This window comes from Pseudocercospora fijiensis (assembly GCF_000340215.1).
Source record: "Pseudocercospora fijiensis CIRAD86 unplaced genomic scaffold MYCFIscaffold_12, whole genome shotgun sequence".
Taxonomy (NCBI): Eukaryota; Fungi; Ascomycota; class Dothideomycetes; order Mycosphaerellales; family Mycosphaerellaceae; genus Pseudocercospora; species Pseudocercospora fijiensis.
This window is the reverse complement of record NW_006921543.1, coordinates 1,086,522-1,218,584: the sequence shown is the minus strand read 5'-3', so window position 1 is coordinate 1,218,584 and position 132,063 is coordinate 1,086,522. Positions and strand designations below refer to the sequence as shown.

At 45.9% G+C, this 132,063-nt stretch overlaps 30 protein-coding genes across 30 annotated transcripts; 16 read left to right on the top strand and 14 right to left on the bottom strand.

The window, feature by feature from the left end:
• Nucleotides 1-17,550: 17,550 nt before the first annotated feature.
• On the bottom strand, nucleotides 17,551-20,146 carry MYCFIDRAFT_191528 (uncharacterized protein; the record flags this gene model as incomplete). Its single annotated transcript, XM_007933982.1, has 3 exons — nucleotides 17,551-18,002; nucleotides 18,061-19,997; nucleotides 20,049-20,146. 3 exons carry the CDS (start codon nucleotides 20,144-20,146, stop codon nucleotides 17,551-17,553), a joined length of 2,487 nt encoding a protein of 828 aa, XP_007932173.1.
• Nucleotides 20,147-21,531: 1,385 nt separating this feature from the next.
• On the bottom strand, nucleotides 21,532-22,271 carry MYCFIDRAFT_42323 (uncharacterized protein; the record flags this gene model as incomplete). The annotated part of the gene is made up of 4 exons (XM_007933786.1): nucleotides 21,532-21,577; nucleotides 21,637-21,979; nucleotides 22,030-22,147; nucleotides 22,203-22,271. 4 exons carry the CDS (start codon nucleotides 22,269-22,271, stop codon nucleotides 21,532-21,534), a joined length of 576 nt encoding a protein of 191 aa, XP_007931977.1.
• A 421-nt stretch (nucleotides 22,272-22,692) lies between these two features.
• MYCFIDRAFT_146595 (uncharacterized protein) lies at nucleotides 22,693-23,602 on the top strand (the record flags this gene model as incomplete). The annotated part of the gene is made up of 2 exons (XM_007933981.1): nucleotides 22,693-22,819; nucleotides 22,872-23,602. The coding sequence occupies 2 exons, from the start codon at nucleotides 22,693-22,695 to the stop codon at nucleotides 23,600-23,602; spliced, it is 858 nt and encodes a 285-aa protein (XP_007932172.1).
• Nucleotides 23,603-26,093: 2,491 nt separating this feature from the next.
• Nucleotides 26,094-26,573, top strand: MYCFIDRAFT_200689 (uncharacterized protein; the record flags this gene model as incomplete). The annotated part of the gene is made up of 1 exon (XM_007933980.1): nucleotides 26,094-26,573. One exon carries the CDS (start codon nucleotides 26,094-26,096, stop codon nucleotides 26,571-26,573), a length of 480 nt encoding a protein of 159 aa, XP_007932171.1.
• Nucleotides 26,574-27,113: 540 nt separating this feature from the next.
• MYCFIDRAFT_146355 (uncharacterized protein) lies at nucleotides 27,114-27,338 on the top strand (the record flags this gene model as incomplete). Its single annotated transcript, XM_007933979.1, has 1 exon — nucleotides 27,114-27,338. One exon carries the CDS (start codon nucleotides 27,114-27,116, stop codon nucleotides 27,336-27,338), a length of 225 nt encoding a protein of 74 aa, XP_007932170.1.
• Nucleotides 27,339-28,618: 1,280 nt separating this feature from the next.
• Nucleotides 28,619-29,284, top strand: MYCFIDRAFT_146637 (uncharacterized protein; the record flags this gene model as incomplete). Its single annotated transcript, XM_007933978.1, has 1 exon — nucleotides 28,619-29,284. One exon carries the CDS (start codon nucleotides 28,619-28,621, stop codon nucleotides 29,282-29,284), a length of 666 nt encoding a protein of 221 aa, XP_007932169.1.
• Nucleotides 29,285-30,114: 830 nt separating this feature from the next.
• On the bottom strand, nucleotides 30,115-31,162 carry MYCFIDRAFT_83337 (uncharacterized protein; the record flags this gene model as incomplete). The annotated part of the gene is made up of 2 exons (XM_007933977.1): nucleotides 30,115-30,889; nucleotides 30,939-31,162. 2 exons carry the CDS (start codon nucleotides 31,160-31,162, stop codon nucleotides 30,115-30,117), a joined length of 999 nt encoding a protein of 332 aa, XP_007932168.1.
• A 390-nt stretch (nucleotides 31,163-31,552) lies between these two features.
• On the top strand, nucleotides 31,553-33,493 carry MYCFIDRAFT_42306 (uncharacterized protein; the record flags this gene model as incomplete). Its single annotated transcript, XM_007933785.1, has 2 exons — nucleotides 31,553-31,980; nucleotides 32,056-33,493. The coding sequence occupies 2 exons, from the start codon at nucleotides 31,553-31,555 to the stop codon at nucleotides 33,491-33,493; spliced, it is 1,866 nt and encodes a 621-aa protein (XP_007931976.1).
• A 1,118-nt stretch (nucleotides 33,494-34,611) lies between these two features.
• On the bottom strand, nucleotides 34,612-36,699 carry MYCFIDRAFT_179986 (uncharacterized protein; the record flags this gene model as incomplete). Its single annotated transcript, XM_007933976.1, has 10 exons — nucleotides 34,612-34,667; nucleotides 34,701-34,861; nucleotides 34,899-35,074; nucleotides 35,109-35,383; nucleotides 35,410-35,471; nucleotides 35,500-35,588; nucleotides 35,617-35,798; nucleotides 35,853-35,882; nucleotides 35,907-36,201; nucleotides 36,241-36,699. 10 exons carry the CDS (start codon nucleotides 36,697-36,699, stop codon nucleotides 34,612-34,614), a joined length of 1,785 nt encoding a protein of 594 aa, XP_007932167.1.
• On the top strand, nucleotides 36,672-38,532 carry MYCFIDRAFT_200686 (uncharacterized protein; the record flags this gene model as incomplete). The annotated part of the gene is made up of 4 exons (XM_007933975.1): nucleotides 36,672-37,186; nucleotides 37,245-37,382; nucleotides 37,434-38,068; nucleotides 38,168-38,532. The coding sequence occupies 4 exons, from the start codon at nucleotides 36,672-36,674 to the stop codon at nucleotides 38,530-38,532; spliced, it is 1,653 nt and encodes a 550-aa protein (XP_007932166.1).
• An 8,490-nt stretch (nucleotides 38,533-47,022) lies between these two features.
• On the bottom strand, nucleotides 47,023-47,793 carry MYCFIDRAFT_179984 (uncharacterized protein; the record flags this gene model as incomplete). Its single annotated transcript, XM_007933974.1, has 5 exons — nucleotides 47,023-47,091; nucleotides 47,144-47,150; nucleotides 47,185-47,230; nucleotides 47,268-47,618; nucleotides 47,658-47,793. The coding sequence occupies 5 exons, from the start codon at nucleotides 47,791-47,793 to the stop codon at nucleotides 47,023-47,025; spliced, it is 609 nt and encodes a 202-aa protein (XP_007932165.1).
• Nucleotides 47,794-49,140: 1,347 nt separating this feature from the next.
• Nucleotides 49,141-54,388, top strand: MYCFIDRAFT_205490 (uncharacterized protein; the record flags this gene model as incomplete). The annotated part of the gene is made up of 3 exons (XM_007933973.1): nucleotides 49,141-50,166; nucleotides 50,380-53,558; nucleotides 53,611-54,388. The coding sequence occupies 3 exons, from the start codon at nucleotides 49,141-49,143 to the stop codon at nucleotides 53,729-53,731; spliced, it is 4,326 nt and encodes a 1,441-aa protein (XP_007932164.1). The 3' UTR covers nucleotides 53,732-54,388.
• On the bottom strand, nucleotides 53,656-54,389 carry MYCFIDRAFT_212697 (uncharacterized protein). Its single transcript, XM_007933972.1, has one exon. The coding sequence runs from the start codon at nucleotides 54,359-54,361 to the stop codon at nucleotides 54,017-54,019; it is 345 nt and encodes a 114-aa protein (XP_007932163.1). The 5' UTR covers nucleotides 54,362-54,389; the 3' UTR covers nucleotides 53,656-54,016.
• A 326-nt stretch (nucleotides 54,390-54,715) lies between these two features.
• Nucleotides 54,716-55,554, bottom strand: MYCFIDRAFT_146301 (uncharacterized protein; the record flags this gene model as incomplete). Its single annotated transcript, XM_007933971.1, has 5 exons — nucleotides 54,716-54,845; nucleotides 54,932-55,137; nucleotides 55,200-55,265; nucleotides 55,337-55,349; nucleotides 55,481-55,554. The coding sequence occupies 5 exons, from the start codon at nucleotides 55,552-55,554 to the stop codon at nucleotides 54,716-54,718; spliced, it is 489 nt and encodes a 162-aa protein (XP_007932162.1).
• Nucleotides 55,555-56,217: 663 nt separating this feature from the next.
• On the bottom strand, nucleotides 56,218-57,714 carry MYCFIDRAFT_83332 (uncharacterized protein; the record flags this gene model as incomplete). Its single annotated transcript, XM_007933970.1, has 1 exon — nucleotides 56,218-57,714. The coding sequence occupies one exon, from the start codon at nucleotides 57,712-57,714 to the stop codon at nucleotides 56,218-56,220; it is 1,497 nt and encodes a 498-aa protein (XP_007932161.1).
• Nucleotides 57,715-57,920: 206 nt separating this feature from the next.
• MYCFIDRAFT_158248 (uncharacterized protein) lies at nucleotides 57,921-59,479 on the top strand. Its single transcript, XM_007933969.1, has one exon. The coding sequence runs from the start codon at nucleotides 57,954-57,956 to the stop codon at nucleotides 59,316-59,318; it is 1,365 nt and encodes a 454-aa protein (XP_007932160.1). The 5' UTR covers nucleotides 57,921-57,953; the 3' UTR covers nucleotides 59,319-59,479.
• Nucleotides 59,480-60,073: 594 nt separating this feature from the next.
• On the bottom strand, nucleotides 60,074-61,625 carry MYCFIDRAFT_191519 (uncharacterized protein; the record flags this gene model as incomplete). Its single annotated transcript, XM_007933968.1, has 6 exons — nucleotides 60,074-60,107; nucleotides 60,252-60,906; nucleotides 61,042-61,237; nucleotides 61,309-61,422; nucleotides 61,481-61,490; nucleotides 61,567-61,625. The coding sequence occupies 6 exons, from the start codon at nucleotides 61,623-61,625 to the stop codon at nucleotides 60,074-60,076; spliced, it is 1,068 nt and encodes a 355-aa protein (XP_007932159.1).
• A 169-nt stretch (nucleotides 61,626-61,794) lies between these two features.
• MYCFIDRAFT_146481 (uncharacterized protein) lies at nucleotides 61,795-63,192 on the top strand (the record flags this gene model as incomplete). Its single annotated transcript, XM_007933967.1, has 1 exon — nucleotides 61,795-63,192. The coding sequence occupies one exon, from the start codon at nucleotides 61,795-61,797 to the stop codon at nucleotides 63,190-63,192; it is 1,398 nt and encodes a 465-aa protein (XP_007932158.1).
• Nucleotides 63,193-63,883: 691 nt separating this feature from the next.
• On the top strand, nucleotides 63,884-65,289 carry MYCFIDRAFT_191517 (uncharacterized protein; the record flags this gene model as incomplete). Its single annotated transcript, XM_007933966.1, has 2 exons — nucleotides 63,884-65,070; nucleotides 65,253-65,289. 2 exons carry the CDS (start codon nucleotides 63,884-63,886, stop codon nucleotides 65,287-65,289), a joined length of 1,224 nt encoding a protein of 407 aa, XP_007932157.1.
• Nucleotides 65,290-65,705: 416 nt separating this feature from the next.
• MYCFIDRAFT_42347 (uncharacterized protein) lies at nucleotides 65,706-67,658 on the top strand (the record flags this gene model as incomplete). Its single annotated transcript, XM_007933789.1, has 1 exon — nucleotides 65,706-67,658. One exon carries the CDS (start codon nucleotides 65,706-65,708, stop codon nucleotides 67,656-67,658), a length of 1,953 nt encoding a protein of 650 aa, XP_007931980.1.
• Nucleotides 67,659-97,587: 29,929 nt separating this feature from the next.
• Nucleotides 97,588-98,390, top strand: MYCFIDRAFT_168834 (uncharacterized protein). Its single transcript, XM_007933965.1, has 2 exons — nucleotides 97,588-97,893; nucleotides 97,943-98,390. The coding sequence occupies exons 1-2, from the start codon at nucleotides 97,650-97,652 to the stop codon at nucleotides 98,356-98,358; spliced, it is 660 nt and encodes a 219-aa protein (XP_007932156.1). The 5' UTR covers nucleotides 97,588-97,649; the 3' UTR covers nucleotides 98,359-98,390.
• On the bottom strand, nucleotides 98,380-100,184 carry MYCFIDRAFT_191514 (uncharacterized protein; the record flags this gene model as incomplete). The annotated part of the gene is made up of 4 exons (XM_007933964.1): nucleotides 98,380-99,558; nucleotides 99,617-99,886; nucleotides 99,937-100,028; nucleotides 100,115-100,184. 4 exons carry the CDS (start codon nucleotides 100,182-100,184, stop codon nucleotides 98,380-98,382), a joined length of 1,611 nt encoding a protein of 536 aa, XP_007932155.1.
• Nucleotides 100,185-100,315: 131 nt separating this feature from the next.
• On the top strand, nucleotides 100,316-101,781 carry NPKA (serine/threonine protein kinase, CMGC family, CDC2/CDK subfamily; the record flags this gene model as incomplete). Its single annotated transcript, XM_007933819.1, has 2 exons — nucleotides 100,316-101,263; nucleotides 101,347-101,781. 2 exons carry the CDS (start codon nucleotides 100,316-100,318, stop codon nucleotides 101,779-101,781), a joined length of 1,383 nt encoding a protein of 460 aa, XP_007932010.1.
• Nucleotides 101,782-101,805: 24 nt separating this feature from the next.
• On the bottom strand, nucleotides 101,806-102,119 carry MYCFIDRAFT_179973 (uncharacterized protein; the record flags this gene model as incomplete). Its single annotated transcript, XM_007933963.1, has 3 exons — nucleotides 101,806-101,872; nucleotides 101,909-102,070; nucleotides 102,100-102,119. 3 exons carry the CDS (start codon nucleotides 102,117-102,119, stop codon nucleotides 101,806-101,808), a joined length of 249 nt encoding a protein of 82 aa, XP_007932154.1.
• Nucleotides 102,120-104,373: 2,254 nt separating this feature from the next.
• Nucleotides 104,374-106,146, top strand: MYCFIDRAFT_168832 (uncharacterized protein; the record flags this gene model as incomplete). Its single annotated transcript, XM_007933962.1, has 2 exons — nucleotides 104,374-105,004; nucleotides 105,221-106,146. Coding segments are annotated over exons 1-2 (1,536 nt in total), but the record flags the coding sequence as incomplete, so codon positions are not given.
• Nucleotides 106,147-106,386: 240 nt separating this feature from the next.
• Nucleotides 106,387-107,143, top strand: MYCFIDRAFT_212695 (uncharacterized protein). The gene has a single exon (XM_007933961.1). It carries the CDS (start codon nucleotides 106,456-106,458, stop codon nucleotides 106,930-106,932), a length of 477 nt encoding a protein of 158 aa, XP_007932152.1. The 5' UTR covers nucleotides 106,387-106,455; the 3' UTR covers nucleotides 106,933-107,143.
• Nucleotides 107,144-108,224: 1,081 nt separating this feature from the next.
• MYCFIDRAFT_179971 (uncharacterized protein) lies at nucleotides 108,225-112,263 on the bottom strand (the record flags this gene model as incomplete). Its single annotated transcript, XM_007933960.1, has 8 exons — nucleotides 108,225-108,292; nucleotides 108,327-108,564; nucleotides 108,611-108,826; nucleotides 108,855-108,898; nucleotides 108,934-108,941; nucleotides 108,974-109,325; nucleotides 109,354-109,483; nucleotides 112,252-112,263. 8 exons carry the CDS (start codon nucleotides 112,261-112,263, stop codon nucleotides 108,225-108,227), a joined length of 1,068 nt encoding a protein of 355 aa, XP_007932151.1.
• Nucleotides 112,264-121,409: 9,146 nt separating this feature from the next.
• Nucleotides 121,410-122,671, bottom strand: MYCFIDRAFT_179970 (uncharacterized protein; the record flags this gene model as incomplete). Its single annotated transcript, XM_007933959.1, has 11 exons — nucleotides 121,410-121,422; nucleotides 121,455-121,469; nucleotides 121,509-121,518; nucleotides 121,565-121,748; nucleotides 121,774-121,848; nucleotides 121,872-121,897; nucleotides 121,927-121,949; nucleotides 121,972-122,475; nucleotides 122,507-122,519; nucleotides 122,565-122,586; nucleotides 122,621-122,671. The coding sequence occupies 11 exons, from the start codon at nucleotides 122,669-122,671 to the stop codon at nucleotides 121,410-121,412; spliced, it is 936 nt and encodes a 311-aa protein (XP_007932150.1).
• Nucleotides 122,672-122,940: 269 nt separating this feature from the next.
• Nucleotides 122,941-123,831, top strand: MYCFIDRAFT_212694 (uncharacterized protein). The gene has a single exon (XM_007933958.1). It carries the CDS (start codon nucleotides 123,075-123,077, stop codon nucleotides 123,645-123,647), a length of 573 nt encoding a protein of 190 aa, XP_007932149.1. The 5' UTR covers nucleotides 122,941-123,074; the 3' UTR covers nucleotides 123,648-123,831.
• Nucleotides 123,832-124,164: 333 nt separating this feature from the next.
• MYCFIDRAFT_83322 (uncharacterized protein) lies at nucleotides 124,165-125,506 on the bottom strand (the record flags this gene model as incomplete). The annotated part of the gene is made up of 3 exons (XM_007933957.1): nucleotides 124,165-124,387; nucleotides 124,506-125,054; nucleotides 125,106-125,506. 3 exons carry the CDS (start codon nucleotides 125,504-125,506, stop codon nucleotides 124,165-124,167), a joined length of 1,173 nt encoding a protein of 390 aa, XP_007932148.1.
• Nucleotides 125,507-132,063: the final 6,557 nt, after the last annotated feature.

Below are 132,063 nucleotides of genomic sequence, written 5' to 3'. Positions count from 1 at the left end.
AAATAAGGACTATCTAGCTGCTGCCCTTAGAGGGTAGATCGAATACTATATAAGAAGGGTATATTAGTAGGTAGATAGGGTAGTAGTAGGTACGAGTAGTATTCGATAAGGATCTAGGAAGAGAGGGAGGAAGGCAAGAGAGTTAGCCTAACGCTAAGCGCCAAGCCCTGCCTAAGGCACTAAGACCCTAGCTTTACTCGGCCTAATCACATGCTAATTACGTATAGCCTCCTTAGCTCTAACACTAATTTAAAACTTTGTCCTAATTTTTTTCCTAGATTTATTTAAAATCTATTTAAAATCTATCTAGTATTGTTAGGACTAAAGAGGTTATACGTAATTGGTATATAACTAGGCCGAGTAAAGCTAGGGTCTCGGTACCTTAGGCAGGGCTTGGCGCTTAGCGTTAGGCTAACTAGCCTACCTTCCTCCCTCTCCTTTTAGATCTCTATCGAATACTATACTAATTTACTACTACCCTATCTACCTGCTAATATAACCCTTCTTATATAGTATTCGATCTACCCTTTAAGGGTAGTAGCTAGATAGTCCTTATTTTAAGCTTTTAGCGGTATAGCTACGAGAACTATTAATTTAACTATATTACGCCCGAAGAACGGGACCTATATATACTACTCTATTAAAACAACTGTACCAATTATTAAGCAAGGCCTTCTATACGGCCTATTATACCGAGTTAATCGTACTAGACCGATATCTACTAATTCCGCTATATCCGTATCTTAGGGGCCTATAATACATTATTAGTGCTATCCCTTATTACAATAGCCGGCTTATTACGAAACAACAATAATAACAACCGCGGCGCCGCTAGTAGCGCTAGCAATAATAACACTTATAGTATAGTGCCTACCGAAGTGCCTACTAAAGTACCTACTAAAGAGCCTACTACTAGGCCTACCGAAGAACCTATAGTTCTAGGTAACGACCTAGAGTTGCCTATTAACGATATACTTAACAATATTATTAATCGACGATATAGCTAGCTAGCCTTTAGCCCCTAGCTAGTAGCGAGACTTTAAGAAGCTACCTAAAACAGGCTCGCTACTTTACGCTAAGAATAATAGCTAAAGGATAACCTCCTCGAGCTTCGCCGCCTTTAGGAAGCTCCGATAACTACTACTAAACTAATAGTAGGACCTTCCTCGCTACTAGCCTAGAAGAAGGACGCTAAGCTTAAGGACTATACTATATTTAACGGCTCTAGCCGTAAGTGGTATAATAATTATATACGCGATTGTAAGCTTAACTAACGAAATGTACTAAGGGCCCTTCTAGACGACTATTTATAAAGTATCGTTCAAGCCCTGTAGTGCTTGTCCTAATCGAGCGGAGCGACGGCGTAGAGCCCGAGAACAACATTAGATTTACGCCTATTACTGCGGTCTATATAGCTATAGTATTAGTAGCTTTATCGCTACCGCTGCGAGTCGCTATATTACTTAAATGCCTTATTACTATCGTCCTATATCTGCGCTAAAGCTAAGTCCTCCTCCTAATAGCGACGCAATCTATCGTTAAACGCCTATTAACGCGCCTGTTCTTCTATAATAGCAATCTGAATCCGAGTCTCCTTATTAATGTTATCCCTAACGTCTATCTCACTGCCTTGCTCTTACTGCGTACCTTGCTCTTGCTGTGTACCTTGCTCTTGCTATATGCCTTGCTCTTACTAAGTATCCTATTCGCTGTCTACAATATCACTACTACGAAGAAGCGGCGCTTACTAAGACTATTAAGCTTAACGATTGGCCTAAACGTTGCGCTAGAAGGTCTTATTATTAAGGAATTCGCTAGCGACATATCGATTGCCGAGTCGATCTTAGTCGGTCCGCTCTATAGCTTTAACACCGCGAGGACCCTCGTAAACAAGTTTATTACGGGCCTCTATATTCCGGAGAGCATTAGTAAACGCGGTGCCCTTAAGGCGGCGGCTATAGACCTCTATAAACCTACGAGATAGTTCACTAAATCGCACGAACCGTCCGGGCACTATTAGAGTCGGCAAAGTGCGCTTAAGGAATAGAATAGAAGCAACTAGAAGCACGGCTTTATCGGACAACTAGCCGCGAGATTCCATTTTAGCAATCTTAAGCAGGTTAGCATTAAGCTATGCCTCTTCTTGTTGCTAGCGCTAACGACGAGCTTCCTCCTAATCCTGTTCGCGTACGCGCTATTGCTAAAGGCGGGTTTCTTGCTAAGCTTATACGGTCTATAGATTACGCCTAGTAGCATTAGGGTCTAGGTGCGGTAGATCTAATAAAAGCATACTACTAGGCGGTACCGTACGCTGCTTCTTACGATAGATATAGTCCGTATAGCGGTCGATATATAATTTATATAGCTTGCCTTTAAATCGGTTATAGTTAAAAGGTTCGTCGAAAAGGATATCGTTAAGACTACGAAACCGAGAGTATGCGACGTATATTAATGCAGGCGTAAAGTCCTTCTTAGAGATATCGAGGACACCCTTATCGAGAGTTATACCTTGTACCTTATAGATAGTAATAGCGTAGGCGATAGTTAACGGAAACTAAGTGCGAGTATATTAGCTATCGGAACGGTCGTTATACTTCCACTTACGGCGAGATAGCACGATCGGCACTACCTTAGGCGGCAAGCTATCGATCTCTTAGTTTAGTATCGGTCCGGAATATTAATCTAACTCTACGAGTATAGCTACTAGTAGATCGTTGTCGACGACCTCTTACTCGGTACGGGTTGCATCCTTTACCTATATAACGTTACGAATAGTACCGATTGTCCTATTAACAACGCCTTTCTGTACCTAAAGGTTCTCGGTAACTAATATACGGGCATTAATGCAGATCGGGAGTATCTTGTGCAAGTTACCGCCTGTCTTATAGTCGGCTTAGACTGTATAGCGGCTAGTATGCTTAGCTTTAATAGCTTTAATAGGCTACTAATTGTCTCGCATCGATATATAGTTAGGTATAGCGACCTGCTTCTTATAGCTAAAAAGACGAATTGCGTTTTAGAAGGCCGTAGGATATAGATACGAGGGATCGCGGACACGAGACACTAGTGTTTGCTAGTAATCGATAGTAACCTTGCCTAGTCTAGTACGTAGGCCTTCGAGTACGGCTTTGAAAGCTTAGGTAGTAGGATTAGTACCCTGCTAGCGTTAAATAACATTAAGCTAAATAGTTTCATTAAACAGATGCTATATATAGCGTCTAAGAACAACTTTAGGTGTATTAGTCTAGCTTAGTCGACTAAAGAGAGGGCGACCCGCGACTAGAAGCAACTAGCTAAAGTTACTATATATATAGATCGTAAAGCCTCTAAATAGTAGGGAGGTATCGATATCCGGATTATCTTAGTCCGCCTATAGATAGCTCGGATCTTGCTACCCTACCTATCGCAGTCGCTTATTAATCTAGTATAGCTTAACTAGATTAATTATCGATTTCTCGTCGATTATAATATATAGGATATTAGTTATATATGCTTAGAAGGCCGACAATATATTACCCTCGAGAGGGATGTATTCTTTTATCGTAAGAGGCAACCGGAAAGCAGAATAGATAGTAGAGCCCTTTATACTAAAAGCAGCAGCACTAGTTAAAGCGATTCGTATAATCGGATTGCCGAGCTAGTATTGTATAGCACTAGAGGCATCGAATTGTTCTGCTAGTCGCTCGATAGTAGAAGAGAGAAGCTCGATTATATAGGACTTGCTAACGCCCGCTTTGCTATCGATGTTTAGCAAGATAGGATCCGGTATAGTTGCCCTATTAATCATCTTATTAGCATAGTTATAGATACGGTTATACTAAAGTCGCTGTTCTAGAGAGAGGCCGTTAACCTTCTACTAGTAGTTAGTAATAGTGCCGATCTTCTAATAAGTACTTCTAGTACTACGCTTGTTCTTCTACTAATCCTTAATATCCGGTCTAAGATTATAGAGCCCGACGTAAGCGGTCTAGTCGTAATCCTTATCAATTTAACGATTGCTAAGGTTGTTAAGATCCTTATCTTCTTTAGCGGGGTTTCGGTTAGGTATAGCACGTATAAGAAGCTCGCCCTCTACTTCCTCCTCTTTAGGCTTATAGTGTTCTTCCTCGAATAGGTCTTTAGTTAGAGTAGGGAGGTTAATTCTAAAGTAGTTAAAAGCGTAACCGGTATAGTTGTTTGTATACTACTTATATACGTCTTACTATATATAGAATTCTTCTTCCGGATAATCGGTAAAGGTATATAGCAGGTTAGGATATCGACTATCGAAAGGGTAGTATAGGGCGACCTTAGTGCGGCAGTAGTCTTCGTAGGTCCTATTATCTTCCTATAGATTGCCGTAGTACTTAGGAAAGTAGTTAATAAGACGAGCCTTCGTACAAGGTCGTAGCTTAAACGTTGCAAAGTCCTATCGAGTTAGGAACTCGAATAGGGTAAGGTTAGGCCGATTAAGGAGGTTAGACTTAGCGAATTTCGCTAGTAGGATGCTAAGACGATCGATATACTTTAGCAATAGCGATTTGCCCTATATAACGATCTTACCGACCTGCTTATTATATCGCTTAACTTTAGACTAATGCTATAGAAGCCGACAATCGAAGCTCTATATCGTACGAGAGCCTTAGGACAAAGGTAGACCGAGCAATTAGTAGCAAGCTTCCTAAGTAGAGATATCGCGCTTACCGATAAACTTATTTATTATTTTAGCAAAGAAGGAGACTATAGGCCGATTAGAGTTCTAGAGTTGTAGACTAAGCTGTTTAGCGATGTCGAGTAGTAGTGTACTACGCTTCTCGGCCTTGCTATAGTACTTAGCAAGATAGTCGACAACGGTGCCTTTTAAGGTATAGGGAGCGAAGTCGGTATTCGTAAGCTACGCTATCGAGACGGTACGATTATAGCTATTTATCTACTTGTCGTTGCGAGGCCCGTTATATATATAGTATTAGGGGTTGAGGTCTCTACTAATGCGTAGTTTATCGTAAAGCTCTCGAGGATAGTAGAAGCGGCAAGTACGCGCCCCTATATCCTTATTCTTCCGCTAGCAGTATTCGTAGCCGCATTTATGCCGCTGAACTCGATTAAGGTTTAGCATAAGGAGGTATGCCGTATTACGCACCTTATACGGCGGCATAGACAATACTATAGGTTCTCCTAGCTATAGACTAGTACGATCCGGGTCTAGCTAGAAAGTAGTAACATAACGACCCTAGAAGGTAGCGAGCGCGTTACGATCCGCTTAGGTATTAGATCTCGGAGGCGGAAGCAGCGCCTACTATGTATACGGGTCTAGATTATTATCCTTAAGCTAGTATATGCCGTAATTGTGTAAACTGCCGCGAGCCTAGAATTTAAACCGGTTCTAATAATCGACAACGCTAAATTTAGGCTTAAGGACGGTTTGCTAGAGGATAGTATAGCGCCGGAAGTAGTAGTAAGCTACAATTGCCGGGTTGTCTCGTACATTGTTACGAGTAATCTTACGGCGCTAGTGCTTATCGCTAGTAGGGATGTTAGGCATATACTTCTATAAAGACTACTACTAGTTATCGGCGGCACTAAAAGTAAGGAAGAGATACGGACTACCTAGAGCTATAACGTAGACCTTAAGTTGCTTACGCTTACTAATCTAGTAAGCGCAGGTGCCTCGTAGCTTGTCGGCATGTCTTATTAGATCAGAAAGTAGCTTCTTTAACTCATTATCGTTATATAAAGCTAGTGCGGCCTTTAGATCGTTAAGGGAAATCTCCTAATATTCCGGGTTCTGCTAGACTAGAAAGTCGGCGATACGGTTACTCTACTTCCTTATAGAGGTATTTAAAGCAACATATCGGAAGCGGGTATATTAAGCAAAGCGTCCGTCTTAATACTTAAGTATATGCTTAATGTATTTATCGTACGACATACTGCGCTCTCGGCATTCTATAAAGTCGCCTACCCCTATTAGATATAGTAAAGGAAACGCGAGCGAGAGGAGGGCAATCGACTTATTAAACTTAGAAAGAGGAACTCGATCGTATAGAGGGAGAGTTAGGTAGTTCTATAGCGGATCTCCTAGGCTATCGTACTAAGCGGCCTGTATACGGAGCTCGTCGTCTTTAGCCTAGCGCTACTCCTCCTACTAATTAACAACCTCCTACAACTATTGCCGCTAATCCTTTAGTATCCGGGCTTGCGGAAGGGCAGATTCGAAAGGATAGTCGGCGAAGTCCTCCTTATCTTCGGCTTGCTCTACTTGTTTAGAAGAAGGCTACGGAGCCGATACATTAGGAATCGGTAGAGGGATGTCTTCCTCGGTATAGTACTAGACATTAATGCGATCGATTACATTATTATCGACTAGAAGACTAGATAGGCGGTTCTCGTCGATAGCTATATCGGAGTAGCCCTTATAGTTAACCGTTAACTATACTAACTACTAACGAATAACGGCTTAGCGAACCCGGAAGTCGCGCTTAAATATACGCCTAGTCGTATTATCGCCTTGTGCTAGTCGAAGAAGAACGGTCTCTAAATGCTTAGGAAGTAAGGGAAGTTCTTACTAAAGCTTGCCTATATCGCGTAGAAAGTTAACTACGTTGTTCTTATATCGGTACTACGCGCCCTTAATTAGGCGAAGCTCGACATAGATATAGACACGTACGATAAGGATCTCCTCAATTATCGTAAGCTTTAAAAGGTATGCTAGGTATTCGCCGGGGTCTATTCGATTACGGCTCGATATAAGATTAGGCTCTTCGGGTCGCTTGTTGCTATCGCGTATTATACGACACTTCTTATAGATATTAAAGGTAGGCGACAGTTTACGATTGTCTAGTTATATATTAAACTAACGCTCTTTATATCCCTTCTAAAGCTCTTTATTCTAGTATGTCTCTATCTTCTCCTATTCTAATGCCGCAAAGAAGTCGGTAACTAAATCGTAGTCGATATTAGCGAGAGCTTACTAACCGTCGAGATCGGTACGTACTTAGATAGGTAGATCGATAGGGTTGTTAGTAAGGAAGTAATTGCGTAGGTCTTACTTGTATTAATCGACGCGGATACGGTCGCGCTAGCCGGGTCGAGGCGTACGATATAGTAGAGGCTCGTTATCGTTATTGCGGACAATACGGTAAGCTATATAGCAATTCTCGAGTTCCTAAGAGCTATTAGGCATATAGAAATGGCGTCGCTTTATCTCGTATCGGCGAAGGATGCACTACTTATACTAATTAGGCTCGTCGTTATCTCCTTCTACGTAATAGTAGTAGATATCGATACTAGGATCGGCCTTAGGGGCATCGAACTTGCGGGCAATAGCACGTAGCTAGTTACAAATACTATACTTAAACTAGCGTCGGGCATTACGAATTAGTAGATTGTATAGATCTCTAGTAGGTAGGCTAATATTACTAAAGGCGGAGCTCGGCAAGGGAGGATCGCTACTATAATTAGTTTGCTATATTAGTCGAGTAGTCTGTAAGGACTAAAGAGAATGCCCTACTAACAGTTATTCGATAGTTAGCGTAGGAGGAGGATGTCTACTAGCGCGACGCTCTTATCGGTATTAGCGAGAGATTGCGGCGACTTAGGTACGAGCAGTAGCGGTCGCTACGTCGTTACTACTATATTAACCGCGTAGACGGAGACCTGCCGTACTAGAAGACTGCGTTAGAAGCGACGGTAGGCCTATCGAGCCTAAGCCTAAGCCTAAGCCTAAGCCTAAGCCTAAGCCTAAGCCTAAGCCTAACGAATATAGCGGGTTGCGCTTAATTAGATCTCTAGCGGATAGATTAGATAAGGAGGGGATAGAGCTCGAGGGAATAATAGAGCTCTGTATAGGGGAAGGCGAGATAGAAATTAGATTAGATACAGCGCCGGCTCGTAGTATTAGTATTAGTGTCTTAAATAGACGGCCGCGCTTATTTAGAGTAAGCATATCGGTGTCCTAGTCTATATCGCGAGGATGCTTTTTAGATATAGCTACGTTCTTTTTCTTGCTCTTTATATTCGTAAGACGATATCTAAGGCAGTACGCGGTCGCTTTAGTCGCAGTGCTAGTACTAGTGCTAGTAGTACGAAGGCTCTAGAATTAGGTACGCTTCTTACGCTTACTATATAGCGGATTTGTATAGACTCGACTGCTATTAATACTCGGATCGACCTCTTTATCGTCGAGTACTAGATTGTCGATAGCGTCTTCGTTACGATCGGGCGGAAGAGTCTTACGCGGGTTACCGTTACCGCTAGGAGGGCCTTGTCCGCCTAGTACGCTAGTAGCGGCTTACTAACCGAAGTGCTAAACGTCGGCTATGTTTAGATTAAGAGGGTAGCTAGAGTTAGCTATAGAAGGAAAGCAAAAGGGGCAGGTAGAAGTCGCAAGGGGCAAGTTAGAAGGTAGAAGGTAGAAGGCGGAAGGCGGAAGGCGGAAGGCGGAAGGCGCTCTCTATTTATAGAACGCTAAGCTATGCCGAATTAGGCCTAGAAGGTAAATGCGGCTTCTTATATATAACAGATTAGACTTGCTGCACCTAACCTACATATACATCGCTCTTAGTACCCGTATTACCTTGCTTACGTTAGCGTTCCGGACAAGTTAAGTACTCGCTAAGGCTCGGCATTAACTTGCCCTCTACTTTAGTATCCTTATTCTACTTACGTTAGCGTTCCGGACAAGTTAAGTACTCGCTAAGGCTCGGTATTAACTTGCCCTCTACTTTAGTACCCTTATTCTGCTTACGTTAGCGTTCCGGACAAGTTAAGTACTCGCTAAGGCTCGGTATTAACTTGCCCTCTACTTTAGTACCCTTGTTCTCCTAACGTTGCGTTCCGGACAGGTTAAGCTCTCGCTAAGGCTCGACTAAACCTGCCCTCTACTATAGTACCCTCCTCGATGCTACGATACTGTTCTCCTACTAGTAGCTTTGCTTCGAGGTGCCTAAGGCATCCGTCGTTATCGTATTAATCACTTTTGCTAGCGTAGTTTTACTAGAATTGCGCTCAATCGATTTAACTTAGCGGCTTTAGAGGGTACGAGTTTGGGTGCGAATTTGGGGCTAGTTTAGGTGCCAGTTTAGTATACACTGTCGATACTAACTTAATATTAATAATATAGCTTCGAGATACGGAATTAAACCCTTAACTAAAGTGTCGAAACCTTACCTACCTGCCTTCCCCTTCTAACTAAGCTATTACGCTAGGTAGCAGCAATGAGGGTATATAATAGCACTGCAGTTTATAACCTTTAACTAATAATAATCGACTAAGACGAAGCGTCGCCTAGCTATAACTAGGTAAGGAGTTACAGTAATCCTTTACGCCTAGTTATTAAGTTACGTAGGGAACCTAAGGGATTTAGGCTATTTAATAGTATTTTCTAAGGCAGCTGGCAGCCTAATAAACTAGTAGAGGTAACTGCCTATTATCTAACCCTAAAGAAATTAGTTCTCCGGGACAGGTTTTCTATAGCGGCGTTTCTTCGGAAGCGTATAAGGTCGAAGTCTAGTAGGCATGTTCACTTAGTTAATTCGTAACGTATCTTAAAGGGTTAAAAGCTCGAGGTCTATATCGTGTCCGTAAGAGTGACTCCGGATATTGCCCGTCTATAGTTTTTTTGCCTTTTAGTATTCTCCGTTTTTTTTTTTTTTTAACTAAGTCCTTTATATCTCTAAGTCCTTAATTACTTATCCTTACTCTTCCTTTATGCCTCTTTTACCGTTAAAGGTCGCTATAGATTGTGTTTGTTTTGCTATAGAAGGTCGTTGCTTCGTTAGTTACGGAAGAGGTAGGTATAGGGGTGTCGCATAGTGCTATTATCGCATAGTGCTATTGTCGTAGGGCGGTTGTCGCATAGGGCTGTTAGCGTATAGTGCTATTGTCGTATAGGGCTGTTAGCGTATAGTGCTGTTATCGCATAGTACTGTTAGCGTATAGTGCTATTAGGGGATTGTAGTACTATTAGCGCATTGTAGTGTTGCCTTTATTATAGGACCTAAGGTTGGAGGGCACGTAATAGTAACTTGAATTGTTAACTAATTACAGCGCGCGCTCAATTTTGCGGGCGCATTTTTGAAATTCAGCCCCCCTACGCTACTATACTACTGCTACTGCCTCCTTACCACTAATATTAGCTACGTTATTAGTAGCAATCTGATTTGTTCTCGACCTCTACGCTAGACTAAATAGACACCTTCTACAACCTTCGTCGCAAGCTCCTTAGGTTGCTCTAGGTGCCTGTTTTTAGTCTGTCGCTCCGCTCGAATTAGTTGTCTACGCTATATAGTATACTAATAGCGACCTAAAACGTACCTAGGATAACTATTTTAACTCCCTTAATAACTAGACCGCTATCTAGTAGCAAACCTATAAAACTATTATACTAGACACCCTTAGAAACCCTATACTAAGGCAACAATATACTTAGGACTAGTACCTTCGAGCTAAGCAAAAGACTAATTAATCGGCCCGCTTATTCGAGGCCTATTTAAAAACCCTTAAAGACGACCTTCCGCCTAAGACTAATTCTATATAGATCTCCGAGATACGCCTAAAACTTAGATAGGAGCTTATTCTCGAATTAGACCGTCGCCGTGTGTTCGAATAAGCTAATCTAACACGCATTTAATTCATAGTCGAAGTAGAAACAGCCGAACGGGCTATTTAGCTCTAATAACGACTAGAATCGAGGATCCGACTAGCTAGTACTAACCGTAGCAACCGTAGCCGCGGAGGAAACTAAGGTTCCTACTAAAACAATAGTACTAACAATAGTAATAGTAACAATAACCGTAGAAGAGGTCGTAGCCGACGGCTATATAGAGGAGGCCGTAATAGGGGCCGTAGAAGGGGCTCGTATCCCTATAATACTAACCGCTCGACTAACAATAGTAGTAATAGCTATAGTAACCCCCTAACCGGATTAAAGTGCTTTAACTATAATAGCACTAGCTATCTATTAGGCTAATACGATAAACCAAGGGATTAGACCCGGATTAACCGCGCTTCCGCTAAATATAGGAAACACCTTTTAGTAGCTAACGCTACCCCTATAAGCTAACCTTCGAAAAAAGAGTAAGCGCCGTACTAACTATTAGCCTTATACGGCGTAAAACTATCGACATTGTGCTAGCTACTACACGCACCTGTCTTATATAGGATACGTATAGAACTACCTATTAAACTAAGGTTATACTAGATCTAGGAAATTCGGTTAGCGCCCTTATTAATTACCGCCTAGCTAAGTAATTAGACCTCCGACAATTGCCTAGAACCGATATGCTAACCCTTACTTAGTTTAATAACGCTCGGCACTTAACCTATAGAGCCTACTATATTCCTATAGTTCTAAAGGACGACCTCGGCAATAAGCGTTTATTAGACTTTACTACCTGTATAGTAGATATAGACAACCTCCTATCCGATATTGTTATTAGCAACCCTGTTCTTAAGCACTATACTATAGTTATAGACTTAGGCAGTTAATAGTAGCGATTTAGGATCGCTAGGAGAGAGGATATTAAATATATTAATATTAGCGAGTGCCCTAACAATATTAAGGTTCTGTTTATTAGTACCCTAATACTAGCCTCTGCCTTAGCTAATCCGACTACCGACCTACTCGGTAGTAATAACGATAAACCTATGCCCCCTAATAGTATAGACCCTAATTAGCTTACTCGTATACTATAGCCTATTCGAGAGACCTATATCGATATATTTAAGCACTACCTAGCATCGACATTGCCTATATTTAAAGAGACAGACTATAAGATCGATATTATATAGAGTAAGGAGGTTCCTTTTAGGCCTCTTTACAACCTTAGTAAACGGGAGCTTGCTATACTGCGTAAGTACCTAGATAAGAATCTAGCTAATAGTCGAATTTGGTATAGTAACAGCCCTACTAGTGCACCTATCCTGTTCGTACTAAAGAAGGATAGTAGCCTATGCCTCTATATCGACTATCGTAGGCTTAACGCTGTTACTATTAAAGACCGCTATCTACTTCCGCTTATTAATAGGACTCTCGATCGCCTTTCTAGCGCCTGTTTCTATACTATATTAGACATTAAGGATACATACTATCGTATCTGCATCCGTAAGGGCGATAAATAGAAGATAGCCTTCTATACTCGCTATAGCTATTTCGAGTATTTAGTAATGCTATTTAGCCTAGCTAATGCCCCTACTATATTTTAGTCCTATATTAATCGGGCCCTTTTAGGCCTATTAGACTACCTCTATATAGTTTACCTAGATAATATCCTAGTTTATACCTATTTACCTAATATTGTAGAGTACTAGGCTATAGTACGTAAGGTCCTCGACCGCCTGCGAGCTTATAGCCTATATTGCAAACCTTCTAAATGCACCTTTACTACTAAGGAGGTAGCCTTCCTTAGCTTCCTCGTATTAACTAAGGGTGTTAAGGCTAATCCTAAACGGATTAAAACAATTACTAAATAGCCTATTCCTACGTCTATTAAAGAGCTTTAATTATTCCTCGGTTTTGCTAACTTCTACCGCTAGTTTATTAAGGGCTATTCGAGGCATATAATACTATTAACTGAGCTTACTAAAACTAAGGCTAATCTATCTAGAGAGTTTAAATAGACTAATAAAACACAAGCCGCTTTTAACGGTCTAAAGCAACGCTTTACTAAAGTCCCCTTATTGCACTATTTTATGCTAAGTAAGCAGATCCGAATTAAGACTAACGCTTTATAGTTCGCTGTATCGGCTATTATATTACAGCAATCAGATAATAACTATTACTAGCACCCGATTGCCTTCTTTTTACGAAAGATAATCGATATAGAACGTCGATATAAGACCTACGAGTAAGAGCTCTTAGCAATCGTAGAAGCCTTTAAGTATTAGCGCTACTATCTCGATAGTGCTTAGTATACGATTTAGGTCTATACGGACTATAACAACCTACGTAGTATTACTAAGGTTATAAGGGTTATAGGTCGATAGGCTAGATAGGCCGTCTACCTCGCCGGGTTCGATTTTAATATATTATATCGGCTAGGCGTAAGCAACCCTACTAATAGCCTATCGAGGCGACCTAATTACAATAGCGAGACCTAGTATATTAATTTATTGTTTCTAACCCTATAGTATAAGATTGCTATAGCCCGTATTGTTAATAAGCAAGCGTAGGATAAGCGGACTTCCGGACCCCGCGGCGGTAACAAATACTATAGCGGAGTTATCGTTCTTCTAGTATACGTTAAAAGAAAGGACGTAGATCGCTCGAGCTATAATAACTCGATTAAAGATATTGCTATCTATAGCGATAGCACTATAGAAGAGGTTATAGTAGTTCCGGCTACTAGTACTATTAGATATATATAATACGTACCTCGTTCGATAGCGAGGGTACTATTAAATAACCTTACGAATAGGGATAGTTAATCGTTTATAGATAAGCTGTTATAGGCTTAGTAGAGGGACGCCTTTGCTGTCGAACGTATTAATAAGCTTATAAGTAGGCGAAAGACTTAATCTAGTAAGAGTAATAGTTAGTCGATCGACGACAAAGGTTACTTAAAGTTTAAGGGCAGATATTATGTCCCCGCTAAACAATCGATTAGACAAGAGCTTTTAAAGAGGCACTATAATAGTGAACTCGCTAGTTACTATAGTATAGAGAGGTCGCACGAGCTGCTATCGCGTATATACTACTAGCTAAATAGTAAGCGGTATATAAAAGAATACGTATAGACCTACGTAGTACACTAGCGAGCTAAAGCACTAAAGCACTCACTATTTAGCGAGTTGTCTTTACCTCCTATTCCTAGGAAGCCATTTACTAAGCTTACGATAGACTTTATTACAGGCCTTCCGCCTACTAAGCGTAGGGATAGCAAGGATGTGTATAATGCTATCCTAGTTGTCGTAGACCGGTTTACTAAGAGCGCTCGTTATATCCCTGCTCGAAAGGATTAGACTACTATTAATATAGCTAAAGCCCTATAGAACAATATCTTCTATAGCTATTAGGGGACCCCTAAGGGGATAGTCTCCGATAGGGGCTCGATATTTATATCGCACTATTAGAGCGAATTATGCCTATAGCTAAGACTAAAGCATCGGCTATTAATAGCCTTCTATCTATAGACTAACGGTCAAATAGAGAGGCAAAATGCTACGCTATAGCAGTACCTGCGTAGCTATATTAACGAGGACCCTAATAGATAGGTTAACCTCCTATAACTAGCAGAATTCGTATATAACAATAGTGTATACTTATCTACTAAGGTTTTACTATATATAGCTATAATAGGCTAGAACGCTGCCTTGCTATAAGATCTATTTACCTCGCTCGAGGCCGAGCGTAAGGAAAGGGAAGCGCGTTAAGTACTAACACCTAAGACACTAGCGGCTATTAAGAGGGTTTAAAAGATACGGGAGATTTACGCTAAGTTAGCTAACAAACTAGTAAAGGCCTAGGCCTATTAGAAGGCCTACTATAACAAACACTATGCGCTAATAACCTTTAAGTAAGGCGATATAGTTATGCTAAGCACTAAGAACCTCCGTATCCGCAAACACCTATTACCTAATAGCAAAACAAGGCCTAAGCTCGCACCGAGATATATTAGCCTATTCCGCATTCGAGAAGTTAAGGGCTCTTCCGTATAGGCCTATTAGTTATAGCTTCTACCTTATTACACTATCTATAATACCTTCTATATATCCCTCCTTAAACTATACTATTAGCGCGAAGGCGATAAAGCGCCTACTAAGTTAGAAGAAGTCTTAGCCGATAGTAAAGAGCTATAGTCTATAGAGCGCATACTAAAGCATCGGACTAGGAAGGGTAAGAAGGAGTACCTATTAAGATAGTAGGGCTATTTACTAGAATAGGACTCGTAGGAAGCTAAAGATTCTTTTAAGGATATAACTAAGTTATTAGACGAGTATTAGACTAGCGTAAAGAACAAGAAAAAGGCTAAAAGCTCGTAATATTACTAAGGCCTAGGAATAATGCTACCCTTAGGGTGCTATTAAACTAACTAATTAGAGACAAGCAATTGTTAGTAAAGAACAACGAGACTATACTACTATAGTAAACGCGCACCGAGTATTAATAAGCGAGCTATAACGCGTTAATTAACTACCTACTCTTCTAAAAGACATCTACCTCTCTACTACCGAGCCCTATAGGTCCCCCTTTTATTTCTTTATTCTATCGAGGCCTCGAGGCCTAGGCAATCGGCGAGGACAGCGCGGCCGGCGCGGCTATATTAGTAACGGTGTTGCGTAGTATATTATTAGTTAAAGAAGAAGATTAGAAGCGAGGTAAAGTTAGCGCTAAGACGACTAGCGCCGCTATTATTAATATTACTTACTATTGTCGCTACGCCGTAGACGCAACCTTACCTATACTACGAGCCTAAAGCACTATACTAACTAAGTTAAAAGATTAAACCTATTAAAGGTTTGATTAAAACTTTAAGGCCGAGTTAAAACTTTAAGCCGCCTAAAAGATTAAGCGACTAATAGACTAACTAAAGGCAAAAACTATAGAGCTAAGCTAGCTAGGGTCGATCTTGCGGACAATAGGTTACTCCTTAATCTTTCTAACCCTTTAAGCGAGGCGAACCTTAACTACTACACTTATAATAGCCTTTACCTATAGAAACTAGACGAGCTGTGTTTTTTTCTAAAAAGATAAGATAAGATTAACAATTGAAGGCTACTAAACCTAACTAATTAGGGCTAGTAAAACTACGATAGTAAATAATAGTCCTTATAATAATAAGAACAATAACCCTCGGAAGCAGACAAACCCTCGAAAGCGGACATTACTAGGTCTTTTAAGAGTAGACGCAAAGAACTCGGACAACCTTACTTAGAACGGGGGCAGTGCTATAATACCCCGTATACCTACCTATTATAGTAGGGAAGGTGCGCTCGTATTATAATTAGTTACTAGCCTTTAATTTATATAGCTATATAACCCCTTATTGTTACTACGGTAGCAGTAATAGCGCAGTTAGAAGTTAGACATTGTCGGAGGTAAGGTTTAATATAGTTATATAATTAGGTAGTTAAGCGTTCAATTTAGCGCGGCTAAACGGCTTAGTTAGTCTGCTAAGTTAGCGGCAACGGAGATTAGGTTGTAATATAGATAGGCTACGAGGGCGCGGCCTTTAGAAGGGAAGCGTATATTAGGACTAAAGAGGTTACACGTAATTAGTATATAACTAGGCCGAGTAAAGCTAGGGTCTCGGTGCCTTAGGTAGGGCTTGGCGCTTAGCGTTAGGCTAACTAGCCTGCCTTCCTCCCTCTCCTTTTAGATCTCTATCGAATACTATACTAATTCACTACTACCCTATCTACCTACTAATATAACCCTTCTTATAAGTATCTTTTAAGAATGTATTTAAAATCTACCTAGAATTAAAGTCTATTTTTATTAGAACGCTATAATCTTACTATAATCTAGCGTTATAGTAATTATTTACTATAATAAAATTTTCTATTAAAAAGTTTCAAGTAAATTAGTAAAATATTTGAATATCTATTACCTTACTACCTCTTCTAAGTAATACTATTATTGGCTTTTAATATATCGTTTAAAACCTTAGATATATTGTTATACTATAGGTACAATACTTCCTTCTCTTTCTCTAAGCTCCTAGAAGGGTCGTATTAAGCTAACTACTAACTCCTTCTATACTTCCTATAGCCCTACTACTATATATCCGTAGCTTTAGTAGAGTTATATACCGCTCGCTACCTATTATAGATTATAGCTACTACTTATAGAAAAATAAGGAGCCGCTAGGACCTATATACTATAGGTAAGGCATTTACGGCCCTAAACTATCTCTTACTAACGCTAACTACTAGTAAACTCCTATACTAATAGCCGCGTTAGAGAAGTTCTAGCCTTACCGGGTACCTAGTACACTAATAATAGTGCCTATCCTAGATATAGAACGATATGTATAAAAACTAATAAACTCTCTATCTAAAAGCTATAGTTTAAATAGGCCTTATAATAATATTCCGTAGACTCTAGTACGCTCGAACTAAAGCGAGTTATAGTCTAATAATTCGTTATAGACCGAAAGCATATAATGCTTACGATACTCCTATATAGAAGATCACATTCTAGAGAAGAAGGACACTAGCAAAAGTAGGAGGGTATGAATAGCCGTATCTGGGCGCGAGACAAGGGCATTTGAGCCTTGCAGGGTATCCGGACAGGGACTGCATTAGCTGCGCAGTATTTACCCGATTTGGCGACGGTGACTGTGGTTACTCACTTCCAGACTATACTGATCGGTGCGGATAAACCGACCTACCATTCACCAACCGGCCGCTACCGAGAATATATTCACCCAAGGTCTCGAAGTCGAACGCTGTAGCTTGGAGACGGGACACTGTCGTAGAGATTGAAGCGCCAAAAGAGAACATGAGGAGATATACACCTTACTTCCACTCCCTCTTTCTTTCCTATATCCAATTCTAACCCTCAGCGAAAAAAAAACCTCACCGACAAAATATGGTATCATCAACGTGGAACTTTCCAAAACAAAAGCCACCCATTCATCTACCTACCCATTCCACCTGGTCCTCCACCTTCAAACCCTCCACCTTCGTACAAATCCAAGTACTAGCATACATATTAACCCGATCCGTACACATCCCCCTCGGAATCCTCGCCGCAACCCTCTTCGCCGAAAACCCACACTCCTCAAAAACAGCAATATACCAAGGCAGCAACCCAGAACTCCTGATCAAAACCCTTCCACCGAGTTTCAGTGCCCGATTGACAGCTTTGCATTGTGCGGGTGCCTCGGGACCGCCTGGGGTGAACCAGTCCATGCTGTCCATGAGGACGGCGATGGTGAGGGAGTCGGGTTGCATGCGGGCGAAAACTTCGGCGAGTTCGTCGGTGTGGATGCGGATGTCGGAGAGGGGGGAGGAGGGGGTGGAGGAGAGTTTGAGGTGGGATTTTGGGGTTAGGTAGGTTGGGTGGCTGCGTTTTGTGTAGTGGCCTGGGAGAAGAGTGAGCATTACGCTTGCTTGATGACTTTTTGGTGGTGGCTGACTTACCTAATAAGCAGAGCAGGTAGTAGTGATTGTCCTCACTTAATAATGTCTCCCTGGCGACGGGATCTAGGGTTTGGACACCATAGTTCCAGATCGCTTGACCACTTTTCAGAGGTCCCTCGCCTTGAGAACCGCTCTTGTGCTCGACTTTCTCCTGATCAGATTTTCTTGAGTCACCCTTAGATGCCAGCTCTCGCTTGAAATCCTCTTCAATCATGGCTCTCTGCTCGCCTGGAACACCGAGAGCTTTCCAGAGGAAACGCTCAGATCCTACGACAAAATACGCCAGGAGTTGAGAGAGCAGGACTCGTCGGACACGTTTGTTCCAGATCTCACGCTGTTCGGCCAGTGTCTCGACTTCGCAAAGTTTTCGCATATCGTTTCTGATACCGAGAAGGGAGCCGAGCCAGCTGACAAGTTGGAGAGCGTGGCGACTGCCGCCGGTGAAGTAGAGTCCTTTGCCCTTGGGGTTGAACGTGGAGGGACCGGCGTGGAGCCAGTAGTCGAATGCTTGTGAGGAGAGGTGGGGGGAGAGGCGTTCGAGGAGGAGTCGGTGAAAGTTCTCGTGCTTGCCTTCTCCGAACAGTTTCCAGAAATCGGCGTAATCGAGACCACGATACCCTGCAACCTTGAGCTCGAGAAGGTGATTCTGAGTCGGATTCAGATCGACTGCGTGGATTCGCTTGGGTCGTTCTGTGGCGTATGCGAGGATGTTATCGCCTGCGGATGTGATAGCAAGGATGACATCCTCAGAGGTGATCTTGAGCAAGCGAGAATCAACGCGGGAGTCTTCCCAGGTGAAAGCATAGATGTACTCGTCGTTAAATTGGCGGTGCTTAGGGAGAGTGTCGTCATAGTAGATTCGTGTCTTGTTGTTCTGGTAGTATGCTGCAGGAAGTGGAAGGCTGGCCGCGAGATTTACGACGGCGGTATCGTAGGCCTTGCTTCTTCGATCAGCGCTCGAGGAGCGGCGTTTCGTGAGGCCACGTGCATGAATATCGAGAGCAGTAATGAACGGGCTTTCAGTCACATCGGCGTCCACAGCTGCAACCTGCTCCAGTGGGTTGACGTGGCTCCTGGTACATCCAATGAAGATGTAGTACGGAATGCGGAAGCCAAGAAGGTGGCATCTGCGGTTGGTGCTGAGAATCGTACCAAACTTATACTCAATATAGTCGCGGCGAGCGGATTCCAGATTAACGCGATCAAGCTCAAACCAGGTTCTCCAGAAAACTCGCGAGATCCACATACAGTGCCTGTCAATGCTGCCACCAGTGTAGTTTCGGCCGGCAAATTCCACTTTATTCTGAACGTAGAAGTCAATCACACCTACGATGCCATTCGGGGCCAGGAGATTGGCAACGCTGTCAATGGCCGGATGGAACTCGGGAATCATGCTCAGACTGTATGACATGGTCAAAACGTCCGCTCCAACGCTGTCACGTGCATCAGTGTCGTAGGCGGATCGACCAATGCTGAAGTCTCGTTTCTCGTCCTCGATACCGGCCTCGTAATCTGCCAAGCGAAAGACTCTAGCGTCCTCGCAAATGACGTGAACATTCTTCCAGCCCAATCTCTGAAATCTCTGTCGCGCGATCTCGCACAAAGATGTGCTGAGATCGACTAGATATACAGCGTGGAAGGAATTTGGCACATCCACGTGCTGACCCATATGCTCAATGTTCCAGCCTGTTCCTCCTCCGATATCCACCCAGATAGGCTTCTTTGAAATCTGGCCTGTGTCTCGTCTGTGCTTGACCTGAGCTGCCACAAGAGCGAGCATGTCTTCTCTTCCCTGGAGTAGCTTGGATCGGGTGACATCGTAGATAGAGGCCTGGGACTTGTAAAAGCTCTCGAGAGCATCTTGCTGGTTTCCACTGGCGTCGCCAGTATGTGGCTTTAGGAAACACGTGTAGGCGAAGCGAAGTAGGTATTCGATGCTTGTAATTGCTTTACTCAATACGGTGACTTCGGCGAATGCTAGCAAGAACCATAATGCCACGAAAACCAGTCCGCAGATCGACGCCAGTGAGAGTTGATGCTTGGGATCAGCCAGCCATTCTTGGACTGGGCTCAGCATGGAAGCCATGATTGTTAGTCGATCGAGTGTCGAGCTCGCGTGCCCGAGGAGGTGAGGCACGAGGGAAGCACAAATCGAGCACGAGAGGTGGGAGGAGGAAAAGTCAGGAAGAAAAGATGTGAGGAGAGCAGGGCTAGGTGTAAGAGTACAGTCGGCAATACGCCATCTGCATTCATGAGAGCGGTAAAAGGATCCTGGTCTACTGTATGCTGGTCGTATCCAATGGCCAGGCAAGCTCTGCGGATCTCAATGGTCGCGGGCACCTTCGCGTCCTCTGCTACGCCGAATCAGCCAAGTGTGAGAGGACTGTACCTGTGACACGCAATGGTGCCGAATGGAATAATTCCATTGACCCCGCGATGGACAACACGAGTGCCCCGCGGTTGCGCTGGTTGCAGGCCACAGCGTGGTCGTGGTGGATGTGGTTGGGCGTGACAGCATTGGCGGAGAGCAATCAGCAGCCTATCAGGACTGCACATGTCGGCGGCGGTCGCCAGGGCAGGCGTGTACGAGTCGCCAGGTCCGGCAAAATCACAACAGACGAACAAATTTCGAGTGAGCTGCAGGTCGATGCAGCAGATGCAGGGTCGAAGCTTTACGTAGCATAGTGAGAAGCTCGATTTGCTTGTGACGAGACCATCAGCGCCCGTGCTCCAGATCGGCAGCTGACAGGTTGCTCGGCTGATGGCATTGACCAATCATCTTCGTTTTGATGATGGCGTGTCAACTTCACTTGCTGGAAGATGGCCCGTGGCATATCTGGATGAAAAGGCCGAGATACAGCCTCGAAGTTCGACGTCGTATTGGACCTTGACTTCGGGTGATTTAGGAAGGCCGTAAATGCAGCAGCAGACGCGTAAAAGCGGTAGAGAGACCTGGCTTTGGCCGAGTATCGTTTACCATTTCCACTGCTTGCAACACAGTATAATTGACCTAAGCGCGACGAGTGTTGTCTCCTCGATTTCAAGCGATCTTGCATTTCCTGGTAGGTCTAGATCAGCACACGTGCTCACACGACTCCTTGACCAGCAACAGTGGGCACGAGCGTAGGAACGAATTCGCCTGCACGAAGGCATCGAGATCGGTTATCAACGAAGTCGGGCTTCTCACGAGTCTGTATAGCGACTCTCTCGTCGACCAATATCTAAGAGGGAAGCATGGTAGAGTGAGGTGAGGTGGAAAGAGGCTGTCGGTCCATTCCGCTGTGAGGCATGTAAAGGACGATAGGCAGGATCCATCGCAACGACGGCAATATGCATCGAAAGGGAATCGAATATTGGACAAGCTGAATGCACGATATCCTACCATTTCTATCATCACATATTGTCCCGTGGCCTCGCTATGCAATCCTGGTAATACATGTTCTATGGCAAACAGTCCTGACTCGTTCTTGGTCATTTCGCACTGTACTTGGTCTTGCCAAAGTCCCATGGTACATATCTGTCGCGTAAGTTAGCCTCTCTGATCCAGCCAGCTGAGCCTGCCACGTCTCTGCCTACCTGTACTTGATCATGCTCTGAATCTGCCGTCTCATGGTCAAGAAGACCAGGATCAGCCAATACACCACCAATACCGGCCAGAAGACTGGCAGATTGAAGATTTCGCTCCAACTGCACAGAAACGCAAGCCCGACCGCTCGTGTAGCAGAATGCCAGAATTTGAACTCCGGCAGTCTGCGCACGAATGGCTTGAACTCCTGGTCGTTCTTTGTAGGTAATGATGAAGCTTGTCCCGCTGGCACGCCATCCTCCATGTCCGTATCTTGCTCGAGTGAAGGGTCGAATTTCGGCGAGATGAACGCGAGGAACAGGTTGAGAAGGTAGATGCCCAGTGCGTAGGCCACTGAGTTGGTTTAGCATACTATACGTCTGATGCAATGCGAGGAGCCGTACCAATGTACCATCCTTGCGCGAACACTATGCGCATTGCGAAGAGGAAGAAGAGCACGGCTGTGCCTATCCATCGGTATGCGATGTAGGGTGTGGACTTGTCGAGATAGGATTGGTACATCTATTGCAAACTATTAGCGCAATGCATTGCGACTGCGATTGTCGCATATGCATACTCTCTGAAAGCGCGTGGTCTGCGCAGAGACTGCCGCGAATGGCGTATCTTCAGGTGGTGGCCCGTCCATCTCCGCCTTAGTCTTCGAGGTCAATGTGTAGGGAGGGATTTGTTCGGCGCAGACGGCGACTTTTCCGTGCTAGATCACGACGATCCGCAATGCTTTAGATACCAGAGAGTGTGGAAGTGTTATGATCAGGAGTGAAGGCAGAAGGCAGCCTCGAAGTCGACGCCTCATCAAAAGATTCAACGTGTCTGCCACTGGCCGCTGGTGCCGCCACAGCTTGAGCAGTCAGCGGCTCGTTCCTTCTTGCCTGCCAGCCCCGCCATCCAATCTCCTCTCCTCCACCGAAAGTTTCCCTCGGCCCAAGCTCCAAGCGAGCTGTCGTGAAAGCTGTTCCTGGTTGCTGTGCATTTGAACGAGATCTCGAGTATCGAGAATCAGACAACAACCATTTGAACGCACAATGGCTACCATACTCTGCTCCAGAATGCGACCATGTGCCACCCAATTCGGCCGCTTCATGCTGCCATTGAGAACCAGAAACTACTCCAGCATAACAGAGAACACATTCGAGCACATAAAAGTCTCAACGCCTAGGAGCGGAGTTGGTCTAGGTACACTCGGTTCATAAAACGACAAGAAAGATTGCCGTTAATACAGGTCTAGTCGAGATCAACCGTCCCAAAGCCCTCAACGCCCTCTTCACCCCCCTCATCCTCGAACTAAACACCGCCATGAAAGCCTTCGACAAAGACCCCTCAATCGGCGCCATGGTCCTCACAGGCTCCCACAAAGCCTTCGCTGCAGGCGCCGACATAAAAGAAATGTCGACAAAAGACTTCGCCGACTCCTACGGCACAGACTTCATCGAATCCTGGTCCGAGCTCCCCAACACGATCAAGAAACCCGTGATTTCAGCTGTAAACGGCCATGCTTTGGGCGGAGGTTGCGAGCTGGCCATGATGTGCGATATTCTGTATTGTTCTGAGAAAGCCAACTTTGGGCAGCCGGAGATCAAGCTTGGGGTTATTCCTGGGGCTGGAGGGAGTCAGAGGTTGACGAGAGCGATTGGGAAGAGTCGGGCTATGGAGTTGATTTTGACGGGGAAGAGTTTTTCGGGGAGAGATGCGTATGATTGGGGACTTGCGGCGCGAGTTTTTGAGACTCCGGAACAGTGTGTAGACGGTGCGTTGGATACTGCGGAGCAGATTGCGAGTTACTCGAGGATTGCGGTTAAGGCTTGTAAAGAGGTTGTGAATAAGAGTCAGGATTTGGGGATTAGAGAAGGTGTGGAGTTTGAGAGGAGAGTCTTCCATGGACTGTTTGGAAGTGAGGATCAGAAGATTGGCATGAAAGCTTTTGCAGAGAAGAAGAAGCCGGAATGGAAGCATAGGTGAAAAAGTCATATCATGATGTTATACAAATATCACTACACAGCGGCCGTCATATTGCTTGCCGGTCATATAAAGATCATGAGGCTACTTCCTCATACCCATGCCAAGATGGTCAGCAGTGCCCGTCTGCTGGTTTGCAATCTGGTCCTGAGCAGATACTGATGTGCCGCCAACAGTTGCGCCGCTTTTCTTATCGCCTGAGAGAAATTTCAGCGCGAACAATACTTTCTGAAGCAAAAAGATCTCAAGCCATACCATTAGCAAACTGATTCAAAGACTCGCTCGCAGCCGTAGCCTTCTTCTGCCTGCCAGACTGAGTCTCCCCAGCCATCATATCCCCAACAGCACTCGAAGCACCTTGCAATCCCGCTAGAACAATTTCCATCATCAGCACACTCACTTCTCTTCCTCATGTTCATCCTTCAAACTTACACCCATGCCCTTTCCACGCATTCTTCATATCCTCCGCCATATTTCCCAAATACGACGCCGTGATGATCGGATTTTGTGATTCTTGAAATTGAGAAATGGATTTTGTGGCTTCTTCGCCTGAGCAATGTTTCTTTGATCAATTCATTTTGTTTGTGAAAAGCTGGTATATTCAACTTGGTCGCCAATGTTGCACAAATGCTACGTCATTGTTAGCTCGCGTGTCATGCGCGTGTGGAAAAGTTGGCAAAGTGCAGGGTTTCGAGCTTGGGTATGGATGGTCATTAGGGAGCTAGCTATGGATGTCTTGCAGATTGCGCAATTGTGTCCTACATTGTGCTTTATTACGTTTTGGAGTGAGGAAGGGTTTGTGTAGAAGATGGAGTACGGTGATCTGCTAGCGAGAGATGGTATACAGAAAAGTGATGGACTTAGCTCGGAGATCTCAAGCAGACTATCCCCTGTAAAAACTCGTCGCCTCGGAGCGTTCGTCGGCAAAACTAGGATTCTGGTGGAGTTCTCATACAAAACACGTCTGTGCTAAGTTATGCAAAGCGGATTCGACCAACCAGATCCCCCAGATCTTATACAGCAGTTCTACGGACTTAACCACGGACTTCGTTTAGGGGATGTACGACTGTCGCGCCTTCGTTCTGCAATTCGTATCGCAGACAGTGCATCACTGGTGGTGTCAAACATCGGAGCGACGACCGCCAGTCTTGGCCGAGCCAAGGCCCTCAGCGCCTTTGCCTCGACTGAACCTACACCTTCGTCGATGGGTCCAGGGGTGTAGCTTTGGTGTTGGGAGGTGTACATTCTGGAGTTGCCATAGACGACGAATGTTGCAGCTGCTGTCATAAACCCTATCGAAGTTTGATTGTTTGCTCTTCCAGCTCATAGGTGAAACTCTCGCCTTGCGGAAGGCCTAGTATCAATGCTGTACTAAGAAAGTAGAAGCTATCATCGTCTAAGCCGGTAGATCGCACAATGTATGGAAGTCGAGAACCTCGACAGATGGCTACTTGATCGCCTTCTCTCATGATCGCAGGTCCAGAGCCGACAAGCCGGGAATTCAAGGTGAAGAAGGAGCGATTCTTAGAATTCATGGCTATGGAATCCCCAAGGCGACGTCTCAGCGAAGAACCGTCTTCACCAAAGTACATGTATCCAGTGTTAAGCAGGTTTCTTAAGTTCCCGGAGAGCTTGTGTAGCATATTGAGTGTCTGGGAAGATCAAGCCCCACCAGCCGCCAGTGAGCAAGACAACAGTGAGGCCGTCTATGATCTCCAGACTTTCTGCAAGTGGACTGATTATCTCCTGCACAGCATTTATCCTTGAAAGCATAATAGAAGGACTCTCTTCCAGTTCACCAAAGGTCTCTGCGATGCGCACGCGGTCCAGGATAAAGCCATTGATCGACAGGACGTTGTGATCTTCTTCAGGCATGATGAGAAACTCCTCGTAATCATCTGAAATGCCTGTCTCGTAGTCAGTCCAAGAGAACGGTGCATGCTCTTTCGAAGTTCTGGCACGATCCCATATCCAGGTCCACGATCATTCTGCCGTTCACAGTGATCCATCGTAGCGAGCGGGTGGTGGCCCAACAGTATGAGATCGTCTCAAATGGAGGTACAGGGCCGTCGTGCAATGAGTGAACGCTCAGAAAGCAACGCACGGGAGCATTTGCTTGTGCAGGCTCTAGGCCAAGACCCGAAATTGGTACGTCTTGCTCTTCCGGCCCATCTTAAGAAGCCGCTGGCTGTGACTCGGCGTGGTGTGTCGCTACGGTAGATTGCGTGCATGCATTATTGCCGCTTCGCGGTGGAAAGGCCGCCCGCCTTTCTGCAAGCCATTCGTTCTGATGCCGCTTCAGCATATTCGAATTACATCTGCCACATCGAATCGCCCGTACTCTGATGGAGGAGATGATGTTTTGAACGAGCACAGATTGGCTTCCAGACCCTGGTTGCCTGGCAAAGACGTCAACCGCAGAAGCATCTGTGCGCACCTCGGCCTGAACCTTCTTCACTGCAAGGATTCAACCCGCACAGCGCTCACAACCACCATGATCCGCTATGCTTGCCAGGCCGATGATGAGGATCATGAGGTCAAGATCGTCCATGCAGCGATCGAGCAGCATTGTCGCGACTGCATGAACGCGATCAACACTCGACACCTCGATGTGAACACGTACCCATGGACGAAAGTGGCTCCCGACTTCTATATGCTCAATCCCACGGGAGACCGAAGGCAAGCAGTATCTAGAGCGGACGCATTGCACGATCTACGACTCATCAACGAAGCCAATCCGCAACATCGTATACGTATCGCCGAAATGACTGTAAATATACGCCACAAAGACGGCGAGAAGATCGCAGAAGCATTCATGAACGCGGAAGTTACAGGCTTGCCAGGACTGGGCGAGGGTGTTGCTAGGAAGACGGTTTCAAAAGTTGAGTATAGACTTATTGATGGTGAATGGATGGCTGTCTCGGAGTCGACAATGGATGGCATGGGCGCTTTCATACATCCGTTGGGCGAATAGTACGCCCGTGATCCATCTTACACCTCTACCATTGGAGTTCATGAGAATTAAAAAGCCGATACATCCAGGTTACTGGTCTCTGCATTGAGCTCCAATGGCCACGTAAGGGGCGGGCGCGCTCGAGAGAAGGTCAAGCCATTGCTTGCGAGCGAAACAATGCAGCAGTCAATGAGGATACGATACATGGTGAGCGTGCATCACCTGCTGCGCTTGAAGGCCCTGGTCTTGTATTTTCGCCCGTCAAGCTATTGACGATTGTCAGACATGCATCTGAGGTCCTTGTTTTACAAGGACTTGTTTTAGACCTCTCTCGATCACCTGAAAGTGAATGATCTGCATACTCACCAGATACCGCTTTCTCTTGTAGTATTTGAAGCTCGATGCCGCGCTGCGGAACTCAGCACCTCACAAGGTGAAAGGCCATTCAAATCATCGGACGATATGATACTGCATTTTTGATCGGACCATCACGCCCACTACTGATTCGCTACCACTCAAGTTGTCAAGATGTCTCGGGACGGTGCACCACCAGCAAAGAGGATGAAGTACTCTGGCGACTTTGTCACAATTCGAGTCGGCACTGGCGCCGCGCGAGAGACGCCCACTATTCACGAGTACATAATAAGAGAGAAATCGCAAGTCTTCCGCGCTGCATTCGATCGCAAGTGGAAGGAGGGCCGGTCCCGCCAGGTCGAGCTGCCAGAAGATGACCCAAAGATAGTTCACAGCTATCTTGATTGGCTCTACAGTGGTATTCTTGAATAAGATCCAATGGCGAACGCGGGCCTCTACACTTCACTTGTGAAAACGTACCTTTCTGGAGAGAAAATTCTGGACAATGGTTTCTGCAATGCGGTCATGAGAGCTATCTGCGAAAAATGCGATCAGCGGTATGAAGATGGCAGGCGGCGCTTCCTTGAACCAGAGGACCGAAAGATGATCTACGAGAACACAACTCCTGGGTCAGTGATTGGGCAATTTGCTATTGATGTCACCCATCAGAGCGGAAATGTTAAATGGCTACATGGCGGCGTAGACCATCCTGACTACGTCCTGGATGTGGCTATAGCATTCCTTGCTTCCAAGTAACAAGCACCTTCGACACCGAGCCTTCTTTCCCAGCTGGATAGGTGGATGAAGAAATAGAGATCAATCGTCGACCCGATACGAAAAGTGAAGGAGAGGGTGAATTGAGAACACCCCAATCGCCGGTCTGCTCTGACAAGTGACAACAAGGAGTCTATTACTTTTCGCCATCAGGACCATCTGGGCTACTGCCAGCCATTTCCGTTGCTCGGCAATGCGACCATCCGACGGAAAGGGCTTTTATGGCACTACTTTTCGGATCGATGACTTCCGAATTGGGTCTTTTGGAAATGCATCTTCTGTTTCAGGCAACATTTCTAGTCCATTGGCATAATGCAACGTGCATTTTGGAGATTCCATCGTCGAATAGGGTCCTGGAAGACATAGTGTGGGGACATTCGCCAACATTTAGAGTTCAGTCGATCGTGTGCTCGCAAGACGTGGATTTTGGCATGTGATTGGTGTAACCTCTAAAGCCACGTGAAGTGCCTGGCCAATGTCTCTCCTCATCTGTTATACTTTGATCAACGACATCCACTGAAGCACTTCAATCTGAGAAACCAGATCTTGTCTACTATCTTTAGCACGCCATCTCGGCTGGACGATTGCACTCTCTACGAAAGATGTCCGAGAACAACTCCTCAAGCCTATTGAATGGAGCACCGCAAGCCATCCATGCTACTGACTGTTGATCGGCGCAGACCGAAAAAATTGCCAAGCCATCAGCAACACATATTGACCGCTTTGAATTCCAGTGTAGACATTAAGGACATGGAGTCTCGCATGCTATTTGACAGATCGCAGTGCGCCTTCAAAACGACTCGTGCTGGAAAAGATCAAATACTCAGTACAATATGCTATCAAAGGGCACAGATATCCGTATCACTCGGAGCGAGACGTGAGTACCTTATTCCTGCACAACATGTGAAGTCTTGTATGGCTAACAACTCCCGGACAGAATGATTGATGACCGCATTGTGACCCTCCGCGTTGGAGATACCTCGAATGGCTCAACTCGTGACTTCTCCATCCACGAGGCCATTCTCGCAGAATACTCTCCATATTTCCGAGCCGCATTAGACGAGAAGTGGCGAGAGTGCAGTCGAGTCATGGAGCTGCCGTTCGACGATATCGATATCGTTGCGGCATACGCTCATTGGCTTTATTTCAAACGCGTGGCCTCGAAGCTTATCTCTCCGCCAAAACTTTCAATGGACGACGGGGAATTCTTGATGTTAGCACGGCTGTACTGTTTTGGAGAGAAGGTCCAGGACGAAGCCTTCTGCGACGGTGTCATAACCGCGATGACGCTCAAGACCTACGATGTTGCAGAGGACGGCACGAGGATTTTTCCTGGTCATTGCGCTGTTATGGCTCTTTACAATGGTACGACAAAGAATTCGATTTCTCGGAAATTTATGGTCGATATGTATTGCGAGTTTGGTATGGATCTGTGGATTCCTGAGGAGGCGGAGTTGAATCATCCCGAGTTCCTCGCTGATTTGGTTCGGGCTTTTCTTGGTGGGCGGAAATCTATCGTTCCGCACATGCAAACTAATTTTCCTCGGAGACGAACTTGGCATAAGCGGCAGCAGAGCCGGGATGGAGTTAGTACTGGGGTTTAGGATGTTTCGTTCTCGAAAACAGTAGCTGCACTATGCTTTCCGTTTCATTTTCCTGCCCTCCTGCAAAAGTCGCCGGCGTGGAGAGGGTCTGAGTCGAAGAGTCTTGTTCCTCCGCTGCCCATGTCAAGCCTTGCTGTGACAGGACTGGGTTTGACGGCGCATGACTTTGCAGTAGCAGCGTGCCTGGTCGTTCTTGTACAACATCGCGAATAGCGTTGAGGAGGTGATTAAAGTTCAGCAAAAAAACACCAGAATCATAGCATCAGCTGAGGTCCGTCGTCGCTTGGGCAGCAACACCGCAGTCGGACATTAGAGCCGCATAAGGAGCCTTCCAATTCCCAGGAACTGCAAGCTGCAAACCCTTGTGCGACCACACGGCCCAGCCGCAAGGTTTTTGGGCCTGGTAAATGTCGTGCAACGTGCAAAGACGCAAAACGCCACCAACGTGTTTGATGTCATGCAAGCCTCTCTGTAACAATGCACGCTGCATTGTACAACCACATAACTTCGGCACAACGCCGGATTCATGCACTAAACAATAGCTGAGCATATTAAGGCGGTTGAACAACCAGGATAGCTTTTTTGTGCATGTGCTGGATCAAGCTGTTGCTCCAAGCGAAATCGTCCGATGTGGGTAGTTGGCGGTGAGCCTGAGCCCGGACTTCCCATCCGCTTGGGTCTTCTGGAAGATGAGGAAGATCGACGATCACACGTGGTGCCGTTTTGTGCTACGACTCATAACAAGAGGCTCATGCGATCGTGACATCTGCGTCTCCGCGCATAACACACCGCTAGCCCCATTCTCAGACAGTCGATCTCGTGTTCTCATCTTACCAACCCATGCTTGCCATGGCTTCCTCATCATCTGCAAAGTCGTCTAGGGGTTGGGGGCGAGTGGAACCCGCAGTGCTGGCGGCAGCATCTGGTGCATGAGTTGGGCCTTGCTCATTCATCAGTGCATCAAGCTCGTCTTCGTCGGGACCTTCGGCGAAAGCACTCGCTTCAGATGTCTTCGCCGTTTTTGCGGCTTCGGCGCCAGGCTGAGCAGGATGATTTTCGGAGAGAAGTGCATCCAGCTCATCGTCGTCAGACCCATCATCCTCGAAGGGGCCAGCCTTTCTTTGCTTGAGAACAGGTGCGGTTGTTGGTCCTGATTCGGCGAGCAATGCATCTAATTCGTCATCATCTGGAGCATCGCCTCCATCCTTTCCTGACGAAGCTTGCTGCGTAGTATTCAGATCTGTGGCACCTTCACCAGATGTCGAGTTCTGCCGTTCTGTATCATTGGCATCACCATTCGCGCCAGACATCATAAGGTCAAAGTCGGGATCCAACTCTGGCTCCGGTTGTGGTGATAGTCGTCTGTCTGGCTTCGTTGCATCTAGCCAGGCTCTCCTCATGACTTGCATTCGCTTGCTATGGCCCACTTTCTCCAACATAGTGAGCGCATCTCGAAACTTTGCTCGGGGATACAAGTCGTCTAGCCATAGCTGGTATGTGTTGAGCAGACGCGAAATATCTGAAAATTCATGCCCTTTGCCACGGAACTTCACGCGAGACTTGGTGATCTTGCGCAGCTTTGGAATGCCTGCTTCGGAAAGTAATCTGGTCTTGGTGAGCTTCATACGGCGAAGTATGGCAATATTTTCCTGACCTGTTTTCGTCGAGCTTTGGGATCGGTTGCCGTTTTTTCTTGACCTGCACTTCTTGATCTTCGTCCCTGGGCCGTTCCTCTGTAGCATTCGGGTTCTGCTCATTGCCTCGTATCGGAATGTCGTTGAGGAAGTCTTCTACTGCTGCATCGTATTCCAGTAATCTATCACGGTCATCAGACTGCGCAGGGCCTGCTCGAGGGTTCGGCGATACTGCTGAAGGCATATTTGCTGAAGAGTGTCGTGCTTGAGTAGACATTTGCGATCTTTGATACCTCTGGAGGACGCGACGCGACGCGACGGCGGTTGCCAAGGTTGGTCGGAACGAACCTTAACTCTGATGCCTGTCGAACCTGTCGACTTTTGGAGCAACGACATCTTGCCCTCCAGAACAACACGGACTTCCATCTGACGGTATTGGGACTGAAATCCCGTCTAACACAGCTATCGCTGATGATCGCACGCCAAGGTTACGCTCCCTCAGATCACACGCAATATCCGGGATCGCCTTTCCAGCCGGTCGGTGAAGCACCCATCTTGCAATCAATTCCAACACATGGCGATTTGAGTCAGTCTTGCACGGCAGAGTCTGACACAAAGATTTGTCAGTCGAGCCATGGCTGTGGCATCTGCTGCAGAGCTGGAGCCAGTGGCACGGGTGGCAACAAGAGTCAAGGCTCTGCTCCAACATGCCCGAAGCACAAAACCAGAGACAACAATCGAGCCTCCTCTCAACGCTACACACCTAATCGAAGACATCCAAGCGCTACATGATGTCTTTGACGGCGCATACGATCAGTCGTATCGTTTCTCTGCTGTAGAGACAGCATTCAGAGAGATATTTTATTCTCTCATACATTCTACCGAAATCCACGATCCGGCTTTTGGAGAAGTCTGGAACTTGCTGGACGTGGTTCTAATATGTGGCGATGAAGGCCGATGCGACCCTGGACTAGTATGCTGGCTGATCGAGGAGCTTTTGGACAGCCAAACAACGGAAGGATGCCGAACTGTCTTCGACTACCTGGACTCGCGACGAGAGAGGTTGGCTCAAAAGGACTTCCACAAGAAGAATTTGGTCTTTCTCAGAACTTGCAATGAGCTCTTGAGGCGTCTAAGTCGTGCAGAAGATGCGATCTTTTGTGGTCGAGTTTTCTTTTTCCTGTTTCAGACATTTCCCTTGGGAGACAAAAGCTCCGTCAACCTGCGAGGAGAGTTTCACACGGAGAACACGACGAAGTTTGAAGTATCAGCGCCCGTAGAAGGAGAACAGATGGACGTCGATTTCAAAACCGGAGAAACACCAAGCGACACAAAAGAAAGCACCCCACAACCTGCCGCTCCGACAAAACCTGGGAGCAAGGCGATCCCGATAAAGGCAGCTCCGAAGAAGGTAGCTGAAGAAGAGGTGTTGTCCACGGAGCAGTTATACCCAATTTTCTGGCGATTGCAGCACGACTTTTCCGATCCGACGAGACTTTTTGACAACGACAATTTCACGGTCTTCAAGAAGGGGCTGGCGTGCACGATTGCCAAGTTCAAGAAAACTCCCACGGTGGTTCAGACAAAGTCCAGTGTAGAGGGTAGGCGCGGTACCAAACGCAAGATGCACGGCGATGGGGGCGAAGAAGAGAGCGACAATACTCTCGTTGACAACTACAATCCCAAATACCTCACCAGCCGTGATCTTTTTGGCCTGGAGCTTAGCGATCTTGCCTTTCAGCGTCACATTCTCGTTCAAGCTCTAATTCTGATCGACTTTCTACTATCGTTGACGGAAAAGGCGAAGAAGCGTCTAAATGCTGTCTCGACCAACAGGGCTTTGATCCACGCCTTTGTCCTGAATGAGGAAGACGCGAAGTGGGCAACGTCTACGCGATCAACCATCACATCTCACCTCAACATGTCGAACGAAGGCCGCCATTACTGTCGTATGGTGGAGACCGTGCTGGCGCGAGACAAGAACTGGGTGCGGTGGAAAGTGGAAAGCTGTCCATCGATTGTCCGCGGACCTGTATCGACAGAAGAAGAGTTGCTCGCGAGGACTGGAGCGGCGAAGTTTACACGTCCACGTACCATCCCCGACAAGCCGCAAAACGTGATGAACCTCAGCTTCCTTGATGAGGTCACAGGCGGTGGTCTGGACGCCCTGAAGCATCCTTCTCGATACACCGCGCCGTCGATCGAGCAATTGGTGGAGCAAGTCAAGACCGACAAACTCGATGCAGAAATGGCGATGGACGAGGAAGAGAAGAGCAGTTACGAAAACGCTATTCAAAACGCGAAATGGCGGGCTTTGCGTCAAGCTCGAGCCACGAATTTGAGCTTACTGGATAAAGTCGAGAGCACTAAAGATTTGGAAGAGATCATGAGTCCTCCTGAGCAAGCTACTGAAAATGTTGAGGCCACTGAGAACACTGGTGAAGATACCAACGCTCCTGTATTAACCATTGCGGCTGAGGAAGCGGAGGAAGCAACGGCTGTTGAGACTGAGCCTGTTGCAGTGGTATCAGAAAGGGAAAGCGACAAGGTTATGGCAGAGGCGGAGGCGGCATGATCTGTAATGCGTTAAGTTGTATCATAGATCTTCGGACGCGAGCAGCAGATACTGTATCGGCGCGATGCCCGTTATTTATTTATTTTTTTTCCCTCCTTCAGCTCTTGACATTCATTATTCTGCTGGATTTGAAAGGGAGAGGGTAAGTAAGAGGCTTCAAAAGACGGGGCAAGCACCCCGACTGTTCTAACCCGGATAAGACATTGCTTCAGCCCCCTTTTGACTTCGGTTGCATCTTATCATACAACTGCAGTGCTGACCGACTTGCATCTGTGCTGGCGAAGGTGGTCCTTGGCGTCTGTCTTTAAGCTTCTTTTTTAGAAAATGTTTGAGGCTCGCTTGCGCCTTGCGTCTGGGAGGGAGAGGAGATGAGAAGCGTTGGTTGTACAGTCACAGTCACAGCGTGGTCTGGAGAGTGCCTCAGGATCGTGCAGCTGGGAAGACGAGGTGTACTGTACAGGAGTGTTGGGCGGCTGTCGTCGCTGTTTTGATGCCATTCATGGCCTGTGTCGGAGGCTCGGAGTGGCTGCCGGCGCCGGCGCCCCTGGCCCCCCGTCACGCTAAATCCTTGCGGACTTCCACAATGGTTCCTGGCAGAAAAGAGCCGTGCGCGACAATAAGCTTCCGGCGCGAGTTTTCGCGCAAGGCCAAATCTGACGCCATATCATGTCTTCGGTCTTCCTCCATACAGTCGAGGGTGAAGCGATGACTCGATGAGGGTGTGGTGGAGGCAGAGGGACGAGGGTCACGAGCAACAGCTTGCCTACCCACACCCGCCCATGGCCCTGTTTGAGAAGCGGCAAGCGAGCCAACCCCGGCGACTATCATACAACCTAATGGCCTCAAATTTCCCTGCAAGCGTCTCATCGTGGGCAGACTCGGCAGAGATTAATAATTGCGCAGGCAGCCAAGCAGCACAGCACAGCACAGCACAGCACAGCACAGCACAGCACAGCGCATACGCGCCAAACACCAGAGCCAGAGCCAGAGCCAGAGCCAGAGCCATCAGGAGTGCACGGTCGCGCTGCTTCTACAATCGACATTGTTCGAGAAATTCCAGGAAGGAGCACCCTGGCGACATGTCAAACGATAGCCGTCGGAAGTCGCTGTCCGCTGTATCACCACCACACCTCCAGCCGACCACTGCGCTGCTGCCAAACCTGGAAGCTGACTGCTCACACGTGAGCTCCATGTGCCGTTCTGCCACCGCCACTGCCACTGCCCCCCGCACCGCAGCCAGGCCAGACCAGGATCGAGAGACTTTTCCTCCCCTCCGTCATGTGTGCCTGGCCGTGGTTGTTGATCACGTTCAGCGTGTCTCGCCTCGCTCGCCTCGCCTCGCCTCGCCTGATCGCACGCTTGTCCCGACTGGCACACGCCGCAGCATACCCGCCGCCGCCAAAACCCATCGACCGCACCGGCAACGGCTGGCCTCCCGAAGAGGGAATTGCAGGTTCCAGAAAAGACGGTCTCTGCGACATAACATGCCCTCAGAGTCGTCTGAAAGGGATCCTGCCGCCATTTGTACGGCACGGCACGGCACGGCACGGCCCGGTCAACCACCCACCTGATCGACTCACCCTACCCAGGACCGTTGAAGATCTCTTCCGTGCACCGTAAATTGCCCGTGCGAACGCATTTGACTGGGGTGGATGGACGGCATTGCCCACACTTGATCATCCGTTGACGCTCTGGCTACATCGATATCCCACCGAGGAGACGGGCCTCGCTGGCAGGGCTCGTGACCGCCCAACCCACGGCCCGGCTGGCGTGGCGTGGCGTGGCGTGGCGTGGCGTGTGGGCTCTCTGCCTGGGCGATGGACGAACCACGGAGACGCCAGCACAAAGCAGCAGATTCCTCTGTGTTTCTCAGATGCGGCAGCTGCTTTCCTGCAGGAGCAATGCCACAGGTGCACCAGGCGGTCCACCCCGCAGAGCTCCATGCCAGAGCTCATCCACCCCTACTAGCACAACCGGGCTTCAACGGCTATCTCGCAGCCAACCACATGAGGCGAGAACGTGCGTTGTGACAAGGGTCCTTCGCCATGCGATCCACCGGTCCCATCGGAGGCTTTCTAGCCTTGTCGGACGGGCACTGATCCACCCCATGTGAGAGTCTACACTTCGCAGAATCGCTTCCGTCTGGGATCGACTCGGCAGCATGGCGGACCTTTCGTCGTTTCTGGTTGGCGACGCTCTTTCGGCTCTTTGGCCGCCTGCGTCCGCAGCTTCGGTGGCTCCCGAATATGTTGGAGATCCAACCTCGCCTGCTGTTGCCCAGCAGCTGCTTGTTTGAGGAGTGATGCTTGCATGCGCCTACACACCGTCTCTGGATATCAAGATTAAGGAACGGTGCCACAAGCTGGCACATTCCGCCCGTTCTTGCCCACTCACCAGAGTGCAATCAATTGACCATCTATCTGCTTCAACAGAATCCGACAGTCAGGCTCCCGATCATTTGGCGACGATAGCATCGCGCTTGTAGAATCTTGTGTGGAGGCATTGCCTGGCCTTCGCGAGCGCACTACCATTAGTTCAGACAACTTCCCTGTGCAGTCGCCTCGAGCCTCGAACGCCATCCATGAGGATCCACCCCGGTGCAAGACCTTTACTGCCTGAAAACCTGAAGTATCTGGCTGTCGGCTCGAGGCATCATCGATAGTGACAACATCAGCCACAATCTGTCGACCTTGACCTATTCTCGACCGCTCGATCAATCAGCCTTTTCGAGTTTCTACGCTTAACACGCCTCCTCTCCCCAGGCACAATACCTTGCTCGGCTTTTCCAGGGACGGCCCGGCGACCCAAGGCACGAACCCTCGTGGGAGCTGGGAGAAGATCGGATCGTGGCCAGTCGACACTGGCTCGAGACATTCGGCAGTCTTTGCATAGTGCAGCACAATATCCTTGTGCATGACCTTGAGAACGGCCTTAAACCCCAGAGAGACGCTTTCATCGTCACAACAATACTCGCTCTCTCTATCGATTCTGGACAGGACACAGCAGCACTGTCGAGTCAATCCATCGCGGAGAATTTCCAGTCGACGTTGGTTCTCGTTACTGGGAATTCCATTGGTCGATGCTACTTGGCGGGTGACTTGCTCTGATACAGTATGTCGAGGCCGCCCTGGTAGATCGTATCGTGCTGACATAGACCAGAGCACCACCCACGTCTCAAATGGTTGAAGAACGGTATCAGGTGCCATTATCGCCGCCAAGTTCTCCGCGTATGTCGGACAACGCGACAAAGACAGGCGACTACCATCACGGTCCGCATCACCTGCATCATGCATCGAGTGGTCCTACTTCGGACTACCAATCCTACCAACGCGATCGCTCAATCCCGCCTCTACGATCGTACAGAAATACACCTTACCCTTTGGGATCAGGCGCTCACTATGGCCACGAAGGCAATACTTCAGCACCATCGACGTACGATGACCGACAGCTGCTCTCAGATCCGCATTCAATGGGACCAGCAGACTTGCAGTCATCGACCTACGACGATTCGACACCCGCAAGTCTGGTAGACCGTCTGACTCCTCGCTCACCTGGTGCCAGCAACAAAGATCAAGCAGATGACGACGACCTTGTAGATGATTTCGGAGGCGAAGAGCCTGAAGATGAAGGCGAAAGACCGCCAATGACTGCTGCTGAGCTGCGCGCTCAAAAAAGGAAGATGAAGCGTTTTAGGTTCGCTCACAGCCTGGTGAAGGAACATTTTTGGGCAGCAGCGCTGACATTACCTCAGACTCACGCACAACCAGACTCGCTTCCTATTGAGCGAATTTGCTCGGCAACCACATCCAGATGCTGCGCAGCGCGAAAGGTTGGCGCGAGAAATTCCTGGGCTAAGTGCCAGGCAGGTGCAAGTATGGTTCCAAAACAGGTGAGCCGTGCGCACGAAAGCACGTCACATCGAATGCTGACGCCTTCGCAGACGGGCCAAGCTCAAGAGATTAACGCAAGACGACCGCGAGCGAATGATGAGATCCAGAGCTCTGCCATCAGGCTTCGACACAACTCAAGCACTGCACTCTCCATTCGGCGCACAACCTCCATCGATGGGAGCGCCAATGTCGTCGTCAATAGGAGGGTTTGCAACATATGGTGACAGCAGCGCAGTACGACCATTGACTTTAGACACTTTGCGACGTGTTCCTGATTACGAGCAGTATGGACAGCAGTATTCCAGTCCAACTGGTGTCAGTCCAGCATTGGGCGCATTTGCGTTCACTCCACCGCAGTCGACATCGGACCATCTCTCGCCTGGTTCGGCGACCAGCAGCATGTCTCCCTACGTTCTTCAGCAGCAAGTCCCGTACGAAGCTTCACGACGACCGCCCACAGGTCTACCATCTTCAGGCCACACGCCATTCACGAGTCAACCACAGCTCCAACGACTACCTCTGCATGAACGACTCAACAGAACGATGGGCGAGAGCACAGGATCGCCATTACGAACCAGCGTATCATATTCGACACTTAACAGCACGAGCACACCACGGCACATTCCGGAGCGAGCAGCGTCATTCTCAGAGCATTCTGTCACCCAGCCAAGGCCGCAACTACAAAGTATCGGTAGTCCTAGTGGGGAACCAGGACCGTATGGATTGGGCTTTTCATGTGCGTATCTCTGCTCTACAGCAGGGCGAAGATGCTAACGGCGGACAGATTCTCAAGTGCCACAGTACCAGCAGACAAACTCGCAGCAGCAGAACCCTCTAGGCGGTCAAGTTCAACAGGCGACAGATACAGATCAATTTCGACGACCAGCATACAGCGCATACCCAGCTTCGACATACCGCACATCTCACGTTCCGCAATACGCGGGCTACCCTACCCCCTACTCCTCGCAAAACTACTCCAGCGCTTACGCCCAACATGGCCAAGTAACCGAACCAGTGTCAGACTCACAACCTGGTCAGCCCATGCATGAAGCTCATCAAAATGCGGCCGGAGCTTCTCATCCATACATGCTCAGCGCCTACAACGGACATCGAGTGACGGAGAGTCAGGGCCATGACGGCGGCTATTAGATTTTTCGACAGGCCAGGCCAATGGAGACCTATACTCAAGACGTGACTCCTCCGATCCCCAATACCACCTTTGGGTGTGTTGTGCCGCCAACATTCACCTGCACCAGGCATACAGCGCCTTCACGCATCGGAAGACTATCAAATTTTCCCATTTCTGGCTAGCAAGGGTTTCAACCGAATTGAATTCTCGGCTTCGCTGTTAGGCGTAAAGGTCATGGTAGCCCTCCGATGGGTGAAGACGCTGTATCTGCAGCATCCGGGCGAGCGACACAACACTATCGATGCCGAAGTTGCACATTCAGATTTTCGCGCGGTTCCTGGTCCTGGCCAACTGTTTCTTCTTCTTTTCACTTCAGGCCTTACGACGCAAAAATCTCTCGGGCCTTTTATCGAAAACTCGGATGCGCACCCATACGACATTTTGAGTCTTTTAAGCTCACGCGACATGGCATGATACCCACTGTACGTAAGGTACAGTCGCGGCTTTTACTTTATCTCTTCATCTTCTGGACGCATTGGATGGGATGGGATGGGATGGGATGGGATGGGATATAGGGTAGTATTACTTAACCTTGAGGTTTGTGTTGGTTCTATAGATGATGATAAAGATGAAGACTTTTTTTCCCAAAGGATAGAAAGATACGGCTGCACTCACACGATCAAACCTTGGGTTTCTTGCAAGAAGTGTATCGTATTGTATCGTATCGTATCGTATCCTAGCTAGTATCGGACCGAGATATAATTTAAGTATCCTCGTTATATTAAGCGAATAAAAAACTAAAAGTAGATCGTATATCCCCTTTAGACTAAAGAATAGGATATGCTATCGTATCTGTACTATTCTTCTTTTCGAAGAATTCTAGAATTATCTTCGTACTAAGAGTAGACGAAGATAAAGTTCTTACTAAGAGAGATTAGTATATTAGTTAGTTAGTTATATAGATTTTATAACTAGAATTCTTATTATATATAGAGGTAGATATTAATTAAAGGATAGGATAGGATAGGATAGGATAGGATATTAAGATTAATAATTAGTAATAGGTTTAGTTTATTATAGCCTTACGGGTTTAGTTAGTTTATTATCTATAGGAAGTTAGGTTTTCTCGAGGAGGTTAGATATAGGATTTCGAACTTTAAAGAAGGAAGGTAGGTATAACGTTATAGTATAAATAAATACTATAGTATTTATACTTACTCGAGGGTTTAGTTCGGTATAGCGGCCGATTTCAAGTTTAAGCTCTTAGGGAAATAGCTTCGGTTATTAGCGAATATATAAGTTAGTCGTTATTGTTATTATTATAGGAGTGTCGACTGCTACTCTAAAACCTAAGCGTAAGATTAGAGGCCTGTCTCTAAGCTTAAGGCCCTAGCTACGGTCGGCTGATAGAGTCGGAGTCGTGCGCTACAGGCATGCGATACTATAATAATAACATTGTTCTAGAACAAAGTTTGCGGTCTAATATCTACGTCGCTTGAGAGCAGGTGGCTTGGATAGGACTTGGACTACTATATATATATAGAGGATAGCGTTTTAGAATTCTAAGTACTATCGTAGATCTTATACCTTATTAGGGCTAAAGAGGCTATACGTAATTAGTATATAACTAAGCTAAGTAAAGCTAGGGTCTTAGTGCCTTAGGTAGGGCTTAGCGCTTAGCGTTAGGCTAACTCTCCTACCTTCCTCCCTCTCCTCCTAGATCTCTATCGAATACTATACTAATTTACTACTACCCTATCTACCTGCTAACATAACCCTTCTTATATAGTATTCGATCTACCCTTTAAGGGCAGTAGCTAGATAGTTCTTATTTCAAGCTTTTAGCGGTATAGCTACGAACAAGACTAATCTAACTATATTACGCCCGAAGAACGGGACCTATACGTACTATTCTATCGAAACAACCGTACCAATTATTAAGCAAGGCCTTCTATACGGCCTATTACACTAAGTTAAGTATACTAGACCGATATCTACTAATTCCGCTACATCCGTATCTTAGGGGCTAATAATATATTATTAGTGTCGCCTCTTATAATAGCTAGTTTATTACGAAACAACAACCGTGCTACCGCTAGCAGCGCTAGCAATAACAACGCTAGTAGCATAGTGCCTACTAAAGTGCCTACTAAAGCACCTACTAAAGTGCCTCCTACCGAAGAGCCTACTATAGGACCTACTAAAGAAGAACCTATAATTCTAGGTAACGACCTAGAATTGCCTGTCGACGACATTCTTAATAATATTGTTAACCGTCGATATAGCTAACTAGCCTTTAGCCCCTAGCTAGTAGCGAGGCTTTAAGAAGCTACCTAAAACAGGCTTACTGCCTTACGTTAAGAACAATAGCTAAAGGATAATCTTCTCGAGATTCGCCGCCTCTAGGAATCTCTAACAACTACTACTAAGCTAATAGTAGGACCTTCTTTACTACCTATCTAAAAGAAGGATGCTAAACTTAAGGACTATATCGTATTTAATAGCTCTAGTCGGAAGTAGTACAACGACTACATTCGTAACTATAAACTTAACTAGCGCAACGTACTAAGAGCGCTACTAGACGACTATTCCTTAGTCGTATACGCTATATAGTACATTAATAGCGACCTAAAGCGTATATAGGATAACCATTTTAACTCCCTTAACGATTAGACCGCTATTTAGTAGCAGACCTACAAAACTATTATACTAGATACCCTTAGAAACCCTATACTAAGGCAATAACATACTTAGGACCTATATCTTCGAGCTAAACAGAAGACTAATTAATCGGCTCGCTTATTCGAGGCCTATTTAAAAACCCTTAAAAACGACCTTCCGCCTAAGACTAATTCTATATAGATCTCCGAGATACGCCTAAAACTTAGATAGGAGCTTATCCTCGAATTAGACCGTCGCCGTGTATTCGAACAAGCTAATCTAATACGCATTTAATTTATAGTCGAAGTAGAAATAGCCGAACGGGCTGTTTAGCTCTAATAACGACTAGAATTAAGGTCTAAGGATCCGACTAACTAGTACTAACCGTAGCAACCGTAGCCGCGGAGGAAACTAAGGTTCCTACTAGGACAATAATGCTAATAGTAGGAATAGTAATAACGACCGTAGAAGAGGCCGTAGCCGGCGGCTATATAGAGGAGGCCGTAATAGGGGCCGTAGAAGGGGCTCGTATCCCTATAATACTAACCGCTCGGCTAATAATAGTAATAATAGCTACGGTAGTCTACTAACCGGATTAAAGTGCTTCAATTGTAATAGTACTAGCTATCTACTAGGCTAATACGACAAACCTAAGGACTAGGCCCGAATTAACCGTGCTTCCGCTAAGTATAGGAAACACCTTTTAGCCGCTAATGCTACCCTAGTCGGCTTTTTTAATTAGTCGAAAAAAGAGTAAGCGCCGCACTAACTATTAGCCTTATGCGGCGTAAGACTATCGACATCGTGCTAGCTATAATACGCTCCTACCTTGTATAGGATACGAAGGGCACTAACTATTAAACTAAGGTTATACTAGATCTAGGAAATTCAGTTAGTGCCCTTATTAGCTATCGCCTAGCTAAGTAATTAGACCTTTAACAACTGCCGAGGACTAACCTACTAACCCTTGCTTAGTTTAATAACGCTCGGCACTTAACCTATAGAGCCTACTATATCCCTATAGTTCTAAAGGACGACCTCGGAAATGAACGCCTACTAGACTTTACTGCCTACGTAGTAGATATAGACAACCTATATAGGGGAGCTACTATTGTTATTAGCAACCCTATTCTTAAGTACTACGCTATAGCTATAGACCTAGGCCTCTAGAAGTAGCGATTTAGAATCGCTAGGAAAGAGGATATTAAATATATTAATATTAGCGAGTGCCCTAACGATATCCGGGTCCTGTTTATTAGCAACCTAATACTAGCCTCCGCCTTAGCTAATCCGACTGCCGATCTGCTTAGTAGCGATAACGATAAACCTGTGCCCCCTAATAATCCTAATTAGCTTGCTCGTATACTAGAGCCTATCCGAGAGACTTATATTAATGTATTTAAACACTACCTAGCATCGACATTGCCTATATTTAAAGAGACGGATTATAAGATTAATATTATAGAGGGTAAGGAGGTTCCTTTTAGACTACTCTACAACCTTAGTAAGCGCGAGCTTACTATATTACGTAAGTACCTAGAAGAAAACCTAGCTAATAGTCGTATTCGGTATAGTAACAGCCCTGCTAGTATACCTATCCTGTTCGTACTAAAGAAGGATAGTAGCCTGCGCCTATATATCGACTATCGTAGGCTTAATACTGTTACTATTAAAGACCGCTATCCACTCCCTCTTATTAATAAGACCCTCGATCGCCTTTCTAGTACTTACTACTATACTATATTAGACATTAAGGACGCCTATTACCGCATCTGTATTTATAAGGGCGATAAATAGAAGACAGCCTTCCGCACTCGCTATAGCTATTTCGAGTACTTAGTTATACTATTTAGGCTAGCTAATGCCCCTATAACATTCTAGTCCTATATTAATCGGGCCCTTTCGGGCCTATTAGACTATCTCTATATAGTTTACCTAGATAATATCCTAGTTTATATACATTTACCTAATATTGTAGAATACTAGGCCGTAGTACGTAAGGTCCTCGACCGCCTACGAGCCTATAGCCTATATTGCAAACCTTCTAAATGCACCTTTGCTACTAAAGAGGTGTCCTTCCTTAGCTTCCTCGTATTAACCGAGGGTATTAAGGCTAATCCTAATCGGATTAAAACAATTACTAAATAGCCTATTCCTACGTCTATTAAGGAGCTTTAATCGTTCCTCGGCTTCGCTAATTTCTACCGCCGTTTTATTAAGGGCTATTCGAGGCATGTAATACTATTAACTAAGCTTACTAAAACTAAGGCCAACCCGTCTAGAGAATTCAAATAGACCGACAAGACATAAGCCGCTTTTAACGGTCTAAAGTAACGCTTTACTAAAGTCCCCTTATTATACTATTTCGTACTAAGTAAGTAGATCCGAATTAAGACTAACGCTTTATAGTTCGCTATATTAGCTATTATGTTACAATAGGCTAATAATACCTATTAGCACCCGATTGCCTTCTTTTTACGAAAGATAATCGATATAGAGCGTCGCTACGAGACCTATAAGTAAGAGCTCCTAGCTATTATCGAGGCCTCTAAGCATTAGAGGCACTATCTCGACAGCATATAGCACACTATTTAGGTCTATATAGACTATAACAACCTCCGTAGTATTACTAAGGTTACTAGGGTTATAGGTCGATAGGCTAGATAGGCTGTCTACCTCGCCGGGTTTGATTTTAATATATTATATCGGCTAGGCGTAAGCAACCCTACTAATAGCCTATCGAAGCGACCTAATTACGATAGCGAGACCTAATATATTAATTCTTTGTTTCTAACCCTATAGTACAAGATTGCTATAGCCTGTATTATTAATAAGCAAGCGTAGGATAAGCGGACTTCCGGACCCCGCGGCGGTAACAAATACTATAGCGGAGTTGTCGTTCTTCTAGTGCGCGTTAGAAAGGACGTAGATCGCTCGAGCTATAGTAACTCGATTAAAGATATTGCTATCTATAGTAATAGCCTATATAGCGATAGTACTATAGAAGAGGTTATAGTAGTTCCGGCTACTAGTACTACTAGATGCATATAATGCGTACCTCGTTTAATAGCGAGGGTACTATTAAATAACCTTGTAAATAGGGATAGTTAATCGTTTATAGATAAGCTATTACGTACTTAGTAGAGGGACGCCTTTGCTATTAAGCGTATTAATAGGCTTGTAAGTAGGCGGGCGACTCGATCTAGTAAGAGTAATAACAATTAGTCGATCGACGATAAGGGTTACTTAAAGTTTAAGGGCAGATACTATGTCCCCGCTAAACAATCGATTAGATAAGAGCTTTTAAAGAGGCACTATAATAGTAAGCTCGCTAGTTACTATAGCATAGAGAGGTCGTACGAGTTACTATCGCGTATATACTACTAGCTAAATAGTAAGCGGCATATAAAGGAGTATATATAGACCTATATAGTATACTAGCGAGTTAAAGCACTAAAGCACTTACTATTTAGCGAGTTGTCTTTACTCCCTGTTCTAAAGAAGCCTTTTATAGAGCTTATAATAGACTTTATTATAGGTCTTCCCCCTACTAAGCGAAGAGGAAGCAAAGACGTCTTTAACGCTATACTAGTTATTATAGACCGATTTACTAAGGGTGCTCGCTACATTCCTGCTCGCAAGGATTAGACTACTATTAATATAGTAGAGGCGCTATAGACTAACATCTTCTATACCTATTAGGGAACCCCTAAGGGGATAGTCTCCGATAGGGGCTCGATATTTATATCGTACTATTAGAGCGAAATATGCCTATAGCTAAGACTAAAGCATCGGCTATTAACAGCCTTCTATCTATAGACTAACGGTTAAATAGAGAGATAGAATGCTACCCTATAGCAGTACCTACGTAGTTATATTAACGAGAATCCTAAGGATTAGGTTAACCTCCTATAGCCTACAGAATTCGTATACAATAACAGTGTATACTTATTAACTAAGGTTTTACTATATATAGCTATAGTAGGTTAAAACGCCGCGTTGCTATAAGATCTATTTACCTCGCTCGAGGCCGAGCGTAAGGAAAGGGAAGCGCGTTAAGTACTAGAGATACTAGTAGCAATAGAACGTATCTAGAAGATGCGAGAAATCTATACTAAGATAGCTAAGAAGTTAACAAAGGCTTAAGAATACTAAAAGGCCTACTACGATAAGCGTTATATACTAATAACCTTTAAACAAGGCGATATAGTTATACTTAGTACTAAGAACCTCCGCATCCGCAAACACCTATCGCCTAATAGTAAAACAAGGCCTAAGCTCGCACTAAGATATATTAGCCTATTTCGCATCCGAGAACCGAAGGGTAATAGCTAGGCCTACTAGTTATAGCTTCTACCTTATTATACTATCTATAATACCTTCTATATCTCCCTCCTTAAACTATACTACTAGCGCGAAGGCGATGAAGCACCTACTAAATCCGAGGACATACTAGCTAATAGCGAAGAGCTATAGTCTATAGAACGTATCCTAAAGTATCGGACTAGATAGGGCAAGAAGGAGTACCTATTAAGATAGTAAGGCTATTTACCTAAATAGGACTTATAGGAGGCTAAAGACTCGTTTAAGGATATAACTAAGTTGTTAGATAAGTATTAGACTAGCGTAAAGAACACAAAGAAGGCTAAGAGCTTATAATGCCTATAATGTTACTACTAAGCCTAGGAACAATACTACCCCCGAGGTACTATTAGCTAACTAATTAGAGGCAAGCAATTGTTAGTAATAAAGGACAATAAGACTATACTACTATAGTAAACGCGCACTAAGTGTTAATAAGCGCGCTATAACGCGTTAACTATTCGCTGCTCTTTTAGGAAACTACCTCTCTACTAACGCGCCCTACGAGGCTCTTCTCCTAGTATTTAGGTCCCCCTCTTATTCCTTTATTCTATTAAGGCCTCTAGGCCTAAGCGATCGGCGAAGACGGCGTCGCGCTTGTAACGGTACGGCCGGCGCGGCTATATTAGTAACGGTATTACGGAGTATATTATTAGTCGAAGAAAGAAATCGAAAGTAAGGTAAAGTTAGCGCTAAGACGACTAGCGTCGCTATTATTAATATTACCTAGTCGCTACTATTATTAACCTTACCTGCACTACGAGCCTAAGGCACCTTTAATCAAAACTTTAATTAAAACTTTAAGGCTAAGTTAAAACTTTAAGCCGCCTAAAAGATTAAGCGACTAATAGACTAACTAAGGGCAAAACTATAAAGCTAAGCTAGCTAGGGTCGATCTTACGGATAATAGGTTACTCCTCGATCTTTCTAACCCTTTAAGCGAGGCGAACCTTAACTACTACACTTATAATAGCCTTTATTTATAGAAACTAGACGAGCTATGTTTTTTCTAAAAAGTAAATAATAGCCCTCGTAATAATAAGAACAAATCCTCGGAAGTAGACAACCCTCGGAAGCGGACATTGCTAGGTCTTTTAAGAGTAGACGTAAAGAACTCGATACAATATTACTTAGAACGGAGGTAGTACTATAATACCTCGTATATCTACCTATTATAGTAGGGAAGACGCGCTCGTATTATAATTAGTCGAAGGCCTTTAGTTCTTATAGATATATATCACTTTATAGTTTATTGTATATAGAGATAGCGTAGTTAGAGTTGTATATTGTATTATTTAGAGGTAAGGTTTAATATAGTTATATAATTAGGTAGTTAAGTATTTAATTTAGCGCGGGCTAAGCAGCTTATTAGACTTGCTAAGTTAGCGGCAATAGAGGTCGTAGAATATAGACAGGCTACGGGGGCGCGGCCTTTAGAAGGGAAGCGTATATCAGGGCCAAAGAGGCTATACGTAATTGGCATATGACTAGGCCAAGTGAAGCCAGGGTCTCAGTGCCTTAGGCAGGGCTTGGCGCTTAGCGTTGGGCCAACTCTCCTACCTTCCTCCCTCTCCTCCTAGATCTCTATCGAATACTATACTGATTCACTACCACCCTATCTACCTGCTGACATAACCCTTCTTACACACCTTGGGATGCTTTGAATTTCGCTGTGGTCAGGCTGCGGTGCGGCCACTTGTGGAAGGATGGGAAGGGAAGGGAAGGGTATCACGTGACGTGTGCAATGCTTGAGGTTCCAGTGATTCTAGCGCGGTTCTTGGAACAGAAGCCGGCATCCCGGCGGAGCGAAGCCACAGGACAGTGATCCGCTTCCATGTCCCTGGGTGCCGGATGGTTTCAGGATGATCTGGTGCTTTTTCGAGTCCGATGGGGGGTGTCGATTGACAGTCGCTATCGTACACTCCTCTGCTCGCCATGAAAGAGGAGTTGGACTCGGAGGAGCTGTCGGATTGATCGTTGATGATGTCGTCGACTGGCCTGGCGCGTGTTCTGCAGGGTGCATGCAGGGCTGCTGGCTGGCTGGCTGGCCGGCAACTCCTCAACGAGCCCCATTTCCCATTTGCTTGTTCCGGCTACGACCCACGCGATCCGCCTAAGACACGGTAGATTTTGCGAAATTCCCCGGCCAGTCTCTGCGTGTCGAGGTCTGCTGGAGGTCCAGAGAAGCGCAAAGACTTTGGCCCGTGTTGCCAGCCAACGGACACTGTTTGCCTGGAGGCGAACAGGAGAGCTGGCATGACGAAGAGTTTCGCAAGGCCGCTGCAGAAATGTTGCGTTGCTTGGCTGTGGCGCACGGCCAGCTGGTAGACGTATCAATATCATCATCATTCATGCAAGCAACTGCAGCTCGCCGCGCTCCTTCGGCTTTTCGACGTGTCAGGCCTTTGAGTCATTATTATTATTATTGTTGCTGCTTGCATGTGACGCTCTTGACACTTCCTCTTCGGTCCATCAGGTCCCCAAATAGCTCTACATGCGCAGCCCGAAGCTTATGAGCACACAAGGCCGCGCCGCGGAGCACCGCAGACATCTCACCCGCGAGCAGGCATCCTCAGCAGACGTGTTCGTGTTCTGTGGGATGGCGGGCTGCCTTTCGGTGTTAATAAGGAGGATCATATGCACAAACGCGGGCGGCGCGGACGTGCGTGGAGCGCCAGATTTTCTCGAAGAAGCAACAATTGTTGTTGCCTCCTAACAAAGAGCGAGGCGAGCTGCTCCGTGAACGTCTAGCACCTTACTTACATATGTAGCGCCAGTATTGTGTGCCACGAGATGTACCTCTCGAGCCGTTGTCCGCCCAGTAGTAACAGTACATTGTAAGGTCATGTAAGGTGCCGCCAGTGCAGCCACTGGTGCAGCAGGGATGTCGAATTTTGAAGCCGCAAACAACGCGTGCCCAGCGACAACAACATGGTAGAACGTGGGCGGTACAGAAGCCATGTGAATGCGAGCAATTCGTCGATGATAGCAGCGGTATGGACTTGTCACAAGCACGATGAGTCGGCGAGTGAAGCACAGAATCGCCGTATTGATCATCAAAGTGAGCAAGTGAAAGGGCGAATAGAGTTTTGGTCGGGTGTATGCTTTCTCGGCTGTGACCGTTCGCTCCTTCCCTCGTCTCGCCTCGCTCCCTGTCTTGAAAAAAGTGTTGCTCTCCTCTCTGCCATCTCGCTCGTCGACTCGACTCGCAGAGACAGCCATCCCGTCTCACTGAGTGCATCCTCACCACGAGACACACTCCCCTCCAGAAAGCAGACCAAGTTTCTCGCGTGCACCTCGCAGAAACCGTCCTTTCGTCCCGACCACCACCGCCGCCGTCGCCGCCCGCCGCAGCGCAGCGCAGCGCACACCAGAGACCTGAATAATCTCTGCCGCGCCTCGACACTCCCCAGTCTCCAGACGTCGCGCCACCCTCTCCGCTCCGCCAACGAGCATCTAATACCGTGCACGCCGGATTCGACATCCCCAGTCACCACTCACCGTCCGTCGACACTTAATTGCCATCGCTCGACTGCGAAAAGTCTGCCATATCGCCCACGACACGCCAGCCCGTACGCACGTGTCGACTTCACATCCGCCCGCTCATGACCAGCGCAATCTCCTCGAGCTCGCAAAACCAGGTGTCTGCCAACGCAAGCTCGAACGCTCTCTCCGCCGACAGTACGTCCTCGTCGCTAAGCGGAGCTGTGCCGGCACAGTTCCCAGCGAGGTCGTACGCAACCGCAACCAAGACGGCCACTCCACCCACCTTGGCTGGAGCCTCCGCGCCAGCGCAAAATGCAAAGCCGACTCCAGACGCTCACATGAACGGTGCGATGGCGCAGAACGGCTCTCAGACTGCCAACGGAGCTCCCACCGGCAGCGCAAACTCCACCGACCACGGCCGCAAGCCCTCGGTCGTCATCAACGCTTCCGGCGCATCAGGCAACTACCCGAACGGCGGCCCTGTCCAGAACGGCAGCAGACCTGCCATCAGCTTCGGCTCCATGAACACTTCTGGCGCTGAAGCGCAGCAGAACGCGCCTTTCCACGCTCAAAATGCTTCACTTTCTATCCGTGGCGATAACCCGCTAGTGATTTCGCCAGCACATTCACCATCGCCAATTCCCCCACAACCCGCAGCAAGCGGTGGAAGACCTCCATCAAACTTGGCAAACAACAGCGGCGCGCTCGCTTTTGGCAGCATGGGCCCTGACACCGATATGGTTGGTTCATATGCAATGTCAGCTGACATCGGATATCCCATGCTGACTTATTCACAGATGCGCAACCAAGTGCCAATGCCAGCACACGAGCGCCGACCTTCTTCACAGTCAATGGAGCACTCATACTCGAATCAAGGTCGAGGAGGATTTGCTGCTCGAGGTGGTCGCGGTCAAAGCTTCACGCCTGCTCAGCAGCCCTTCATGCCATCGCCAAGACAGCAGTACGCGCACCCCATGCCGGGTCAACCGCAACGACAGTTCCAGCAAGCAGCGCCAGGCTCGCCGTTCCAACACGGCCGACAAGCTGGAGCCAGACAGAGTCCTGCACCAATGCACGCTCAACCTCACATGGGACAGCAGCAGATACCCTACCAAGGATATTCGCAGCTGCATCCACAACACCAAGTAAATCTCTCCCTTTTTCCCTCCCCAGCGTTGTCGACTTCGCGCTCTGCATCAGCAAGCTATCTCCGCGGAACCGGCGCCTCGAGCGACGACAAGCGGGATAGCCCAATGGAGCAGAGCGCTGTCCCGGCGAAGAAGAGAAATACTTCCAAGCCAACAACCACCCACTCCAGCGGTATGTTGAGCTTTACCCTTACTGATTCAACCCTACAGCAGATGTATGGCATGCCACATTACGACCCGAACCAAGGCTACTACTCGCCGTATGGCTATCCTTATGGGTATGCTCAACCTCCACAAAGCCCACGGCCACAGTATGGAGGCCCGTTCCCACATGGAACGCCTCAAGGTAATGCCCCTCCCTTCCATCCTCCCCCGGCTACCCCAGGCATGGCGCGCACACCTTCCCAGGCTTCCGAGCGTCCTTCTAGTAGTATGGGTCATCCACAAACTCCTTCATCAGTGGCACCTGTGCCGTCAGGCACTCCTGGTCCTAACCCACAGGCACCGTCGAGCAATTTTGTGCGCCCTGCGAAGAAGAGCAGCGCCATCAAAATCACCGACGCCCAAGGCAATGCTGTTGATTTCAAGAAGCCTTCGCCGACACCGTCCGCCTCCGCGCAGCCGCAAACCCCAGTGATTGTCTCAACGCCCAACGCACCAACTCCCCCACCACGTGCCGCCTCGAGCCAACATAACCGCACCGAAAGTCAGGTCACCAAATCTGCTGAGGAGCGAAAGGCCGAGTTCCAGCGCCAAGTCCAGCAACGTCAGGCTGAGGAGCGTAACAAGTCTGCGCAAGACGGGCAGGCAAAGGGCAAGGAGGCTGACCAAATCGCTGAAGCTGCTCAGCAGAAGGAAGCCGAAGAGAAGGCTGCTGCTGAGAAGGCCAAGGCCGATGGTGAGAAATTGGAAGCGGAGAAGAAGAAGCAGGCAGAGGAAGAGAAGAGCGCCGCTGCTGCTGCTGCCGAGAAGGACGCGGCTGCTGCTAAGAAGAAGCAAGACGATGAGGAGATGGAGCGCATGATTGCCGAGATGGAAGCTGAGGCCGCGGAGCAGGAACGCAAGGAGGCCGAAGCCGAGAAGGCGTATCAGGAGAAGAAGGCAAAGGATAAGGCCGCCCGAGAAGCTGGTGCTGCAGAACGTGCTGCTAAAGCCGACGAAGAGCTCAAGCGTCAAGAGCGTGAAGCTGAAAAACGCGAGGAGCAACGCGAGCGTGAGCGCAACGGCGAGACAGACCATTCGAAGAAGGGCGAGCCAGATGATGAGGCCAAGGCCATGTTCGCATCGCTCAAGAAGGCCACCATTGGACCGAGCGCTTCTGCAAGCGGCGCCGACACTCCAACATCGGAGAGGGATGAGGAGCCGGCAGAATCATCTGCACCAGTACTACGTGCAGGTGGCGCGCATAAGCCCAAGCCTGCTCACCTCAAACTGGAGACGAACAAGCCGGTCGAACGCGCAGAGCCAACGCCTGGTATGCAAGCACTCAAGTCATCACGGTTCCTGGAGCTCAAGGAGGAAGCAAAGTATCCAGATGGCTTCAAGTCGCCCAACCCTGCTCTTAACCAAGCAGGACAGCGCAAGGGCCGTGCTTACGACAAGGACTTCTTGCTGCAGTTCCAGTCTGTCTTCAAGGAGAAGCCTTCTGTCGACTGGGACCAGAAGGTCAAGGAGACACTTGGACCTGGTGACGACTCTGCTCGTCCACAGTCCGCACGCACACCATCTGGCGCCATGTCAAGACAAGGCTCTGGTCGTCCAGGTCAAAGCATGGGCAACTTTGGTGGCGCAATGGGCAGCTTCAGCGGTCCCATGGGTCCACGAACGCTGCCTGCTGGTACTACCTCAGAACAGCGATTCATGGCTTCGCAGACGCAGATGGGTCCTCCTCGTGGCGGTGCTGCTGCTGGTATGTCAAGACAGCCCTCACAGCTCGGTATGGGTGCTCCCGTTGTCGGCATGAGCCGCACAAACAGTCTTCAAATGATGGGCAACATGGGCGGACCAAATTCGCCACGTCAACCATCATCGCGCGGCAACAAGGGCGCGAGCAGACGCGACGACCGCCAACACAGCAAGCGACAAGAAGCCGAGATGGCGAGCAAAATGCCGCTCACCGCGCACATGGAGATTACGCCGCTTGAGAAGTCGCAGAGTGGTTGGAAGCCGATGAGCTTGGCGACGAATCCGGCCACAGCTGGTCCAGAACCATCAGGTCTGATGGCACCAGACATGGTGCAGCGAAAGGTCAAGGCTGCTCTCAACAAGATGACACCCGAGAAATTCGACCGGATTTCCGACCAGATTCTCGAAATCGCTGCCCAATCGACGAAAGAGACCGACGGCCGCACACTCCGACAAGTCATTCAGCTCACTTTCGAGAAGGCTTGCGATGAAGCTCACTGGGCCGGCATGTACGCCAAGTTCTGTCAGAAGATGTTGACGACCATGAGCACCGACATCCGCGACGAAACGATCAAGGACAAGAACGGCAACCCTGTCGTCGGTGGCGCTCTCTTCAGAAAATACCTTCTCAACCGCTGTCAGGAAGAGTTCGAGCGTGGATGGCAAGCCAACCTGCCCGACAAGCCCGAAGGCGAGGGAGGAGAAGCGGCGCTCCTTTCCGACGAGTACTACGTTGCTGCTGCTGCCAAGCGACGTGGTCTCGGTCTGATTCAGTTCATCGGTCAGCTGTACAAGCTGAAGATGTTGACGCTCCGCATCATGCACGAGTGTGTCATGCGTCTGCTCAACTTCGAGGGCGAGCCAGATGAGGCTGCTGTCGAGAACTTGACGACGCTTCTCAAATCCGTTGGCGCGACTATGGAAGAGGAAGAGCAAGGTAGGATCATGATGAACGCCTACTTCCAGAGAATCGACACGGCACTTCTCAAGAGCGAGAGTCTCGGAAGCAGACCTCGCTTCATGATCATGGACTTGATCGACCTTCGGAGAGCAGGCTGGCGAGGCAAGGACGATGCCAAGGGTCCCAAGACCATTGCACAGATCCACGAAGAGGCGGAGGCTGCCCAAGCGAAGGCTGAAGCTGAGCGCCAGAAGTCACAGCGTGGTGGACCCGGTCGACCTCCCGCAGGTCGTGGCGATGCTCGCAACTTCTCCGGCGGCATGCCACCACCAGTTGACTACAACAGAACGACCGTGGGCATGGATGACTTGCGCAGACTGCAGACTCGTGGCCAGACGCGCGCTGCTGGTGGTTCCCTCGGACCAGGTGGTGGTCTTGGACCATCCTCCCTCAGCAGCGGCCGCACCGGTAGCAGACGCGGCGCTGGTAACCTCGGACCCGGCTCTTCTGCCAACTCAACGCGCACCAACACGCCTCCTGTTGACAAGAAGGACGAACCAAGTACTGCGCAGAATGCATTCAGGTATGCGTTAAATATGTTGATCATCGCGTAACCCAAACTAACATAATGACAGTGCTCTTGCCTCACTCGACGCATCAGGCGATCAACCCGAAGAACAGTCCGAAGCAGCATCACCGCCAGCTGCACGAAACCGATCCAAGTCACCGATGGCGGCAGACAAGGATGAGTCTTGAATCGCATGAGATACCCCTTCTGTTTCGCATGGCCTCGTTGTATCATACCTTCGGACTGTATTATCATCGGAACGCCTTCTAATGTCACGCCTGCATCGCCCGACGGGTGGAGAGGAAATAGAGAGAGAGAGAGGGAGAGAAAGCGCGCGCGAAAGAAAGAGCTTGCTTCTTGCCATGGATTGATTGCATTGAGGACATGCATTCTTGCCTCACTTTACCCGAACTGTGTTATGAAAGCTTTTCTCTGCCTTGCACAAGCAAAATTTTCTTGGCGGGGAAAATTCATCATGAGATGCGCGCTTGTTTTTGCTGCTGGAAAAGGGCCATGGGCGTTATGAATGGGTCTAGAGAGAGATTCGGAAGCGATGCTGCTTTTTTGATACTGCGATTCGATGCGATGCACTTATGCTTCTTCTTCTTCTTCCTTCTGCCTTCTTTCGTTGCTCTTGCGGATTTTTGAGAGCGCTCACTCACATGGGCATCAAATCGAGGCTCTTTCGAATCCGCAACGAGTACACGTTTTTCGATGATTGGGGTGGTGGTGAAGGAGGAAGGAAGGTGCAGTGATTTGGTATGAGAGAGAGGACACTTGACTTGGCGCGCATGCGAATCGAGTGTACGAGTGTACATAGTGGGGTTAATTTGAACAAGTTTGAAAAAAAAACGTCTTCTTCAATTATGAGTTCTATGTGGTGATTGATCTCGTGATGTTGTGATGTTGTTGTTTAAGGGGGGGAGAATTATCTTGCTTCAGAATGAGGGTGGGTGAGGGGTGCGATGTTGATGCTTGGTGAAGATGGTTGTGGCGAGGGAGAGGTGTGATGGAAGTAAAGCTTTATACAGGCTGCGAGAAAGTAGGTCTTGGAAATGCCCTCAAATAGTTTGAAGTGATACATAACTGCTCCCTGCAAGCAGCTGCCTTCTTACTCGATCAACCCTCCTTCCGAATCCTCCTCGTTGGCCAACCTCTTCCTCCTCCTAACTTTACCTCCCCCCCTCCTCCCTCACACTCAACTCCTCCACAATATTCCTCTCATCCTTCCACGCAAAACTCACATACTTCGTATGACTCCCCCTCGCCACAATTTCATCCCTATCATTGAAAAACCTTATACTGCCAAAAACAAAAGAAAAAACACACACGTTTCAGCCCCATTCCTATTTCTTTTTCTTTTTTCTTTTTTTTTCTTCTCAACTCACCTCGTATAAGCCAACGTCTTCCCAAACTTATCACAAACCACCTCGGCCCGGATCTTCTCCCCGATTTTCCCCCCGGAGTTCAGGTACGTGACGTTTAAATCTGTGCTTACGCCTGTCGCGAACAGACCGCGGGATGCTACGGCTAAGGACCCGCCGAGATCGACCATGGAGGCGATTGTGCCGCCGTGTAGGATTTTGAGGCGGTTCTGGATGGATGGATGGGGATGTTAAATTTGGATGGAAGGGAGGGGGCAGGATTTTTACGGACCGTGTGTTGTTGTTCAATGTCGAGTTCGAAGGTTACGGTTCCGGGTTGGGCGGTTGTTATGCGGAGCTGTTTTTTAGGGGGTGGGTGTGTTAGTGAAGAAGAAGAAGGCGAGATAGATGTAGAGAGATGTAACGTACATTATCAAGTAGCCTATAAAAATTTTTTCCGCCCAAAAAATCAGCATTGTTTCTTCTTTTCTTACTCTTTGTTTGAGCGTATAGAAAGAAGTGGTTTCTTTTTTTTTCTTTTTTTTTCTTTTTTTTTCTTTTTTTTTTACCTACCTAGGTTCCAAGCCAGAGGTTGCGCGGAAGGATTCCCATACTGATCGTACGAAAGGTAGACATTTTGAGCTCATTGTTGCCTGGTGATGGAGGACGGGAGTGTAACGATGGAGAGATTTGTAGGCGTGAAGACGTGAAGTGAAGGGAAGTGAAGTCGGCAATTGCGGGATGGGATTCTTGGCGGATTCAATGGCTGTTTTATTTACTGCAGATATTAGACTTGGTTTTGAACGAATGGGCATTGAGATGGGGTTTTACTGCGGCTATGTGTCCGTAGCACTGATGTCGAGGTTTCTGCGTTGGATGCTTGGACACGTTCTGCTTGCCCTTCAAGTGCATTTTCAAGCCGAAGAGGGCTCCGCAACCGATACTGTACCCTTCTCCTAAGCGGGCGGCGTGTCGTCTTATCTCCTCTACAACTACCCTTCCAGGCCGCGAGGGGTGCCCTTGGTTGCAACGAGTGCCGACTTTTCTTATAGAGAGTGGCGACGAGAGAGTGTATATAGTTGGCATGTGAAACCGCTGTCTAGAATTTCCGTGACCGCCTTTTTGAGAGACTCTTCTTCTTCTTACGATGCTTAAAAGCAAATTGTGAGATGGGTATCTAATGCTAAAGACCTAGCATGAAAGCTGAACAAAAGAACTCCATGCTCGCTCCACTGGTGCTTACCTACAGTTCCCTATGCTGAATACTGCTCCTGACCGCACAGTCTCTATTGATTCGATTCGGGTAGTCATCAACCCTCATCAACGTCCATATCATCTCGCTTGCCCTTCTTACCTCTGCCGCCTCCAATCCCACTGCCCTTCTTGCCGCCCTTCTTATCGGCGTCATTCTTCAGCTCAGTTATGGCTACTCGCTGCGCCTCCGCAACTCGAGGCGCGAACACCATAACCTCTTCGCGCTCGGTGGCATGCTCCTCAAGCTTCTTGCCGAGCGCTTTCTCGATACGTTGGTAGATTTCAATGTCGTATTGTGTCACGATCGAGATCGCTACTCCAGATTTACCTGCACGAGCTGTCCGTCCCACTCGATGCACATAAGTCTTACTGTCCGGCGGCAAATCGAAGTTCAAGACCAGATCCACAGATGGTATGTCAAGACCTCGGGCGGCCACATCTGTTGCGACGAGAATGTCCCGAGACCCTCCTCTGAACTTGTTGAGTGCTCCGAGACGAGCGCTCTGATTCATTTGACCGTGAAGAGGAATGGCAGATCGACCTAGTGCTCGCAAGACGTATGCGATCCGCTGAGTTTCATGGATCGTCCGAGTAAAGATGATGCAGGTCTTTCCTGCGAATTCGTCCAACAGGTACACCAGGTAGATATCCTTGTACTTGTGAGGGATGAACATGTAGCGTTGCATGAGGTTCTTGACAGTCTGATATGAGCTTTCAGATATGCTCACTCGTACTGGGTTCTGCAAAGCAGCTCGCGTCAAGCTATTCAGCTTCGTGCTCATGGTCGCACTGAAAAGCATTGTCCTTCGATCACGATTCAACTCTTGCAGAATCTTGTCAAGTATCGGTCCGAAATCCAGGTCCAATAGTCGATCCGCCTCGTCCATGACCAGATATTTGAAGTGCTTGACGGAGAATCCTTTAGTATTCTCCATATGGTCGAGAAGTCGTCCAGGAGTCGCAACCACAATATGAGGCTTCTTTGCCAATGCCACAGCCTGCGGCACCATATCCATACCTCCCACAATTACCGCACATCGTACACTGATCAAGCTGCCCAGCGCCTCGAACTGCTGCGATATTTGGTATGCGAGCTCTCGAGTCGGTGCCAGAATGAGTCCGAACAATGGCTGAGGCTTGTCCAGTAGCGCTTGTAAGATGGGGAGCGCGAAAGCAGCAGTCTTTCCACTTCCGGTCTCTGCAAGCCCTATGATGTCTTTCCCTTCAAGCGCTATGGGTATCGCCTCTCTCTGGATAGCAGTCGGTCTCTTGAAATTGAGACTGTCGCATGCATCGCACAGCTCTTCTCTGACACCGAGATCCGCAAAAGTCTTCTCCGCCGCTTCATCGCCGTCCTTTACTGTACTTGCGGCCGCACTCTCGACATCTCGCTCGGGCACTTCATCATCGTCTGAAATTTCGGATGCAGCACGTTTCCGAGGGTGCTCCGGCGAGACTCGGTGTTCCTTCTCCTCCGATACAGTATGCTTTGCCTTTTTGCTAGCTTTCTTTTCCGTTGAATTCAGCTTCCTCCGCTTCGTCGACGACTCCATTATGCTGCTGAGTGATCAAGAGGCAAGTCGCGGTCGGTGGAAAAGTCTCAAGCACCGAGATGGGCCTGCTTATCGATAGCGGCTTGCGAAACCTTGATGGCGCTAGCGAAGAGCTTAATCAATATCCCTGTCAAAAAGTCGTCTGCCAATCTGGAGAGATTTTGGTTGGTCTGAATCCTCGATGCGACTATTTTCCTCCTCGGAAACCGATAGCAGGGTGTCGCTAGGGATTTGAAGAGATGGCAAAGAAGAGGGTGAAGAAGCGCACGCATGTAGGCGCCGCCAAGGGTGGTTTGCCATCTGGTCAGGCGGCGGCGGCAGCAGCAGGAAAGCCAGGCACGCGATCGCCCAAGAGCATGGTCATTCGAGTCGGCGCCAGCGAGGTTGGTCACAGTGTGTCGCAGCTCGTAAAAGACGTCAGGCGCATGATGGAGCCAGACACGGCGTCGAGACTGAAAGAGCGGAGATCGAACAAGCTGCGCGACTATGTCTCAATGGCTGGACCACTGGGCGTTACACATCTTATGCTGTTCAGCAGAAGCGAGCAAGGCAATCTCACTCTACGCATAGCGCTCACACCGCGCGGACCGACTTTGCATTACAGAGTGCTGAAGTACAGCTTAGCCAAGGATGTACACAAGAGTCAAAGGCGACCGAAGACTGCTGGAGAGGAATATCTTAGAGCACCGTTGATGGTCATGAACAACTTTGCTTCGAAGGCAGCAGAAGGAGAAGAGAACAAGCATGATCGCATGAAGGATGTCGAAAAGCTTACGACATCAATATTCCAGTCGCTGTTTCCCGCGATCAATCCCACGAACACACCTCTGGACGGCATCAAGCGTGTGCTTCTTGCCGACCGCAAACCACAAGATCCAGCTTCAGACGCCAGACAGGTCATCCTGGACCTTAGACATTACGCGATAGAGACCAAGACTTCCAAATCAGTGCCGAAAGCCTTGCGAAGACTAGATGCGGCCGAAAAGCTCACTCATTCCGGACAGAAGCGAAAACGCAGCGCATTGCCGAATCTTGGCAAACTGAACGATGTATCTGACTATCTCCTCGATCCTCATGCCGCAGATGGCTTCACATCTGGATCAGAAAGCGAGCCTGAAACCGATGCCGAAGTCGAAATCACCACTACGAAGGAGAAAAAGGTACAAAAGAGGAAAGGACAGAAAGAGGGAGCCAAGGGGCAAAGTAATACACGATCGAGTGTTGAGAAGAAGGCGATCAAATTACATGAGCTAGGTCCGCGGCTCAAGCTGCGATTGACGAAGATCGAGGAAGGCCTCTGCTCAGGCAAAGTGATGTGGCATGAATACATACATAAGACCAAGGAAGAGATGAAGCAGATGGACAAGCACCACGAGCAGAAGAGGCAGGAAAAGGAAAGAAGAAAGGCCGAACAGAGAGCAAATGTGGAGAAGAAGAAGGCAGAGAAAGCCAAGGGCGAAGAGGTGGAGGAGAGCGAAGACGAGGAGATGCTATCAGATGACGACGAATGGGACGATGCGGACGAGATGGAAGATGATGAGTATCATGGACCTGACGCTGATGCTGGTGCAAGCGATGAAGAAATGGACGATGATGAGGAATAGCCTACCTTCGCCCCAAGCAGTCAACCGTGTCCACGTGCAATACCATTACCGTTAAGAGCTTTCCATCTGGGCCAACAGGGAGCTATTACCTAGTCTCGAGCAAACGGTAGAATTTCTTACGACCTAGAGCTACGAAGTTCTAGTATTCTTTTATATACTCGCCTTTCGCTACGAGACGGTCTTAATACTTTATAGTTGAGAAGCCGAAAAGAAAGTTAACAGAGCAGGTCGAGAAGAAGTAGGTCGCTCCGAGCCAGGCGCGACTGCGTGGATCTAATCTTATCGCGGAGTAGAATAGGCAAAGTCCTAATTCTTATATATATACGTAGAACTTTAATCTGCTATAAACGCGATTTATATAAGATCGAGTCTCGGTATTTAGATACTACTACTATTAGGCTTAGCGGAGTTAGACCTCTAGGTACGTAGCGCTCGTATAAACAGCCTTATCAAGCCTTACCCCGGCAAAATACGAATCAAGCGTGAGAGATCCATAATGTCACCTCTTCACAACCTTGCTATCAAAACACATGCATTTTCGAAGCTGCCACGATAAGGGGTATCTCTGATAAATACTCACGGTTCCCCAAGCCCCCAAAATGACTTAGCACCCGAAACACCACCAGCCCATAAACCATTGAATTTCTCCAGAGCGTCAAAGCTCACACGAGAAGACTCTCGAAGTGAAGCAAATATCCATCGAAGCGGTGGCGTCGCGTATCAGTTTGTGCAGAATGCGGCAAACGAGTCTTCACTCAAGTTGTAATATCGTCATCCAGAAAGCGAAGGCTGACACCGTGCGTAGTCCTGATATCGAATGTATCCTCCTCGTCTTCGTCATTGTCTGATTGAACAGAATCATGAGCTTGGAAGTTTTCTTCGTTGCTGCCCGAGCTGCCGCCATCAACGTTCAGCATATCGAATCTGTTGGACAATGGCGTTTTCTTTGCGATTGGTGCTTGAGTCAGTGACTTTGCTATGGTTGCGCGAGCTGGCAACGGCACATCACACTCATCTGGGAAGAATTCGACCTTGCAACCTCGATAGGCGGTTCTGCTCATCATGCAAGTTCTAGCGAATAGAGCGTTGTGGACTGAGTTAGTGGAAACGTATGCGTTGCCAGCTCGAAAGGCAATGTCGATGATGACCAGGTTATGGATGTGCTCCATATCTGCGCGAATTTGTGCTTCAGTGAAGCCTTTCTCACCAGCTGAACGGATGAGGATGTTTCGAGAGGCGCCACTGGCAAGCTTATCCTGAATATGGTTGTTGAGATGATACTGACGGTCGGCCCACTTGAAGTCGATGCGCTTTGAATGCAGATAGACGTCGTTGCGTTTGACCCATGCCAAGAAGTCTGCGGCGCCATCTGCAAAGGTTACAGTTGCATTTCGATCGGAGCGCATGCTGATGTTGAGAAGCTTCCCGCCCTTGATGACCGAGACGAGATCGCGGTATGTGGTACCTGCGGCGAAGCCGGAGAGACATAGGGTGCGCAGAGGAGCACCGTTGTTGCTGTGCGTGGCTTCGACATCATTTTGCTCGTCCATAAAGCTATCAGCCTCGGCGAAGTCTGCGTTGTCAGGCACTGAGGACGGGGGAACAGCATTGCTCAAATGCCGACGCGCGTCTGTTGCACGCTGGTCGGCTGAGACTGGCCGGCGACTTTCGCGATGAAAGCTACGCCTGCCTGGTGGCAGCTTGAAAGAAGGAGCAGACGTACCAGATCTCCATGCAGTAGCATGATGTGAAGCTGAATGACTTGTGGTATGGTTGGCATAGGCAGGTGGCGTGTCGATGTAGTCGTCGGCCCAGGAGTCCATCTTGTGCTGCGTGGGCTTCGATTCGGTTGCACCACTGATAAGCAAAGCAAGCGCGTCTGGTGTGAGGCCACCTTGGAGGAGAGACTGCTTAAGTAGCTGGAATTCTCGAGCATCGCGAAGCTTGACACGGTTAGCAATGATAGGCTTCATGGACAGGTGCAGCCCACCAGATGATCGTAGTCCGCCTTGGATATGGTGACGCTGGCAGCATCTTGGCGGCCGAGGATCTGAGCAGATGTATGCTTGCGAGGCATGTTAGCGTGACACCGACCGCAAGTCGCCTCACAGACACAAAAGCGCCTTGTCGGCGTGCTCGTGCGCGACGATTCTTCTACGTACAAAATCGGCCCTGTGGGCAGACGGTCAGTGAGCGGCTACGTGCATCTTCTCCTTCTTGGCGCCGCGGAGGCCTGCATTGTCCATACCTGCGAAGTAGCGCATCAAAGTACGACTTATCTACCGTCACTTGGTCTGAATAGGCCATGTCTGCCAGCGAGAAGAGACAAGCGCGTCATGAATTGCTGCGGTATCGATATGAGAAGTTGCAACAAAGGGAGGCGACCACGGTCCGACAGGGATGTCATTAGCGTTAACCTTGACGAGCCGCGCCTGCCTGGGAACATCAGAGCTTGCGCGCTCCATCTCCATCGACTATGGACGGAAATGCGCTTCAACAGCCTTCGACCGTCGGCGATGGCTCCGGCTCGATGTGGTCCCAACTCCTGAGCAATCCATTTTTCACTGCGGGCTTTGGCCTCGCTGGCCTGGGAGCTGCCGCGAGATATGGCTCGCGAGCACTCAGCAGCGCTGCCTCGCTCGTCAGACATCGCATGCTGGTCGATCTGGAGATAACGAGACATGACAAAGCGTATCCGTGGCTTCTCGGCTGGATGACCAGGCAGTACCACAGTCAACTCGCCCGTCCTGCACACCGAAAGCGAGTCGGAATCGTCGACAGCCTCATCCAACGATTCACACCCCGCCTCCATCATCTTCAAATCGACACACAAGTCGTGAAGAGCGCTGCTGGTTCTGATCAAACCACCTTCACCCTGGTGCCTGGACACGGATCTCACATCTTACGATACAAGAATGCCTTCATCGCAGTCAGTCGCGAACGCGTGGAGCGCAGCCAGGATTCCCAAGGGAGGCCGTTCGAGACTGTAAAACTGACCACCTTGTACCATTACCGCCATGTCTTTGAAGACATTCTTCGGGAGTCGCATGAAATGGCGAATCAAAGCGTTGAGGGCAAGACAGTGGTCTACACCTCTCACCGAATGGGCTGGGAACCCTCCGGCGAGCCCAAACGACGAAGGCCTTTTCACTCCGTAGTGCTTGAGGAAGGCTTGGCAGAACGTATCTTGCACGACATTCGTGAGTTTCAAGATGCAAGAACCTGGTATCTGGACAGAGGCATTCCATATCGACGCGGCTATTTGCTCTATGGACCTCCTGGAACGGGGAAAACCTCTTTCGTGCAAGCTCTTGCTGGTGAGATGGACTTCAATATTGCTATGCTCAGCCTGAGTCAGCGAGGTTTGACTGATGATCTGCTGAATCAGCTTTTGGTTCAGGTCCCGCCTCGGACGATTGTCCTGCTAGAGGACGCGGATGCTGCATTCAGCAATCGTCAACAAGTCGACTCGGACGGATACAGTGGGGCAAACGTGACCTACTCAGGACTTCTCAATGCGCTAGATGGAGTTGCCAGCGCTGAGGAGCGAATCATATTCATGACAACCAACCATGTCGATCGACTCGATGATGCCCTGATCCGGCCTGGTCGCGTAGACATGACTCTTCATCTTGGGAATGCCACCGAGCACCAAATGGAACGTCTCTGGGATCGTTTCTATGCAGAGCAGGATCCCGATGGCAGTGGAAGACGACGCTTCATCGATGAAGCAAAGAGACATGATCTGGTCGGCAACGTCAGTACGGCCGCTCTACAAGGGCTGTTCGTCTACAACAAGGGCGATGTGGAAGGTGCTATCGCGATGGTCGACCAGCTTGCTTCTCTCCGACCTGGTCAGCAGAAGTCACCCTAGCAAGAAAGATACCAACGACAGTGGAGTACATTGAAAAGCACGTTGCGGTCTCTTCGACAGGATCGGAGCGATATTGTGGCATCGCTTTGCTACTGGGAGATCCCTCTCTGGTTTAGCATTTTCGTTGCCAGAAGGAAGGTTTTGGGGCGCAGGGTTGTTTTGCTTGCACAGCAACGCACACGAGCAGACATCTGGTCTATTCACAGCCTTCCCGCGACGTTACCGCTTTCTCTCAACTCTACCTCGAGATCGAGAACACTGTGAACAACGAAGGGATGTTTGGAAAGTCGCTACGGCGGACCATCACACCAGGAACTCATTGTGTGATGAATGCTTGATTGGGTATTTGCAGTGATCCAGGAACCGTCTGTGCACGACAAGGCACATGGCGCAATCAAGGTTGGCCCAGCAAGGGTCTCTTGCCTGTATTCGACCATGGATCTCCTGACCCGATATCCCCACGATCGAAGCTGCATGTCTATGCAGTAGTACTGTCGAGACGTTGCTGGCGCCCGAGACGCCTAAGCATTGGCTCACATCTGCACTGAAAGCCGTCACATTCCGCCCAGAAGCTCACATGCATCATGCCAAGCGAAAGTCCTGGCGAGGAGGAAGCATTTCTGACGACTATCTGTCAAGCACTCGAAATCTTCGCGCGCTCACAACATTCCGGCCGGTCTGGTCCATTCAGATGAAATGTCTGCTGGCCTTTGCAATGCTCTACGGGATAGCCCTGCTACAAGCACGCAAAGCAGCACGTCGAGACCCCACATCGCTCTTTTTCGATCCTGATCTTGGCTTTGAGCGTCTCTACACCGCTCAGCGGGAAGCGGAGGCTCATGCATTTATCGACAAATGGAATGCCATGCGCCCATATGAGGCGAAAAGCGCCAATCAGAGCATATGCATTGGCATTCCAACAGCTCAACGAGCTAACGCATCTTACTTCGAGACGACCGTCGGATCGATCTTGGCGGGTTTATCTCCAGAGGAGCGTAGTGAGCTTTACGTCTTGCCATTCATAGCTCATCTTGATCCTCAGAAACATCCAGCCTACCAGACTTCCTGGCTTCACGGCGCTACTGATGATGTTCTCATCTACAATCTTGAAAGGAAGGAACGCAACTATGTAGCTCACCTCGAGAAATCCGAGAAGAATCATCACAAGAAGTCTCTCATCGATTACAAATACATCCTCAATGCCTGCCACGAGGTTGGAACGCCATTTATCTTGATCGTAGAGGATGACGTGCTTGCGGCTGCCGGATGGTATGCACATCTGAAAGCTGCTCTGATAACAAAAGTCCGTCGATCCACCACAGAAAGCTCTCTATATCTTCGCCTTTTCTACACCGAGAAGAATTTTGGCTGGAACAAAGAGCATTGGCTCAGCTACCTTGTCTACTCAACCGTTGTCGAGGGCCTTGTCGCAGGCTTGCTAGTTGGGCTCCGTCGTCGCTCACGCACACGTCGCCTTCTCACACCTACCTTCTGTATCGCAATCCTCATTCTATGCATCCCACTCCTCATCCTCCTGTTCTTCGCCACTGGCCGCCTCACGCTTTTCCCTCTCTCGCATGGCTTACAACCAATGGATAAATACGGCTGCTGCTCACAAGCCCTCCTCTATCCACGCGATCAAGTCCCTGGTCTAATCGACCGTTTCGAACAAGAGCTCTCTGGCATCAAGCTGCGAAAAGCTGTCGACGCACTGATCGAGACCTACGCCGATGAAATGGGGTTGAAACGTTGGGCAGCAATACCCAGTCCCTTCCAGCATATCGGTACTCGAAGTGGGAAGCAGATCAAAGTTGAGAAGTCAACGAAATGGGGAAGAACAAGCGCGGAGAGGATCTGGAATCTTGAATTTGAAAGCTGGTGGCTACATCATCATGCCCGCGCAGCTGTTGGCTTGCGAGGCAATGAGAACCTTGACACCGAGCATGAAGGCGTAGACGCACTGATCGAAGCTTCTCCTGAGATGTTGATCGCACAGTCTCTCTGCCTACGCGCTGCAAACGCGAGCTCTACGCCGTCGCTTGACAAGCACTGTAGTACAGGGTGTCACCTGCATACAAGAAGCCGCTTCTCCGCTGACCAAGACCTATTCGGAATTTCAATTCGTTCATCAACCAGGACATGGTTATGTGAGACGCGCGAGTATATGCTGTCGGTCAACACCAGCGTCCACACCCTTGCTGAGAAGGTGCGGTGCATGGTGATGATGTGTACCTGCAGTGAATGCCGACGAAAATTTCCTAGCAATCTGTCTCGCGTCATCGCAAGTCACCAGGTAGTTAGTTCTACAAGGTCGGCTGCGTGCTTAGCGCCAAGCCTCCTCGGCTTCCGCCTCACACACTGTGCCGATCTCGCCTAACATTCTACTAGCCGACGTGTAGAGCGGCGTCGGCAAATGGTTCACATTACTTAGACTCACGAGGCCTAGCAAGACCTCAACTGTATTCTTCTTACCTACACCGGAAATAAATTAAAGTCAAAACAAACGTCTCATCATGTCTTGGCAACCCGACACAGAAACCTGCAAATCCTGTCCAGAGAAGAAGACCAACAGCTGTCCAGAGAACAGCCACACCGTCGACATAGAAGATTACAAAGCTGAACTCTCCTCCCTCCGAGCAAGAACGAAAGAGCTCGAAGCAAAACTTTCCCAACTCACAATCGATTCCGGCAAAGAACTCCGCTCCACAAAATGGTTCCGTCGACACGACGACAAAGCCATCTCAGCGCTTTACGTCGACCGCTACCTCAACTACGGCCTGACGAAAGAAGAACTCATGTCCTCAAACCCCATCATAGGAATTGCAAACTCCGGCTCCGATCTCACGCCATGCAATCAATACCACACCACCCTCGCAAAACGCGTCCGAGAAGGCATTCGCAGCGCGGGAGGAATCGCAATCGAATTCCCCACCCATCCGATTCAAGAATCTTCCCGAAGACCCACGGCGACATTGGATCGGAATCTGAGTTATCTGACTCTAGTCGAGTTACTCTATGCCTATCCCTTCGACGGAGTCGTGCTCATGACCGGTTGCGATAAAACTACCCCCGCCTGCCTCATGGCCGCAGCAACCGTGGATATCCCTGCAATATGTCTCAATGTCGGACCCATGCTGAACGGCTACGATCGACATGATCTCATAGGTTCTGGGACGGTCGTTTGGAAAGCTAGAGAACTCCACGCCGCAGGGGAAATCTCGGGGGAGGAAGTCACGGATCTTATCACTCGGGGAACTCCTAGCGTGGGGCATTGTAATACGATGGGAACGGCTTCGACTATGAATGCTTTGGCTGAAGCTTTAGGGATGGCTCTGCCCGGTTCCGCGAGTATTCCAGCTCCGTATAAAGAACGGGCGCAATGTGCGTATAGGACTGGAGTGCAGATTGTGGAGATGGTGAGGGAAGATCGGAAGCCTAGTGATGTTATGACGAGGGAAGCGTTTGAGAATGCGATTGTTTGTAATACTGCGATTGGAGGGAGTACGAATGCGCCCATACATTTGTGTGCTGTGGCGAAACATATTGGGGTGGATTTGGACTTGGATGATTGGGATCGCATTGGGTATCATGTTCCGTTGATGGTGAATGTTCAGCCTGCGGGTGAGTGGCTTTGTGAGGAGTATTTCCGGGCTGGGGGGTTGCCGGCTGTGATGGCGGAGTTGTTGGAACAAGGGAAATTGCATGAGGGGGCTTTGAGTTGTAATGGGAAGACGGTGAGGGAGAATGTGGAGGGGAAGAAGAGTTGGGATCGTAGGACGATTTTGGAGTATGGGAAACCGATGAAGAGTGATGCAGGGTTTTTGCATATGAAGGGGAACCTTTTCGATTCGGCCATTATGAAAACCTCTGTGATTTCGGATGAGTTTCGGAAGGTATTTCTGGAGGACCCGAGAGATCCGAATGCGTTTGAAGCGAAGGCTGTGATTTTTGACGGGCCGGAAGACTACAATGCGCGAATCGAGACCGCTCCCATTGATGAGAGAACGATTCTTGTGATGCGTGGAGCTGGACCGCTCGGGTACCCTGGTGCGGCGGAAGTGGTGAACATGACGGCGCCTGCACACTTGCTCAAGAAGGGCCTGAAATATTCCCTGCCTTGTATTGGCGATGGTCGGCAATCTGGCACTTCGGGCTCGCCCTCAATCCTGAACGCATCACCTGAGGCAGCAGAAAATGGTAACCTAGCCATACTGAGCGATGGCGACATGCTCAGGGTGGATTTGAGCAAGCGGAGAGTAGACCTGTTGATTCCAGAGCCGGAGATCGAGGCGCGCAGAAAAGACCTGGTAGCCAACGGGGGCTACAAGATGATCGAAAGCCACACGCCATACCAGGACATCTTCCGGAGAGAAGTCGGTCCGCTCAGTGAAGGCATGGTGTTCAAGAAGGCAACCAGATTCCAGAGGGTCGCGCAGAAAGTGCCGATGCCTAGAGATAATCATTAGACAGGAGATGATGTTTGATGGAATGCTGTATTATTCTGGTGCCCAACGGAAAATGTGCTGTGGGTTGCGCAGAGTGCAGCGGTATCCACAGCCAAGACGAACATTCCTTAGCGCAAAATGTAGCAAGTCCAATGATCGATCGTGCTTGTGACTTGCTTGTAGGGCGGGGCGATCTTTGATCTAGTTATTGGTTACAGGAGGCTCCACTCGAGTGCTAGTAGTTCCTTCCTAGTGTTGTGCTTCTACCGTAGTTGTAAAATAGGGGCAGTGTCTACCGATAAACCCGCTACGTACGTACGAGTAGACATACGGAGGGTCTTATCGTATCGGGGCTAGCTGCTAAGCTACTATATAAAAGTAGATAAGAAGCGATGCGTTATATACTAAGAGTAAGTAAATATAGGGAAATATCTATAGACTCGCCCTATAAGTGCTATTAGGGTTAGTAACGGCGCTATTATCGACCTCGCTATCTAATATAGCTTTAAGCACTTCTTCCGGATCGTAGAAGTTATCGTCTATAAGCTAGTTATCGTTAATCCTATACTTAATACGAAGGTTCTAATACAGATAGACTAGCTTCTCGATAGTAGCGTAAGATAGGCGATTACGGCGGAGGCTTATAATAAAGCTATAAGCTAACTAGTTACACTCGGCGGTACTAGTTATTAGTGCTATTAATAGCGCTAGCATTATTAATTCCGAGAGGTTAGGGTGTATAGATTTAATATTGTTATACTACTATTATATAGGCGACTAAGATAGGCCGGACAGCTATACGACCTTGTTAGTAAATAGACCTTACTTGTTATATAGAAGGAAGAGGTCGCTTATTAATTTACCGGCTCTTATCTCGAGTTTAACGCGTAACTCTTGTCGTTATTGTCGCTCGTAGTATTATATAAGGAAATCGGCTATACTATAAAGCTCCTCTTTGCTAATAATAATAAGCTTCTAAGGGTCCTTACGCTCTCGAATATTACTAAGATAGGCGATTAATATAAGGGGAATATAGAGGTTGTTAGAGGCTACACGTAATTGGCATGTAACTAGGCCGAGTAAAGCTAGGGTCCTAATGCCTTAGGCAGGGCTTGGCGCTTAGCGTTAGGCTAACTAGCCTACCTTCCTCCCTCTCCTCTTAGATCTCTATCGAATACTACACTAATTAACTACCCCCCTATCTACCTACTAATATAACCCTTCTTATATAGTATTCGATCTACCCTTTAAGGGCAGCAGCTAGATAGTCCTTATTTTAAGCTTTTAGCGGTATAGCTACGAGAACTATCGATTTAACTATATTACGCCCGAAGAACGAGACCTATACGTACCCTTCTATCGAAACAATCGTACTAATTATTAAGCAAGGCATTCTATACGGCCTATTACACTAAGTTAAGTATACTAGACCGATACCTACTAATTCCGCTATATTAGCATTTTAGGGGCCTATAATACATTATTAGTGTTACCCCTTATTATAATAGCAGGTTTATTACGAAGCAACAACAACCGTGCTACCGCTAGCAGCGCTAGCAACGACAACGCTAGTAGTATAGTACCTGCTAAAGTGCCTACTAAAGTGCCTACTAAAGTACCTACTAAAGTGCCTCCTACTAAAGAGCCTACTACTAGGCCTGCCGAAGAACCTATAGTTCTAGGCGATAATCTAGAATTGCCTGTTAACGACATTCTTAACAACATTATTAATCGACGATATAGCTAACTAGCTTTTAGCCCCTAGCTAGTAGCGAGACTCTAAGAAGCTACCTAGAATAGGCTCGCTACTCTACGCTAAGAACAATAGCTAAAGGAGAACCTCCTTGAAATCCGCCGCCTTTAGGAGGCCCTAACAACTAACACTAAGCCGATAGTAGGGCCTTCCTTACTATTAGTCCTAGTCTAGAAGAAGGATGCTAAACTTAAGGATTGCACCGTGTTTAATAGCTCTAGCCGCAAGCAGTACAATAATTATATACGTAATTGTGAATTAAACTAGCGGAATGCACTAAGGGCCCTGCTAGATAACTATTCATTAGTCGTCTACGCTATGCAATACATTAATAGCGACCTAAAACGCACCTAGGATGACTATTTTAACTCTCTTAATAATTAGACCGCTGTTTAATAGTAAGACTACAAGACTATTATATTAAACACCCTTAGTAACCCTATATTGCGCTAGCAGCACGCCTAAGACTAATACCTACGTACTAAACAAAAGGCCGACTAAACCTCTCGATCCTTCGAGGCCTATCTAAAGACCCTTAAGGACGATTTGCTACCTAAAACCGACTCTATCTAGATATCTAAGATACGACCTAAATTGAGATAGGCTATTATAGGAACTAGTCCTTAAATTGGACCGCCGCCGTGTGTTTGAACAGGCTAACCTAACACGCATTCAATTTATAGTCGAAGTAGAAACGGCTAAACGAGCTATTTAACTCTAATAGAGACTAGAATCGAGGATCCGACTAGCTAGTACTAATCGCGGCAACCGTAGTGCCCGCGGAGGAAACTAAGGTTCTACTTAAAACAACAATACTAATAATAGGAATAGTAACGACCGTAGAAGAGGCCGTAGCCGACGGCTATATAGAGGAGGCCGTAATAGGGGCCGTAGAAGGGGCTCGTATCCCTATAGTACTAATCGCTTAACTAATAATAGTAGTAATAGCGGCTATAGCAATCCCCTAACCGGGTTGAAGTACTTTAACTATAACAGTACTAGCTATCTCCTAGGCTAGTACGACAAACCTAAGGACTAGGCCCGAATCGACCGTACTGCCGCTAAGTACCGGAAGCACCTTTTAGCCGCTAATGCTACCCCTATCGGTCCTTCCTATTAGTCGAAAAAAGAATAAGCGCCGCACTAACTGTTAGCCTCGTACGGCGTAAAACTATCGATATTGTACTAGCTATTATACGCACCTGTCTTATATAGGACACATATAGAGACAACTATAAGACTAAGGTTATGCTAGATCTAGGAAATTCGGTTAGTACCCTTATTAGCTATCGCCTAGCTAAGCAATTAGACCTCCGATAATTGCCTAGAACTAATATACTAACCCTTGCTTAGTTTAATAACGCTCGGCACTTAACCTATAGGGCCTACTATATTCCTATAGTTCTAAAGGACGACCTCGGAAATAAACGCCTACTAGACTTTACTGCCTATACGGTAGATATAGATAGCCTCCCCTCCGATATTGTTATTAGCAACCCTATTCTCAAGTACTACGCTATAGTTATAGACCTAGGCCTTTAACAGTAGCGATTTGGAATCGCTAGGAGAGAGGACATTAAATACATCGACATTAGCGAGTGTCCTAATAATATTAGGGTCCTATTTATTAGCAACCTGACCCCTGCCTTAGCTAATCCGACTACCGATCTGCTCGGTAGTAATAACGATGAACCTGCGCCCCCTAATAATCCTAATTAGCTTGCTCGCATACTAGAGCCTATTAGAGAGACCTATATTAATGTATTCAAACACTACCTAGCATCGACATTGCCTATATTCAAAGAGACGGATTATAAGATTAACATTATAGAGGGCAAAGAGGTTCCTTTTAGTCCCCTCTATAACCTTAGTAAACGAGAGCTTACTATATTGCGTAAGTACCTAGAGGAAAACCTAGCTAATAGTCGCATTCGATACAGTAATAGCCCTGCTAGTGCCCCTATCCTGTTCGTACTAAAGAAGGATAGTAGCCTACGTCTCTATATCGATTATCGTAGGCTTAATGCTGTTACTATTAAAGATCGCTGTCTACTTCCTCTTATTAATAAGACCCTCGATCGCCTTTCTAGTGCCTACTACTACACTATATTAGACATTAAGGACGCCTATTACCGCATTCGTATTCGCAAGGGCGATGAATAGAAGACAGCCTTTCGCACTCGCTATAGCTATTTTGAGTACTTAGTTATGCTATTTAGGCTAGCTAATGCCCCTACTACATTCTAGTCCTATATTAATCGGGCCCTATTAGGCCTATTAGATTACCTCTGTATAGTTTACCTAGATAACATCCTAGTTTACATACACTTACCTAACATTGTAGAATACTAGGCCGTAGTACGAAAGGTCCTCGACCGCCTACGGGCCTATAGCCTATATTGCAAGCCTTCTAAATGCACCTTTGCTACTAAGGAGGTATCCTTCCTTAGCTTCCTCGTATTAACTAAGGGTGTTAAGGCTAATCCTAATTAGATCAAAACTATTACTAAATAGCCTGTTCCTACGTTAATTAAGGAGCTATAGTTATTCCTCGGCTTCGCTAATTTCTATCGTCGCTTTATTAAGGGCTATTTACGGCATATAATGCCCCTAACTGAACTTACTAAAACTAAGGCCAACCTATCTAGAGAGTTCAAATAGACTAATAGAGCACAAGCCGCTTTTGACGGTGGACGCCTTTGCTACAGCTCGTATAGATTAGCTTAGAAGTGGCCGCAAGACTAGATCTAGCAAGAATTAGTCGATTGATGCTAATAGCTATTTGCGCTATAAGGGTAGGCTCTATATCCCTACCGAACATTCGATCCGATAAGAGCTTCTTAAGCGACACTATAATAGTAAGCTTGCCGGTTACTATAGTATAGAGAGGTCGCACGAGTTACTATCGCGTACATACTACTAGCTAAATAGTAAGCGGGACATAAAGGACTACGTAAATACGTATACTGTATATTAACGAGTCAAAGTACTAAAGCACTTACTATTTAGCGAGTTGTCTTCACTTCCTATTCTAAAGAAGCTATTTGCTAAGCTTATAATAGATTTCATTATAGGCCTCCCGCCTACTAAGCGTAGGGGCAGTAAGGATGTGTATAATACTATCCTAGTTATCGTAGACCGATTCACTAAGGGCGCTCGTTACATCCCTACTAGGAAGGATTAGATAGCTATTAACTTAGCTGAATCGCTATAGAATAACATCTTCTATAGCTATTAGGGAACCCCTAAGGGGATAGTCTCTAACCGAGGCTCGACATTTATATCTTACTATTAGAGTAAGATTTGCCTATAGCTAAGACTCAAACATCGCCTATCTATAGCATTCTATCTATAAACAGATAGTTAGACCGAGAGGCAAAATGCTACCCTATAGCAGTACCTACGCAGCTACATTAATAAGAACCCTAATAACTAGGTTAACCTCCTATAACTAGCTGAATTCGTATACAACAATAGTGTACACTTATTAACAAAGGTCTCGCTATATATAGCTATAATAGGCTAGAACGCCGCCTTACTACAAGATCTATTTACCTCGCTCGAGGCCGAGCGTAAGGAAAGGGAAGCGCGTTAAGTACTAATACCTAAGACGCTAGCGGCTATTAAGAGGGTTTAAAAGATGCGAGAGATTCACGCTAAGTTAGCTAACAAACTAGCAAAGGCCTAGGCATATTAGAAGGCCTACTATAACAAACACTATACGCTAATAACTTTTAAGCAAGGCGATATAGTTATGCTAAGCACTAAGAACCTCCGCATCCGCAAACACCTATTACCTAATAGCAAAACAAGGCCCAAGCTTGCACTAAGGTACATTGGCCTATTCCGAATCCGAGAACCGAAGGGCAATAGCTAGGCCTATTAGTTATAGCTCCTACTACACTACACTATCTATAACACCTTCTATATCTCCCTCCTTAAGCTATACTACTACCGCGGAGATTCTAATAAAGAAGCCCCTACTAAACATAAAGAGATACTAGCTAACGGTAAAGAGCTATAGTCTATAGAAAGCATCCTAAAGCACCGAACTAGGTAGGGCAAGAAGGAATACCTATTAAGGTAGCAAGGCTATTTACCTAAATAGGACTCGTAGGAGGCTAAAGATTCCTTTAAGGATATAGCTAAGTTGTTAAACGAGTATTAGACTAGCGTAAAGAACAAGAAGAAGGCTAAAAGCTCGTAATGTTACTAAGGCTTAGGAACAATGCTATCCCCGGGGTGCTATTAGCTAACTAATTAGGGGCCGGCAAACTAGGACAATAAGACTATACTACTATAGTGAACGCGCACCGAGTGTTAACAAGCGCGCTATAACGCGTTAACTAATCGCATGCTCTTTTAAGGGCTCTACCTCTCTACTAATGCGCCTTATAGGGCCTTCTCCTAGCATTAGGTCCCCCTCTTATTTCTTTATCCTATCGAAGACGATAGTATCGCGCTACGAGCTAGCAGTGCGCCGGCGGCCGGCGCGGCTATATTAGTAACAGTGTTGCGGAGTGTGTTACTATTTAAGAAAGGAAGGGCACAGCTATATTAGTAACGGTGTTACCGAGTTGTTATTAGTTAAAGAAGGAAATTAGAAGCAAGGTAAAGTTGGCGCTAAGACGACTAGCGCCGCCGTTATTAACATTACCTACTCGCTGCTGTTATTAACCTTACCTACACTATAAGCCTAAAGCACTATACTAACTAAGTCAAAAGATTAAACCTATTAAAGGTTTAATTAAAACTTTAAGGCTAAGTTAAAACTTTAGGCCGCCTAAAAGATTAAGCGACTAATAGACTAACTAAGGGCAAAACTATAGAGCTAAGCTAGCCGGGGTCGATCTTACGGATAATAGGTTACTCCTCGATCTATCTAACTCTTTAAGCGAGGCGAACCTCTACTACTACACTTATAATAGCCTTTACCTATAGAAACTAGAAGAACTGAGTTTTTTAAAAAGATATAATTAGTTAACACTTAAAGGCTACTAAACCTAACCAATTTAGGCTAGTAAAACTACGACAGTAAATAATAGTCCTCGTAATAACAAGAACAACCCTCGGAATAGACAAACCCTCGGAGCGGACATTTCTAGGTCTTTTAGAGTAGACGTAGAGAACTCGGAACGACATTACTTAGAACGGAGGCAGTGCTACAATACCTCGTACGCCTACCTATTGCAGTAGGGAAGGCGCGCTTGTATTATAATTAGTCGATAGCCCTTAATTCTTGTAGCCTTATATCCCTTTACTTTATTATATATAAGGATAGCGCAGTTAGAGTTAGACATTGTATTAGAAGGTAAGGTTTAATATAGTTATATAATTAGGTAGTTAAGTGTTCAATTTAGCGTAGGCTAAGCAGCTTATTAGACTCGCTAAGTTAGCGATAATAGAGGTCGTAAGATATAGACAGGCTACGAGGGCGCGGCCTTTAGAAGGGGAGCGTGTATTAGAGGCTATACGTAATTAGCATATAACTAGGCCGAGTGAAGCTAGGGTCCTAATGCCTTAGGTAGGGCTTGGCGCTTGGCGTTAGGCTAACTAGCCTGCCTTCCTCCCTCTCCTCTTAGATCTCTATCGAATACTACACTAATTAACTACCCCCCTATCTACCTGCTAACATAACCCTTCTTATAGAGGTCTTCGTAGCGCTTGTCGATTATAACCTTAATCTCGTTATTTGTAAGAAGGCCGTTATTCTAGGACTAGTTATAGAGCTACTTGAAATTGCTATATATATACGATAGTAGAGGCTTGTCGGCTTCGAGGGCAATAGTTACCTATAGGAAGGGTGTTATTAATTTGATGTATTTCGACAAATTAGTCTAGAACTAGTCCGCCTCGAAGATACGGACAATATAATACTATTCTTCCTTCTAAGTAGCGCTCGCACTATCGAGGAGTCGGTGTTTACGCTCTCTAAGAGCCTCGATCTATTATCGGTTAGTTTGGACCGCCTTTGTATAATACAGCTTGCCTTGCTAGCGTATAGTACCTAGTAACTAAAATGCTACGTATTTCCTATCGGAAAATTCTAGGAGCAGTTCGAATAGAAGGTGTATGTTCTTAAAGTAGTTAGAAATATACTATATGTCGCAAAATACCTTATAGACGCTCTATTCTTTATATAGGTCGTCGTAAAGAAGCTTAGTATAGTAAGAATAGTAACTAACTAAGATAACTTTTAGAAAGTGCGGAGTAATCTAATATTATATTAGCCGGAATAGGTCTAGTGCCCGTAGCTAGCCGTGCCGCCCGCGCTGCCGCGCCCGATTAGGTAGGTGCGCTTATACCTCGAAAATAGGATTAATACTTATAATATCTCTAGCTTTGCTTATAACACTCGCATTGTTAGTAGTTATAGCGACGACCTTATTACTAAATAGCTTTATAACCTCTAATAAGCTATTAGCATAGTGCTTAGCGGACCTACGAGTCGCGCTAGTTGCCTAACTACCGAGGAAGTATACCGCTCGAGATATAACCGCTAGGTAATTAATATAGCCTCTACCCTTCCGATTACTCTAACTATCCGTTATAAGCGTAATCCGCTTGCTTTTAGCAATATTACGGTCTATCTCGCCTCGAAGGTCCTTATACATCCTTAGAAGCTAGTATTAGGTTAGAACCTTGCGACTAGGTAGCGAGAAGGCTAGACGTAGCGATTTTAGCTATGCTTTAAAGGCAGGGTGTTTAGTCGTATATAGTAGCAATCTAGCAGCGAATATCTACTTAGTAATACGCTTACTAGCTTCCTTATACTACTTTAGAGTTATAGTATCGATAAAGCCGTGCTTTCTAAGAAGGATAGTTTAACTAACCTTAGTAGTAGTAGCCTCCTTACTAATTTTATTACCTTCCGGCAACTCAACGTCGATATTAACTACTCGGTACGACCTATCTCCGTTTTAGCCCCTTGCTGTTTGAGCGCAAGGAGGTTTTTAGTATAGTAGGTAGTAGGCTCTTTCTAACTACTACCTTTACTACCTTCTACCTTCTAACTACCCTTCTACCTTCTACCTCTAACTATTCTATATCGGACTACTACGCGACTGGACCTATATACCTATACACTAAACCACACTAACCTCCTTGCGCTAGCAAGGGTCTAAGGACAAATGTGCTAAATCTATAGTATTATCCTTATAAAAATAAAAGATCACTAACTAGCGTAGAATACTATAATTTGATATATATATATTGTAGCCCTGCTATTTCTGAGTCATTCTGTATATATAATATTCAAATGCGACGTATAGTTATAAAGAAAACAAGCAATCCTTACTACGGGTAGATATACGTATACGACGGATTGTTGCAGAGCGCTGCTACCTAATATCTAATATAGGAAATACACACATCTATAACTAGGAGGTTGTAGACCGGCTAATCCTAAGTACTGTTTGTATAAGCTATATATCGAGAAAATGTATGCCTGCTATCTACTAGCTCTTAAGCGGAGCTAAGCTAGGTACTCGAAATAAGACCTTCGGATCTCGACAAGTAATAACTCGGAGGTTCTAGAATAGCCAATTCTTAATCACTTTAATATAAGCTATGTTTGCATAGAGCGTAGTATTGTTATATTGTATCTAAGTAGCGGAGGTTACTTAGCTATTACTAAAAGCTAGCACTAAAAGCTAGCACTAGCACTAGCACTAGCACTAGCATATTGTCTACTAACTATTCTCGGTTGTATATTAAGCGATAGCAGATCCTGCGTATAGGCGGCCTTCTATAGGCGGCTTCCTATAGGCCGTCGTTTGTCGCGCTAAGAAACCTCGTAAAACATAGTCTTATTTAGCTTCGGATGCGCGTTAAGGTAGACTGTCTCTATATGTCGTATGTCGTATATCGTATATTGTATGTCGCTATTAGTAATTCGAAAAAAAGGCCTCATTTACACGCTCTTTATTTAAGTAGGCCTAAAGGTAATAGGGCTTTGCCGCTTTAAGCTACGGGTATAATAGCGGGCTGCCGCCCTTCTTCTTCTTCTTCTTCCTCTTACTATAGCTCTTAGCTTCTTCCGCCTCGCATCTACTACTCGCATTTACTACTCGCATCTACTACTCGCATCTACTACTCGCATCTACTACTCGTATCTACTACTCGTATCTACTACTCGTATCTACCGCTAATATATCCGACGTCGACCTACTAGACTCCGACCTACTAGACCTACTAAGTGCGCTTTCTAGCCTGCCGCTAAATCTATACCTAAATAAGTTGTCTAAGCTATTATCTAAATTAAACCTAGATTCCGAGGCAGATGCTAGTATATAAGCTACGCTTAATATAGACTAGTAACGTATCGAGGTAGAGCGCTAGATAGCTACTAATAAGGAGGCTACTATCGACGAAGAGGCTACTATCGACGAAGAGGCTACTATCGACGAAGAGGTACGTAAAGAGGCCCTATTCTAGGCGGTCGCTAATAAGGACATATATAAGGCGGAAACATATAAGTAGGAGGATCTTAGCGATAATAATATCGTACTAGAAGAGGCAGAGGAGGCTTCTATCGAAGAAGACGAGGCTATCGATCTATTTAGCGATATCGAGGAGGATAATCGTAATAAACTCGCAAATAAGGAAAATGCGGAAGATGCTAGCGTAGCTATAGCACTACGCCGCTAGACTCGATAGTAGACTTAACTCGCCGCCGCCGCCGCCGCCGCCGCCGCCGCCGCTACTACTAGCCCTTAGCGACGTATTTAATAGAATAGGACTACTCGAGGCACTTAACGCGTTCGTAGTTAGCGTTGTACCCGCGAGTAGAAGTACGTTAATATCTTCGGAGAGATAAAGCGTACTAGGCTCCCGCCTAAGTAGTAGATAATAATCTTTAATAGTTATAGCGAGAAGCTAAATAGGACTTATCGCAACTATATCCGCTAGTCTATAGCTACTCTTAAACATAAGTATATCGTCTTAGCTCGAGTTATTCGCAACGAACTTAAGAAGCTTATTAGTAAGCTATTCTTTAACTAGTACAAACCGGAAGATTCGATAAAGGAGGTTAACCTATAGGAGATATATAGTGTTATCGAAGACACTATACTAACCTAGGTAGATCTTCTACGTAAGCTGCTTCCGAATAAGAAGATCCTACTCGATAAGACTACGAACGAGTCGCCTCCGTATAAGTAGGACCGCCTCCGCAAGCGTATTGTAGTAATAATATAGATAGCTATTCGCTCGATCTCCTTAAAGAAGGCTTCTATATTCGGCAAGCAATTCGGCCTATACCTAGTTACTAGTAGTATACTATACTATATAATTAGTGTTATTAACAATATAGGCCTGTCTAGTACCGCTCGCACGATTTAGGTACTAATACGGAAGATAGAGGCCGTTTAGGACTAGCATATAATCGTAATAGCTCGAGATAAGCGGAGTTTCTCGGTATACGATAACCTAGTTAAGCAGAAGAATCGCAAGGGCGTCTAGAAGTAGGGTAACCGTACGGAGATACTAAATATAACTACCTCCTATATCGGCATTAACGAGCGTATTCTAGTAGAAGGTTTAACTAAGGATATAATTAATTTAAACTCGGAGCTTAGCTATAAACACATCCTAGGAAATCTTGCCGAGGACGCGAAGTATAGAACCCGTAAGCACCTCTCGTTATACTATATCGACTAGGCATTAGGTATCGTATTTAGACTAGAGCTAAAGGGTATATTCGAGGGTTACGATTTCGAGATACGATATTAGTCGACTATTATAGAGAGTCTCGATATAGCACTCGGAATTAGTACTAAGCATCTCCGTCCGGGCACTAAAACCGAACGCTTTATATAGCTAATAATCGATATTATAGACCCGGAAGAAGCTACTAATCTCGTCCCGATAAAGCTATCGATAAACGATAAGGTATCGATTGCTAGATCTAAGGAGGTTCTAAAGGACATCTTCCTCGACAATATATAGCTAGATAAGGATAAGGACTTCGGATATTAGCTACAACCTAGTAACTCTACTAAACAGATTGCCGCGCGCGACAAGAAGAGTCGGCTATATCTAATCGTTAGAGACTAGATAACTTGTGCCCGTTTTAATAGCTATTAAGTAGAAGGCGTCGAGTCGGAGCGCCCGTATAATCGATACGACTAGGGCGTTATCGTGCCTAGCTAGCTATATATCTGTATAAATAAAGCGTACGGCATCGTTAAGACCCACTTCGATAAGAATTCCGATAAAGTATAGCTTGCCTATTCCTTAGTCGGCGATGCCTTATTCTATACGATAAAAGGCATTAGTAAAGAGAACCCGAAATACTTCCTCGTCCTAAACCTACTATATCGTATGTTCCGTAGCCGTATTACTGCTTGCTTCTAGTATAAGATAGACTTGTAGGGTTTGTTAGACTATATAGTCGATAAATCGAAGAGCCGGATCGAGGTACTAAAGGCTACTATCGCGAATCTCGAGCCGGAGTAGTATCTATAAATAGTCGAGAATATCTAGAACAAGGCGTTCACTAAGGAGGCATAGTAGAACAAGTATACCTAGGACGAGGTTGTTCTATAAGATACTAATTATACTACTATATGCCGCTTGCTTATACAGATCGAGGAGCTAATAACGATACGTACCGCTATCCGGAAAATAGATATCGGTTACTTAAAGCGTATAGTAGACTACCTTATCGTTCTATTCCTTAGAACTAATCAGACTAACTACGCGAAGCATATGCTAGAATTCCGCTAGTTACTAGAATAGGATTAGCCGTTACGTCGAGTATTAATAGCTATCTCTATCGTAAATCCCTCGGGTAAGGAAGGCAAAGGCATCGCTATAGATAAGGAGATTAAGCTTATTAATAACGACCTAACTCTAGATCTAAACCACTTTAGTAACTCAACCTATAATATAGCCGCTATCGCTCGTAAGAAGGCCGGTAATCGCCGCGTAGCTCGAGCATTAAAGAAGATATTTATATCCGCGATCGGTGTCGAAGGTACTAACTATTATACTAATAAGAACGCCGTAACCGATATACTAAGTATAGCCGACAAGCTGTTCCGAGATAGCCTTACAGAGCGATAGCTAGTTAGTAAGGATTCTCCCGAGGATAATCGTACCCTATCGGACGATATTTAGTAGATTAGTATTAGCAAGCTAGTACTAGCAATTAAGGCATTAAATAAGGCTTATAGCGCTCGTTCTCGGTGTGTAACTATAAGCACGAACGAGGTAGGCAATAATAGCGTCGATAGTATTAACGGTACTAATACTCGTAGCTACGGACTCGACGGATATAGCGGAGATCGTAGTCAACTCGGCGCTAGGGCTATTAATAAGGCAGATAAGCTATATATAGATACTAATAGCTTTACTTAGTTAGGCGACGGTCTACTACCGGTAGGATATGTCTAGGCATTAGGCGTAGACGATAGTAGTAGTAGTAGTAATCTCGGCTTCTACTCTATAGCTAGCGGTATGCTATATAACGCAGCACTCGCAGATCTAGATATAATGTAGTCTAACGATGCTAATCGCAACCTAGTTCGCGATGCTAGTCGTACTAGCACTAGTGCAGCTAGTGCAGCTAGTAGTAGAATAGACGATAGCGACGACCTAACACTTATATATAGTGCTATCTAAGAGACCGCTACTACTACTAGCTACTTCGATTATACCGAGTATTAGGATCTAGACTAAGATAATAATAAGGCTATTGCAATAGCTATAGCTATAGACTAGGGTATTGCAGCGATTAAGGATAGAATTAAAATAGCTTTTGTATTCGGCACATTCGGTGTCTAGGTATATAGCAATCCAATCTAATGTATTTATTATTTAGCTCTCGTTAATAGCTTCTATTTACTAGCCTAGCTTCCATTTACTAGCCTAACTTCTATGCTTCTATTTACTAGCCTAGTGTGTAGCCTTAGGTACTAAACTAGTAGCGGGCGGCTATTGCGTTAAAAGTGCGGTTAGCGGCGAAGTAGTAGCGGTAGACTAGAGTGCGTGCCTCGTCGGGGATGCTTATAAAGTCGAAGGGTTTAGCTATACGTACGATAATAGCTTAATAGCTAGCTAGGCTAGGCGTACGATAATAGCTTGATAGCTAGCTAGGCTAGGCGTACGATAATGGCTTAATAGCCGGCTACGAAGGGTTTAGCTAGGCGTACGATAATAGTTTAATAGCCGGCTACGAAGGGTTTAGCTAGGCGTACGATAATAGCTTAATAGCCGGCTAGGCTAGGCTAGGCGTACGATAATAGTTTAATAACTAGCGTTTGTATAAATTCAGAGCGCCTAATGCTAAAGGAGGCCTCCGGTAATTTCAATAAAGAGCTGCGTCGGCTAACGAGCGTAGAGCACATTCTAAATAGTCGTTGTAATTATCGTACCGAAGAGCTTTTTAAACTAGCTATAGCCTAATACGAAGTCCTTGCCTATGCCTCTTGTCGCTAGCAATTCTAGCCTTAGGCATTTAACTAGTAGCAGTCGGCGGCTATTGCGTTGCGTTAAAAGTGCGATAATATATAGCCGTTATTATTGCCTTGCTATTGTAGCGTAAATAGCGCAATCCTATTAGTAGAGGCAAACCTTACCTACGAAGCGCTAATATAGACCTACGCTTCCTAGTTTAACTTCTTCTTCTTCTATATATACTAACATACTAACACCCCTAGTAACATACTAGCTGTCGGCGTATATAATAGTGTCGATACCTCTTTATCGTATATAGGTAGCTCTATAGCGATTAATACTATCTCCTAACTAGTCCTACGGCTTACTACCGATAGAACCGCTTAAGTTAGTTAAGGTTCCTCGATCGGTAGAGTTTGTTTAGTCCTTCTTTTCTTTTAAGGTCTCCGATAGGCTTTGCCGACGTAAGACGTTGCGAAGGCGACTCTCCTAGCGAGTAGGTTGTTTTCTATAGCTTTAGCGGGCGCCGACTACGTATTTAACCGAAAGAGTATAGTTTTTATTAGAATATCGTAGTGCAAACTATAGAGGTCTTAGATAGATTAGCGGAGGTAAAAACTCTTTAGTAAGGTATACCTATAATGTGTTAGGACTAAAGAGGTTACACGTAATTGGTATATAACTAGGCTCGAGTAAAGCTAGGGTCTTAATGCCTTAGGCAGGGCTTGGCGCTTAGCGTTAGGCTAACTAGCCTGCCTTCCTCCCTCTCCTCTTAGATCTCTATCGAATACTATACTAATTTACTACTACCCTATCTACCTACTAATATAACCCTTCTTATATAGTATTCGATCTACCCTTTAAGGGCAGCAGCTAGATAGTTCTTATTTCAAGCTTTTAGCGGTATAGCTACGAACAAGACTAATCTAACTATATTGCGCCCGAAGAACGGGACCTACACGTACTATTCTATCGAAACAACCGTACTAATTATTAAGCAAGGCCTTCTACACGGCCTATTACACTAAGTTAAGTACTAGACCGATATCTACTAACTCCGCTATATCCGCATCTTAGGGGCTAATAATATATTATTAGTGCTACCCCTTATTATAATAGCCGGCTTATTACGAAACAACAATCGCGGCGCCGCTAGTAGCGCTAGCAACGACAATGCTAGTAGCATAGTGCCTGCTAAAGTGCCTACTAAAGTGCCTACTAGAGCACCTACTAAAGTGCCTCCTACTAAGGAGCCTGCTACTAGGCCTGCCGAAGAACCTATAATTCTAGGTAACGACCTAGAGTTGCCTATTAACGACATTCTTAGCAATATTGTTAACCGTCGATATAGCTAACTAGCCTTTAGCCCTCAACTATTAGGGAGACTTTAAGAAGCTACTTAAAACAGGCTTACTACCCTACGTTAAGAACAATAGCTAAAGGATAATCTCCTCGAGCTCCGTCGCCTTTAGGAAGCCCCGATAGTAAAACTAATAGCGGGACCTTCTTTACTACCTATCTAAAAGAAGGATGCTAAACTCAAGGACTATACCGTATTTAATAGCTCTAGTCGAAAGCAGTACAACGACCACATTCGTAACTATAAACTTAATTAGCGCAATGCACTAAGAGCGCTACTAGACGACTATTCCTTAGTCGTACACGCTATATAGTATATTAATAGCGACCTAAAGCGCACATAGGATAACTATTTCGACTCCCTTAATAACTAGACTGCTGTTTAGTAGCAAACCTACAAAACTATTATACTAGACACCCTTAGAAACCCTATACTAAGGCAACAACATACTTAGGACCTGTATCTTCGAGCTAAATAGAAGACTAATTAATCGGCTCGCTTATTTGAAGCCTATTTAAAAACCCTTAAAGACGACCTTCCGCCTAAAACTAATTCTATATAGATCTCGGAAATACGCCCTAAGCTTAGGTAGGAGCTTATTCTCGAATTAGACCGCCGTCGTATATTCGAATAGGCTAACCTAACACGTATTCAATTTATAGTTGAAGTAGAAATAGCTAAACGAGCTGTCTAGCTTTAGCAACGACTAGAATTAAGGATCCGACTAGCTAGTACTAACCGTAGCAACCGTAGTAGCCGCGGAGGAAACCAAGGTTCCTATTAGGACAACAATGCTAACAATAGGAACAGTAACGATCGTAGAAGAGGCCGTAGCCGGCGGCTATATAGAGGAGGCCGCGATAGGGGCCGCGGAAGGGGCTCGTATCCCTATAATACTAACCGCTCGGCTAACAACAGCAACAATAGCTACGGCAGTCTACTAACCGGGTTGAAGTGCTTCAATTGTAATAGTACTAGCTATCTACTAGGCCAATGCGACAAACCTAAGGACTAGGCCCGAATTAACCGTACTTCCGCTAAACACCGAAAGTACCTCTTAGCGGCTAACGCTACCCCTATAGGCTAACCTTCGAAAAAAGAGTAAGCGCCGCACTAACTATTAGCCTCGTACGGCGTAAGACCATCGATATTGTACTAGCTATAACACGCTCCTACCTTATATAGGACACGAAGGGCACTACCTATTAAACTAAGGTTATGCTAGATCTAGGAAATTCAGTTAGTGCCCTTATTAGCTATCGCCTAGCCAAGCAATTAGACCTTCGACAACTACCGAAGACTGACCTACTAACCCTTGCTTAGTTTAATAACGCTCGGCACTTAACCTATAGGGCCTACTATGTTCCTATAGCTCTAAAGGACGACCTCGGAAATAAACGCCTACTAGACTTCACTGCCTACGTAGTAGATATAGATAACCTGTATAGGGGAGCTACTATTGTTATTAGCAACTCTGTTCTTAAGTACTACGCTATAGCTATAGACCTAGGCCTCTAGAAGTAGCGATTTAGAATCGCTAGGAAAGAGGACATTAAACACATTAATATTAGCGAGTGTCCTAATAATATTAGGGTCCTGTTTATTAGCAACCTAACACCTGCCTTAGCTAATCCGACTGCCGACCTGCTCGGTAGTAATAACGATAAACTAGTGCCCCCTAATAGCATAGATCCTAAACAACTTAGGCGTATACTAGAACCTATTCGAGAGACCTATATTAATATATTCAAACACTACTTAGCATCGACATTGCCTATATTTAAAGAGACGGATTATAAGATTAATATTATAGAGGGCAAAGAGGTTCCTTTTAGCCCCCTTTATAACCTTAGTAAGCGAGAGCTTGCTATACTACGTAAGTACCTAGAGGAAAACCTAGCTAATAGTCGCATTCGGTATAGTAACAGCCCTGCTAGTACACTAATCCTGTTTGTTCTAAAGAAGGATAGTAGCCTGCGGTTATACGTTAATTACCGTAGACTTAATGCTATTACTATTAAAGACCGCTATCCACTTCCGCTTATTAATAAGACCCTCGATCGCCTTTCTAGTGCCTACTACTATACTATATTAGACATTAAGGACGCCTATTACCGCATCCGTATTCGCAAGGGCGACGAATAGAAGACAGCCTTCCGCACTCGCTATAGCTATTTCGAGTACTTAGTTATGCTATTCGGGCTAGCTAATGCCCCTACAACATTCTTGTCCTATATCAATCGAGCCCTTTTAGGCCTATTAGACTATCTCTGTATAGTTTACCTAGATAACATCCTAGTTTACACACATTTACCTAATATTATAGAACACTAGGCCGTAGTATATAAGGTCCTCGACCGCCTGCGAGCCTATAGCCTATATTGCAAACCTTCTAAATGCACCTTTGCTACTAAAGAGGTGTTATTCCTCGGCTTCCTCGTATTAACTAAGGGTGTTAAGGCTGATCCTAATCGGATTAAAACTATTACTAAATAGCCTATTCCTACGTCTATTAAGGAACTTTAATCGTTCCTCGGCTTCGCTAATTTCTACCGCCGCTTTATTAAGGGCTATTTACGGCATGTAATGCCCCTAACTAAGCTTACTAAAACTAAGGCCAACCCGTCTAGAGAGTTTAAATAGACTAACAAGATACAAGCCGCTTTTAACGGTCTAAAGCAACGCTTTACTAAAGTGCCCCTATTGTACTATTTCGTACTAAGCAAGCAGATCCGAATTGAGACTAACGCTTTACAGTTCGCTATATCGGCTATTATATTATAGCAATCAGATAATAACCATTACTAGTACCCGATTGCCTTCTTTTTACGAAAGATAATCGATATAGAACGTCGATATAAGACCTACAAGTAAGAGCTCTTAGCAATCGTAGAAGCCTTTAAGCATTAGCGCTACTATCTCGATAGTGCTTAGCACACAATTTAGGTCTATATAGACTATAACAACCTCCGTAGTATTACCAAGGTTACTAGGGTTATAGGTCGATAGGCTAGATAGGCCGTCTACCTCGCCGGGTTTGATTTTGATATATTATATCGGCTAGGCGTAAGCAACCCTACTAATAGCCTATCGAGGCGACCTAATTACGACAGCGAGACCTAACATATCAATTCTTTGTTTCTAACCCTGCAGCATAAGATTGCTATAGCCCGTGTTATTAATAAGCAAGCGTAGGATAAGCGGACTTCCGGACCCCGCGGCGGCAACAAATACTATAGCGGAGTTGTCGTTCTTCTAGTGCGCGTTAGAAAGGACGTAGATCGCTCGAGCTATAATAACTCGATTGAAGACATTGCTATCTATAGTAATAGCCTATATAGCGATAGTACTATAGAAGAGGTTGCAGTAGTTCCGGCTACTAGTGCTATTAGATGCATATAATGCGTACCTCGTTCGACAGCATAGGTGCTATTAAATGACCTTATAAATAGGGATAGTCAATCGTTTATAGATAAGCTATTACGTACTTAGTAGAGGGACGCCTTTGCTATCGAGCGCATTAATAAGCTTGTAAGTAGGCGGGCGACTCGATCTAGTAAGAGTAACAACAATTAGTCGATCGACGACAAAGGTTACTTAAAGTTTAAGGGTAGATACTATGTCCCCGCTAAACAATCGATTAGATAAGAGCTTTTAAAGAGGCACTATAATAGTAAGCTCGCTAGTTACTATAGTATAGAGAGGTCGTACGAGTTACTATCGCGTATATACTACTAGCTAAATAGTAAGCGGTATATAAAGGAGTATATGCAGACCTATACAGTATACTAGCGAGTTAAAGTACCGAAGCACTTACCGTTCGGCGAGTTGTCCTCGCTCCCTGTTCTAAAGAAGCTATTTGCTAAGCTAATAATAGACTTTATTATAGGCCTTCTACCTGCTAGGCGCAGGGGCAGCAAGGACGTATATAATGCTATCCTTGTTATAGTAGATCGATTTACTAAAGGCGCTCGATATATCCCGGCGCGCAAGGATTGGACTGCTATTAATATAGCAGAGGCGCTATAGACTAATATCTTCTATACCTATTAGGGAACCCCTAAGGGGATAGTCTCCGATAGGGGTACGATATTCACATCGTACTATTAAAGCGAAATATGCCTACAGCTAAGACTAAAGCATCGGCTATTAATAGCCTTCTATCTATAGACTAACGGTTAAACAGAGAGGTAGAATGCTATCCTATAGCAGTACCTACGCAGTTACATTAACGAGAATCCTAAGGATTGGGTCAATCTCCTACAGCCTATAGAATTCGTGTATAACAACAGCGTACACTCATTAACTAAGGTTTCACTATATATAGCTATAATAGGTCAAAACGCCGCGTTGCTACAAGATCCTTTTACCTCGCTTAAGGCCGAGCGTAAGGAAAGGGAAGCGCGTTAAGTACTAGAGACACTAGCGGCAATAGAACGTGTCTAGAAGATGCGAGAAATCTATACTAAGATAGCTAAGAAGTTGATAAAGGCTTAAGAATACTAAAAGGCCTACTACGATAAGCGTTATATACTAATAACCTTCAAACAAGGCGATATAGTTATGCTTAGTACTAAGAACCTCCGCATCCGCAAACACCTATCGCCTAATAGTAAAACAAGGCCCAAACTTGCACTAAGATACATTAGCCCATTTCGCATCCGAGAACCGAAGGGCAATAGCTAGGCCTACTAGTTATAGCTTCTACCCTATTATACCATCTATAACACCTTCTATATCTCCCTCCTTAAACTATACTACTAACGCGAAGGCGATAAAGCGCCTACTAAGTTAGAAGAAGTCTTAACTAATAGTAAAGAGCTGTAGTCTATAGAACGTATCCTATAGTATCGCACTAGGTAAGGCAAGAAGGAGTACCTGCTAAGATAGCAAGGCTATTTACCTGAATGGGACTCGTAGGAAGCTAAAGACTCTTTTAAAGACATAACTGAGTTGTTGGATAAGTATTAGACTAGTATAAAGAACAAGAAGAAGACTAAAAGCTTATAATGTTACTATTAAGGCCTAGGATTAATACTACCCCCGGGGTACTATTAGCTGACTAATTAGCTGCAAGCAATTGTTAGCAATAAGGGACAATAAGACTATACTACTATAGTAAACGCGTACCGAGTGTCAATAAGCGCGCTACGACGCGTTAACTAATCGCACGCTCTTTTAAGGGCTCTACCTCTTTACTAATGCGCCCTATAAGGCCTTCTCCTAGCACTTAGGTCCCCCTCTTGTTCCTTTATTCTATCGAGGCCTCGAGGCCTAGGCAATCGGCAAGGACGGCGCGGCCGGCGCGGCTATATTAGTAATAGTATTACGGAGTGTATTAATGTTTAGGAAAGGAAGGACACTACTATATTAGTAACGGTGTTACCGAGTTGTTATTAGTTAAAGAAGGAAATTAGAAGAAGGTAAAGTTGGCGCTAAGACGACTAGCGTCGCTATTATTAACATTACTTGCTATTGTCGACCTTACCTATACTAAAACTCTAAGGCACCTTTAATTAAAACTTTAATCAAACTTTAAGGCTAAGTCAAAACTTTAAGCCGCTTAAAAGATTGAGTAGACTAATAGACTAACTAACTAAGGGCAAAACTATAGAGCTAAGCTAGCTAGGGTCGATCTTGCGGACAATAGGTTACTCCTCGATCTATCTAACCCTTTAAGCGAGGCGAACCTCTACTACTACACTTATAATAGCCTTTACCTATAGAAACTAGAAGAACTAAGTTTTTTGAAAAGATATAATTGGTTGACACTTAAAGGCTGCCAAACCTAGCTAATTAGGGCTAGCGAAACTACGAACAATAAGAATAATAACCCTCGGAACAGACAAACCCTCGGAAGCGGACATTGCTAGGTCTTTTAAGAGTAGACGCAAAGAACTCGATACGATATTACTTAGAACGGAGGCAGTGCTGCAATACCTCGTACGTCTACCTATTATAGTAGGGAAGACGCGCTCGTGTTATAATTAGTCGATAGTCCTCAATTCTTATAGTTATATATCACTTTATTGTATATAGGGATAGCGCAGTTAGAGTTAGACATTGTATTGTATTAGAGGTAAGGTTTGATATAGTTACATAATCGGTAATTGCGTGTTCAATTTAGCGCGGACTAAGAAGCTTGCTAGACCTGCTAAGTTAGTAGCGACAGAGGTTAAGAATAGGATATAGACCGGCTACGAGGGCGCGGCCTTTAGAAGGGAAGCGTGTATTAGGACTAAAGAGGTTACACGTAATTAGCATATAACTAGGCTCGAGTAAAGCTAGGGTCTTAATGCCTTAGGCAGGGCTTAGCGCTTAGCGTTAGGCCAACTAGCCTACCTTCCTCCCTCTCCTCTTAGATCTCTATCGAATACTATACTAATTTACTACCACCCTATCTACCTGCTAACATAACCCTTCTTACATAATGCGGCTAACGGTCTAACTCGGTAAAAACTCTTTAGTAAGGTATACCTTAAGTAGCGGCTCGATAGCGACTCTCCTACTAAGTAGGTTAATAGGTTCGTAGCATTGCTACAGGTCTAACTCGGTAAAAACTCTTTAGTAAGGTATACCTTAAGTAGCGGCTATAGGCTTCCTACGTTCGGATTCTTTATAGGATAATAGCTTTCGAGAACGTATCTGGTTAAGTCGGCGTAACGCCTTCGTTAGGACTATTAGTTATAATAACCTTAGTGCGTAAGGGCCTCTAGTGTACTTAAGCCCGAAGGCGCTTAGTCTTAGTCTTTACTGCTATACGACTGTAGCACTACTATACGACTGCAGCCCTTTGCGCACTAAGACTGCTATTCGACTGTAGTGCGCCTCCTCTTCTATTCTAGCAAGCGTATTAAGACTGTTATCCGACTATAGTACGCCTCCTCTTCTATTCTAGTAAGCGTATTAACATTGCTATACGACTGCAACGCGCTCGACAACCCTTTTTTTTCGCGGTGTCTCTAATACTAAGGGCGCGGTTGCACTCTATTATTGTCTAGGTGCTAATAAGTGTCGCTTTAGCGATCGCTATCGTGTTTCGCTTAATAAGTCCCTTCCTATATACCTCGTGCTGTAGTTAGTAATAGAATGCGTTAATTATTACGCATTACGCGTAGTATATAGGCTATGTGTAATTCTAGTATGCTTCGGAGTGTATACTTCTATAGCCGCTTAGTGCCGCTAGTTAATTAGATCCCCGGACGCTACTGTTCGTTTTCTCTGCCTTGTATAGTAACTAGTTATCGGAATAATCGTTCTAGGGAGAGTCTAAGCAATAGAGGGCGTTAACGTAAGAGGGCTATCGTAGCTTCTCGAAGAGTACTTGCGCTCGATATATATTATCGCCCTACGTATCTATTCTTACCGTATATATTGTAGTGCCTATAAGAGCATGCGGTACAATAAGTATAGTACTAGTCTCGCTAGTCTCGCTAGTAACTTCTCGCTAGTATTAGTAACTTCTCGCTAGTATTAGTAACTTCTCGGGTTTCGGAGGCTGTTCTTAGTGCCTAAGGCGGCCGTCGTTATCGTGTTAGACACTTTTGTTAGCGCTATTTGCTAGAAACGCGCTAAATCGACGTATCTCGTTATATTAGTAATGCTATTATAAAAGTCGTAAAAGTCGGTATTATAAATACGCGGAAGGAAGTAGCTATAACGTTTAATCCTACTAATTAAGCGCTCTGCTATACTAAATCCGGGGTCTTAACGGGACTCGGTATCCTTGTCGCTTCCTCGCATTTACGCTCCTATATACGATTTTTACGCTCCTCGACTAGCTCCTATATGCGATTTGACTATAGACACCTACGACTATCGATACCTACGACTATCGATACCTACGACTATCGATACCTACGACTATTTATAAGGACATGATTAGCGAGCCTATAAGGACATAATAGAAGGATAGTAAAGAGCCTGCTTAGCGAGCTTATAAGGACATAATAGAAGGGTAGTAAAGAGCCTACTTAGCGAGCTTATAAGGATATAATAGAAGGGTAGTAAAGAGCCTGCTTAGCGAGCTTATAAGGATATAATAGAAGGGTAGTAAGGAAGGACCTTATTAAATGCTAATTCTAGCGCCAATTCTAGCGCCAATTCTAGCGCCAATTCTAGCGCTAGCTCTCGTAGAAGCAGCTAAACTAGGTACTATACGCTAGCTCTCGTAGAAGCAGCTAAACTAGGCATTATACGCTAGCTCTCGTAGAAGCAGCTAAACTAGACATCCTACATTACACGCCGGCTCTCGCAGGAGCAGCTAAACTAGGTATTATACGCTAGCTCTCGTAGAAGCAGCTAAACTAGGCATCCTACATTATACGCCGGCTCTCGTAGGAGTAGCTTACGCCGGCTCTCGTAGAAGCAACTTAACTAGGTATTATACGCTAGCTCTCGCAGAAGCAGCTTAATACTGCTACCGACATCTGATCTAGAAGATATTATAGTGTATAACCTATCCGATCTAGAAGATAGTATAGTATATAACCTACGATCGAGCGTAGTATTATAGCTTACTTTTCCGGGGATAGGACAAGGACTTAGCGAGCTTACAAGTATATAATAGAAGGGTAGTAAGGAAGGACCTTATTAAATACTAATTCTAGCGCTAATTCTAGTGCTAATTCTAGCGCCAATTCTAGTACTAATTCTAGTACTATTTTACCGCTAATTCTAGTGCTATTCTAGTGCTATTTTACCGCTAATTCTAGTGCTATTCTAGTGCTATTCTAGTGCTATTCTAGCGCTAATTCTAGCGCTATTCTAGTGCTAATCTATCTCTTCTTACGACGAGTTAGGCTCTCCTCGAGCAGATTCTCCGGTAGGATATCCGCGCTAATAAGAGCAAGGTTCTCTCGTACCTTTAGAGTTAGCGATAGTATACGACGCGGGCGATTGCTTATAGCCTTACGAAGAGCAGACTTAGCGACCGAGATTAGAGTGCTATAATTACTGTCTTTATCCTCTCGCTAGCGCCGGCGGCGTAGTGTCCGCTATATTAGTATACGAGCAGATAAGGCTATAGTACTGTTATCCTAGATTAGATCTCCTATACGCTTGCCTTTCGCCTTTAGTTGCGATTAAGACTGCTTCCTCTTTACCTTCCGATTACCTGCGATAGCTTTCTTTACTAGCGATATATTAGCATCGCGAGACTTATCCGAATCCTACTATAACTAGCGAAGACGATCCTAGGCTATAGGCGGAGGCGGAGGCGGAGGCTAGTCGTCGCTATTGTCGCTAGTTACTACCTCTACGGCCGTCTTTCGCTCGGCCTACTTACGCTTCCGCTCCTTATAGTACTTCTACTAGTCCTTAAATGCCTTAGGAAAGTCGTAGTTAATATATCTAAGTACTTTACCGAGGCGAAGCTTATCGTAAAGATTGTTACCGCTAGCCTAGTACTAGTTGTCGAACTTTAGCGCACTCTTAAGCATTTCCTCCCTATTTATGCTAGTAGACTGCTCTTTACTATCGCCGAGTACTAGATGCTGTATAACATTATAGAGGTCCTAGATACATCGGTCCTCGATAAGGGTATTCGATAGAAGAGCAAAGAAGTACGTATCAAACCGGCCGCTAGCTTTATTAGCCTTCCGGTCGAAGAACTTCTATAGATATAGTAGTAAGAAGTACTGCTTAGAGCCCTTATACGGTGTAACTAGGGCTTTCGGTAGGCGTAGTGCCTGTTTATCCTACTAGAATACCGAATCTAGATCGCGATTATAGACAATGTTATAGTAGTCCTTCGAATCTAGGCTCTCCTTAGGATCCTATAGTCGGAGCTCTTCCTAGTATCGCTTATTAAGGATAGCACGTAGGCATCGAGGTGTCGCTATATACTAGCTATTAAACAATAAGCGGAAGATATCGGGGATCTTGTTGCGCTTTTCTATATTATTCTTAGACTAATTCTTGCGCCTAGGCGTATTAGCATTAGTATTAGTATTACCTGCTTCCTAGGTTTCTAGTATAGCAGCTATACCTATACCCGTGCCTCTCGGAACGACAATAGTATCCTCGTTATCCTTATTCTAATCTAGGTCTCTATTAACATCTTCGCTAGGGATCTCGGTATTGCGTAGACCGCTTAGTCGGATCGGCTAGTATATAATAGCACCCTATACGAGATTCTTATATTAGTCCGCGTTAGCCGGTCGACCTTCTCGATTAATAATAGAGGCATAGTTAACACTATCTAGAATACGCTTAGCTATATCGTCGATATACTAAGGAAAGAAGAAGATAGTATATAACCGCTATCCTACGCTAAGCTTACGACTAGCACGACTAGCTCGCTATATAGCATCGTCGATATCCTTCGTAATAGGTAGTTGCTATATAATAACGAACTTAATATCGCTAATGTTAGTACCTATAGCGATCGCTAGGGTACTAACTATAATGCGAGTTAATAAACGAGCGCTAGGCTTCTTAAACTCGTTATATCGGAGATCCTTGTCGTAATTAGCGACATATGCGGTATAGAAAGCGACGACTTTGTACACATTGTAGCCGGTATTGTTCTAGGTATACTTCTTAGTTAGATCTTCTTAGCCCTCTATTAGCTAGACAAGCTACTAACGTAGAATATAGGTTAGCTTGTTAACCTTTCCCCGGCTATTAATAAACACGATCGCCTTATCGATATTCGTAGGTATAGCTTATCTATTAGTAACGGCCTTCTTTAGTAATAGGTATAGTAAATCGAAGTCGCTACTATACTTCTACGGAATAGTCTTAAAGATATATATAGTATCGATCCGATCGATGCTCGTACGGATAACCTTAGTCTTGAATGCTTCGCGGCTATTATTACGGAAGCCTCTATACTTTAAGACAAATTCGAGTGTCTCCTAGGAGATAGTCGTAGAGGCACCTAGCTATAGGGTGTCATTGCGGAACAGGCTACGGAGGGTGTATATTTAGGCAAATTCCTCGCGGAAGTCCTTCTATTTATATACTAAGTATAGCTCATCGATAGTAATAAGGCTAATACGATCGCTAATCTTCTTAAATACCTCTCGCAATTCCGGAGTAGACGCCTGCTCTAGACTACAGAAGATATAGTAGTACTTACTAGTAACGATATTATCGTACATCTTTAGGTCCTTACGCTTAGTCTTAGTAGAGATTATATAGCAACGTACTAACTCGACGTTTCCGGTAGTAACTATAGACTTCTAAGTAAGCGTACGCATCGTTTAGTCGATATTAGCCTTCTACTCTTTACTAAGGCGGTTTAGAGGGATAATCTAGATGTTAATGCGACTAGTTAGCATAGTATATACCTAGTAGACTAAGCTCTTGCCGCTACCGGTCTTCTCGATTATTACTATATCGGTACCCGCGAAAACTAGGTTGTATAGTACCTTACGCTAAAGGTCCGAAGGCATATAGCCCTTATTAGGATAGAATGCATTTAGTACCTACTATAGGCTATTCTTAACAATGTCCCGCTAGAAGGGGATAGCCTCTCGCTTAAGACCGGCATCCTATATTAATATCTAGATTTCCTCTAGATTAAATAGCTTGTCGAGTATATAATTAGTCGTAGCCTAAAAGAAGGCGGTCTTCTATTATAGATCTTAAGGAAGCTCTAGCTTCTCGGTAGACTAGTTTAGCCGCTAGCGAGTATAAGCCTTACGAGATAGAAGAATTAGTACGGCTTGTAGTAGGGTGTTCTATATGCCTTGCTACTACTACTACTATTAATAACGCTAATCGTATATCTTAGCCGGACGTCCTACTGCCTTCTTGCTAACCTAGGTATACTACTACTGCTGCTGCTACTACTTCTTCTGTTTCTGTTCCTTACGACGGCCTTTACTAATATTAAGGTTTCTCCCTAACTAAAGGAAGCTACCGCCTCTATAATAGACTAGATCTAGAGCCGCTATACGTAGAGGAGGAAGATTAGAGGGATTATTATATTTAACGCCCTCGATAGTATCGACGTCCTCCTAATTTAACTCTATTAATAGTCGCGGCGAGCCTTAGCGAGCGGCGGTACGCATCGACTAGCGATAATCTATACGCTATCTATAGACTATACGCTAAAGACTCTAGCCTTTAGCCTAGCGCTCGATCTATCGCTAGCGGCGCTACTCCTCGAGGCGGATATTGCCCTCGAAGCGGTCGCTAATAATAGGCTTATCTAGATCTTAACGCAGCGTAGGAGTGCTATCGCTAGTAGCGATATAGGCCTACTAAGGAACCTCGATAGCTTCCTCGGTATCTATACAAGTAGTAGATATAAGTAGTAGATACGAGTAGTAGATACGAGTAGTAGATACGAGTAGTAGATGCGAGTAGTAGATACGAGTAGTAGATACGAGTAGTAGATACGAGTAGTAGATGCGAGGCGGAAGAAGCTAAGAGTAAGAGGAAGAAGAAAAAGAAGAAGAAGGGCGGCAGCCTGCTATTTAGATAAGTATACGCTAAGTTGCGCGTACTTAGTAAAGCGTATAGGCCTAGAATAGCTGCGTTTTAGCCTAATTCACCCGATCGGCCTTAGGACTTAATAACGCGATACATTTACGCCTAGCAAACACTTAGAGGTTAGAGAGCGGCTAATTCTAAGGGTCCGCCCGTGTTTCCGTTTATAGCAAACGGTAGTAGTTATATCGTAGTAGAGGCAATCCGGACGCCATTCGTATAGCGTTTGTCTTAAAGTAGTATTTTGTAATTTTTATTCCTACGTCTTTAGAAATACACAGATTATTATATAGACAATAATTTTTATTACGTTAATACCTAGGTGCGATTCTACTATGACTTTTGCTTAGGATATATAGTTGTTGTACTATTCTACCTGTTTTGTAGGTATATAAGGTTAATACTATAGCTTTGCGATATTTGTCCTTAGGCTCTTCTACGAAGACTTCTCCTATATACTAGACTATATATAGAAGAGCCGAGAACCAATCGACGCTAATTATACGTAGGTTAGGTAAAGGAAGGTAGAAGGTAGAAGGTAGAAGGTAGAAGGTAGAAGGTAGGATAAAGTCTATAAGAAGAGCCTAAGAAGGAGGTAGGGTACGACTAATACTTCGTCTAGAGACCCTCCGGCAATAATAGACACTTCGTAAGGTATTTAAATACTCGAGAGCGCTCGTTCGAGGTCTAGCTATTACTATAATAGTAATAAGTTATATATAGATAGTTCTTACTACTCGAGCGGTTACGATCGACTTGCTACTAGTACTCGTCTTCTATATACTTCCGCTTATTGCTACTAACTCGAGAAGGTATACTAGTACTAAAGATTGTAGGCTAAGAGCCGCCGGAAGTACTCGTTTAAGACATAACGATAAGAGATAGAAGATTAGTTAGTTCTTAGTTAATAAAAGAGGTCGATTAAATAAGTAGGATACTATATAAATTTAGCGACGATAAGGTCCCTATATATACTTTCTATACGGCAGTTAAACTCTATAATCGACAGTTGTCTACTCGTCTACCTTATTCTTCTACGCGTTAGCATTTAATGCCTTGCGGGTATAGTATTTAGTGCCTTACTAGTATAGTATTTAGTGCCTTGCTAGAAGCTAACCTTGCAGCCAACCCCTTGTTATAGAGCCAAGCCATTACTCATATATTATATAATCATCATAATAGGTAGACATAACAGGCCTATATTGGCTCTACGGTGATCACCGTGGTTGTAAGCTTATGGACATTGTGCGTGGAATGCGAGGCACAACCCTATTCCTTCCCAGTAGCTGAGGCTCGGGCGGGAAGTGGCGAGGTGCAGGTTGCACGAAAATCCACAGCCAAGACGAACATTCCTTAGCGCAAAACGGAGCAAGCCCAATGATCGATCGTGCTTGTGATTTGCTTGTAGGGCGATCCCTGGTCTGGTTAAAGGAGGCTCTGCGCACCAGTGACAAGAGTGCATATGCAGACGCCTTGCTCGAGAGGTTTGTGCGGACCCTTTGGTTAGGTTGAGTAAGGTTAGGAGAGGGTGGTTGAGTAGGAGGTATGTGTATATTACTTGGGATAGGTCGGAGTTTCTTTCCGAAGGGAAGGAGCGGGAGGTTCTGGAGGGGGATTTGTTGAAGCTGAACTGAAGATGGCTTTTTGAGCTTGGTGCGTGGTAGAATGTGCTGTGGGTCGCTATGCAAGCGATCCAAGTATCACGAAGCGCCGCTCGTGCGTTATAACTACGTATTGTTCTCGTGAGTGTGGCCGATGCATTCATATAGGCGTTGCTGTGCTGTGCTGTGCTGCTTCGTGAACTACAATAACCCGAAGTCGCAGGTTGAAGTTTATTTCGGCGGCGGAAAAAAGGAGTTTGGGTCCTGCAGCTCAGCTCAGCTGGTCCAAATCGTGACCGTGACTCCGAATGCGTGACTCCGAGTGCCGCAGCTGAATCATTGTTATATCTACATACCACTCGCCCGATGGAGGAGGGTTGAGAGAAAGCTCTTTCTCAGTCCCGCAATTTCGCGACACCGCTTCAGTGAACGACATCTCATCCCATACTATCGCGACCATGCCGATCCGAATTGAAAGGTCCTCGCCCTTCGATGACGGCGAGGAATTGGTCGCAATTGGAACGGCAGCTTTCGCAACCGATGCCCTGCACCAGTCTGGGTTGCCACCAAACATGACAGAAGCACAGATGAAGCTGTTTCAAGAGTGGCGTGTGAGACTTGGACAGCATCGTGCGGCAGCGCCTAATCGACATCAATTCAAAGCCGTGGATTCCGCGAGCGGAAAGATTGTCGGGCTTTCAGGTGATTCTGTCCGGGCCTATGGAGAGCTCTCGCTAATCAAGTAGTATAGCTTGGAATGGTCCAACATCGGAAGAGCAGCTTGACACAACGACCGAGCGCTATCCCGGCATTCCAGAATTTGTAAACCTGGCGCAATTTGATCATCTCAGTGCTGTATTCGCAGAGGCCAGGAAGAAGGTTATGGGAGATCGAAGGGATTACTGGTTTCTCGCATCAATGGCTGTGCATCCTGACCACCAGGGGCGCGGAATCGCCTCGCAACTCGTCTTGGATGGCTTGAAGCTGGTTGACGCGGATCGAGCAGAATGTTATTTAGAATCCACGCCGTCTGGGAGGAGGGTATATGAGAAGGCCGGATTTGTGGTAAAAGATGAAATTCCGCAACTCGATGGCACGTATGCCTTGGTGGTGATGGTAAGGCCGGCGAAGGGCGCGTCCGCCAGTCATGGGTCGATAGCACATTGAGCTATGCTGAGTGATTCTTCATTATGCCTGAACATCGCCTCCAAATCCCACCGGTCTTCTCTGTTGCTGTCCTGGTGCAGGCGGAGAGTGTGGCAAGATCGCCATGACTTGATAAAGCCTACCCATACCTTGCGGGCTGACATCTACCAGCCTCCTCCATCCACTCTCTATTCGTTTCACGGTTTCTGTGAGCTCAGCCTTGTCCTTGCCGCCTTTCCCAGCTCTTTCGTCATCCAGTGCCTTCTTGACGAGTTGAGCGGCCCGCTCTTCAATGCCCATAGCTGTCAAGAAGCGTGCTTGATCGACAGGACCATGGACTTCAACGCCAGGAGAGGAGTTGATTGCTGTCTCTGCCAAACCTAGGAAGTCCACATCTGCACTCACGTCTGTGGCGCCCGGTTCGTCAAAAGGCGAAACAATCTTGTGCTGCCTGATACCGCGGAGTGAATTGGCCGGAATGCGATCTGGTGGCCCATAGTCAATGATCAAGGCAGCTCCGGAGGGTGACGGCTTGTCCAGTGGTGTTTCGCGCGGAGCTTGAGATACCTGTCGACCAGGTATTACAGTCTTGGACTTCGTCGCCTGTTGTTGATGAGCTGCAATCTCTTCCGGATTTGAGCCTCCTATCCGGATAGCCATGTCTCTGGTGTATGTCTGGCTCTCGGGGCTGACCTCTACCGTCGCGCCATCTGTCGTCTTCAGTGCCGTATAGCGTGGAGATGTCTCGGGCAGATACATTGAATGAGGAGTCGCCGTTTTCGACATTGACAGCTCAAATTCCGGCTCTCCTGATTTCAGCCGGTGTGGTGGTTTTGGTGAGACGAGAAGTTCTCTCCACTGGTGTCCCTCCTGGGTCTTCTGTTTCGTTTGTATCGGTCCAGTAGGCGTCTGTATTTGTTTCTTCTCGTCAGGTTGTATAAACGTTGACTGAAAGATGTGGATGGGTAAGGCATCGAAAAACTCGTGTGCGATGATGAAAGGCGTCTTCGATGCATCTCGAGGCACGAACTTGTGGTCTTCCGTCCAGACGATCTTGAGGTCAGGTGAATGGCGGCTGATGCTTTCCCACCCAAGCTTGGTTTCTGTCATTGGGTTGTCGCCACATAACAGTTCGTGCTGCGTTTTCCGTAATGTATCACTGGCTTCGATCAGGTAGACAGCTTCGACGGCTTTGGCAAGTGGAGGAAAATTGCGGATAGTCTAGGAATATACTTATCTCAGTACGCCAGAACCTACTAGGATGTTCAACAGCTCTTACACGTAGCATATCGCTCATCAGCGTGCCTCTGCCTGGGCCTACTTCCATGAGGTATACGCCCTCGCTCTTTTTCCCTTGGGCAATCCATTCCGCCACGACCCAAACGCCTATCAGCTCCCCAAAGATTTGGCTGATTTCTGGAGAAGTTACAAAGTCTCCTTTCGCACCAAATTGGTCTCGATCTGAAGACAGAGCTCCAGTGTAGTAGCCGCCCAGGTCAGAGGTCAAGACTTGTCGCATGAACGAAGCTACGGGAAGCGGTCCGGTGGTCTTTCAGGATATTAGCAATGGAGTCACGTATGAATGGAGAATTGACGCACCGTAATTGCCGCTGCCAATTGCCTGGCCAAAGGCGTCGACCATTGGTGACCATGATCCGTAGAGCTCCATCTTGCGCCAGACAATCTACGCGCTGAACACCTTGTCTTCGAGCTGTCAAGGAACGCTTGACGCGCCGTACGCACCACGCTGCGTCTCATCATGATCCGCCAGCCTTACCTAGTAGTAGGGTCTTAGCAGGGGAACAGGGAATATTGTTGCAAGCACTCCTGGAGAAGTCGAAGGTCATGACGCTCTCACTTCCGTGAACGCCAAGCGCCTCATTCTGCGCTCACGTCCTCCGCTCACCTCCGCGACAACAACATCAACCTCGCAAATTATACGATGGCATGGTCAGATCGTTGATGTGAAGCAGACACAATGTCGTCGCGCTGGGCAGATACTGAAGAGGATGCCGTTGAGAATGCAAGACGGAAAGCTGCGAAGGAGGAGAAGAAGCGACTGAAGGAGGAGAAGCAGCGCAAGGCAGAGGAGAAAAGGCGCGCAGCAGAGGCAGCAGCAGCGGCGAGATCGAACGGACATGGCGACGATAACGAGCGGCCATTTAAACGACGCAGACTATCGCAAGAACAGGATGCTACCCCAGCACAACCAGAACCCGAGCGCGAACTTCTACGATTCCATGCGCCTAATTGGCAGCCATGCCGATCCGTCGAGAGGTTTGATAAGCTGAATGCCATCGAAGAGGGGAGCTATGGCTACGTCTTTCGAGCCAAAGAAGAGGCGACGGGTGAGATTGTCGCTTTGAAGAAGCTGAAACTCGACCCGTTAAGAGATGGAGGATTTCCAGTCACTGCTTTGCGCGAAATTCAATGTCTACAAGCCGCCAAGCATAGACACATTGTCAACTTGCGCGAGGTGGTGACTGGCGAGCGGGAGAATAGAGGCGACGTCTACCTCGTTATGGACTTTCTGGAACACGATCTGAAGACACTGCAAGAAGAGATGCAGGAGCCATTCATGCCGAGCGAAGTCAAGACGCTCTTGCTACAACTAGGCAGCGCAGTGGAGTTTCTACACGATCACTGGATCTTGCACCGCGATCTGAAGACGTCCAATGTACTCATGAACAATCGCGGCGAAATCAAGCTGGCGGATTTTGGCATGGCACGGTTCGTGGGCGAGCCTGCGCCGTCCAATCTCACGCAGCTTGTGGTCACGCTCTGGTATCGCTCCCCAGAGCTGTTGCTTGGAGCTACTACATACGGCGCCGCAATCGATGTGTGGAGCATCGGTTGCATATTTGGCGAGCTACTGACTCGGAATCCGCTTCTGCAAGGCAAGAATGAAGTCGACCAGTTGAGTAAGGTGAGTTGAACATCCAGTCATGACGACTGGAAATTTACAGATAGCTATTGCTTGTCCTTCCCCGTTAACGTTCTTTGCTGCAGATATTTGAGCTCTGCGGTGTACCCAGCGATGAGACCTGGCCTGGTTTCAAACGCCTACCAAACGCACGGAGTCTCCGACTACCTTCTTCCCGCACCGCACAAGGAAGTATCATTCGTTCTAAGTTCTCAAATCTTACGAACGCTGGTGTCAAGCTTCTCGACTCTCTGCTGAGCCTGGACCCCTCGAAGCGACCGACTGCGAAGGAGATGCTGGAACATGCATACTTCAGAGAAGATCCGCGGCCGAAGCCCACGGCGATGTTTCCGACATTCCCATCAAAGGCAGGCCAAGAGAGGAGACGACGTCACGCGAGTCCAAATGCTCCCGTTCGTGGTGCTGCGCCTGGCCTGCAAGGCGAGGTGGACTTCAGCAGCATATTCAAGGGCAGAGAGGCGGAAGAGAAAGGTGGCGGTTTCCAGCTCAAGTTGGCTTAGATGCCTGTATCCTATTTTGTTCTATCAACCTCGAACTCCTCTACGTACACAGTATTCTGTGCCGGTGTGTGTGTGTGTGTGTGTGTGCCATCTATCACATCGCCGCGCGTTCTAGCGCGTTTGATACGTGTAGATTTGTACTTCGGCTAGCGGCGAATTCTCGGCCGAAACTGCTTTTTTGTCGCCACCTCGTTTCTGAAATCCAAGAATCTCAGTCGCATCCACACACGGTTTTGTACCATCAAAGACAGCTAATTCGATGATAAGATCAGGGTTCTGACATCTCCCACTCAAGGACGATGAGGTTTGGATGTACACGCTTGAAGGAAGACTTCCATAATGAACCTACTCAACCTGCCTCCAGCGGTTCGGGTTCAATTATGGTCAAGATGTATCAAGTCTGGCATTGTTGCATCGGCTCGTGGCCCGCTACGACTCACAGCCGGACTCTCATCCAAGAAAGCATCATTCTTAGAGACTTCGGCTCGCGCATACGCAACTCTCCATATCAGTGAGAATGACAAGGTCTTCCAGCCTCCTCCGGAGAAGGGATCGGACGAAGATGGCTCGCGACTACGATGGGACGAGATCATGGACGCTGCACGAGAAGCTCTGCACCGGCACTCGAAGGCCACTGTAGCAGAAAAAAATGCCGTTTTGGCCGATTTGCAGAGTCGTGTGCTGACCAGACCCACGAATCGCGCTTCGGCGCGCAGTTTCAAACGCAGCTTCATACTGGCGAAGGCATCGCGAGACCCTGCGGCTGCTATTCGACAGATGCTTCGAGATCGCCCCTCCTCGAAGGCGAGTCGGGCACCAGATTCTATCGCAGCGTTGGTCCCCAATCCCGATCTTTCTATTGCTGAGCTCCTGGAAGAGGCTGCCTCCGAGGAGTCAGGGGTGATTGACATCTATGCCACTCAAAATTTGACATTGCCTGCAGTGGAGCATCGAGCTTTGGGATATCCCAGAAGTCTGACGAAGAGTCTGATTCCCGGCGGGCAGGCCCGAGCGTCTCTGTACGAGCTGTGTTCTGATGCCGGCATTCGCATCACACATAGCTGCGACTATGAATTTCACTCGCTGGGTACCGAAAGCCAATGGCGCTGCTCTCTAAAACTTCACATTGATGATGGACACCTAAGTGTGACTGGAGCTGGACCAGCAAAGGCCAAGGCAGAATCTGCGGCCTGGCTTTTGGCTCTTTCCAAGTGTCACTTGTCAGGGGTCTTGCAACGGTTGGTCTCTCTAAAGACCAGCGCTCTTGCCGAATTGGAAGCCACAAAGTCGGAGGTCGCAACGTCGGAGGTCGCAAAGTCGGAGGTCACAAACTCAGAAGCGCAAGAGTACCCGCTGTTGAACAGCATCAAAGAGAAGGAGCAGTACGCCCATGTCACTTCCCGGTTGTTTCAGGCTTCGATGATCTCAACCGAGATCAACAACAGATGCCAAACCCTGAACTTGGCGCATGAGACTCAGATCACCATATCGTCAGAAGACACCGATTTCATTTGCACCCTCAACCTGCGGATCCCCGGCATTTGCAACGAGAGTAGCACTGGACGCGGTAGCAGTAGACAAACAGCGAAGAAAGACGCATGGGTGGCAATGCTGGCCAAGTTGGATGCTAATGGCGCGATATCCGAGCTCTTCTCTGCTTCGGCTGCGAAGCGGAAACGTGCTGATTTGGAAAAAGAAAATACTCCGGAGCCATTGGCGGCGGATGAAGACATCGAGCTCGTTGATGTGCAGGAAGACCTCATAAAGCAGGAGAAGGATGGCAAGGTCGAAGTGTACAACTACGCTGCGAAATTCGGACTTGTTCCTGAGTTTGACATACGTTTATTCAAGCGTAGGATACGTAGCCAATTTGCCAGGGGCAAGGCGAAGTCTGTCGTCCAAGTCTCGATCAAGCTGCCGGAGCAGAACATCCAGGTCAGCACATATGGCGACACCACCGTAAAAGCTGAAGTAGCCGCATTGCTCGCCTTCAAACGCGCTGCTGAGGAGCTTCATTCCAGGCAAGGGGAGGTCTTCGACTCTCCCAGCAACTTTCATGCTTTGAGCACCAAAACAGCTCGGGACTTCATTGAATATTACCGAAAGCGGAAGGGACGAACTTTCCTCGAATTCGAAACCGAAAGTACTGGCTATGGCGGTAGGACTGGTACCAGGAGTCTATTGACTTTGGATGGCGTGCCTGTTGGTCGATGGGTTACAATGCAGTCCAAGAAAGCTGCTGAAGAGGTGGCATGCTTGACGGCTGCAATTGACCTTGCGCACAGAGAGCCTGATATACTTGCCGAATTCGCCACGGATCTGAACCATGGCAATCTTGCTAGATCTCTTGGAACTCATGCCGCCGTGCGTGCAAGGGTTGATTCTGATGCCATTGATATCATGCGACAGACTCTTGTTGAGGCCAGAGACGCAGGTCTACCAGATGAGCGAGAGAGTTTGACCGCAGTTGAGACACTTGTCGGAAAGCCCAGAGACCGCCAACGTGTTCGAGCGTCAAAAGCTCTGGCTAGCGAACAGCTCCTACAGCGCCTGAAGCGATTTGAGGAGGACCCGGACACTGTGAATCTGCGCGAGACAAGGGCAGCATTGCCAATGAGCCAGTACTCGTCCAAAGTGCTTGATCTCGTATCTGATCATGTGTACAGTATCGTGGTCGGCGCCACTGGCTCAGGCAAGACGACACAGGTACCTCAAATCATCCTCAACGACGCTATCCGGCGAGGAGACGGAGGATCTTGCGACATCATCTGCACTCAGCCACGACGTCTTGCCGCGTCTTCTGTGGCTCAGCGAGTGGCCGCAGAGCGAGGTGAACAGTTACGACAGTCGGTTGGCTATCAGGTTCGAGGAGATTCGAAGCTTCCTGAATTAGGAGGCAGTATCACTTACTGCACCACTGGTCTGCTGTTGGAGCGCCTGAAGTGGGATGCTGACGATGTAATGGACAACACATCGCATCTGGTCATAGACGAGGTGCACGAACGCGACATCTCTATCGACTTCCTGCTCATAGTGCTGAAAAAGGCAATCAGCGCCAGACAAGCTGCGGGCCGGAAAATACCCAAAGTCATTCTGATGTCGGCCACAATGGACACCAAACTCTTCTCGGCGTATCTACCGAACCAGGTCGATGGAAGGCTCGCGCCGTGTCCACACCTTGATGTACCCGGTCGCACGTTCCCTGTCAAAGAAAAATATCTAGGTAATGTCTTGGGTGAACTGTTGACAGCTCACCCCAAAGAGTTTTGGCATCTAGCCACTTTCGACAAAGATGCTACGACTGCCTACCTTGAGTCTGAGGGCGCATTTGAGCGCGCGAGACTCGATCTCGACGAAAGCTCTGCACCATCGGGCATTGATTGGAAGAAAACGCAAGTCGTTAATCAGGAGGAAGCCACGTCACAAGCTGTGCGGAAAGAGGAGGGGCTTGTACCTGTGGCACTCCTTGTCGCTACCATAGCACATATCTGCAAAACGACCTCTGACGGAGCCATCCTGGCTTTCCTTCCAGGCCTCCAGGAAATCACAGCGACTGAGGAGTTGTTGATGCGAAGCCCAATCTTCGATGTCGACTTCGCGAACGCAGATGCGTTTCAGATCCACTCGCTACATTCAACGGTTCCTGTGGAAAATCAACGGCAAATCTTCGAGCCAAGTCCAATCGGATGTCGCAAGATCATTCTTTCGACGAACATTGCCGAGACAAGCGTCACTGTTCCTGACGTCAAACATGTTATCGACCTTGGAAAGCTTCGAGAAAACCGTTATGACCACATTCAGCGCATCACATCACTAGAGACAGTATGGGAAAGCAATTCCAACGCTCGACAGCGAGCCGGTCGAGCCGGTCGCGTGTCGAGTGGTAATTACTACGCCCTCTACTCCCTCGAGCGGAGGAAAGCCATGTCAGCCTCTGGGCTGCCGGAGTTGCTTCGCGCCGACCTGCAGGAGACGTGCTTGTCCATCAAGGCTCAGGGCTTTCAAGAATCAGTCTCAAGCTTTCTTGCTGCGGCTATCGAGCCACCGCCTTCCAACGCCGTAGAAGTCGCCCTGGAGAATCTGAAAGCAATCGAAGCTCTGACGTCTGATGAGAGCTTGACTGCTCTGGGCGCTGTGCTTTCCAAACTCCCTGTTCATCCCGCATTGGGGAAAATGGTCTTGCTGGGTATCATCTTCCGCTGTCTTGATCCCATGATTATCATTAGCTCAATGGGTACTGAGAGGTCGCTGTTCGTGACTCCGATGGCTGAACGAGTGCGAGCCAAACGAGCGAGAGAGGATCTGAACGTGGCCGATTCAGACCACATTGCTGCCTTGAAGGGCTTTCAAGAGTTGCGACATTATTTGAACCGCCATGGACAAGCTGCAGCATTCAGCCGAGCTCAGGAACGTTTCCTACATTTCGGTGCGTTCCGCGCGATTCACCAGACTGCAAAACTGATCGAGCAGAATTTGGTCGATGCAGGTTTGCTGAACGTGCCATCGTACATGACTGCGGAGAGCCATGAATTCGGAGGCAGGGCGCTGAATCGGAACTCGGGCAACATAGATCTGGTCAAATGTTTACTACTGGCAGGAGTCTATCCCAACATAGGCGTCAGAGGTACGAATGTAAGGGGTCCCCTGCATCGCACAGCCTCCGAAGATAAAGTTATGATGCACCCGAGCTCCTTGAATGCGATTCAAGGCAGGCCTTCTGCGCCGGCTGAGGATCAAGTCTACGCTTTCACAACCCTCGCTCGCAACGTCAGCGGCAATACGTTGTTCATGCGCGACACCACCCTCGTTCCGCCTCTAGCTGCTCTTCTCTTTGGCGGGCGCTTGGAAGCAAGGAGAAACTTCCAGGAATTGATGATGGATGACTGGCTGCCTTTCAAGACCTTGGGTCACGGCGCACACGCGTTGCAATTGGTCTTGGAGTTCAGGAAAGCTAAGGACAGGATGTTGAATAGAGCTTTCCGCTCTTTATCCGAACAAACTGGCAGAGGTCTGGCACACGACCCGGTTAGAGAAATTCTTGCCAAGGGACTTGTGACATTGTTGGATGCGAACGGGCGGCGGTCAGAAAGGGAGGACTGGGTCCCTGAGGGTTGGGGAATGAGAAAGGAAGTCCGCAACGATAGATCCTAGCTTGGCTATCATACTGCGGCTGCCTTTCAAGGACTCAGTCTTGATGGCGGCAGTGTTGCGCATCAGGACTGGGCATTTATGTGTGGATATTCGCGCTTCGGAGTGCATAGCGACGGAGAATGGCTTTGGGATGCCGCGGCTACTCAGCTCAAGCATTAAGACACGCCACTGTATAGATTAGAATACAATTGTATGCTAGCATTCTGCTTCGCAAGTGGTCTTCTCATCGCGTCACATGCTTGCCAAGAAAGGACTTGTGGCCTCAGGCTCGACCAAAATCAAGGTTTGCGCTACGAAATCATAGTTGCGACTCGATAAATTCCACTTCCATCAACTTCACCATTCCACCAAGACATCATCACCACCACACACGGCCAGTGCGACGACCGCCAACATGTCGCGTGGTCCAGGTGGTGCCGGTCGCATGGGCGGCAAAGACCTGCCATTCGAAGTTGACGCCGATCTCGAAAACCAAATCGCTCAGTACCGCGCCGACCAGGTCGATGATGAGGACTGGTTGAAGACGCTCTACCCGGTATGTGGCCATATGGCACGATGATCTTGTCGTTCTCAAAGTGCTTTCTCGGTCTGCTAACGTCAATGGCAGGACATGAAAGTTCGCCCACCGCCACCACCAACTCCTTGGGAGAGACAGCGTGTCCGAGATTATCGCACCCTCAGAAAGGAGAGGCGTGACGGCTCATTCTTCATCGACAACCCACAGACTGGCAAGCGCAATCCAGCCGATTTCAATGCCTTTGAGGATCAAGCGACTTTCAGCAGCAAGCGCCAAAAGCGCACGACTGGTCTGCCAAATCTGAAGAACACTGTCATGCGTATGCGCCACCTGAGACATCGAGATGCCGTATTTTACTGACTCGTCAACAGTTCGGGAGTTTCTCCCAGATGAGCTGAAAGACCTGGCCCCTAGCGATGACGAGGAAGAGGAAGTCCGCCAGAACCGCGTACAAAAGCAAATGACTCAAATCAAGAAGAAGCGCGTCGACAAGCTTGCTCAGTTCGATGAAGGCGCTGACGACGAGACCGCTGCCGCTGACAAGGATGATGACGACGATGCCGATGAGAACGAAGAAGGTGACGAAGATGGCATCGACATCCCCGAGGACGACGACTTCTCCGAAGACGATGATGATCTGGGCAACGACTACAATGCAGAGAAGTACTTCGACGACGGCGATGGAGTCGATGACGATGGCGGAGATGACGGCGGTGGCGAAGACGCTTGGTAATTACTGCCTGATCTTCCCGGATTTTATCTACCTGGATCTGGTCTAGGATATCTCTTTTTCCTCCTCTTCGATGATCATGATACCACTTTGCATGAGAGAGAAGACACATACTTGCACTTACACCCTCGATACGACGAAATCAACTACGCATATCATTATTACCATCACGCTGAACCTGTACGCTGATTGCGTCCATAGTGGTGACTATGCAAATGAGTCGGCCAAGAAGCTGGATGCTGCCCGTCTGAACGTCTCTAAGCTGGGACGAAGCAATAAAAAGTTGGATTTCAGTGCCAGCGACCGCGGTGTCTTTTGCGAGAGAACGAGAGCCACACATGCAGCGGACACTTTCTTCCGGAGGGCACGAGAGCTGAATGGCGAGCTCAACCCCAGGCCCGCAGGCGGCAGGGAGTTCGAGAATCTTACACATGCAGAATCGCGTTACAGAAAAGCCAATGCCTTGAATGCCAAGGTCCAAGACCCAGATCGCTTCGATCCCAGAGGGTTTCGCATTGGGTTTCCTTGAGGTTGAGAGGCTTCATTATTGCCAATGATGGATCGTTCGATGGCAGACTAGGCTGTTCATCCCCAAACCATGGCATTCTGGAAAGTTTGAGGGCATCGTTGCATACAGAAACAAACGCCTGGCAAATGACATTGTGCAGCAAACACGTACCACTGTTTGACTCTTGCTCTCAAGCTTCCCATCTCTCCGTCTCACCACAGCATCACTAAACTACACTATAGTGACTATACAATCTCATTTACCACAGTATAACCTCCTCCAGCACGGTATAGCGCCGGTATGACTTGACTCCGCTTCAGCGCGGCTTCTGAGCAACCAGTATCGCCGACAGTATAAAATCGTCACGCTCTTCTCAGTCCGAGAAAAGCAAAAAGACTCTGGATGGGAGCTTGGCGGCGACGCAGCGACCACTTGCTGTAGAGAGGAGGAGATTAAAGGGATGGTGTGCTGGAAAAGCTTGCGGCCGGCAAGCCTGATGAATGTCCCAGCCGCGCCGGTCGTACGAAGGATCTCAGGCGAAAGAATGGAATGAAATTTTTGGTGGCTTCTGATGTTCTCCAACCTCATCACGTCCTCCTTTGCCAGCGCGAATTCAAAGGAAGCAAGACGATCTTTCGCTGACAGTAGTGTGATGAGTAGTGAGACCCACCATCGCGGGAAAGCCTAAGTTACTCCAGAGACAGAGAGCATTCCGATGAACATGAGACGGCGGAGAGGCTCTGAATAATGAACCCGTGCTCCGAGCGTAGGGATGGAGAACCACGAGCCACAAACTCTATTAAGCTCGTAGACTAAAGTGTTTACATTGGTATGCTCGAATTTCTACTATAGACCATTTCTAAGGCCTTGAATACCTTAGTTTGAATTATTAATAAGACACTATCTTTTTATAAGACAGCTTTTAGAAAAATCTATCTTACCGAAGCTTGTCTTATAAAAGATAGCACGACTCGCTTTAGGCTGTCTTTCGAAAGATAGGCGACTTTTTAAGCGATCGATCGAAAAGATAGCCGTCTTTTCGCCCCTTTCTATCTAAAAGGTATTTAATCCGTCTTATCGCGGACCTACCTACTTTGTATATACTTTATAAATCCGGAGTCTGTCTTATTAATAAGACAGCGCGAGGTATTTAAGGCCTAAGACTCTAGGCGGATATTAGTAGGCATTAAGAGACCCTTAAGAGCCTCTTTACCTAGCTATCGTAAGGCCCGTACTAACCGACGTTACAAAATAGTCTACTAATAGTCTACTGCTATCTATAAGGTATACCGTAGTATAACTTTGAAAATCCGCAACTTATTGCGAGCGAAGCTCGCACTACTATAGCAGTCTCGCTCGCTAGTAGTTTAATATGCTGTTTAGCTACTACGTAACTCCCCGGATTCTAGAATACGATTGTCTGATTAGCTGAATTCTACACAGTTACCCTTAGGCATTAACTTTTACGCGACTTCTAGATAATATAACAATAACAAAGGACAAACTACGCGCTAATAATAGCAATACTATACGCCTACAATACCCGCTCTAAAGCACGATATATACGCGCTACGTACCGCGTAATACGATATAACTAGACGGCGCAATTTATACGCGCTACGTACTACGTAATACGATGCAGTAAGAAACAGAAAGAGAAGCAGAATAGGCAGGACTATAGGTAGCAAAAGAGAAAGATTAAAGGGTAGCAAAAGGGATATAGGCAGTAAAAGAGAAGGATAATACTAGAGCAAAACTATAGAGCGAATCGGCTAGGGCTTTATAGCGGTTAAATATTGTTATACCTAGCCCTTCGAGACATATTACAAGTCAACTAAGTAAATATACCTATTGCGCTTACTCCCCTTATACCGCAGTATATCTATAGAAACTAGACGAACTAAGTTTTTTAATTAGATATCTAAGGCTACTAAACCTATTTAATTAATAGCTAAAGCAACTATAAGACCTTACGAAGAAACCTCGACAATAAAGATCGGCTTACGGCGGTTTAAGAAACCTGCTAAAATCACGACTCGGCACCCTAGCTTAGTTTAGATAGATTATGTAATCTGCGTACGTCTAAGAAGAAGAGGGGGCTAGGTCTGTTTATTCTAGAGTAGACGCAAAGAACTCGAACCTAATATACTTAAAGCGGGGGCAGTGCTATAATACCTCTTACGCCCGACTATTGTAGTAGAAGGACGCGCTCGTATTGTAATTAGACGCACGGCTGCCATTCTTATATACTAATATCCCTTTACTATCGCTAGCGTTATAGTAGCGCAGTTGGAAGCGTAAAAGGCGGTTAGGTAGCGAGGTAAGGTTTAGACAATGCTATAGATTAAGCGTTTAATCTACGTACTAGAAGCATAATTGATTCTTTTAATAAATAAGCAGTCCTTAGCCTAACTTTAGTCGATTAATTTCAGACTAAACCGAAGCCGACCGAGTTAAGTCGATTAAGCACATTTCCGGTAAACTACGCTAGCAAAAGTAATTAATACGATAACGACGGCAGCCTTAGGCTAATATAACTTCGTACGCTAAGTACTATATATACGATATATAAGATAAATAACGTAGGCGATTAAGGAGTACTAAGCCTAACGTCGGCAAAGGAGGAACACTCTACGCGGTAGGTATAGGGGGTATAGGAGGAGCCTACGACGACTATTCCCCTCTACCCTAAGCGCTAACGTTAGTAAAGGTAGGAACACTCCGCGCGGTAAGGGAAGAGGTTTATCCCCTCCCTCTAAGCGCTAACGCTAGCAAAGAGAGGAGCACTCCGCGCGGTAGGTATAGGGGGTATAGGAGGAGCCTGCGACGACTATTCCCCCCTGCCCTAAGCGCTAACGTTAGCAAAGGTAGGAACACTCCGCGCGGTAAGGGATAGGGTTTATCCCCTCCCTCTAAGCGCTAACGCTAGCAAAGAGAGGAGCACTCCGCGCAGTAGGTATAGGGGGTATAGAAGGAGCCTACGGCGACTATTCCCCCCTGCCCTAAGCGCTAACGTTAGTAAAGGGAGGAACACTCTACGCAGTAAGGGAGGGGGTTTAGGAGGAACGACTATCCCCCTCCCTCTAAGCGCTAACGTTAAGAAAGGTATATAGGTACTAAAGCGGTAAGGCTATAGGGGGTTTAGGAGGAACGACTATCCCCCTAGCCTCTAAGCGACAACGTTAGCAAAGGCATATAGGTACTAACTATATATAGGCTTCAAGCTATACGATTATAGTATTATAAGGGGTAATGCGAACGACCTATAGGTAGATACTAGTTACCGAGCGGACCCGTATATAGGCAAACGAAACAGTAGGAGCAATAGCAACGTAAATGGGTCTATTTACTAGTAATATGAAAACTATTAGGTACCTAAGGCAGGTTCTTGCGTTACCTTGTCCCTTCTACTCGCGATTACTTCCTTCTTTAAACCTACTTCCGCCTTCCTATATCTATATATCTAACCTTCCGTATATCTACGCTTTCTATGCTTCTATATACTACACTCTGTCTACTAAGCTATTAGTTAGAGAATAGCTATATATTGCGATTTAAGTACACCGATTCAAGCATACCGATTTAAGTATACCGATACCTAAGTATACTCGATACTACTATATAAGCCGACAACATGTGCTTAAAGCCGCGTCTATCGTCGAATAGCTACTTTGTAGACGACAAGCGCATCTTCGATTACGACCGCCGTATTAAGTATTCTATTCGATGCTTTACGCGATAGAGCTAGAAGCAGACCGAGGGCAAGTCTAAGAGTAGTATTGTCCGCCGCCTCCGTATATATCGTCGCTAGTCTATTCGCGATATTCTCCGACAGTATACCCGCCGCCCTCGACGTATAAGTAACTTTAGTCGGACCTTCGTCTCTAAGTAGTATCGCCGCTAGGATGCGCTGCTTAATAGTATTAAGAATGAAATAGATTAGGCTAAGATCTAGCCTAGAAATAAAGAATATAAGATAGATTATAGCCTCGAGTATAACTATAAACATACGAATAACTACGTATACTATGCTATCTTCGCCGACTCGGCGCTTAGTAGTATAGAGGATACTATACCTATTGCCCGTATCGCTATACTAGACCTACTACGATTTATAGGTAGTAGTCGGCTCTAGGCAATGCGACTTAGTAGATTTAGAGATATACCGCTACCGCTAGCTTAGCAGCCTAATCCTTCTCTACAACCGCCGCCGTCTAGTTAGTAGGAACTAAACCCGCCCTTTCCGGCCGATCGCACTTAGGCGCCTATATTAAAGTGTATAGGTTGCGCACAAGTTAAGGATACGATCTAGTTCCTTAACGCTAGAAAGAAGGGTAGCCCTCTAGTTAAGAGATGCGCTACTTATCGTAGCATAGTCGTTAGTAAGAACAACTATAGTAACTAGCAGATTACTAAGATTGCAAAGCGGACAGCTACGGTAGCGAGTAGACCCTCCGCCGTAGATATATTATCTCGTCTACTACGTAGTCTTGCGCCTGCAATTAGAACTCGACTAATTGTACTAATTATACTAGCTAGGCCTGCTCTAGCTACTCTTAGAATAAGTGCTACGCCTATAGCGCTACTACCGCGTCCCTACTATCCTTTAAGCTAGCCTAGCTTATAGACGTCGCATGCTTAGTATATAGCTATAGTTGCTAGTCGACAGTTACGATACGAGGCACGCTCTGCTCGTTAGGCTAAAGGAGAGGGTCCGACTTAGTAATAGGCATCTACATATCAAACTTAATAGATTAAAGGTTAGCACGAAGTACAGCCTTAGTTTATATACGTCGAATGTAGACATCCGCGGCTATAAGAAGATCAAAGCGAGAACTAGCAAGATTAGTGCTTCTAGTATAATAGTTACCTTCTCGACGAGGATCCTATTACTAAGAATAAGTAGTATATCGATAGAAAGCATAACAGCAATCGTTTTAGCTTCTAGCGCCTACCGCTTTCCGAACTAAAGACCGCTTGCTTGCAGCACTTCCCTAGGTTTACTATTAGCTTAGGTCGTAGTCCTACTATACTAGGTTAGGGCGGTCTAGGAAGCTAGCGTATATAAGCAGGTATAGGTAGTAGCAGCAGTTTCCTTCTAGGCTCGACGCTATCTAACGGTAGTAGTTTCCTTCTAGGCTCGACGCTATCTAACTTGCCGCTACTCGATAGTACGTAGCACTCTATATCTTCCGAAGCTTAGTAGGGCACTCGCGTACCCCGTAACGCATTTTCTCGCGCCGACAGAGTACTACAAGATCGACGAGAGCGTTTCCTTACTTATTAGGAACCAGCTCTCGCTCTAATTAATTAGCAAGCCGTAACTAATATACTAGATATTAAAGATAAGCAATTAATGTACGATTTCTGTCGGGCAATCGACGAGGACACGCTTAAAACCTGTAGTTGTTGCTCGGAGCGATAGTTTAGTATATACATTGCTTAAAACAATAGAGTCTATAGTAGATATATTAATCGAGATAGGAATATTGAACCTAAGGACCCATTCCTGTTTAGTAATAGCAACAATATAGATCCTAGCCGTATACCTAAGGAACTTACAGGCCTTACTATAGCGGAAGAGTTGCTAATTGCCCGCGTTTATATACAGATATCTGTTTTCTACGTACGTAGGCAGTAGTAGCAATATCGCGGCTATATCTACAACTTCTTAAAGGACGTTGTTACTGTCTACTACAAGCTTCCGCGTATTCTAAAAGAGCTCGACCTAGTCGTCCTTCGTCTAAAGTAGCCTATTTAAGACTAAGCACAAACGTAGGTAGCAGAGACAGAGACTACTGCCGCCGCCGCCGCTAAAGATAAATAGCGAAAGCGGCGTTAGTTCTAACAAGACTTCCGTATCCGACGTTCGAAGGTTCTTAATATACTTAACTAGCTTAAGGCGAATAACCGATACTATCGCGAGATTGCTATCGATTAGCTAGCTTTGTCGTAGCTGCTAGACGATAATACGATTAAGGAGCAGCTCGAGTCTATAGAGTATATCGAGACTATAGTACCTACGAATAATTATCTATCTGCCCTAGCGCCTACTTAGAAGTACTTTATATGCGACGGGTGCTACTACCCTCGGCTAAATGCAGCTCGTAGTTAAAATACTATAGAGTGTTAGTATTGCGAAACAGGTACTCTTAACAACGATTAGGATAGAGAGTAGCGATACTATATTGTTAGCGATTATATTAGTACTCGCGCCTAGTTCTTATATATTAGTAGTTAAAACGGACCGTAACTCGTACCTATCTAGCAATTCGATAATAGTAGTATATGTAATCGCGATAATTATATCGACTATATCTACGCTTAGCTAGCTGTTGTCGCTCCTACTCCTGCTCCTATAGTAGAAGCACTACCTTAACGTATCGATTAAGGTCCTACTTAGGGCGCTAGTGTTCTAGATACAGATAAGAACCTAGGCTACGAGCACGCCGCTATTCCTAATTTGCACCCTTAGTACTATACTATAGAGCAACTACGAGACCGTCTCCGCAACCGATATAGTAACGCACCCGAAGAAGGTCCCTAGCAGCCTCTGCAATTGTTATACATTACCTAGCCGGATTATTCTAAGATCCCGATTAATAAGCTTGATCGCTTATACCTACTTATAGCAATAGCTTTTCCGATATTGCTTCTATAGGGCAAGGGAGATCCTAACTAGCCGCGCCCTAGGACTGTATCGTATAAGGATGCTATTAATTACTATATGCGCTATTAGGACAACCGATTCGCATCTTATAAGCGCTAGCTATACTTCGTATTTAATAAGAGTATACGTTACTAAGTACTTAACGCTACCGCCTTCTTCGCAAACCGTTTTTAGAATAACGGTACAGAAGTTACTATAGAGACGATAGAAGCTGCACTCGCGGCCGATCCTAAAGACAAAGAGGCCTAGAAGTTGCTCAACTCGATTGTTAAGGTAGGTAGCTAAATACGTAGCACTCGTCCTTATTAGAACGGTCGACGTATTAACCTAGAGACGTATATACGTACGCTTAGAAAGCCGGCATTGTTCTATACTATTAGCGCTGCTAATTTGTAATAGGACTCACTCGTACGCCTAATGCCTAGATATTCTCGGTAGAAGCAGCTTAGACTACTCGAGCGTATTAAGATAGTACGCGAGAACCTTCGTAAATACCTATATATTACGGATGCCTACATTGTCCGACGCTTCTAGTAGCTACTTAAGAAAGTAATGAAGCCGAAGTTTAATATAACAGATTACTAGTATCGATTCGAGTAGCAGAGCCGTAGAAGCTGTTATATACACTTCTTCCTCTAGTGCGGTCTTCCGACGTATAAAATGTCGACTCTAGATAGTCGTTAAGTATTCGCGCGGCAATAGGGCATATACATCACTGCCCTAAATCCCGAACTAGGCCGCGACCTCGGATAAGGAGCGACTATCTAGTCTAGCACTAGTAAGCTAATAAATATCTAAGAAGACCTCGCTAATATTATTAATCGTATATAATACTATGTACATAGCGACTACTACTAGGCTAAGCGTAAGGACGATCCAAATAGGGAGCTATGCTATCGGTTCCACTTCCTACGAAAGCACCGTAGCGAGGCTAATATTAATTATAAATACAACAATCGGTATCTCGGCTTTATAGCAGCCTATAACGACTCGTTCCTCAATTACTATAATCGCTTAATGTCGATAGCCTAGCGTGCGAATTGCGATATTATACCCTACACTACTCTTTACGCTATAATAAACTATATCTTGAAGTACTGCAGTAAGATAGAAGTCAAGAGTCGGTCCTACGACGACATTATAAAAGGCCTACTTCCGCTTATTAATTATAACAAGCCTCTTCTATCGATAGTAGCCAAGCTTCTTAACATCCTAATTACTAAGCGGGACTAGTCTGCTTAGCAAGTTGCTTACCTCAATTTGCATCTTCCCTTATAGAAAGGCAGCCGGACCGTAATTAATATAGATTGTCGGCTACCGACAGAGCAGACTGTAGTAGTCTAGATCGATAATAAAGATCCTATAGCCGATAACGCTAGGGAACTAGACGAGGAAGGCTAACCGCGACCGTAGATACGAGTACTACCTCGGACTTCTATCTAGAAGTATATACAACGCCCCGAGTTAGCTAAGTAAGAGAGCCTGTTTAAGTATCTTACTAAGTGGAACCTACAAATCGCTAGAGAGCCTCGTAAGCTTCGGAATATAGCTCGAGATCGCCGCCTACTTAATTACTTCCCGCGGTACACGTCCGATCCTACGAAGCCTAGCTTTATTAACTATTAGCGTATAAAGATCTAGGCATACTATCTATTCCGCGAATTGCTATAGTACTCCGATAAAGCACTATACTCGTTCCCTAATAAGCCCGATATATAGTTTATATCTTAGGTAGCTACTTTATAGTACTGCTATTAGCATTATATCGACGAGTATAGGCACTCGCGATATCCTAATAATTACCTCTAAGATATTAACCGCGAGGACGACGATTAGTTTATAAATCCGGAGCTTTAGAACCTTAGAGAACCTGCTAACTTCGATACACTCTATAGACCTTTATAGAACCCTAGCATTTAAGACGAAGACCCGAACAATCTTAGCGATCGTAATGTTAATAGAGCTATATATTAGGAGTTACGAATTAGCAAATACAGCGACACATACCTAGAGATCTACGACACTTCCGAGGACTAGTAGCAAGTTAAGAAGCGAGCTTATAGCACGGTAGAGATAGAGGTTCAATCTTAGTCTATAGTATAGTTCGAGCAGCTTAACCGATACTAGCGCTAGGGCTTCGATATAGTAGTTAATTACTTTGATTACCTTCTCCGCTATCGAGATAGGACTATCGATACTACGCTAGCTTAGCTTCTTCTTAATGTCGATAGCGCGGGCGGTACTAGCAAATCATTCCTAATTTAAATGCTCTATACGCGACTTTAGAGCAACGTAAAGGCTACTAACTACTAGGGCAATCCTATTATACGTGCCGCTCTAACTAGCACTACGGCGAGCAATATTAATAGCTTAACAATGCATTCGGCTTTTAAGCTTCCTATACGAGGCTCTCTTAATAAGCTTTAAGGTATACGCCTAATATATATACAAAACCAACTCCGGTATATGTAGTACCTTATTATCGATAAGAAGTCTATAATCGGACTTAAGCTTCTGCATTTCCTTAATACACGCCTACGCTAAATCTTCCCTCCTAACTAGGATCTTCCGTTCGGAGGCATGTCTATTATTATGTTTAGTGATTTCTATTAGCTTGCCCCGGTATTCGCACAACTACTATTCTAGAGTCGGCCTAAGGGAATTAAGAGCATCTTAGTACAAGCTATGTACTACGCTTTTACATAGACTCTAGTCCTTAAAGCTAATATACGATAAGAAGGCGCCGACCCTAGTTAAGTCGCTTTCCGTAACGCACTTGCCGCACTACGCGTTAGTCGATTTAGTAAGGACTACTAGCAGACTCTTATTAAGCGGTCTAGTTCCAATCTCGATATTGCCGAGGTTACCTCCTTTAACGATGCTACTCGGCTCTACTTTACGAATGCCGACGTTAATAAGTTAAACTATTAGCGCCTCCGTAATATTGGAAATGCTATTCTTCTAGTGTCTGCCTCTTACAACTGCCCGGAAGTCGCCTCGGTTAGCTCGAAGCTAGTCTATAATCTAGAGAGTAAGTTAAAGATTAGTATCGGTTGTAAGTTAATGCTTCTTACTAACTTATAGACTGAGTTTGGCCTTGTTAATAGTCGTTAAGGCATTCTATACGATATCGTATAGGCCTAGGATGCGGTAGGAAAGAACCTTCGCGAAGAGCTACCTCTATACCTCTTAGTCGCATTTGATAGGCTTAAAGACAATGCTCCGGAGCTCTTTAGAACTAACAACCGCAAGGTTGTCCTAATCTTCCGTGTTTAGCGTACTATCGATAGCAGTAAGAGTAATTAGCGTCTACAATTTCCTGTTACTGTCTTATATGCATTAATAGTGTATAAAGCTTAGGGTATAACACTTAACAAGGCGGTAATTAAGACTAGCCTAGAGTTCTCTTCTAGACTAACATATATCGCCTTCTCTCGTATTAAAGATTATTATAGACTTATAATCGAGGGCGCATTCGATTATGATTAGCTTGCAAAGGAGCTAACTAAGGGTGCTATACCTCGAATGCGGGCTATAGATAAAGAGCGACGTCGCAACTAGGTTCTACCTAAGCCTGCTATATTACTAGTACTAAGCTCTCGCATATTCGACTTTAGCGGCTTTTTAGATACTATTCTTAATATGCTAGGCATAACTCCTATACCTAATATTCGGCACAATTAGTTAGATCTAGTATCCGATGCACCGGCCGTAGCAGCTATAGCGCTTTTAGTTAGCGTAGACCTTCCTGCCTCCGACGAGATAGAGATCGATCTTGCCGATAGTAGAGTAGCAGCTCTAGGTAACCTAGAGCGCGAAGTCTAGGGCTACCCTCTAGGCTCTAGCTAGGTTTTTCTCGCTTCTAAAGTTGGCCTAGTACTACCTAGAGCTTAGCATCATTCCTACGTATAGCGCGAGCGATAGGCTGTAATTAACAATCAACTGTTTATTCGCTAGTTGTAGGACTAAGAGCGACAAGTATAGCAACAGTTTTAAGCTGCTAATCCTCCGGTAGCTCCTATTAAAGCTGAATATCCAATCTCTATCCGTAGTAAGACTTCTATCGTCGAGTATATAGCTCTACTAGCAGCTCTACCGGTAGTACGTCTATCGGCAGCTCTACCCGTACGAACAGGCCTTAACGACCTTAAGCTAGCAACTTATACTTATCGTCGTGCGTACGTTAAACTAGCGCTTCCTAAGAAGGACTTAGATAATCGTTCTAACAAGGTTCTCGCTCTTGCTAAGTCGTTCTATTCTTAGCTCTATCGCTCTAGTATCTTTAGTAAGGACTAAGAAGTAGAATATGTCTTCTAGCAGGTCTTTAGAGCAGAGGCACTTTACCGCTCCGAGCGAGATGCTACTACTAGTCGCAAGTAGTGCCTCGAAATCATATAGCAATATCCTGTTAATTATCCGTTATACGACATTGCAGATCTTGCTATAGAATTTAGCAAAGAGCGGGTCTACGGTACACATCCTTTAAGCGTCGATCCGGATATAACGTTCCCGTTTAAGCAGCCGGCAGTGCTTCCTATCTCATTCTAGTCCTATATACGTATAGCTCTATATCTAAAACTAGGCGACAAGGACTATAATAATGCCTAGTACTTTATAGAAGACATCGATAGAATTATACGCTTAAGCGCCTACCCTATTTAAGGTTACTAATTTATATCGCTAATGTATAAAGATCGAGAGACGGTATAGTACGAGGAGATTAACTATAGTACGAAGGAGGCAATCGCAATGCTCCGAATAGCGACTCGGGTTATCGAGTATTTTAGCTTTCTAGTTACATCCGATAATAAGGTTATCTCTAAGGAATAGTAGGATGCTAATTAGGTCGAGAACATTCGGCAGTAGCATTAGTATAATACTAATATACTGCTCTTATATCTTAGGCAATTAGGCTTTATAGTAACCCGCCGTATCTCTACTATATCCTACTTAGCCTCTTACTTAGTTGCTATAGAGGTCAATCTAAGTATAGGTACGATACGCATATAGAACACAGAAGCCGGTCTCGATAGTAAGCGTACTATCGGACCTCTTAGAGGTTAATTTATCCTTACGCTTACCGATCTGCTATCTTGCTTTCTATATGTATAGCATGCTAGTTAGCTATAACTAGGCACTTAGACACATGTCGAAACTGCAGACAACGATGTAATATAGCAGCCTAATGCTTATAGCTATAGCCCGCTTGCTATCTAATATCTTATCTTCTCTCTCGAAGGTAAGACACTATTACGGAAGACGCAGAACCTAGATAAGTATTATATAGATCTCCGCCGTCGATATCTCCGTATTATCTACGATAGTATCGATAATAAGGTCTAGCTTTAACTACGTTAGATCTAGACAAAGCAGCTCCTATAGCCTAACGACTTCTCGGCTGCCTTCTAACAAGGCCTTTAGGATAGGCATACTTAGATTAAAGAGGACCGCTAAGAATCTCTCGATCGTATACGTAATATACGAGAAGTAGAAGAGGAAATAGCGCGTAAGGCCGCTCTAGAGGCATTCCGACGCTAGTACGGCCGTATACTAGCCGCACAACCCTTAAACAATCTAGATATATTAATAGGCTTATAGGACTTCTATAATAGTAACGAGGAAGAGGAAGACTTTAGTAGTAGATAATAGGTAATTGTCGCATTAAGCAATAGTATAGATAGGATAGGATAAGATAGACAGAATAAGATAAACGGGATAATATAGTTAGAATAAGATTAATAGCTAGTTAATTGATTAATCGCTTGTTTATAAAACTATAGAAATGTTATAGTTTAAACTGCTTAGAAGATTAAATACAGACTTTTACTCTAATTAGCTACTATAAAGCTATAAGCACAGATCGCGATTATAAGCGGCAAGCCGCTTATAATCGCGATCGCTTATAGCGAGTATGTAGTTAGTCCTATGCTTTATAACAAGCCCGTTTAGTATAAGTTGCCTAGTGGGTACTAATAGCTTGCTTATTATCGTAAGGCTTAAGGCAGCCTAACTTGCTCGAGCCTAACTGTATTCTAGTCGATTGAGCACATTTCTAGCAAACCACGCTAGCAAAAGTGATTAACACGATAACGACGACGGCATTCTATTGGCTCTGCGGAGTACGAAAGCTTCGCTCGCACTTAGTAGGCACGCGCAGCCGCCTACAAGCACATTTTTGACCAACATTGCTATCCGAGCGTCGTTCACCTCTGTTCAAGTTTAATTGCACTTCCATCTTGGGCAACTGCATCTTGAGATATGGCGGACAGGCATGTGGTATTGTCATTGCTGAACGTAGAATAATCTCTGAGCTAACTACATGTATGTATCTGAGCTGATGAAGACTCGATATTCTATCGGCCAGCGATGCCTCTGCGTCTGCCGTTTGAGACTCCAGTCATCGGCATGCGACTTACCAAGATTTGGGGAAAAATGTACATGTTCACGAAAAGCTGTACTGTACGGCTCTTGATCGTAGATGGCGATATTATCTCGAGCCCGTTCATCACATCACCTGATGGTACTTCATCAACCAGGCCGCTAATAAATTGAGCTGCCCAAGATAGCACGGCCGGCAGCCGTCGGCGATGACCTGAGTACTTCGCATTCGTCACTCATATCCTGGTCCCAAGGTTCGAGATAATGAAGTATACCTCAGTGACATACATATCTTGCTCCTGCCAATCTGGTGATAGCGTACTGAACGTCTTTGGTTGTGATGAGCCCACACGGCGGAGAGACCGGCGTCCAGATAATTTCCGAACCTTGGTCTATTAGGTACTGTAGTACATACAGTACCTACAGCAGGTACTCCGTTATCAGATTCACATTCACAACCTAAAGTATCGAATCGACCAAGGAGATTGTCGACATGCCTTGAGAACCAACAGCCGTGAAATTGCACGCCTGTGACTGAACTTTCTTCTTCCGAATGGTGGCCTAGGTTTCTGGCCGAGTTCAATCGGTCTGGTTTGGAGATCGTAGGACGTCGAGTAGAACTAATAAGTGGTTCTAGTAATGCAGCAAAGTCCTCGTTCGGCTTCTTTGGTTTCCTCGCCAAATGGTAGTTCGTCGTTGTTCCCGTCAATGGCCTTTTCTCGCCAGGTTCGTTATTGATTCTCCATTAGAGGCACCCATCTATGGCACCACATTGTGGGCCTCTCTACCATGTGCGGTCAAAGTAAAGAAATCAAGCGTAATCCCGCACCAGGCTCGGCAATAAAGGCAGTCTAGGGTTTAAATTCGCCAAAAAAAGCTTGATACCTTGTGCGCCATTGTTGGTTTGATCAAAGATAGAAACACTCCTGGTAGCATATCAAACCTCTTTTCGGTTCTGCCTATCATGCTTCTCTGGTTCCTGAAGTTCGGCAGGGGCACGGTAGAACTGTAAATTTGATCTTTGACCAAGCGTTTCATCACAACCAGCTCTACACAGGCACAAGCGGACTGCCTGGGAATTTCAGCCCGCGATGGATGCTCGATAAAACGCTAATGTTAGATGATGGCTGCCAGCATCTCGATGCTAGACGATGCTATAAAGTGAAGGAAGTTCTCCGCTCGAAGAGAGGCAGACCGCTCGCCACCACGAGAAGCAAGCCACTGGATCGACAAGATCAAGTTCTTCCTCTTCCGAACACACCCTTCTCATCCAAGGCCCCGTCAGGCGGTGCTCACTACATATCATACATCAGCCTGTCAATACACAGCCACAGCGAACATGCAACTCAAGTACTTCGCTGCAATTCTCGCCACAGCAGGCCTCAGCCTTGCTGTACCCTCACCGGTCTCATCCTCCGACTCTATCATTCCGCTAGCGCGACGAGGCTGTCAAATCCACGACGGCAACGCCTTGGCAGATGCTATCAAAGCCCAGGACTACGACAAGATTCTTGAGGCAGTCAAAGACCGCTCCTCTGTCGAATTAAACGTCGACCTCGCCGAAATCTACTCCGAACGCGATGCGAAGGACATCGAGGCAGACCTGAAGGCAGCTTTCGCCGGCCGCCACATCGAATTCAAAGTAGGCGACCAGAAGGAAGAAGCCGAAGAGCTGTCCAAACTTAATGATAAGAAGAACGACGACCCGAACCCTCACACTGGCCGTTCGACAGTCAAGCCTGTAGTCTACTACTGCGGGGGCCCACCGTTTTATGGTCGTTTGGGATACGGATGCGGATTGTCGACTCTCTTCTACAGCCTCGGCGGCTACCAACCCGGTCTTCTTAGTGGTCTCGGACTTGTGGTCGATGGTCTCGGTGTGGCTCTCGGTGTCCCATTCATTCTTAAATAGACACGTTCTTGCAATCGTGATGTGGCATGGAGCGAGGTATGAATTCTGACGCATTTGGTAGGCGTTCGAATAATGGGTCGAATGCTGGGGATTTTGAGGCTACTAGAACATTTAGGCTGCAGTCAATATGAAAGGACAAAAGTAATAAGTCATAGAATCAATGACATTTCTTCATTCAGCACAGTCTCTGAGTTGCGCAGTGGCCCTGATGTCTCGCTATGCACATTGTATTCTAGCTACTCATTTGTCGGGTTGACGATGTGGTACGTGCTGAGGCGTGCAATGTATGGTTGGGTCTCGTTCGTGGGTGAGCACTGTTGCTGCTGATATGCATCGAGTTTGATGTGACGAATGGAACATTGTAGACTCATTGCTTGTCGTGAGGAGAGAGAAGGTGGAGGTGGAGGTGGAGGATTTTGCTTGGCAGGGGGATTTCTGGGACCGCTGGACTAGGTTCTACGGACTACATCCTGGACATGCTACTGGATATACCACTGGATGTGCTGCTGGTCTCGATCTACAGCGTGAATCTGTAGCTTGGCTCATCGTCACCAAGATTCTGTGCTTCCCTCTCCGGCAACAGCCTTCTATCATCCCTCTCGCCGCGATCGCGCTCCCGATTCTCCCAAAGCAGGCCCAACGCGAACATACCCGTGGCTACGATCTGGAGTGACATTGCCCCAATGCACACGCCGTAGCCAACGAAGTACCTCGGCGCCTCGCTGCGAACGAAAATGTTGCTGGATATGAAACCAGCAGAGTTGCCAGATGCCAATGAGAAAGATGCCGATGGCACGTTTGTAGTGGCCTGCAAAACTCGAGCTCGTCCAGCTTATCAGGGGCGGGTTGATTGCATACGTGCCGGCTGCGATGAAGAAACACGCCATGTAGCGGACACCGACATCCAGGCCTGCATCTGGTACAAGTGGTGTAGGCGTGTCGCCCTGGCAGAAGAGGATCACGAGTCCGACCAGGGCCACCATTGCGCTCAGCACCATGAAGCCACACCGGTGCTTCGTCCAGTCTGATCCGAAACCAACGACGATTGTGACCACACCGGCAACCAGCCATATGGGAATGGTGCGCACATTGGCCTGAATCCCGCTGTACCCTAGGCTGAAGAGGATGCTGGGAAGGAACAATGCCGTTGCATAGATGCAGACGCCGATACCCACGTACATGATGCCCCAGAGCCACAGCTTCCAGTCCTTCAAAATGCGCAACCACGCTTGTCTATCCAAACGATCCATTCTGGCTGTCGTCGGGATGTCTTGCGCCATTCTCCAGTGGATATGCTGCTTCTCGCTTGATGTGAGGAAAGTTGCCTGCTCAGGCCAGTCCGCGAGTGCGAGATAGACAAGAGGCACTATAACCACGGTGAGCAGACCTTCCATGATCATGACCCATCTATCCAAAGTTACTGTCCGTCCAATACCAAGTCAAGATCGGCCCACTTACCGCCAGCCCGCCAGCCCTCCCATACCGTCCATCTGCGCAAGCGCATAAGCTAGAAGTCCTCCAAAGCTTGCCGAGAACACGCCCGCACACCAGTAGATCGAGACCCTTCGCTGGAGCTCATATCTGCGATAATACATCGACATCAGGTAGTAAGATCCTGGCGTAAATCCAGCTTCGAAGACTCCGACCAAGACACGACATGTGATGAGACTGCCATTGCTCTTCACAAAACCTTGGCAAAGGCAAGCAATCCCCCAAAAGAAGCATAAAGAGCAGAGCCACAGCGATGGCCGTACTTTGCGCAGCACAATGTTGCTCGGCACTTCTAGCAGAACGAATGGTATGAAGAAGACTTGAAGAGCGATATTAAATGCGTTGCCTGTCAAATCCAGGTCTTCCATAATTCCTAGGACTGCAACGTTGCCCAGATTGATACGATCGAGAAAGGATAGGAAGAGGAGGATCCATAGCGGTAGGAGCACGTGCAGGTCAATTTTTCGTAGCAAACGCCGCCGAATCTTGGGGTTGTCTTCATATATCTGGAAGCTGGAAGTATCTCCACAATTTTCCAGGACTGTGGCTTCTGATTTCTCTATGTTCCTCCAGGTATTAGTTCTGGAATTTGTCGCCTACGATGCGCTCTTCTGATATCGGCTTTTTCAATGGAAAATCTCTCAATGATGAGACACTGCAGGTCCTTATAAGTAGCTGAAGTATTGTCGTACAAGAATGCGGCAGATCATCGATACCTCCATACAGCATCTGCACGCATCGGAAGGCTACACACTCTTCCGCGGCGCGATTTTCAGCGCTACGGCTCCTTTACGCGAGAAGCGCTTTGCTATACAAAGTAGGCGTAGACAGGCTCTAATTGCGGACCGAGTGTAACCCTGGTTATCGCATTCCTAATTCAGAGGTATACCCGACTACCGGAAGAGGCCGATTAGCATTACGTATGTCACTAAAACTACCTAACTAGGCTTTAAGACAACTATCTTTCTATAGATTCATAATATATTATATAATACGTAGTATCTATAGGTAAATAAAAGGAAGAAGAAGCACTTCTAAACTACGAGAGAGGTTTTTATTAATTAATTAGGGGTAGGTCTATACTAGATTAAAGTCGCTAGCCCTACTAGAGAGGGAACTCGAGTATAATTATAGAAAGGGCGCGGAGGAGTAGTAGTCGATAAATAGATAGTTTTATTAGCGTTTCTATACCTATTAAATAGTTAGTTACTCTCTCGTTCCTCCGCAATACCGTATACTTACTCTAACGCGTATTATGCTTAGTATAGTCGTAGAAAGGGTTGTTTAGGCTATATCTATACTCGTAGCGCTAGGCCTCTTCGAGATTAACGATATACTAATCTTCTAGAGATATTTAGACCTCTAGCTAAATAGGAGGGTATTAGTACGCTAGAAAGGCCGTTCTTACTTAATCGACTCGATAGTAGCTAGCGAGAGCGTAACTTAATAGTTATACTTCGAGACCTAGCTTCTAAGGTAGGCAGATCGATAAGGGGAAGTCCTATATCTAGTATTATATCCTCGCCTACGTTCTAGCGATAATCGACCCCTATAGGCCTTCGAATGCTATTACCTCGTCTTTCTAGCTCTACGGCCGCTATAGGCTCTTCTTAACCTATTTCTACTAGTCCTTCGACTTTTAATAATACCGTCGCTTATACCGCGCGTACTATAGACGCATCTATCCGTCGGTTGCCTTAGTTAAGTATAGAAGAATAAGAAGAACACGAAGTCGTAGTAAGGGCGATAAGGGTAGGCGTAGCGTTAGCTAGACCCGCTAGGTTGCGTTACGGCGGTCTTCTATACTTCTACTATCGCGATCGTATACTAAGCCTTCTACTACTAGTATATAATCGTCCGCCTAATTATAATAAGTCTTAGTAGCAAGTGCTTAATTAATAAGAAGCGTTATAGCGATATAATCTACCTATTAAGGTTATAGACCTTAATTCTAGCGATTCTAAGCCTAAAAGTCTAACGCTAAGAACACCGAGAATCGACGTTATACCCCGTATTTAATCGATCTTACTAGCTCGCTAGGAACTATCCGCACTTACTAGTAAAGCTACTAGTCTAGAAGAGGCAACTACTAGACTTTCTTCTTAATCTTCCGGGTTTAAATTACTCTCTTAATCGATATAATAAATACTCTAGCGCTTTCTACTACTCGCTAATCGACCTACTAGATAGCTATTACTTCTATTACTGCGTACGCTCTTGTTTAGGACCTAGTATAAGCTTCCGTCGTACGAAATCGCTACCTAAGAGAGCCTAGAATACTAAATCTATCGGAGAGTCGTCTTACTATATAAACTTCGCTACGCTATTAAACACCTCTACTAAGCGGTAGGATAGTCGGTTTCTCGCATTACTAAATAGTTAAAGAGAGCCTACAAGACTATTTACAATATATATCGTAAAGAGCAGACTCTAAGAGTGTATCGCTATCGACCGTAAGAAGATCTAGATCTCGTACCTAATTCGGGCGATAATCTATACTCGAGAAGCCTAATTCTTATTAACGTACTACGCCGGCGACGGACGATCTTTACGACCTAGCAAGAGAGAGCTATTATTAGCTTCGTTATATAAAATGCTACTACGAGACGGATAACTTTTAGGTAGATAAGGGACACTCTAAACCTGCCTTGCTACCCGAGAACTGTGTCTCGAATTTGCCGTCGATTTAGCTTCCGACGCTATATAGTACGCCCTCGCCCCTTCTATAGCAACCTAATACAACTTAAGAGGCTAGAATAGGCACAATTACACTGTTACTAGACTATTAATAACTAGGCTAACGTTCTATAGTCTAACAAGTGTACTATACGTAATAGATTACATAAACGGCTCTTCGTTACTCGAATAGTTAGTAAGCGCAACTGAGACGTGTATTCGAGGCCGCGCTTCTAACGTCTACCTTATTAGATAATCTAGGCCTGTATTAGTAGCCGTGCCGGTAAAGGACCTCTTATTCTATAGAATACATTAGATTAGGGCAATATTAATGCCGCTAGTTATTCTTAACGTATTGTACCTAAAGTGCGCAAAGAAATAGACCGCTTAAATACCCTTATTCGCGACAACTCGAGCCTTTACTATACGAGGGCACAGTACCTCGAATTTGCCTTATTCTAGCAAGATAACGCTTCCTTATACCGAGCGGCTTACACTATAACGGCACTTAATCTTTACCGCATTGTCCGTATAATCTAGCCTCCTTCTTTACCCGATTTGAACCCTATTAAGAACCTCTAGCGCGTTATAAAAGAAGCTATTAAACGGCGTAGAGACAGGCTAGTTAGCCGTAAGCTAGCACTCGCAATCCTCGAAGAATATAATAAGATTACGACTTAGCAGATAAGAGTATAGGTTAACAGTATGCTAGAGCGCTACTAAGTAGTTATTAATGCTAATAGCGGACACACTCGTTAGTAATTAGATAGAGTCTACTTTGTTATCTATAGTCTACTTAACTTAAGCCTTCTATACGGTATTAGCGCCTTCTATACGGCTTCTAGTTATGCCTCGTTCTTAACCCTAAGCGTTACTAATCGACCTAATAGTCGACTAAGGTTCTAGCTACCTACTACGATTAGCTCTCGGCATCCCTACTTACTAAGTTTTATTAGGCAAAGCGTATAACCTAGCAAGGGGCGTAAAATTAGCGAATCCGCTAAGAGATAGCCCTCCGATGCGTATAGACGCTATATATACTAAGACCGCCGTCGTATATATAGACTTAGTATCTCCTAGGGCAGGTTAATCCGGCTTTCTTAGTAGCGTCTTTAGCCCTAGTTTTACGGCATTTGCTACGAGTCGCTATATTCTATAGGTATAGGGCTAATTATTAACTTTTCTAATTACGAGAGCTTCTCGGTATACGGATATATATAAGTAGGTCAATTATGCTAAGCTTTAGGTTAAGTAGTATTAGCTATACGACTAGATTTAGCTCAATTTTCTTCTTATATACGCTTCTTTCGCGAACAGGATATAATAACATCCTACAACTTTAAAAGAATGTCGAAGTTCGCTTTAGACGCGTAAAAATTGCAGTAAAGGCTAGATTAGTGTCGGAATCTGCGATAGTTAGCTACAAATAGGGTTCGAATTTTCTCTCGATTAAATAAGAGCAGACAAATAAGTATCGAATTAGTATACATTCTAGAAATCCGCACTAACGCTAATTTCTACGTTACTGCCTTAGTTTATCGTAGCACTAATCAACTATCTACTATGTCTAGATTTCTAATAATAGGGATTTCTAATAATAGGGATTTCTAATAATAGGAATTTCTAATAATAGGCTACCTATAGAGGTAGGCCTAGGAACTTATCTGCCGAGTATAAGATAGTCCTTACTCGTACGCCGAATAGGTAAAAGCAGCTTTAATACAGTTCTCGGAGGAAGTAAAAAGTATTACTGCCCCCGGGAGACGTACGAGTCCGATCTACTTTAAAAAGAAAAAGCACTGTACGTATTAGAGTACTAGCTATTAAACGCGGACTATCGATTCTCTATTACTCCGATACTATAATAGATAGGAACTGTTATATCCGTCGCTATGCTTACCTAGCAAGCTAATTACGTATATAAGCTAATCCCCTTGTTTCGGGCTATCCGAAGCTCTCGTCGAAGCTATTATTATTATTAATAATAACAATATTGTTGTTATTGTTATATTAAAGCCTTATAAACTCTACGTAGAACAAATTAAGTATTCCTTTACGCTACTATCTGCCTTCCTACGCTAGTCGATACCGTAAGCCTAGTAATAGCTCTTACTCTAGTCGACGTATTAACTTGCATACAACCCTAATAAGACTAGAATAGCAGTCGTTGCTATAACGGGTAGTAGTCCGCTATAAATACTAGCTAGTAGGCTTCTATATACAAATACAATCTTTGTTATCCGAACTACTATATCTTATATTAGCAACTAGTTAACAATTCGCAAATACGATACGCTACTTGCCTATACACCCTATAGGCATAGGTAAAATATAAACTAGGGCATTCTACTTTACAGTCTTAACCTAAAGTATCGATTATATAGGATAGAACTGCAAGTGCTATACATCTGTCCGCTTTTTTACCCTTGTATATAGCGAGGTTTCTATAGTTATATTAAACTCCTCCGTAAGTCGTTGCCGAAATAGTTAATACTAGAGCGAGAATTGTCGTAGCGAAGGTAAGTATAGAGCGTATAGTGTTTTTTGCTTTTCAAGTGTAGAGGTTAAGGTAGGTTGTAATATGTGCTTATAGGCGGCTCCGCGTACCTATAAAGCGAGGCACTCCTAGTCGTCGTAGGTCGCTCGTCGTCGTAGGTCGCTAGTCGTCGTAGGTCGCAGGTCGTCGTAGGCCGCTATCGAGGTCGGTCGTCGTAGGTCGGCAGTCGTTATAGGTCGCTAGTCGTCGTAGGCCGCTATCGAGGTCAGTCGTCGCAGGTCGCTAGTCGTCGTAGGTCGCTAGTCGTCGTAGGTCGCTAGTCGTCGTAGGCTATCTCGAGACTAGACGAGAATGTTAGCGATTCCTGCTTTTATATTCTAAAGTGCGTTTTATTATTAGATAATCTACCTTTGCGGAATATAGCGGTCTACGTCCTATATATAGACTACTCCGTAGCGGGCTTAGATAGAAACTATACGGAGCTAAGCACAATTTTCTACTAATTAGGCTGCGGAATGCAGGAATCGCTATTCTTAAAGGGTGTTATATAGTCTATACGGGAGTTTATTTTATTAGTAGAGGGGTCAGAAAGTTTTGTTATAGGGTTAGAAAAGTCTACTACGGAATACGGAATTCTATACTATATATACGAATACCCTTTATTACTAGTCTAAGTAGAGATAGCGTCGTAGGTCGCTAGTCGCAGCAAGTCTATCTTTCTCGAAGGCCGAGTTAGCCGAGGTCTCTACCTTATAGGATTTAGCTAATTAGGTTATAGGATTTCTAAAATCCGGGGTTAGCTTAGCGGTTACGTATAGCTAGATAGAAATTTAGCTACTAGGGAGAGCTTATTATTATAAGGCGAGCTTCGCTTGCAATTAAGTAAGTACTACTTATATCTATAGCTAAATTAGAGGCAAACGCCGCTTACTCTATAAGTAGTCTATACCTATCTACAAAACTAGCCCTAGAACTAGTATCTATCTATAAAATGCCTATAGATCGTATAGGAAGTTATTTTATATAGTTATCTTATTATCTACCCGATTCTAGGTTATTCTAATAGTAGTAGAGCGTTCTATAATTATATATAGTAAGGGGGTTACTATATAGTAGTATAAAGTCGCATTTTAGTTAGCTTTATAGCCTACTTAGTCGACCCTTTACTACCTATTTATAAGATTACTACCTATCGTAGATCTCTAATTTTTATACTATAAAAAAGCCTAGAGTAAGTAGATTAAGACTATATATCGTATATGTCTATAGTAAGGGGGTTGTTATATAGTAGTATAAAGTCGCATTTTAGTTAGCTTTATAGCCTACCTAGTCGACCCTTTACTACCTATTTATAAAATAACTACCTATCGTATATATATAATTTTTATACTATATAAAAGCCTAGAGTAAGCAGACTAAGACTATAAATCGTATATATCTATATAGGGTTAATATAGCTAGTATTTAGCAAATACGTAGAAAGTCGGTATATATAGCTTTAGCGGGCATAGTAGATATAAATCTACTACTTTCTACTTTCTATACTAATACAAGAGATTAGCTCGTTCTAGTAGTATATACTATATATTTATATATTAAGAACTATTAAATAACGTAGTTATAAGGCCTATTAATTATTATCTAATACTTCTAGTAGCTCTATATCCTTCTCGAGTAATAGGTCTAGTACCTAACCTAACCCTATTTCCCCTTCTATCTTATATAGCTATAATTAAGAGCTAGGACCTATAG

Bases quoted from the DNA above. Each gene is read 5' to 3' on its own strand.
- MYCFIDRAFT_212697 (XM_007933972.1), bottom strand. From the start codon at position 54,361: ATGTACACTCGTACACTCGATTCGCATGCGCGCCAAGTCAAGTGTCCT.
- MYCFIDRAFT_158248 (XM_007933969.1), top strand. From the start codon at position 57,954: ATGGCAAAGAAGAGGGTGAAGAAGCGCACGCATGTAGGCGCCGCCAAG.
- MYCFIDRAFT_168834 (XM_007933965.1), top strand. From the start codon at position 97,650: ATGCCGATCCGAATTGAAAGGTCCTCGCCCTTCGATGACGGCGAGGAA. The intron at 97,894-97,942 runs GTGATTCTGTCC...CAAGTAGTATAG, and splicing joins AAAGATTGTCGGGCTTTCAG to CTTGGAATGGTCCAACATCG.
- MYCFIDRAFT_212695 (XM_007933961.1), top strand. From the start codon at position 106,456: ATGATGCACCCGAGCTCCTTGAATGCGATTCAAGGCAGGCCTTCTGCG.
- MYCFIDRAFT_212694 (XM_007933958.1), top strand. From the start codon at position 123,075: ATGCAACTCAAGTACTTCGCTGCAATTCTCGCCACAGCAGGCCTCAGC.